Source organism: Mytilus trossulus, chromosome 8 (genome assembly GCF_036588685.1).
Source record: "Mytilus trossulus isolate FHL-02 chromosome 8, PNRI_Mtr1.1.1.hap1, whole genome shotgun sequence".
Taxonomy (NCBI): domain Eukaryota; kingdom Metazoa; phylum Mollusca; class Bivalvia; order Mytilida; family Mytilidae; genus Mytilus; species Mytilus trossulus.
The window spans coordinates 7,567,278-7,711,456 of record NC_086380.1 but is presented as its reverse complement, the minus strand read 5'-3'; the positions used below and the strand labels follow the sequence as shown (position 1 = coordinate 7,711,456).

Here is a 144,179-nt window from a genome sequence, read left to right as displayed (position 1 = left end):
ATTACCCAATTATTGATCTTTATACTTTGAAGAAGCGACGACGCATATCTCAGCTGGTTGTTTGCATTGAAGCTGTACTGTAAGGCTTTGAGAGATAACATTTGAGTTTATCAGTTTTTATGCATCCCCCCTTTTTTTAATGTACTGTGGAGTTCAGTATTTTTGTGATACCTTATGTTTAGCAACAACTTAAACAACATGAAAAGCATTACCCAATGATAAGATAATATTTGACAGATGATTTTTCATAAAAATTCCAACAGTAAGTACTATATAAATATATATAACTTAGCTAAAGTTCTAAACTGCAATCAATTCCATCTTCATGTCTAATATATCATGTATAGTGTTACAGCTAGATTCTACTGACAAGGAAAGGTAACTAGATGCCACCAAAAGCTAAATTTTTAGTTCGGTCTAGGTTGCCGAGTGGTCTAGAGCGCTGGATACGTGCAGGCAGTGTTGTCTCGATACGCCGATAGGATGGTTTCGAAATTACGAAGGAAGAACAAAAAGTTACTTCCACAATTTAACAGATTTAACATTGTTGTGATTTTATTCTGTTGATATGATATCATACCCGTTCTGCACTCTTATATATAAAGAAGTTGTGGTATGACTGCAACCCACCAAATGAGACAACTATCCACAAAAGTTCAAACGTTGATATAAGAAACTATAGTTTACTGTACAGCCTTTAATAGTTAGAAACATTCATGCTGTATATGACAAAATCAAACGAAAAAAGTATGTTTTACGCAAGACAAATATGAGACATGAACCAGCAACAAAACCTGAATTACAGGCTCTTGACTTGGGACAGGGCAATGTAAATGTGGCTTGATTAAATATGGTTACAGTGCTCAACATTATCCCTTAAACGTAGACAGTGGTGTTACAGCACAGCATAAGAACAAACTATAAGATGTAATTGGCTTTAATCGTTCTTTAAATGTAAATTGGTATTATCTGTCTCATTGGCACTCACACAACATCTTCCTATATCTATTATCTGTTTCTAATCTTATAAGTATGTGTAGACAATTTATAATTACGTGAATAGATTTCATTGCAAATCATTTAGATGTTTTGAGACTAAACTGAAACCTGCATTGGATGGAGAGGAGAGAAATGGATCGTCACCCATGGCTAGCGTAGATGAATTGATTCGAAACATCGGCTCCAATTCTGAAATAGATCTCCCCAAAAGATCAATCTTTGAGTATTTTGAAAAAAAGGAAATGGAATCTTGTAGATTCATGGTTCTGGAATAGACCTCTCAGAAAATAATCCAGTATTGGAGATAGTTCGAAAATAAAAACTGGAATATACTTGTAGTTGAATTTGTACAATTTAAAAAAAATACAGAAATTGTTAAATAAATGATCTGCTTACCGACTGTTGCTTCTATTTCTCTGATGCAAGTTCCAATCAAAGCTAAGCAAAACACATGCATGTTCCAGAATATCATCTTGTTATCAATACAGGTCTATACTTGGCATTAGTAACTTCAAAAGTATATAGTCTAGTTCTTCATATCTAACATGTACAGGCCTTATATTCTTTTGCAAAAGTTGGTGCTTAAGCATTTTATATAGATATATTTACATGTGACTATAATGGTTGTTGTTACCAATTATGTCAATCAATTGTATCTGATTTTATGCTCTTTATGGGCACTGTAATTTGGGAAATAAAAATATTCTCTTTTATTCTATAGATAATTCTATGACAAATCACCCCCTTCTTCCCATTATAAAGTCAATAAAAATAACCTTTTGTGGTGACAGTTTATAGGTTAATATTTTTTTTATATAAAAGTACAAAGGTTATAGACGATAAAAGTTTAATAAAGAGCATTATGTTCCTGTTTGAAATCAAGGTTTTGCAAATGTATTAAACATTTCAGCATTATATCATAATATTATTTTACTTATTTTGAATTTATTGTAATATAATTCTATCAAATATGCTAACCGATAAACATTTATGTGTATTTTATAATCCAAACAAATACTGGAATGTATTAAGAAACGAAAATTCATAGTGAATAAAATAAAAAAATAAAAATTGTTTTATATTGAAGTATTCAAATAATATATTAAAAACTAAATACAACATATTTATTTCATTTGTTATATATTTGAAATATAAATTACTTACAAAAGATATATAATCCGATTAAAATCACAAAAATATAGATCTAGAGACTGCATTTCACAATATTAAAATATAATATAGTCCAGTTTATTTAGTGCAAGAATTAAAAAAACCAAAAAAACCGAGGAAATCTCAATAGTGAGAACATATTGGAACCAAAGCGGAATCACATGATTTAACTTTAAACAAAGTACCAAACAATTGATTTCGTTTTCATACCTAAGTCAGCCGTGAATAACCTGCTCTGCATCAAAAGTATTAATCCGTATACAATCCACATCTTAAGGATATGCTACTCTTCATATTGCCCAAGTCAAAAGTTGCATCTTTATATATTGAGAGACAAACTAATTATGTTTAGGTTATATATATATAATTTTAATCTCAATTACACCTATTTCAAACTTTTACACAATATAAGTTCGATGTCTAAAAAAAAAACCAACATATTGAAATTATAAGCCTAATATAAAGAAGATAGTCAGTTTGACAGCGCATTAATAAAGCATTGATATAATTATGTACAAGGATGGGAATTTGAAATTCATATTTGACTTCTTTTCATTAAAGTAATGCGTAACATTTAAGCTTAGTTATGGTTTGGTCAAACAAAATACGTCTTATTTTGAGTATAAAAGATGAAATGTTTATATTTCATTTGTATTGCAAATTATTAAAGTTTTTGATTGAATGTTAAAATTGCAAACAAACATGGAGCACACGTCGCGCCCGTCACCTACGTATGCGACTTTCATGTTCAGAATTATTAAATTTGTAATAAATACACACAGGAAAAAAATTATAGCAAAAACTGCTAAATTAAGGTTAAACTGACATACAGGTTTAAATATACAAAGCGAAATTATTGTAAAGTTAAAAAGAGGTTAAATATAACGGAAATAAATATACACAGAAACTTAGTTTATATTACCGAAATGTTAAATGAGGGTTAAACAGAATCAATTTCAGTTTATAGATTGGTTTTCTGTATCTCAAGTTCAACCTCAGTGAATCAGAAATTTGTCACGATATAACTTTAATATTACAGAAATATAGTTTCCTCTCACACTTACTGTCTCGTGTTTATTGTATTTTTTTTGTCAAGTATTCATTTTATATATTCAGACATTTTTTCTGTAGATTTGCAATTTCACAATCCTTATATTAATACATCAACATCATTATAGGAATTTTAAATAACATATTTGTTTCGCTTTTATGATAAAATTCATAGTGGAGATTGAGAATGTGTCAAAGAGTTAGCAACTCGACCAGAGAGTTAAAAACGTCAGAAGGCCACCAATGGGTGGTCTTCAACAAAGCGAAAAAAAATCCCGCAACCGGAGAACGAGTTAAGCTAGCCCCTTAACAAAATGTGTACTATTTCAGAGAAAATAGAAGTTATGCTACGCAAACTCCAAAGCATATAGATAAACTAAAATTAAAAACATTCAAGACTAACAAAGACCAGAGGCTCCTAAATCACCATCGGTAGTTAAGTGTGTACTTTAATTTCATATATTATGATGATGACGTAATCCGTATAAGATGCTGATGAGACAAAAATGTTGCCTATGATACATTTTATCATACTGATGACATATAACATGTTGATGACAATCAATATCATACTGATGACATACAATATCATGCTGATGGCATACAATATCATGCTGATGACATACAATATCATGCTGATGGCATACAATATCATGCTGATGACATACAATATCATGCTGATGGCATACAATATCATGCTGATGACATACAATATCATGCTGATGGCATACAATATCATGCTGATGGCATACAATATCATGCTGATGACATACAATATCATGCTGATGGCATACACCATCATGCTGGTGACATTAAATATCATGCTGATGGCATAACATATCATAGCGATGATACTGATGACATAAAAGTAGCATTCTTTTAACATAAAATATTATGCTGATGGCATGTAATATCATAAGATAACATACGATATAATACTGATGACATTTAGTATCATGCCGATCACATACAATTTAATGCTACTAACATACAATTTCATACTGATGACATTACATATCATGCTTATTGCATAAAATGTTATGCTGATGACATATAATATCATACTGATGACATAAAACGTCATGCTGACATACCATTTCAAACTGGTGACATAACATATCATGCTGGTGAATTACAGTATCCTGCTGATGATATAAAATATCATTCTTAATTTAGCCTAATGACATACTAGTTGCTCCTTTGTAATAAATCTACATATCAAAAAACAAATATGAAGCTTAGAAATGGAAAAGTATTGTTATTCCTTTACTTCTCTACATTGTCTAGAGGTATAGGGGAGGGTTGAGATCTCATAAACATGTTTAACCCCGCTGCAATTTTGCGCCTGTCCCAAGTCAGGAGCCTCTGGCCTTTGTTAGTCTTGTATGATTTTAAATTTTAGTTTCTTGTGTATAATTCGGAGTTTAGTATGACGTCCATTATCACTGTACTATTATGCATATTTTAGGGGCCAGCTGAACGACACCTACGGGTGCGGGAATTCTCGCTACATTGAAGACCCATTGGTTGCCTTCGGCTGTTGTTTGCTCTATGGTCGGGTGGTTGTCGCTTTGAAATATTCACCATTTCCTTTCTCAATTTTATTTCATGCTCGTGACATATAAAATGATGCTTTTGGAATATCATATTGTACTAATGACATAAGTTATCATGCTGCTGACATATAATATCATACCGATGACATGAAATGTCATACCGATAACATGACATATCATACTGATGACATGACATATCATGCTGGTGACACAAAATGTCAATCTGATGACTTACCATAGCATGCTAATATCATATATATCATGCTGATGATTTACTTATTGAAAATTGAAATCGACTTTATTTTATAATAATAATACATACCTACACCTGCAGAAGTATATTTCACGAAATATATAATTAATATACCAATCTTAAATAGAGAGCAAGTTTTGTCTTTAGCCATTGCATACAGCAAAAGGATTAATCCCTTCTTTCAAAAGTCAGATCAGAAAAATCTTTTACAAAGTAGCCTTCTATTTTTTATGTCACTGCTTAGCTTGCTTACTAACTTCCGATGTGGCGACCTATTGTCATTATCAGTTGGTGTTGTACCTTTTTCAGATCTATTATAAGGACAAAACGTCAATAAAATTCAATATATTTGATGTACTCAATCATCGGTTTATTTGACAAATTCGGCATATTAAATTAGCTTTCAAAAGCTTCGTTACGCAGACGAAAATAAATCATCACGGCATATCATGGCTCGTATTTCAATTTCATGATATAAAGGGTAAATGCATCTATTATAGTTCAAAACCTTTATCATATTAGGTCATTAAAATTGATCAAGTACTCAAAAGATTTGGTAGAGAGCAAACAATATTTTCAGACTGAATACTTAATTTCTTTTGATTTTGATATCTTTTAAGTGATACTATGTGATTAGAGGCTGTTAGACGTTTTGACAATATGGTGCTGAGTTATCACAAATCGCAAGTACAAGTGTACCAAATGTAGAATCACAAAAATCTTACAATAATTATTCAGCCATAGTTTGCATTTACTCATTTTAAATAAAATGTCTGCTGAATGAAATATACTGATTTGGTAACGTTTGAACTCCATTTCGTTATATTTTTACTTTTCCATTTATCAACATTTTGGTTGCCTTTAAAACAACGTACCAATCAGAGAATAAAATGACGTAGAAGTTGGCAACTATAGGTTACGATTCGGCCTCCAACAATGAGCGAAACGCAAACCACATAGCATCATCGGCTTTAATAGGCACCGAAACTGTGAAACATTTCTAACGAGAAAACTAACAGCCTGAAGTATCATGTACAAAACAATTATCACAAAATAAAATATGATATACAGCAAAAAACATAACCACAAAATAACAGGCTCCTGGTTTCGGGACAGGCACTTACAGAATCTATGACGAGACTTTAGACTATCAATCATCAACCATTATGTAATTGTGTACTTTCTACATATTCAGTAAATATGCATGCATCATTATGTCATATTTATAAGTAAACATTGTATTGACTTTTCCCAACGTGTGTCAGCTCTGATTATTTAAGTTGCATTTTGGGTGACTAACGATGTTCAAATAACCCTTTTAATATTTTATTTTGAATCAATGTCAAAAAAAATTAAAAAAATAACAATTCTACATTTGTAGTGAAATGGCAAGCAACGAAGATATTCAACTTATTCGCAAGCTTACAATTTTTAGGTTACATAGTAATACGTGTATAAGCATATTTTTTTTTATATATTTATGTCTGATTTATACACACTAATGTCAATGAATGTCAACAAACGATATATTTTAATAGTTTACTCAAGTTATGGATAAATCATGATGCATGTTGTCTAAATAAACACATTCATTATATACTTATAGAAAATAATGGTAAAATTGTACCCCATAATAAAACTTATTTGTACATATATTTATACATTAAATTTTAAAAAATTGTCTGAGCCGTGTGATATGACTTTGGTTATCAACTACTTTCGGTTTTCATCAACTGCTTCTGTTTTATATCAACTTCTTCCGATTACTATAGCATGCTTTGCTGGACATAACATTATCACATGACATTTGGACGTCATTCGGAAAATTCCAGAAAAATGTACGTGTTTTTCTTTGTATAAAAAAATGCAAATTTGGATAAAAAATACATTAAGAATCAGGAAAAAATTATAATAAGAAAGGCAAAAATTATTTTTTTCAAAATTTGAAAATAGTTTGTATACGTATTTCGTCTGTTGAAGTATATAATAGAAAGAACATAACATGTCATTTTTCATATAAGACCCCTGTTGGCAGTCCATGGTCAAAATCGTCCCTCGATCCAGTATGCTCTCGGTCTGATATTATGACCTAGGGTTGATAAGGGGTCTGATATGAAAAATGTCATGATATAATCTATATATGAGACAGAAGATCTTTCTGTCCTGTTCTTACTAAATGGAATAGTAACAAATAATAAAAGAATAGATTGGTTGCTTTAAGAGTTGTGTAATACAGATATAATTTGAACGGTTTCTCCCAAGATAACAATACTTTGTTGGGCCAACATTGGTGATTAGTTGGCGCAGTTGGTAAACAGTTGGCGTTGGCAGGACAACAAGAGACCAACGTCGGCCCAACAAAACTCGGCCAACAGTTATTTTGACACTGCTGGCCCCTCGTTGGCCCAACAACTTGGCACCAACTGTAATTTTCGTATGGTTGGTCAAATGTTGGCCCAGCATTTTCTTACCAACTGTAATTTAAGTAGTTGGTCCAATTATATTCGACTTATGTCGTCCATTGCTTCAGTGTGAGATCTTCTGACTGAACCCACTGAACCAAATTTAAACAAACTTTATTTGAATGCTCATTCTTAGGTTATATTTGATGACAATATTTCCAACGTTGGCCCAACAATGTTGCCAACAGAATGCCAACGTGGGCCCAACACATGGTTGCTATCGGGGTCCGACGTCAGGATTTGATAGTGATTATTTAAGTGCCAGACTTTGTAAGAATCAGGCAATGAAGGTAAAAATCAAAACATGATCAGAAAAAAACCACCGAGCTAATCATTCTTTTTAATACTAACCATCATCCTGAGTTAAAAATTATTAGTCTTTCGTTTGTGTGTGTCTGGTAATATCAAATAACTCGGTTAGAAAATTGGTTAGAATGATAGCAAATAGCTGAGTTATCTCCCCTTATTCATTAATTGTTAGTGCATTTCAACCAAATTGTATCTTCTATTACCAAAACAAAAATCAGAAATAAATGTAATTTTTGTGCATAACTACATATTATGAACTGAAATCAATCTCAAATTGGGTGGGGTTTTTTGGTCATGTTTTCACCACTGCCTGATTCTTAGGCAGACTGGCACTAAAATAAAAGTATCAACTTTAGTAAAGCAGTATGCATGCTTACAGCGTTAAGTTAGTGCAAGCGAAGTTTTTAGCAGATCTCATTTAAGATGATTTAAGGCTTTAATAAGCAAATAAAAAGAAGCTTGAAATAATGTGGAAAACATCATCCCTTACCCGCAGTCATATAGGAAATATCCAGGAATATCAAAACACTAATGCGAACACTCTTTAAAAATTCTTTCAACATTTGTCACACTATCATAAAACTACATGTATTTCAAGTCTGAATTGTCTTTTCTGACTGTTTTTATTAAAAAAAAATATTTGTTTCAACGAAAAAGTATAAACAATATAGAATGGAATAAACATTCTCTGGAAGATGTCAAATTTGCACTTTGTATCTAAAACAAAAAGCACTTATTTGTTATGTCATGTTTTTTTGTTATAACTTTTGATCATTGACCACAAAACAGATGACCTCAAAAGTACAAAATGTACGTTTATATGTATATTGTCATTTCCTTATTTATATGTTGTTTAATATAATGCATTTGTCATAATTATATAACATGAATTCTAAGATTAAATGACTGCTTCAATAGGTGTATACGTAACTAGTGCAGTCCGTTAACTTGTCTTTTTGTACTAACAATTTAGTGAGGTATTTGCACAAAACAAGAATTTCGTCGTTGGAATATTATTGTATGATTTTTTTTTTCAACAGAAATAGTAAAAAAAATGTATACCAAAAGGACATTTGAATTTATATAATTACATTACATTACATGCGCAGAGTTTTTAGTTTGAATTATATTTCTTCAGCACTTCATACAAAATGTGATTCTGTTAACGGCTTAACATCCGTATAAAATTGCAGAAGAAGCATTCAATTGTTGTGAACCAACAAAGGACAGACAAAAAGAAAAAGACGAAAAGAAAAAGAAACTGTCCCCCATAAAACTGCTATATAAACATAAAAACAAATGTTGTGTCAATATTTGACCCCTAATTTGATGGGGAAAAAATATTCTGGTCAAGCAGATAACAAAAAAAATCTAAATACAAATTCCTCCAGACGGGGATAACACTATATATGACGACCTTTCAACATTAGTCAAGCGTTATCGGGGCCTTTAATAGCTGACTATATGCGGTATGGGCTTTGCTCATTGTTGAAGGCCGTACAGTGACCTATAATTGCTAATTTTTGTGTCATTTTGGTCTTTTGTGGATAGTTGTCTCATTGGCAATCATACCACATCTTCCTTTTTATATTATGATTATATTATGAACTTACTTTATAACCCCGATATTCACAGACAGATAAAGAGAGACAACTGTGATTTTTTCGACATCAGTCAATTTCTAATAAACTATAAATCAAGCTGTATAATAAAGCTTTATTTCGCTACCACTCGGTTGATACCGCTACTTGAGATTTTCAGTCGAGAAAGGTACAATCTTTCATTTGGCCAGTGCATGGTTTGGTACAGGGGTATGGATGAAATAACATTCAGGTCACAATTTTAATTGTTTTTATTCAGTATTATGACTGTCAGTCAAAATATTCCTCATTTGTTTAGCACAGGCGCGGATCCAGAAGGGGAAAAGAGGGGGTCCGGGAGTTGGAACCCCCTTTTTTTGGACGATCAATGCATTTGATGATGGGGACATGTAGTTGGACCCCCCCCCCCTTCCCCTTTTGTCCTGGGTTAAGACCCCCCCTTTTTAAAATGACTGGATCCGCCCCTGTAGCAGGTATCAACGACGTTGTAGTGAAGTAAAAACATATATGTTAAGGATCATGACTTGTACTTGGGTGAGGTTTCAAATTATTTTGAAGTTGTGTCAGATGACCTTGGTTTTTCCCCTTCAATACAGGGTAAAAAAACGTCAACCCATAACACCAATTTTCTTTTCATATAAGACTTCAATATCTCATTAAAGGTCATTTACAAAAATCAAAGCAGACGCAATATTTTTTTCTTCCGATTTGATTCCAAAAAATATAAATGCAAATATACAGTAAAAGTCCAAGTCATCATTTTTTCGCCTTTTTCTAGAATAATATCTCTAAAGAACTTATCAATAGTTTTAGCTTATTTTATTACTTAACTAATGCTCTTCCAACTTATATTATAAATTTTAATTTCTATATTTCTTTTCATTTCAACAAAGATCATCCTTAAGGAGGGGGATTTGTACTCTTTTCTCTTCTCAATCATCTTAGGTAATCTTGAATACTGCTGTTGTCTGCTAGATGGAATGACTTTTGAAAAAAAATCATCATAGATACCAGGACTAAATTTTGTATATACGCCAGACGCGCGTTTCGTCTACGAAAGACTCATCAGTGACGCTCCAATCCAAAAAAGTTTTGAAAGGATTTTAAATAAATTTGAGAGAGAACTCCATATCTTTTTTTTTTATAAATTTTTTTTATATTACATTAAAATGTTACATCAATTTTTTCAGAATGTAACAATGGTTTACGAAAAGCTATATTTTGATCTTTTTGCACGTAATAGAAGTAACAAGCAAATGTACATACAACCAAGAATATGAATTTTAAAGAAAGGTTACCCAAAATTTCATTCAATTTGGCAGTACATGGTTAAGTTCTCAAAATGAAGACACAAATGATATTCATGTAAAGAAATTAAATTCGATGATTAAATTTGAATCAATGTTATTGTATTGTTCTGATATTTTGGTATTCGATAACCTTGAAATCATCGATCAAATTCAGTTGACGTTTTGTAAAAGGCAAGTAATTCTCAATCAAATTTTGTGGCATAAAGGTTGCATTATTTTAAAAGTTCGCATTTTATGATAGACTTGTACTGAAGCAAAATTAATGTGAATCAGTGCGTTCAGAAATAGTTATATGCAAATTTCCTCACGTGGTCTCTTTTACTCTATATTAAAAAATGAAATATGCTTTGAAAATAGCTTATCGAAACAATAACAGATATAAATGGTCGTTGGAACAATATTCTAATGGAGAATACTCGAATATACCAGTATGCTTAAACAACAACAACAACAACACCAATTTTTATTTGTCAATCAAGACGCCCCGAGGAGCAGTACAATAACAGTTTAAATCAAAAACCAATTCTTAAGAGAACAATTGAAGGTCTTTCCACCTCGATAATAAGAATGAAATTTAAAGAAAAAGATTTTAGAAAAGGTCACTCCTTGTTGATGTAATTTGGTACCTCAAACTGATATAAAAAAAATAGATTAATAATTATATGCAGAAGACTTAATTGTTTTATAATGAACAAGAAAGAATTTAAAGCAAAGGTAAAAATCTAGAACGTCAAGTTGACCTTTGACCTTGACCTCAATTTCAAGGTCATAGGTCAGTGATCTCAAATCAAAAGACCCCAGGTCAACTTGTATTGTTGTGGAGAAATACCGATTTCAAATACAAAAGGGGAGAAAACTCCTATAAGGATTGACAAACACACTTTGACTTAAATGGGTTGAAGTTGTCCCTTATTGTAAACAGTAATTTGGCAAACACATCATATCATTAACTGTTACAGTTTCTTTTGAATATAGTTTACAAGCAAAATCCTAAATTTAGAATATGACCTTGACCTTCAACCTTGACCTCAAATTCAAGGCCATAGGTCAGTGAACTGAAATTGGAAGGCCTGAGATCAATCACTTGTATGGTTGTGGAAAAATAATGATTTCAAATACATAAGGGGAGAAAACTCCTATAAGGGTTAACCAAAAAACTTCGACTGAAATAGGTTTAAGTTGCGCCTTATCGTTAACATTAATTTGGCAAACACATAATATCATTAACTGTTACAGTTTCTTTTGAATAACGATAACTAGCAAAATTAAAAAATTATAACATGACCTTGACCTTTGACCTTGACCTCATTTTCAAGGTCAGGGGTCCGTGAACTCAAATTGGAAGGTCCGAGGTCAATCACTTGCATGGTTGTGGAGAAATAATGATTTCAAATGCATAAGGGGAGAACACTCCTATAAGGGTTAACCAAAACACTTCGAAAGAATAGGTTGAAGTTGTGCCATATTGTAAACAGTAATTTGGCAAACATATCATATCATTAACTGTAACAGTTTCTTTTGAATAACGATAAAAAGCAAAATTCAAAAATTTATAACATGATCTTGACCTTTGACCTTGACCTCAATTTCCTTCAAATGGACCAAGGACTTCGTACCAAAAGACTGTAGGCCTCTACGACGTATACCGTATGAATTTATCCAACATATCGTCTATCTTAAATTTTCAAAGGGAAACAACTCCCATAAGATGTACTCCGATCACTCCAGTCAAAATAAAACAAATCATTCATAAGAGTAGACGAACAATTTGGTGAAAATAGTTTGTAAAAATCTTTTACGGTTTTAGAGATAAAGCGATAACAAGAAAAGGGGACGTGGGGAGATAACTCCTATAAGAATAAGTGTCCAGTCACACAGGGTGAGTTTTGAAACCCCCATTACTGTACAACATCATTGGTCAAACATCCATTCGATATGTTGTAAAACAAAAAAAGCATCTCAGACGGCAGAAGAAAAAAAAAATAAAAAAATAAAAAAATAATCAGAAGAAAAACGAAAGGTCTTTCCACGAAAAGTGGAAAGACCTAGTAATCAGGAGAAAAACAAAAGGTCTTTCCACGAAAAGTGGAAAGACCTAATTAACCGCGCTGAAGTACGTCCTTAATGAATAATAAAACAGTTCACTATTTTTAAATTAAAGTGATTTTTTTCATTGGAATTACAATACATGACAATAAAACTAAAACTATATTATATAAGAGAAGGGAGACAACAAACACAGTATATATTCTCAAAGATAATGAGCGAGTGAACACAATCAGTACCGTTTTATAATTTTGCTTAAAAGATGTAGAAGATGTATTGGAGATGAAATCTATAATTTGTTAAAATGGTAAAAATGAAAATGTTGTTTCATTATAAAATGCATACATAAATACGGATTAAAGATCTTACCCGACCATTCTCAAGTTTGAAGGTTTATTGTCCATCTGTAATATTGAAATCTTCAAAAATCTATCCTTGTTCATCATAGATTTTAATATATTCCTTTGATTTGTGCCATATATTTGGTTCTACTATTTTCGTAATTTTCACACTGTTGATAACTAGAGTTATATATATTGACGTAAATTAGTTTTAATTTGTTCTTTTGTCATGTTATCTATACAAATTGTATTCCACATTTGACCTCTATTACATGTTAGAATGTGACTGAGTGCTTACTAATATATCTTGAAATCTTGGTACATGCATAGTGTATTGATAAAGTGTGATTGTGAATCTACTGTTCATTAATCATGTAACAAAAACTTAGGTTGTATTTCCCTAAGGCAAAGTTAAACGGTTTTGATTGTGTTGATTAGGCACGTTTTAGTTTTCATGTTCTAAAAGTTTGCTTTCCCAGACTTGTGGCCCCGAGTGTGTCTGATGAAAGTCATAGTAGGACAACTATACCATTGGAAACTCAATATGCCCAACTCCTGATCACTCTGAATCTAAAATGTTATTTAATTTAACAGCTCAGATCACATAAGCGCTTTCTTAAAAAGCAAATGTTCTAAATGACAGAAACAAACCATTTAAGATACACACAACACAATTATATGATTCGTAGGATAGGACACATGTCATTGATCATGCTGATTGATTTTTTGCATTTTCATGGCCAAGTATCAAATCCTAATTTTAAGGCGCTCAAGTTAAGATCATAGTGAACATCCGTACAATTATTGATGCGACCACACATTCATAGTTAACTTCTTAGGTTTTGATGACAATTATCAAATAATTTCCATAAAGTAGTCTTAAAATCAGTTAGGGTATAGGAGCAACCATTTGATTTTAGGGGGGGGGGGCTAAGGATTTTTTTGGGAAAAAAGTTTGTTTCCAGTTTTTGGTTAAAAAAAAATTGTTTTTGATTCTGAGAAGAAAAAATATTGTTTGTTTCACCCTCAGCTGCCACTATATCTAATGCTAAAATTGAAAGAAAAAAATTGTTTTCGACTTGTCGCGAAAAAAATAGATTGTTTTTCGACATAGGCGAAAAAAAAGTTTGTCAAGAAAAAAATTCATAGTGAGTGCTACCCCTTCATTCTATGTATCTAATTGTTTGTGTTTTTTAAAGTTAATATCATTCTCTCATGAGATCACGTGACACTAAGTTGTATCGCAGCTAGGATGTTGGTGGTTTATATGGAAATAGTTACAAGACCCACATCAACCCTTCGATTCCATTCCAGCTTCATTTGGTAGAAATTAGTGATTACATAACTGTCAACAGATCGACAATCATGTTTTTGTCTACCTTAAACACATATTTTAGATAATTTTATATTGCTTTATTTCAATTTATGTTTAACTTTGATTTTTGATTCTAGAATTTACATACTCTTTGAATATTAAACACTGCAATAATAATTGGTTTTACTTGATAAATCTATTTTCATATATTTATGGTACAAAGATTATTGTATGTATATCAACCATTATATTAAACATTATTTCTTTTACGAAAAAGTGTAAAAAAATATTAAAAAAGTGCTTACTCTAAGTATCAAATCTAGATAAATTTTCTTAAGTTATAATGCGCATGAAACTTTTTCCAGTTTCAGATGATTCAAATATTGAAGCATCCTCTTATTGTCCAAACATGCCAGAAGAAATGTTAATGAAAATATAATATTAAAGTCTTACCGGAAATACTGCATGTGATTTCGTGGTTACTGATAAGATATAAAAGCACTGAGAACTGATACAGTGATAATAACAGAAACTCCATTTCAATATTTCCAAAGATTTACTTAATAATCCTTTTTTCATGTCTGCATCTTATACATGTAATACGCCAAAGTCGTCTATATTTTATCCAGTATTTCATATAATAATGATGTGATTTAATAGATAAAATGGTAATTTACGCACCTGTTTTTGGTAATTGCTCCGGGAAATTAAGATAGTATCTTTAAAAGGGACAAATGTATACCTGATTAGTATTTAATGATGTATTGTATGTACAGATTTTGATTATTATACATTTCATGTATCGTTTATACGTCTGGGTTTTTTCAGGGGATTGATTGAGTGGTGCTGTCTGGTATAGTCCAGTTGCAAGTATCTCATGCACGAATGCATCAGCACGATCGAGAACAAAATCTGTTTAACAGAACATTACAATAGTTAGATGTTGTTATAATTATCGAACGGGACAAAAGGAGGAAAATTACAACTGCCATTAGAGTTTATTGAATAGAGTTTAGTTTAGTTTTGCAGATTCTCAATGATTTGTTGTAAATGGATTGATGTAAAGCAATTGCAAGTCTAGTAATCATACCAACATCATGTGATCAATATTTTGTAATATAATCACAATACAATACTGATAGTATGTATACAGTCACCCGAATAAGTTTTTTTTGCTATCGGAATTCGAATTGATGTTGGAACGCGTGTATGTTAGGCGTCACTTTTATACAGGGTTTTCAACATGCAGAATGATTGATTGATTAATTTCCCTACACAAGGCATTATGATCGTACGTGGCTGCGTATTTATGCATCTCGACGATGACCATATTTCTATACTAGTCGAGTATTGATGTGGTCAGTTTTACTGCCAGATCTTCTTTATTTGATTTTTCAATCGTGTCATTCCGGAGCATGTTTATCACAGTGATTGTCTGATGGATTGTAATAGTGTGTTCTGGATTAGCGTTATATATTTGTTTATATAACTGCTCTTGGTCTACATAATGCTTTAACACAATATGTTTTTCTTCATCAAATTGGATGCTTGATCAGGATATAATTTTTTTAATGAAAAAAACATACCCCTCCCCCTTGAAGATCCTTGAATTCAAACGGTCATTATCTAAATAATCGTTTAATGTTTACTCCCTTTAAACATAGCATATTGGAAGTTATCTTAAAATAAAAAAATCATGTTGTTTCATTTCAGTTGGATATGAATAGTCGGATACATTATCATTGAAACTGAAACGGAAGAGCAAAGAGAAAAAAGCAAACATTAACCGAACGTTGAAGTTATGATCTTAGACAGGAAGAGCAACGATAAAACAAGTAAACATTTACTAAACATTTAAGGATAAGAAAAACAAAGCCGGAAAGGAAAATAAAATTACCAGAAATAATGAAATAAAATTGATGCAAGTTATCGAAATACAAAATTGGGATTCATCCCTCCAACCTCCTCAACACAATTGTACTTTTTAAAAACTATCTTCATATGCTGGTCTCTCTCCCGTCTATTCAAACTATTGTATTGTATTGTATGCAATAATACCTCTTTCTATGAACTTTACAAAACTTTAATCCATGTTTTGCATATATGTTATTATACCCTGCTATATGATGACATGTTATTGTCTTGGCCCCCTTTCCTATTTTTTTTACGTAGACCCTCAGAAAAGCATTGATGAAACTACAAAGTTGATAATAGATAACTACTTACCAGCACTGCCTAGTACACGAGCATAAAACAGAGTTAAATCAAGAAATATAACTTTCAAAAACATTGTTGATATCATTTTCGAATTTTGCTTCATTTTAACGAACTTAAAATGCGTGTCTAGTGATAACCCAAAAGAGTAGGTCACTACATTACAAAACGGTATACAAATATTTAGTTTTCTTAGTCTCTTTGTTTTGTACAAACTTGATAAAAGTCACAGTCACTAATACAACGCCAGGTACATGTATAAAATACATGTATATGTGCTTTATCGGAAATTTTTTATCTTATTTGAACAAGATATCAAGAGCCAATATTGGAAAAGTACACAAATACATGTATCAAATGAAATTAGTACATACTAATGTGAGTCTTGATTGGGGTCCTTAATTTTTGCGTTCTTTGAAGAACAAGGGCACTTTTCTTATCTTTAAAAATAACGCTTATTCCGTTAAATTCTGTATATAGGTATGGGATATTGGAAAGAGGACTTTTCATTTATATCAACGTCAGTTTTGTGTTCTCGGTTCTTCCAGACGGTGTCATTTGCCGGAGAAACAGTAAGCGGGAAACATTTTGTATTATACTATTGAACTACAAGGCGGGCAGAAGTTAATAGATATATCTCTTCGTCACTTAACTGTAGTACATTTGTTATGTTTGAAATTCCGAATTTGCAAAATAGGAAATATAACACATTGCACTGCTATCAATTCCTTTGTCAGTATAGTGCAATTATGAATAATTAGATCACTAGGAGGGAACAATATTGTGTGAAAAGTTCTATTCGACCACGTGAGATTTTTTTCAATTTGAAAGTTTTATCAATGTATAAATGCACTGTGTCTAAACCACACCGGCAGAATTTGATCGGACTCAATGGTATCTAACGTCCGGCACAATGACGGAACATCAATAGACAGAAGAAAGATAGGTTTCTCCTTATTTTCTTATTTTTTTAATGATATCGAAGAATATATATACATATACAACTATTTTCTATTGTGAGATGCAATATTTTCTACAACCGTTCTATATTAACGGAGAAATAAGTCAAAATGCATGTCAAAATGACGAATTGAGTGAACCTTGCCTCGAAATTGTTTAATTTCTCTTTAAATTGTTTACATTGTACGGAAAGAAAGTTACGGGAAGATAGATATTGACACGGAGATTGCAAATTTAGTTATTATGAGCATCTCAATAACTGTAACTCTGTGTATGGAACGAAAGAAATGGGTCATGTCAAAATGGAACTGGCCGGTTTCGTCAATGTATACAACCCGGTTTCGTCATAGATTTCAAAATGCATAACCCGGTTTGGTCAAATAAAAAAAATCATAATCGCATTACATTATAATTGATTATTTAATTTCAGTGTTCAAAAGGAGTTTTGTGGGTCGTTCGAAAACAAGTTCGTTCACCGGACAGCGGCTTATTGTTTATATGAGTCTCAGATTCAAATAAATAATAAGCAAATTCCTACTCTTATAGAACTCAAATATTTTAATTTTACTTTGCATTCCGAACTTTTTTAACAGCATATTGAGATTAAAGCTCTTCAAATATGCGTTTTCTATATGAGTTATGGGAAAATATGTTGAACATGTTTAAACTTGAAATTAAAGTTTACGGTCATAAAAATCGAAACACACAATTGATATGTGATTTCCTCGCACAAAAGAATGGACACCTTTATAAGTAATCTAATCATTCCATGTATGTAATCTTTTCTACCATCGTTAAAAATAAATCTTCTTAAGGATAAACGTTAATGATAAGACAAATGTATATGCATGCATAATCGACATAGAATGTAGGATTACAACTACCACGCCTCCGGGTGCGGGAATTTCTCGCTACATTGAAGACCTGTTGGTGACCTTCTGCTGTTGTTTTTTTATTTGGTCGGGTTGTTGTCTCTTTGACACATTCCCCATTTCCATTCTCAATTGTATTAAAATAAAATTTATTTATCACTAATTGTAACTATACTGCTATGTACAAATTAGTATAATAGTCTCAGGTCATCGATAAAATTCAATAATAATTATTTTGTTAACATTATTAAAAAACGAGTCTGTACTGTCGCCATTATGTTATGATGATCGTACACTGACGTTGGTCAATATATTTTGACAATATATACGGACAGACGGATTCAGTTTATTTCAAAGTGGCCGTATTTCGAACAACTTGTACATACCGCCGAGCGTAGCGAGTCGAACAATATTTTGATTATTTTTTGCTTTACAAAATCGTTAAATACAGGAATCAATATAGTTTTGGCAACCGAAGGTGGGGTCGGGGCGTGCAACGTATACGTCATCTAGATTCGCCACTTATCTTATAAAGTGTATAACGAATTAAAATATTGTAAGAAATGAGAAATCAGGGACACCCGGGAAATCGGATTATGTGAGTTGGATTGTGTTTATTATAATAAATGCCGAATATCAAGTTCTTTTTATCGATTTCTATACATTTTTCTCAAATATATATAAAAGTTATATAGGAAAATGATAAGGCAGACAAATATACAAATAAATCGACTTGGCCGATATCCTAATAAAACTTATTGACCTTTAATTACGATTTTTTTTTCATTTCTTTGCGTTTTTACACGCCCATCCCAATTTTGACAGGACGTATTATTGTATACACCCGTCTGTCCATCCGTCCGTTCCTCCATCTATCAGTCATTCGGTCCGTCCGTCCGTCCGTCCGTCTAGCTATCCGTCTATCTTTCTGTCCAGCGTAAACATGTCGCACCGTAACTTGAGAACAGCTTATCTAGTTTTTTATGACACTTAACAAAGTTATTTCTTGAAATGGTCAAACGATTTGTAAACCTTTTAGTGAAAATCAAATTTAATCTTTTTGAGTTACAGAACTTTGTAAGTAAAACAGGAGTGTGGGTTTTTTTTAACATGTCGCGCCCTATCTCAAAATGGTTAATCATTATTGCATCAAACTTTACACACTTCTTAGTAATATAAATCTTAATTTCTGCATACTTTAAGGTGATGTTTTAAATTTTGTTTTTTAAGCGTTAATTAGGTTTTCTTTGTAAAAAAAAGGGGGGGGGGGGTCACATACTGCGATGTATCTCAAAACCTATATAAAAATCTATCTAGTTAAAAAAATAATAAGATATCAGTGTTTGCTATTGAGTATTTATATTCCATTTAAAATTAGTTTGAAGATCAGTGAAATAACGGATACGACTTTCATTAGGAAAATGTGTAGTACTATAATTACCTAGTATGTAAATAAATGTAAACACGCCAAGTTTACTTTATAATACATATATATTTAAATTCTTTCGAAAGACAATGTTCAGATCCGTGTTAACGTTGCTTTTCATAAATTGTTGGTTTTAAAAAAATATAAAAAACCGGGTGTTGTGTAGTAAACAACAATGACGAAACCGGTGTATTTTTATTTGACATGACCCATTTATTTCGTTCCATACACAGAAATACAAGAACTCGGATGATCATAATGACTAGTTTTGCAATGTCTGTGTCAGTATCTATCTTCCCGTACCTTTCTTTCCGTACAATGTGAACAATTTAACGAGAAATTAAACAATTTCGAGGCAAGGTTCACTCAATTCGTCATTTTGACATGCATTTTGACTTATTTCTCCGTTAATATAGAACGGTTGTAGAAAATATTGCAACTCACAATAGAAAATAGTTGTATATGTATATATATTCTTCGATATCATTAAAAAAATAAGAAAATAAGGAGAAACCTATCTTTCTTCTGTCTATTGATGTTCCGTCATTGTGCCGGACGTTAGATACCATCGAGTCCGATCAAATTCTGCCGGTGTGGTTTAGACACAGTGAAATGATGTGCACATTAACAGTAAATTTTCACCATATAAGTTTTAATTAGACATGTTAAGATGGAAAATGGACAGGTAATAGATCGTGAAATGTCATTTCAAAAGAACTAGCAACATAGAGGACTTAGGTTCAATTGGAATTTTGGCTGTTATTCATTATCAACGATAAATCGTTTGTTTTTCATTAAGCAGCTTGATTTTTATTATTGTTCCTTAAACTAAAAGCTTTGTATGCTTATTTTAATTTAAGCTGATATAATCAAGATGATATGACTTCAATTTCATCAAAAACTACCTTGACCAAAAACTTTAACCTGAAACTCCCACTTTCATTTTCTATGTTCAATGGACCGTGAAATTGGGGGTCAAAAGTCTATTATGGCTTTGAAATTAGAAAGATCATACCATATGCAACAAGTGTACTAAGTTTCAAGTTGATTGGACTTCAGCTTCATCAAAAACTACCTTGACCAAAAACTTTCACCTGAAACTCCCACTTTTATTTTCTATGTTCAATGGACCGTGAAATTGGGGTCAAAAGTCTAATTTGGCTCTTAAATTAGAAGGATCATATCATAATAAACATGTATACTAAGTTTCAAGTTGATTGGACTTCAGCTTCATCAAAAACTACCTTGACTAAAAACTTTAACCTGAAGCGGGACAAACGAACGAACGGACCCACAGACCAGAAAACATAATGCCCCTCTACTATCGTAGGTGGGGGCATAAAAAATTTAATAAATAACACTCATAATGCTCAGATTGGTTGCCCTCGTGCAACACAGTTAATAACACCATATAGGAAAAACAACTCATTTTGTCATAAGACACTGTCAAACATCCATACATACTATCCACACTCATCTGTGTCCACACTTGTATAAATATGAAGATATAGTTTGATTGACAAAAAGATATCTATCTTTCGGAAACGAAAAAGATGAAAACAAATATAAGTCATTGTAACACTTCAATAATGAATAAAACCAATACCGAATAAAAAGCGTTTAAAGACCATACTAGCTTGCATGACAAAATATAAATCAGTTCAATAGAGAAAACAAACAGTGTGATTTAGAATCGTTTTCATAACAGTTTGGACGAAACCCTTTCTTGTCGCGCTCAGGCTATCAAATAACTTGGTAAGATTAGGGGAACATTCCTCGCCAGTCAGTAATGCTAAATTATCACACCGTTCTTGTAACACACACTAAAACTGTGAGCTCGCCATAGGTTCTAAACGCATAAATAAAATAATACGAATAACTAACAGAAGACTGAACCATGAGTGTTTATTTTGATTTTAAACATAAATATTCTTTATTTCTTCTCATGCATGGACTCTTTTATTCTTGTTTAATTCCAACTGAAAAGCCTCTAACAGACCGAGTGAGCGTAAAATTATTATTATCAATGGCTGATAATAAACAAGCATTACTTCCAACATAAGTGTTGCGGTTGTCCCCATCGTTACGAGAAATCCTTTATTCTGAACACTCTGAAACGAGTATTGTAGACATCATCCGACGGTAACCTCTGAATCTGAAGGATCCTGACTTAGGGCAGGCACATGCTGAATGTTCAGGGTTCACATGCACAGGGTTAAACATTTGTGTGAGTCCCCGATAATCCATTACTTGAGATAGTGATGTTACATCATACATTTTTAGAACTGGCTATTACATAAAACCAGTTTGATAGGAGTTGATTCATCAGTTTCGACGTAGCACAAACAAACAAATAAACTTGTTAAATAGCGAAAGACACTGAATTAGTGCTGATATAAAAGTAATATGTTTCTGAACGTATTTGAAAGCCATCTTTATCTTATATATTGAAATACATTTTTCGAGACTAAAATAAAAAAAAAGATTTTCTTGCTGCATTGAAACCCCATTGGTGGCCTTCTGCTGGTATCTTCTCTTTGGCTGGGTTGTTGTCTCTTTGACATATTATCCATTTCCATTCTCAATTTTATTTGTTAGATAATTGGCTCGTTCTTAATCATTTGTAATTCCGTGTAAGTATAAAGTCATCAAGATATAATTAAGAAATAATTCATGGGGGCTTGAATATATCGTGATTTTACCACGGGTTGGCCCTTTATGACAAATATTTTACCCTGAGCGTTAGCGAATTATTTCGATTCTAATAAGATAAATACGGCAATTCTTTTGGATCGAAGCGCTCTAGGTGGGGGCAAATATTTGCCGTTCCCATTAATTAACGTACTTTTAGATTGTCGGTAAAGAACGGATGAAACAGAATTAGTGACATGCTCATACTATTAACAGTAACATATTTAGATAAATTTGGATGAATTTTTATGATAATTTACCTATATATCTTCCATGTATATAAAAAAAGGGCTTATACCACATTTTAGCATCGTTTGTTTACGTTTCTTTGTTGTGATGATTTTCGGTATCAGAAGCGTGTATTTTCCCGTAAAATGCTTAAATTATTACGTCATTATTCTATGACGTCGTGTACTTCATTCATAAACAATCATGTGACGTGGGAGTACAATCGGAACAGCCCAACCAATATATTCATATTTTACCACGGGTGTGTACTCAAAGCGTTTGAAGGACGTCATGTTAGAATACTAGATATAGTATAACCAACAAAGACAGGGAAGTTTTGATAATAAAATAAACTTTTATGCAACAAATATTTCTTTATTTTATCATATTGATGTAAATGAAAAATACAGAACTAACAAGGCAAATGTTTTATTATTATATGGGGAAGTAATCATTAAACTTTAAGGTGGTATGGGTGTCTTCCTCCATCTTGGTTTGTAAAAAAAACAGTGAACCAAAGGTCCAGATTTTCTATCAAGTTAGCAACATTTGATGCAGGAATGCAGATATCTGATATGAATTTTCATTTAAAAGAACCAATTTATTAGAATATAACTTATAAATATTAGTATTTTTGCAAATGTTGATTATTTTTGTTTATTTTTTTTTTTTTTAAATTGCCAATTTATGGGGAGGTAACTCTAAAATAGTGCATTTTCTGAAGGATACTTCATGGGATTTTCCTATTTTGTATTTTAACAGGAAAAAACTCACGCGGAGACCCTATCTTTTCTTTAGAAATTCTCAAAGGATTGTCTGAAGGCTATCTTTTCTTTAAGAATTTAACAATTCTATCATCTTGTTTAGTTTCTAACCACGAAATGGAGTTTTTGCCTGTATAATCCTTACAAAATGTGTCATTTTGTCGCGTCCTGAAGCTTGAGAAAATGCGCGGTGACCTTACATTTTTATTATATATTTCAACATATATCAATAGATACAACGTTTTGGCAAAGTATGAACAAATTCTATCATTTTTATTTTAGACTCCCATACCCCCTGAATGAGGGATAAGTCATGATGTTTTTCCCAGCAAGTCGCGAGCCTAGTTTTAGTCTTTCAATAGATATAAGATGTGGTACATGAATGAGTGCCAATGAGATATATTTGCTAAGATTTTTATTTTAAGGACGACAACAAAATACGATAACACAATATGCATGAACAAACAACTCTCATGGTCTGTGAGACAGCTACTTCAGCGACATAAGAGCAGACTGAAACGTAACGTGTGCGGGGAGGTGCAGACTCGTGAAAAAAGTTTTCTATTATAGTGTTATAGTCTAGAAGTAAGTCAGTGTCCTATTTTTTATTCAATTTTATTAGTTACTTTGGAGAATGTAAAAACCTAGTTTTGTTTTGTTTTTCGTTTAAAAAAGGGGACAAAAGCCCCTCATCTTTGCAGACACATCTTTGCCCCAGCACATACGCTAGTGAACTTAATATGCATATTCTCTAGAATCTATCGAATGTCAATTATAACAGTCACGGATATGTAACATTTAAGGAGAGAAGAGGTTGATAAAACAAAAATACTTTTCAATAAAATTATTTAGTAAAAAGACCAAACATTAAAGAAAAATCGAAATGAAATATATAATATTAGTCTAACTAACCTAGTGCTCCATTAACAACCTCTAATCCTCCAAACATCACCAAACTTAGAAACTGCATCCACATCACTGACATATGTAAAAACGTTTCACTTATGAGATTTTCTATGATTTGTATATTATTATGTTACCATATACGCACATTTCCTTTCTATTGCTTTGTGCTTTATATGAACCCATATTTATAGCGATTGCTAAGGTCAATCAATATAAATAAATTTAATCATTCTTACGTTTTTCTTTGATTCAAAAGCTAGAGACATATATTTCAATTATTTTGTATTTGTTCAATGTCGGGACAATATTTTGAAGTTTATGGCTTTCTGGGGTGGAGGTTACAATTTGCAATGACCGAACCTTAGACTAGACATTCTTGGTCCTATTTACCAAATCACTATTTATTACATTCATCTAATTTCAAACGCAATGTCAGGCATGTAAAACAAACTGTATCTTTGATTGAGATAAAATCTATGTACATGCTCCTCAATATCGATGATAATTATTGCAATTTTAAACAAGGTTTAAAGTATGCACTTCACATATCTCCAGAGTTATTAAACAAGCATAAATTTTGACTCTATGTGGTAGGCCCAATAAAATTATATTGTAGCGTTTAAAATTATGCGTTTTAAATAGCTTAATGGATACCGTTCATGTAGTACGGAACATGTTCGACGTAATTTGGTAAAATGAGGAAGCGCTTAAACTTGTTTTATGTTCTGTCCGCTTTCAACCTTTCATGAACAAAGAAAAGTATATGAAAATAAAATTGAAATACAATTTTAATTTTACAAGCGGTGAACAACCTTAGTAGGTAAAAATAATGAACCAAAACGAGGCTCTGTTTATTCCCATAAATACATATAAATAACAGGTTCTTAAATATTTCATTATAGCCCAAACGCTTACAAATATACTAACAAAATGTAAGATTAAGGGAATTACATATAAAACAATTTAATTTTTTTTCAGTAGAATTGAAAATGGAAAATGCGGAAAGTGCCAAAGAAACAACAACACAACCGATGAGCAGAAACAGCCCGAGACTAACAAAGAGCCTCCAACATAGCGGAAAAATCCCACAACCGGAGGCGGGTTTCACTATATAAATATCGAACTAAATAAATAAAATAATATAAACAGTGATATCCTCTATTCTCGATTGGAATTGTTCTAGATAAAAACAAATCAAGGATGAATTAAAGAGTTTACACCTACATTTAACTGGAAGACAAAAAATTAGAACAATATAAATTCCTCTGCATACGACACATGTAACTGGAAGACAAAAAATTAGAACAATATAAATTCCTCTGCATACGACACATGTAACTGGGAGACAAAAAATAAGAACAATTTAAATTCCTCTGCATACGACACAGTCTTAAAGTTTGGTAAATCTCATCTATGAAGAAGTAATGGGCCAGGGGTACCTTCATAACGAATAACGACTAAACACTTTGCCAAATGACGTAAAAGGTAATTTTTGGTGGATGACGGTAAAATGTACACCTTATTTTCTTTTGGACGATAAAACACCGACTGATTTTGACCCAAAACATTGTTCCAAAAATGACGCAAACGATAATTATTTAAGACCTCTGATGAATCACGATATGGATATTTTGACGAATGGCGGTAACATTTTACCCAATTTGACTCTAATGGTAGCCGAAATGACCGTCCCTTCATTTTGACTAGTACCTTGACCTTGTCCTTTTGCTGCACAACAATCATTTAGACAATAAAATAGCTGGTACGAGTTTCTTGCTCATAAAAGTATTAAATGCATATACATTATTTAAATACATGTAGCAGAATCTTTTTAAATGTGGCACTTGCTAAAGAATGAACCTACAAAATCAATGAGGACATGTGATATGCAATTCACCGAATATTATTTGATAATTTATAACGTGTTTTTAAAATGTATAGGTTCACCGTATGCATGTCACATTGATTTTTGTCCTTTCGGCACAACAATCATAGTTTATTTATTTTTTAAATATTTGCACAAAATAATCATTTTCATTATCAAAAACAGTTTACATTAAAAAGTGAGAATTAAAAAAACATCTCTATGATATACATATAAAAATTTTAGATTGAGGAAAAAGTACAAACTGAAAATAAAGTATAGATCTATTTTTATATATTAAACCTAAAAATATTGTGTACAATTTGGAAAATAGTATGGCGTTCATTGTCACTGAACTAGTATATATTTGTTTAGGGGCCAGCTGAAGGACGTCTCCGGGTGCGCTACATTAAAGACCTGTTGGTGGCCTTCTGCTGTTGATTTTTCTATGGTCGGGTTGTTGTCTCTTTGATACATTCCCCATTTCCATTCTCAATTTTATCACATATTTGCAGCTTCCATTGACTGCTTTTTTTTTTTTTTATAGTTTTGGGTCCATACTCGATATTGGTCGAATTATCAAAGGGGGGGATGACTGCATTTGTTCTCTAGTTTTATCGTTATAACAAACCACTAGTACACACCTGTACGCAATTTTGAATACATAAAAAGATGACTATTTCCTAACATCAGTAATATAAACTTTTCATTAATCTTGGGCATAAAGAGAGAACAGAAGATGTTGTGTAGTTGAAGAAGATGATTGACAATGAGACAACTCTCCACAAGAGACCAAAATGACACAGAAATTAACAAATATAGGTCACCATGCGGCCTTCAACAATGAACAAAGCCCATACCACATAGTCAGCTATAAAAGGCTCCGAAATGACAATGTAAAACAATTCATACGAGAAAACTAGCGGCCTTATTTATGTACAAAAAAAATGAACGAAAAACAAATATGTAACACATAAACAAACGACAACCACTGAATAACAGGCTCTTGACTTAGGACAGGCACATACATACATAAGATGGCGGGATTAAACCTGTTCGATTGATCCCAACACTCCACCTAAACTGGGACCGTGATATAACAGTATAACATAAAAACGAACTACAAAACTCAGTTGAAAAAGGATTAACTCATCAAATAAACAAAAATACAAGTGGACGTGGCAGGGTACTTGTACATCCCAAAAGATACTAGGAAGAGATCTGAGAATACTCGCAGTTAACTGACAGCTAGTTCAAACTTATATAACAATCATGCATCTAAGACTAAATTATCAATCCGTACACATCCAAAATCAAATGGATTTAGTGTTAAGGTGGTACCTAACACTACAGGGAGATAACTCTGTAAAATCAGCAGAACGTTTTAATGACGTTGTGTTTAAAAGGGAACTTTTAGCTTTTCAATGATCAAAATAAGTGTTTGTCAAACTGCTATATAACCAGTGTAATTTTTCTGATGAAACGGTTGGTTCAATTTTTTTGAAATTTTTATATTTTTGTCAAAGGGTCAAAGTAAATATTTTGTCAAAATTTTAAGAAAATTAAACGAGCCAAATTAATTTTAGTTAAAGTGTTAGGTACCACCTTAAGACGTCATAAACAGTCAGAGAAAAACGTTACAGTTGTGCAATGCCAAGATACAGGTATCGACAGATTGTAGATTCATGAATGTGTATACATGTATGTATATAACATACAAATAATATTTAGTTTGCTTTTAATTTACTGATAACAAAATCAGTATTTATACAAATCAAAAAACAATATTCAATGATTTTAGTACAGGGTTAACAACGTTTCCGTAAAAATCAGGATATACTATCTCGTTTGAAATAAGTTTTCTTTAGGTACAACCAAACTTCAAAACCAAATATGTATATCTATTGAAAAATTTAGTAAAGGTTTTAAGTAATTTTTGGTAACGATATCCCTGGTTTAATTATTCACCAGTAGTACATAGATTACGATCCTTAAAATCAAAAACGTCACAACAGACATGGACAAAGCGAACGAGCTGTGAAATATAAAAACCGTACGATGATGCAACAGGAACATCACCATCTAAACATCGAAAATTAACAAAAGAGAATGAAAAATCGTCCCTTTTGTCGTTTTTAGTGTGGAGTTTCCCGTTTAAAACTGAAGTATCTTAATCTAGGAAAGGACAGTTAAAACGTTTAAATTCGATTTATTTAAAGTAAATTCCTTGGGTAAATTTCAGCAGTTTTTTTTTTATTCTTGAATATTTAACGAAAAAATATCATTAAGATAACGTTAAGTGTTGTTGAATTTATCAATTAATCTCAATTTCGACGGGTCTGTACTGAGTTAGCATAAACTGAGATTCGTAACAGTAGAAAAACAAGTCTGCTATTAAAGGGGCACAATAAGTGCTCATAGGGATACCTCTCGATAAACTTTGTTGCTGAAACGCACATCAATATTATCAAGGAGAATACTAACAGCTTCAGCCATCTGATTACACTGCCAATAATTTTATCTAGCATATACCATATAAAGCATAGAACAGTGAATTGCGTTTAAGGAAAACGTTTTGTTATTTACAATCGCCATTGTTTGAATCTTGTTAATATTGTTATCTTCAAAAATTTCAAATGGTAAAAAGGAAATTGGTTGTCATTAAAAACATAAAAACACTTCTTTTATATGACTTTTGTGGTAAATAAAGGTACTTTTTTTTTTTAAAATTCAGACAAATGGTACATAGAATAATTTCTAGACACAAAAGCTGATTTGTTTCATTATTAGAATATAATTTCTGATATTCTAAAACAGAAACTTTATAAAAAAAACAAAAAATCATTTCACAATATAGACATTTTTTCTCTCAAAAATTAAAAAATTAAATTAGATATTTAGAAACTAGAATATATATTTCTTCGTTCTAAAGTATTTTTTGAAAGAGACTTATTTTTGTCAGTAGCTTGAGTGATATTAATTGTAAGTATTTACATCTAAGATTCAAGAAGAAATTGTATGTTCCTTTTACTCTTTAAACCCTTGCTTTCATACTTGATTGAGTGTTTAGTCTTAGAGGCATGATTTTTATATTAGTTGATAGTGGCTTTGAACTAGCTGTCAGATAACTGTGAGTACTCTCAGATCTGTTCATTGTGTGTCTTTTTGTGTCGGGATGTATAAGTACCCTGCCATTTCCACTTGTATTTTTTGTCTATCTGATGAGTTAAGCCTTTTTCAACTGATTTTTATAGTTCGTTCTTATGTTGTACTGTTATACCACTGTCCCAGGTTAGGGGAGGGTTGGGATCACGCTAACATGTTTAACCCCGCCACATTATTTATGTATTTGCCTGTCCCAAGTCAGCAGCCTGTAATTCAGTGGTTGTAGTTTGTTTATGTGTTACATATTTGTTTTTCGTTCATTTTTTACATAAATGAGGCCGTTAGTCTCTCGTTTGAATTGTTTTACATTGTCTTATCGGGGCCTTTTATAGCTGACTATGCGGTATGGGCTTTGCTCATTGTTGAAGGCCGTACGGTGACCTACAGTTGTAAATGTTTGTGTCATTTTGGTCTTTTGTGGATAGTTGTCTCATTGGCAATCATACCATATCTTCTGTTTTATGACCATAAGCCAACGGTGCCATATGTGAAGCGGGATCTACTCTTCTTTTAGGAACACATGCGATGACCCCTCGTATTGCTTAAATAGGTTTCGTATTACCCTTGCTTTTAGTTTTAGATGTTGGTTTTTCAGATTTTTATTTTTTTGATGTCAGTTTTGATTTTTTGGTAACTGTTTTGTCTATAATTGACATTACACACCTTGTTTTAATTTAAAATTTTTTTTTTTAAATTCAGCCAAGCTTCAAAGTTATGAATTTATTCTGCCGATGGTTTATGAATTTGGTGATGTCCCAAAAGAAATCACCGTTTTTTCATATTTCCCAAGGAGTAACTTGACATGTGTCACAAATGGACCACGATCGACTAACCCTTCCAGGGTACTTGAAATGACCCCTGTTTTTACTTATTTTTTGTTTAGTCTTTCGTTTTCTCTGTTGTGTTTGTATCCTGTTGTTTTTTTTGGATAATTTTTCTGTTTTCTATGTCAGTGCATTGCAAGTTCGTTTTCTACATATGAGTTTAATTATTCCTTTGGTATTGTTCGCCAGTCTTTTGCGAGAAACACAATCGGTTTTGAAGAATGCAGCTAATTGTCATAGGCAAAATAGATTATCGGATATGACAGAAGTAATATAAAATATTTCACATGCAGAATAGAACAGAATTGGTAAACATCACAGATTGGATGACTATTCTGACATCTACAGATTTACATGTTTCTTCTTAGTTTAGTAAAAATTAAAATAACAAAAAATACCGAACTCCGAGGAAAATTCAAAACGGAAAGTTCCTAATCATCATATCATATTGGTCAATCAATTTGTGATGCCGTAAATTTGATAAAGGGTCTATTTCAGTGTCGTCGTTTTTCCAGATCATTCTGCTGAAGCAGTTTTAGCGTAAGGAGCGTAACACACCAATTGAGATATGATATTAAACAGCCACAAAAAGACAGAAAATTCCATATTTGTAAAAATAAATACCCACAGAGGATTTTTGCTAATTTGGTTTGTTATTTATATGACTTTTTTTTCTTTGTTGGTATATTTGTTGGGTTTCATTTTTTGTGTTTTTTTAAAATAAATAAAAGACTAAAACACAATGTTGACTGTGGTACCCCTTTTTTGACATTTTTACCTGTTATGCCTGTTTGTTTTGTTCACACATCCTTGTCAATTTGAGGAAATTTTATTCTACTGTTTTACTAGTAAGCTACATGTAGCTATAAAAAAGTTTTTTTACACCGTTTTCTACATCAGAAAATGAATTTACCAAAGGATGAATATGACAGTAGTTATAAATTCGTTTGATGTGTTTCATTTTTTAAATATGCCATTTGCTTAATAGAAAAATAGTTCTGGAATTTTCTTAAAGTTGTTCATTTTTATTCTATTACGTTTACAAGTCAGACAACAAATGGCTTGACATTTAACCTGAGAATCACAAATTTCCATCTGAAAATTTGTAATACAAATAACTTGAAAAAAAATGATACTTATTGTGTTTACATATTTTATTTTAGTTTGGTATTTCACTTGGAGCAGACAACACAAGTAAGCTCTCTGCCATTAACGTACGGTGGACATTTTAAACTTCCACAAACGGCTTCCACTGGATACACGACACCTCATTACGATTCGAATCCCCGCCAGGCACAGATTCCAACTGCTCATCAACACAGATGTATTCTGATGGAGTACGACCATCTGTACTTGACTGTGACATAAGATACCCAGAGAATTCCTTATCCCACCCGTCATGACATGTAAGTCTACCTGGTACCATCAAAACTGTTGATCTTGTAGACAGACATACAGCACATGGGATATCTTTATCGTGAAACGTATTTGGATATGGCTTGTTTTGAAAGATCTCGTATTCGATACCATATAGTTTACCTCTCCATGTGTTCAGTCCGTCTTTATAATCTTTCCATTCAGGCTTCTTTGGTAAACAGAGAATATTTGACCCAGACCCACCAATACCATGATGCTTTCCAGCAGCATATCCTACAAAAATGTCAAAAAATGTGCACGCGCATTTTATTTTTCATCAATTACAGTTAATAAAAATGAGAATGGAAATGGGGAATGCGTCAAAGAGACAACAGCAGAAGGCCATCAATGGGTCTTCAATGCAGCGAGAAACTCCCGCACCCAGAGGCGTCCTTCAGCTTGCCCCTAAACAAATATGTTACTAGTTCAGTGATAAAAGACGTCATACTAAACTCCGAATTATACAAAAGAAACTAAAATAAAAAAATCATGCAAGACTAACAAAGGCCAGAGGCTCCTAACTTGGAACAGGCGCAGAAATAAACATGTTTTATGAGATCTCAACCCTCCCCTATACCTCTAGTCAATATAGAAGAACAAACGCACAACAATACGCATAGTTAAACTCAGATAAAGAGAAGTCCGAGTCCGATGTAAGAATAGGAAACAAAAGAAACTAAACAAAATGAAAATAATACATAAATTAAAAAAGGACTACTAGTAGTAACTGACATGTCAGCTCCAGACCTCAAGTAAACTGATTGAAAGATTACTGTGGATTCATTATTATTCGTTGGATACCAATTTTCGTGGGTTTCGTGGGTGTGAGTGTACCACGAATTTAAAAGTTCAACGAATATTATATTTTCAATAGGCTTTGTATACACAGATTGGGAAAACCACGAAATCAAATATCCACGAACATGCAAGTTATCAGCAATCCACGAACATTAATACCCACGAAAATAAATGAATCCACAGTATGTCTTCATCATATGAATATCAAACACATTCCTCTCGTTAGGGGTGTTTATTATTATACCATCATAAAACATATGAGACGAACATAAACAAAGGCAACAGTAGTATACCGCTGTTAAAAACTCAAAAATCCATGGACAAAAAACAAAATCGGGGTAACAAACTAAAACCGAGGGAAACGCATTAAATATAAGAGGAGAACAACGACACAACGCTGAAATGTAACACACACAGAAACGGACCAAGCAATAGCCAAAATCCCACGAGAATAACAAATATAACATCAAAACCAAATACATGAATTTGGGATAGACAAGTACCGTGCCACGTCTTATCTTAATATCTCAAAAATAAGAGAAAACAAACGACGCAGCGTTAAAATGTAACACACACAGAAACGAACAATAATATAACAATGGCCATCTTCTTGACTTGGTACAGGACATTTTTAAAGGGGAAAACAATGGTGGGTTAAACCTGGTTTTGTGGCATGCCAAACCTCGCACTTTAACGGCAATGTTAAATACAACACCGAAACTACAACATAATATTACAGGACTACAATACAAATAAATAGAACATATTAGACAAAAAAGAAACACATGATTAACAGACAACAAAAAGCATCAGGTTTAAAATTCAATACGCCAAAAACGCGTGTCATATCAACAACTGGTTTTAGACTAAATATGTTTTGTTCCGATGCAAAGACCCTATAACTGTATAAGTGAATCAATATAAAAGCCAAAATATGCAATCTGACAACAGTATATTAAGTATTTCCCTTCTTAATAAGTCTGTTTCATATAAGATGTCTACATGTTGAGTTATATTTACGAATGATGTCCTTGTACCAACGGTAAAATTTAGTAAATGTTTCGACTAGTTTGTGATAACAAAACCCCTGGTTTATTTACTTTTTAGTAATACATAAATTTCTCTCGCTCTAAAACGTTGTTACAAACACGAGCGAATTGTACAATTTGAGATATATACAAGGGAACGTCGCCATCTAAAAATGGATAATTAACGATATAAAATGAAAAATCATCTATTTTATCATAAATTTTTGTACAAAAGCTTCCCATTAAAGGTATAGAATTCAAGATCGAGAAAGGGCAGTGGTCATCGTTAGTGATAGCTTTATTTAAAGTTAGTTCAACAGGATAAATGTCATTAGCATACATACTGTTTATTCTTCTTAATTATTTGGTATTGAGAAGCTTTGCTCAATGCTCTTCAATTTTGTACTTGTTTGTCTATATAAATATTTTGATATGAGCGTCACTGATGAGTCTTATGTAAACGAAACGCACGTCTGGCGTACTAAATTATAATCCTGGTACCTTTGATAACTATTTGACTTGTTTCGTATAAAAGTATAGAGATAATTTTCCTTTCTCTTTAAACACAGTTTCATATTTACTCAATGTTACAAAAAATATTTATTTTATGTTTGACATTTTCTGTACAAAGAACTATTTGCTATAAATGCAGTTAAAACCTACCATCATAAACTAGCGTAGACTCCTCTGGACATGATGTTTTACCCCATCTGATATACGTCTCGCCTGAGTTCTCTAGAGAAAAAGACAAACAGTACTTTATAGACTTGTATTACATTATAAAATGTTATTTAAAATGCTACATTGCAATAGAGATGTTGATGGTGTTAGTTAAAATTAAATTTTACAAATAAAATTGTAAAGAAAAAATGTTAGACAAAGGTAAGAAAATCCATCCTTTATTGTTAAGTTATTCGGTAAATACCTTCCTTTTTTTATAAAAAAAATCATAACATCATGATTACAATTTCTTTACTTTCTATTGTTCTATCTACATGATTAAATATCATTTGTTTTTATTGGAAGAATGTATTTTAAGATATTGTCATCTGCTGAATTTTCTGACTATAAAACTACAAGCAAATACACAGCTATCATTGTGTGAAATATAAAACTATTGAGAATTTCTTTCTCTTAAGTTTTATCTATTTTTTAAAAGAAAAGAACACATACCACCGTTGTGAACATGCATAGATTGAAGATCCTTCAAGTTTCTCTCCATCTCTTTTATTAGGTGGTTCTTTAAGCATCCTGGCTTCCCGGCTCGACAATTAACGTAGGACAAAAGAAAAATCAAAGCGATCTTCAACATGATCAAGTAATATCTATATCAAAAGCCTGTAGTAGTAGGTATCCTAATACAAATCAGTAGTTACTTTTGTTTTGTGTGGATGAAAAGATTTCCTTATTTATTAGACAACAACAATGTAATGCAAAACCTCTAATTTCTATTGTGCGTGACTTTTAAATGTCAGTTTTATTTACAATTCCAAGAACAACTGTGCATAGATCCATAATCCCCAAACACGCAGTATTTCGTAAAAAGATATTGATTCAGAAAAAAAAATGAAATGTAAACAAGCAAATTAGACATTGAGTATCACAATAATTATGTCTATCAAATAATTGTGTTGCTCGAAAGAAAGGAACATATATATATTTATATATATAAACAGTAAATAAATATCGAATAATGTCAGAAAAACAAAACGAAACTTTGAACGGTATCGAGCTAAACATAGAATGATAGCAGAATAACGAAATGTAATGTGTCAATATTTTGGTTCAATCCACCAGTTTCTATACATATGAAAATTCCATTACCAATTAAGAAATATGACAGTGCGTTGTATATATTTTAGCTTTTGATTTTGCCATGTTATAAAGGACCTATTGTTTTGAATTGTTCTTTGAGTTCGGTACATTTCATCCTTTTTTTACTTAGAAAAGTGAAATGAAAGATACTTGAGAGACATTCGAACTTATAAATCGAAAATAAGCTGAAAACGCAATGGTTAAAAACAATAAAGATCAATAAAGACAAACAAACAAACAATAGTATACAATACAAAACATAGATAGGTAAATATTAAGCAACGCGAACCCCACAAAACTGGGGGTGATCTCAGATCCTGCTCCACATCTGGCCTCCGTCGTGTTGCTTATGTAAGTACAAACCTGGTAAAAAGTCTAATTCAGTAGGTCACATTCAGGAAAAGGAAATTGTAGTTGAGAATTGAAATGGGAAAAGTATCAAAGAGACAACAACCCGACCATAGAAAATACATCAGCGGAAGGTCACCAACAGGTCTTCAATGTAACGAGAAATTCCCGCACCCGGAGGCGTCCTTCAGCTGGCCCCTAAACAAATATATACTAGTTCAGTGACAATGAACGCCATACTAATTTCCAAATTGTACACAAGAAACTATAATTAAAATAATACAAGACTAACAAATACCAGAGGCTCCTGACTTGGGACAGGCGCAAAATTGCGGCCGGGTTAAACATGTTTATGGGATCTCAACCCTCCCCCTATACCGCTAGCCAATGTAGAAAAGTAAACACATAACAATGCGTGAATTCAAAATTCAATTCAAGAGAAGTCCGAGTCTGATGTCAGAAGATGTAACCAAAGAAAATAAACAAAATGACAATTATACATAAATAACAACAGACTACTAGCAGTTAACTGACATGCCAGCTCCAGGCTTCAATTAAACTGATTGAAAGAATATAATGTCATCATATGAATATCAGGCACAATCTTTCCCGTTAGGGGTTTAGTATCATACCATTATAACATATATGAGAAGAACATAACCCGTGTCATGCCAACAATTCGTTTTTGAATAAATGTGTTTAGTTCCGATGCTATCATCTGTGAAACAGATATTCCATAACGGTTAACCAACTTGTGATGGCGTCCGTAAAATTAAGGATGATTTCAACTACACCATATTTAGATTTAGATACTAGAATTGGAAGGCACAGACCAGAAAACAGATTGCCCGTCTTATATCGGAGTTGGGGCGTAAAAATAAGAAACTTCAACGAAAAAATTATAATAAACGAAATCAATGGTAAAATCTAAAGCTTAAAAACTTGAAACGAATGGAAAAAAACTGTCATATTCCGGAATTGGAACAGGCATTTTCTTCTATAGAAAATGGTGATTTAAACTTGGTTTTGAAGCGAGATCAACCTCTCAATGGTAAAATCAATGTGAAATCAATAGAAAGGTAAATAAAAACCAAAACCGTAAAGAAAAAAAATGACGCATTGGAATGATGATGAATTTTGACAAATAGTTAACACAAAAAACTTCTGGTCACTACTAAATCAGATTAGGTACAATATTTTAAGTTTTCCGTAGTTAAAATCAAACGATATATAATCGAAATTGTTCAGATTTCAGTGTTAGTTAAAGTTTCACGCGGTGAACCAAATCATACTTTTTAAACAAACTATCATTGACGATTTTAGGTCGAATTTTTATATTTTATGGTGGTTTTTTTATTTGGTCGATGAATTGTTGTGTTTCGTCTACAGAAATCATGTGATTATCTTTACACCATTTAATGCTAAAACAACTCTTATATTCATATTTTAATTGGTTTACCCTATCTAACGAATGGTTTTCCCTAACAGAATCTACTTCCGTCACTATCGCATATATACATAGTCTTTTGTGGCGACTAAAGTTACAGTTTGCAAAGAAAGATGAAGTTTAACACATACCATAGGTTTCTTATAACATATTCTACTTTTAACGATGGGAATCATCTTTTAATGTTAAGTTTCCATTTGAAAAAGCGTTTCGGACGCATAAAAAAATGTAACGTGTTATTTTCTTTTTCGGCACTGAATCGTTTCCTCTGCTGATGGAATGTGAATCCATGAGGGTGTAATCAATTCAGTTGTCAGTACAAAGATTCTGACATGATTTAGTACAAATATTTCTATATTGTAAGTATATGAATTTAGAAATTAAAATGATTAAAACTAAAGAATAAAATTCCTAAGGCAAAGTTGATCTTAGAGGGATTTGGCAATTTGTTTTCGGTCCTTTTGGACACGTATCTGTTATTATACATTCGTAGACGCATGAAATTAAAATTGTTGTATTCATTTTCGAAAATACATATAATACATATTTTCGCATATTTGAAGAAGCATTTTAAATGTATCGTATATTTTATTAAATATATGTAAAGACTTTAGTCAAGGACATATAACAAAAGAAAATCTTGAGAAAACATCTATAAATAGAGGTCAGTACAAGACAGAACAACATATTTTTTCCATAATATTACAATAAATAAAAAAGTCCTATTTCATGAATATAAAAAAAATGAATAAGTAAATATTCTATATGTAATGTAATTTCAATTTCCTTAAAATCCAATTACAAATGACAATAAAAAAAAAATATGAAGGCAATATGTTGTTATCAAATAAAGCAACGTTCGTTGAAAATAATTCAATGCCTCAAAAATATATACGTCCTTTTAAAAGAGGGACGAAAGATACCAGTCTAACTCATATATCAAAAATAAACTAACAAGACAAAGACAAACAGACAAATAATATGACACAAGAAACAACATAGAACTATTTTATATGTTTTGTGGTTGTTGTTAACTAAACTTAATAGATACGCACTATTGTCATGAAACGTCTTGTGTTATCATTTAATTTTACATTGGTACACCAATCAGTTTTGAGTTCATTGTGCAGGATACTCACGAATAAGACTGGTGCATGTAGTTCAATTTAATTTAGCTTCCTCAAAAAGTTGTGTTAAGACTGTTCATAGGATCTTTTTGGGGTTGCACAATGCATAATTGGCGAGCTTAACAGGTGAAAGATGGGTTAACAGTTCAATAACCTCTGGCATTCCTACCAATGAAATGACAAAACGGTTTATTGTTTTAATGTTTGTCAGTGCCTCGGCATCCTCGTGCATATATGAAGTTTTGCAAACAGTGTTGAAATTTTGCCATTTATATTCACGTTCATTCATCTGTAAATTGTGTTGCTGTTTGTTTTAATTGTTGTTTTTGTAACATTTTTTTAATGTCTTTATAATGCTATATTTTGTAGTTTTAATTATTTCTACTCAATGTTTCAAGTATATCATCGGAATCTTTATAAATGCACTGCTATAATAAGTTATATGGTTCGCTACTGACCCCCTACGGATCCATAGAGGGTTAGTAAAATCCATAGGCGGTCGGTAATTAACCGTATAACGAATTTATCGCACGCTTGTTATCTGTTGCGTTTTGTTGAAAAAGAAATAATGAAACACAACAACATTAATAGATGACGTCACCACTAACGTGTCTTGAACCCCTTATGAAATTTACTAGCCCCCTACGGTCTCATAGGGGTCACCAAGTGACGGCGTTAAACCAATCACAATGTGATACTGAATTTACCCGCGATGCGATAATGAACTAGTTAGAGTCTTCCCGTACATTTATTTGATGTCATTTACCTCTAATACGAGACTCTAACGAGATCTCTCATTAGAATTTCAACCACCGCACACGGCAAGTGCTATTTAAAAACAGTAATGAAGAAAAAATACCGACGTTCACTTAAAGGTAAAAAGTAATTATATATTCCTAACGACGAATGAAATACACCAAATCGTTTAACAACTCTAACATGTCTAAATTAAACACGGCTTTTCAACTATAATTTAATGTACATACCAGTGAAATTAGAAAAAAATGGCAAGGTATGGGCGAAAGCGAAGTGAACGCAAATCTAGAAGCATTTTATTTTTTCTAAAATACCGAAAATCTAAATATTTTATAAATATCTTGTAGGAATGAAGGCCTGAGAGCAAGTGCAGCTTCATTTCTGATATAATTAATATTCCCTAGGGGAAAAAACGTCGTGTGCAAATATATGATCGACGCTTATTTGCAAACTTGTACGAAACATTGTTGAAATAGACCTTAGATCTAAATTTTACAAGAAAATCTGACAAAAATGTACACATGAGAGCGCTTACAATGCAATCTTCTTTATAATTCGGGGGCCTCGGTGGCTAAGTTGTCTAAGTGGTCACTAGCCTGTCAACACTAAAGTTGTAAGCTTGACTTCAATTTTGATTGACTAGGATTGTTATTTTTCTATCGATGGTCGGTGGTTTTTCCCGGTCACTGCGCTTTCCTCCACCGATAAAACTGTCCGTCACGAAATAGCCTAAATACGGTGCTTAAAAGTTGCGTTAAAAATCAAAACCAAAATCTATTTAATTAATATTTCCAAAGGACTAGTCATTTTGAAATTAATTGATAGGTACTAATTTTTTTTTTTCGAGACATAGCTAATTTAAATCTATGATATAAGTTTCATAAAAATGTACATGTGGGATCGTTACAAGAACAGACGGATATATTGATGGACAGAGGAGATTACCATGTCATCCACAACACTTCTCGTGGGGGAGGGGGGGGCAAAATGTGTTGATCAAAACAAGATATTATAAAACTAAATTTACAACAAGAAGTCTGTTAATGTTCGAAACAGTTTACAGGGTCGCGATTTGACGTTGACTAAAGCACTTCTGGGTGCGCTTTTTATCTTTTAACTGTTTTCAACAAATAAAAAAACAACAGCTTGTAAAAGACACAATTATTTTTCCGGATGCGGGAAGCGGGAATATTAAAATCATATTTTTTAACCAATTTGAAAAAGAAATGTGAACGACAAAAACTAATGTAATACATCTGTTTTGGAGGAAATATAATAAGCTTATATGTATATATTTAATCTGGAGCCTCGGTGGGTGAGTGGTCTAAGTAGTCGCACTTTATTTTATTTTTTTACTTTATTATTAGTCGGGCAACACCGATGATAAGAGTTTGAATTGTGCTCGCGACAGGTGAACTTGACTCCAATATTAATTAGGATTTCAGGTTTCATACCGTTGTCCGGTGGTTCTCTGCTGGTACTCTAGCTTCTTCAACAAGTAAAACGTGACAGCCACGAAAATGGACAATAGTGTTGAAAGTGGCATAAAACACCAATCAGTCAATCAATTACATTTATTCAATATTTACTTTGGGACCGACAACATAACGAGTGTAAATCGAAAAGCTACCAATGGGTCTTAAACGCAGCGAGAAAATCCCACAATCGGAGTCGAGCTTAAGTTGGCACCTACGTATACATAAGAGTCAACATTTTGAAATACAGTCTACAAAACACTACACAGAAAACTTAAGTCAAGGGAACTCGAACCCCTCCACAAACAAGGGTTATCTATTGTGCTCCGAAAGTGAAAAACCTGTTCCACAAGTGGCAACCGTCATGTTATTATACTAGTAAAAAGTGCAAAAACAATATCATTATACATACTTATATTAAAAAAAGGTTAAATACATATATCAAGAAAAACTGGTCTATACATTCATATGATACATTTAGGGTTCATTAGTTCTCAATCTTGCTTTTACAGAATATCAACTATAATTAAAAACCAATTGTTCAGAGAACAATTGAAGGTCTTTCCACAACTACAGATATATTTTAAACATAAAATATTAAAAAACAGTCTTAAATGTCCAGTCCGATGGCCTAATGATGTATAAATGGGAATTTAGAGCAAAGGTCAAAATCTGGAACTTCCTATTCACCTATTGCAAGGTCACAAACTAATGACCTCAAATCAAAAGACCCTAGGTCTTTAATATGTATGGTTAATGAGTTATATCACTTTACGCATAATTCTAAATATATATAATAGACGAAAACTCCCATTTATTGCACACCCTTTCAACCAAAATTAATAAGTTACGACATGTCGCTTCTAATATATTTGTGAAAATAATTTGTCAATATGTTATACGGTTTTTGAAAATGAGTGAAAATAAGCCAAAATCAAAATTTAAAATATGACCTTGGCCTTTGACCTTGAACTGATTGAATCTTTTTTGGACCAAGGACCTCAAATCCAAAGATCCTAAATCTCTATCACTCATGGGTCACCAGATATAAATGCATATTACTTATATCAAATACATAAGGGGAAATAACTCTCATATGAGGTCTCCGTATAGCCTTGATCAAAATAAAAATCCTAATCCTGTAGATGTAACGAACAATTTGTTAATATAAACTTGTCGTAATCTTTTTCGAATGCGAGGGAGAAATGGCCACAAGAAACAGTGTTTGGGAAGATACCTCTTACAACGTAAAGTAATTGGTTACGTGGTTGTCAATTTTTAAAGCGTATAAACTATAGGATATCATATTCCAAATATCTAAGCGACATCTTATGAAACAATAAAACTAGGCAAGAAGAAAAATAAGGCAGAAGAAAAAAAAAGTAATTATCAGAACAAAATCAATAGGTCTTTCAACGGAGAAGTGGAAAGACCTTATCAGATCAAAATCAAAAGGTCTTTCCACTGAAAGGTGGAAAGACCTTATTATTTGAAAATAAGTCTTTATAACACATATACATGTATGTAAAGAAAAACAGTAACATAATACAGATACAATAACATAATTCAGTGATAACTGATAACATTTCCATGATTAAACATCATATTGCTCCTTCTAATGCAGCAAACTAATATTATTTATCAATTAGAAAGAAAGAAAAAAAAAACTGTTTTTGACAACAACAAAACAATCTTAGTGCTTTTGCATTTGGCCGGGTACAAAAGTTGCCATTTTTTATATGTACTTGAAATAGAAATTTGCATTGTATTAAGAAATTCAAGTCAATAGCTTGAATTGAATTGTTGTTGGACCTATTTTAAAACAGGTAAAATCTTAAATCCAGCACCACTTATGACTTCTTAACAAGGGTATGACGTCAAAGTAACGTATTTCAATCAATGATTTTCTAACAAATTTCATTGTTTAAAGTGCCCCCCTCCACTTCATTGTCATTTAATGGACACAGCGATCGTTACACAAATATATGCAACAAAACAAATCTTTGAGTGTGTATTTTGCTGAACATGTATTTATCCTAAATAAATCTTAAATCTGTGAATGTCCTAGGTCAAATCTATATATGTATTATATAAAAATAAAAAAATAATTCAAAACATTACAATTTAATTGTTAATCATATTAAAATACCAAAACTATAAATAATTATCATGATAATAAATTTATCTAACATAAACTCATCATAGATACCAGGATCAAAATTCTATATTTACGCCAGACGCGCGTTTTGTCTGAAAAAAAAACCTCATCAGTGACGCTCTGTTTGAAAGGCCTAATAGAGTACGAAGTTGAAGAGCATTGAGGACCAAACATTCTCAAAAGTTATGCCAAATACAGCTAAGGTAATCTATTCCTGAGGCAGAAAAGCCTTAGATTTTCAAAAATTCAAAGTTTTGTCAACAGACGATTTATAATTATCACATATTCAAGTCAACAAATAAGTACTGACTACTGGGCTGGTGATACCCTCGGGGAAATAAATCTCAACCAGCAGTGGCATCGACCCAGTGGGTGCAAATCAACTCATCATAGATACCAGGATCAAAATTTTATATTTACGCCAGACGCGCGTTTCGTCTACATAAAACCCATCAGTGACGCTCGAATCAAAAATTGTTTCAAAGATCAAAAAGAGTAGAATATTGGAGAGCATTGAGGACCAACTATTCCTAAAAGTTATGCCAATTACAGCTAAGGTAATAACTAAATTAATTAAATTAAATTAAATAGACTGTTCGCGTAATGTTATTGTCTCTTCTTGGTTAATTGTTCCTACAAATGTTATACAATTAATTTGTCATCAATTATTATGTTAGGAAAGTCGTTAGGAAGCCAATCATAATTGACTTTGTAACGTTATAAACTTCAAAATTTCATGTGTATGTTAGAGACGTCAAAAAGTCAATATAGGATAAAAAAAAAAATCACATATGTTTTTCTCTGACACCTTAACCCATCCCATTAACTTAATTTTGGTGGACAAATTGTTGACCAATATTGATATAAGTGAAAAAAGATGAACAAAACTTGCTCCAAATTATTTAAATAGAGTTTTTGTTATCCTTCATTGATTATTTTTATGTCTTCCCTTATGAAACGTAAAGCTTCCTATTAGAACTAGTAAAATAGAAAACGTTTCAATTCATCGATTGACACACATTTTATGTTTGATTTTCTTTTTCCGTATTTTTTTTTCAGTTATCATTCTAATTCATTTAAGGTGGTATCCAAAACTTTCACTGAAATTAATTTGGCTCGTTTAATTTTCATAAAATTTTAATGAATATTTACTTTGACCCTTTGACAAAAATATGAAAAATATAAAACATTTGAACCAACCGTTTTGTCAGAAATATTACACTGGTTATATAGCAATTTGACAAACACTGATTTTGAATATTGAGAAGCTTAATATTCCCTTAACAACACAACGTTATTAAAACGTTTAGCTGATTTTACACAGTTATCTCCCTGTAGTGTTAGGTACCACCTTAAGCTGGATGATCCACGTTTTTGTATTGAGTCTCCCATACATAAAAAAAATACACTTTGGTCAGCATATATAATTCTTATCAGTCTTTTATTTCACCTCCATCAGAATTGACCGATAGAAATCATTCTTTGATTTATATCACTTATGTAAGATAACCAGTTACTCAGGTCTTCGTGTTTATCACGATAACTTGACACAAACAATAAGGAATTCCATAAACATCTTATTTCATAATCATAAACAGCGCTTGATTCCACATTCAACTCAATCCTTTTTGTACTTGTAACATCTGTATAATGCCACATTAAGGCTAAACTCTTCACATGGTTTCGAATATTTAGATTCTAACCAGTATTTTTAAATGTAGATTGAATATCGAGTTCTTTATGGTCAACATGTGCTAAAATCCACTGTACTACTTTAAAATGTCCATTGATATATGCTCCCTGCAAAAGCTTCTTCATGTTTGTAATCCCATAATGACCTTTCTCTAGAAAGAATAGTACTAAATGGCATGTTCCCCATCCAATCAAATAATTCAGATCACTGAATAAACTACAGATTTTGTCCTGGAACCTTTTGAACAGACAATCCACAACACATAGGCCTACTGAAATATCAGTTCTGGGCTCACCCAACATTGAATATGCCATTCCAAAAGCTTGTTTTATATCAAACTGTTCATTATTTATTGTATGTAATATATACTTCACATGATTTAATTTAGAAATTCGACAACAAGCAATTAAGACATCATTGATTGGTATTTGTTCATTGGGAAGATTAAGAAGAATCCATGTCATTACATTGCAACTGACATCTTCCTCTTCACACACTATACTCACGATTTTACTGATATCAATTGTATTATGATGAATTTCCTCCAAGAACAGATCTAAACAGGCAATTGTCTGATCATCACTGTAAGAAATGTACATATATTTATGGTCATGTATGTACTGACAGTGTCTTTTAGATTTCCATGAATTACTGCATGTATGAATTATTGCTTCCTGTATCTCTAAGCAATGAAATTCTTTCTTCAGCTTCTTTAAGGTTTTAATTTCACCATCTGCACAGGCATTGTTTAAAATGTTTTGTTTATCAAATGAACAAGAGCTTTTATTTTCCAATAACCAATTTACTAGATCATAATACTTCTGTTGAAGTGATTTGTTCATTATTTCTTCAATATCTTCTGTACTTAAAAAAATCAAGTTATTTCCCAATATATCAATAACTAAATTCATTTTGAAATCCATAAAGTCATCCCTTATTTTCCAAGTCACCTCCCCCACGTGACTTATTAACTTTAAAACACCAGACTTCAGATCCGAGGAGTTAATTGCAGAGACTTCACGAGTCCAATCAATAATTCCAACGAATTGAGGTGTTACTTCTGGTTTATTACAAATTTTTTCACATGCAATAATGAATACCTTTCCTTTGTCGATTTTCAATGATGTTTGATCAAAGGTCTGCAGTACCCATTCTGCTACATCCACTCTGCATTCTTGACATGCCAACAAGAATACTTTTTCTGCATTAATAGATATTTGTAACTTGCAGTTTAGATGAACCCACACTAATAACTCAAAACATTTTCCTTCATACGCCATTTTAACTATTTCCTCCATTTTAAACTCGCTTTTGTCCATTGCACTTATCCAGATGACACTAAATGTATTCAATATTACAGCATAATATCTGGCATTATAGTATTTAGTAATGTATTTCAAAACTTCCATTTTATCAAACTTTGTTACGTTATATTCATTCAAAATGTATTCTAATATTTCAATTTTTCCCCCAACTAAAGCTGTCTTTACAATGATTTCCAAATCCAACTGAACTATATCAATGTTCTGAACAAACCATCTTATGATTTTGAAATTTCCAGCCTGATATGCCTGTCGACATGCAGTTTTCAGATCAAACTGTTCACAACCAAATTTTAAAAGTATGTTTTCTATTATTTCTAACTGTTCAATCTCTACATTTGAATCCTCGAATTTTCTGATGAACCAACTAACCTTCTGAATCGACATGCATGCTGCAATTAAAGCAGACTGAATGTCTATGAAGTGACTTTTATCAATTATTAGACCTGCCAAATAAAAATGTGCATTCCTGCAGGCTAAGATCAATATACTTTCTTTATTTAAACATACTGGTAGAATGGCATTATAAATATACTCAGGAATAACATGAAAGCGAGTTTTCTTTAAAATTAGAATTACGATTGGAGTCATGTCTATTGAAGCACTGTCAACTTTTGACCAAAGAAAATTAAACATTTTTTTATTTCGACAAAGTTCACTCAAGTCAGAAAATATATTTACCTCAAAGTCGTCGAGAAATATTTCTAAACTGGAATAGGCATCAAATGTTTTACTGGATGCAAAATAAACGACTGTATCAAACAACTTGCATTGACAAGCCGTTTTTATAATGAAGTCAGATTTCACTATGTTTTCGCCAAATCTGTTAACCAGCCATTCCAACGGCTTATAAGATAATGATGATTCAGTTCCTATCCAATCTTTTGTATAAATCATCTCTAAAAACAAAGGAACATCAAATTGAATCTCGTTGTATTTTGAAAGTAAGTATTCTAATACTGGTTCATTAAACACTTCATAAGCCTTCCAAATGCAGAATGTAAGAAAAATGTATGTATTATCTAATCTAACACAATCAAAATCATCAAACAGGCCAAATCTTGAAAATCCTATTTTTGAAAGACTTATACCTTGATCAAGTAAAACTGGTATTTTGTTTTCTTCTACTATATCCAATGTAGCTTTAACAAATCTTACATCTTTATTAGAGCAGATATCATATAAAGATGATATTAACGCAGATTTTATTTCATAAATAGCGCAAAAATCATTGCTCGTATTGATAATTTGTTTAAGCTCTTGCAATATAAAGGTATACATCTCAAAGGTTGTGTCTGATTTGACTGCTGAAATATTAAGTAAAGTGGTAAGAAAACGTTGTTTGTTCTTCAAATGTAGAAGCAGAACATTAATGCTACCAGATTTCATCATATTTTCTGTATGTTTATCTATGCTATCTTCCTTTTCAAAAGCTTCTAGTAAATAAGAGAGCATCAGTGAACCGTCTTGTTCAAATATTTCAGTATTATTGATGCTCCTTACAAAAGAATGTACATCCCGTAACTTTGCCATATATATTTCCACTATTCTGTTTGCCAATAGTTTATAACTGTCTGTTGAAATTCTTAAAACAACATCTCCTTCCATTTCGTTGTATGAAGCTGGTTTTACCATTTTTAGGACAAATGAACAGCTAAGTAAAGGTATGATCTTGTTCTTATTTTCCTCATCTATTTGTGCAAAAGATAATACAACACTTTCCAATAGCATTTGATGGTGTAAGCTGTAAATCCTGTGATTTTGACTACAAGCATTTACTAAATAACTTCCTTTAAGTTCTTTGACAGTATCTGATATGTTGTTTTGTTTTAATTTGACGGTCCGTTCATATATTGCCTCAATCATATTTTTGAGTTCTGTAACATTTGAGCTTTTATCAAGGTTAATGCAGTTTGCATTAATTGCTATGTAGACTAAAATAGCGTACTGTATCATAAATTTTCTTTCATCCTCACCCTTACGTCTTATTTCATTTATTTCCTCTAGCATAGCTTCTGTTGGCCTGTCAAAAAATTTGCATCCAAGCTGGAAATATTTTTCATTATGAACAAACTGATAAAGTGCCAATGGAAACCCTTTGACTGGATTCCCCAATATGATATCTGAAACTTCACTCTCCTTAACAATAACCAATCCGTTAGAGTCAACAAAACCTGTTTTCTCCATATGGTTTGAGTGCCGAACTGTTTTCATGTACTTGATAAGCATCTTTCTTTTCTCAAAAAAATCTAGTGTATAATTGTCAGAACTTAGATCAATAAACTTAAACTGAAATAACCTATGATTTTCAAACACTTCTTGACATTGACGTTTTACTGTATCTCTGATTGTTATAATGACTTTGGTATTACCTTGACATACATATGCATGAACCTTGTCTAAAATTGGAACATATTTCTCTCTATTATAAATACAATTTGTCTCTCCAAAAATATCATCAAGTAAAACAATTAAGTGTTCTTCTCTACAGATGATATTTCCCCATTCTTCCAATGTATTTAGCTTTAAGCATTTGTATGCATTGCTTTTAGAACAAACCATTTGAAGAATATGACGACTTATCCTACTTTTTCCTGTACCTGCATGCCCAGTGATAAGTAAGACTCCGTTTTGTTTCAGCAACAACAAGCTATCTGTCACTGCTTTAGTCACCACAAATGTATCCTCATTAAGATCTTCCTCGACAATGGCTTTAGTGTCATCTACGAATATATGTATATAGATAAATAAGTTGGTAGTAGGATATCAATGCAAATAAAATAATAAAGATAATAACTAAAAAACAAACAAAACTCATTTTCAAACAGAAAAACTATGAACTGACTCACAAATGCACACCCCGGATTCAATTATCTGATAATCAAGTTACTGCTACTGGTTGAGCAGTTGCCACGGAAAGAAACTGTTAACCACCAACTGCCATGTTTGTTAATTCATAAGAACATTAGAAATGCATATGGTAACTTAAACTCCGAAAATGAGTAAGGTATTATTCTATAAGCTTTTTAATAGACCTTCATTGCAGATAATCTGTATGCTTAATTGAAATCTATTTACTTGTTTCTGTGGTGTGGATTACACAAACTATATAGGTATAGGAAGATGTGGATTAATTGCTAATGAGACAACTCTACATCCATCACAATTTATATATATATGAAAAGATGTGGATTGAATACCAATGAGGCAACTCTCCATCAAAGTCCTAATTTGTAAAGTAATCCATTTAAGGTAAAAGTTTAGCCATCAACTTGAACCCTTAAATTCGACAAAAACATGTCAAACAATAAAATGACCTGAGATTCAGTAAGCTTAATATATAACTGAGTTGGCTGTATCGTTTGATGAAAATACAAGTTGATTTGAAAAGTTATAAAAAAAAAAGTTCAGTGTACTATCTGCATTTAGTCCGAACAGCAAATTCAAGCTTTTTTTACTTAGATTAATTTAATCCTTAAATTTGACAGGAATACATCAATCTACATTTACTGGGATTAAGTAAGATCAAAATATGACTGAGATAGCCGTATAGTATGATGAAAGTCCGAATTAAATTGAAAGGGAATAAACAAGTTTAAAGTTGACTATCTATATTAAGTACGACTGAAAATTTAAGCTTTGTTTTACCTTTCAATTAAATCCTCAAAATTTGACAGCAATTAATCAAACTACCAAAAAACCTCGCATGCTGTATTATCAAAGATTAATGTATGATTGGGATTGCTGACGAGTTTGTAGAAATTCCAAGTTGATTTGAAAAAATTATAAAAATGATAAAAGATGAGTATCTGAATTTAATCAATTATTATTTTTTACCTATTAAAAAGTTAAATTACAAAAATACTGAATTTAAACGAAAATCAATTCTGAAAGTCCATAATCACATCGATTCTAAATTTTTAATTTCACAGCAATGAACCAAACTAAAAAATAAACTGCAAATTTGTAAGATCTATATTTGATTTAGTTAGATTGGCTGATTTACAACAGTCAAGACTAAATATGAAGGTCCAAGACTTGTCGAGACAGGTCGAGACTGGTTGAGGCTTAGTCAAGACGGGTTCAGACCGTAAGGTGACACGTCGAGACTGGTCTAGGCTTGGTAGAGACTATTTCAGACTACACCAAGATCATCAAGTACTGAATCAGATTTATTAAGTAAAGTCGAGACCTATTCGAGTACAGTTAAGAACAGTTAAGTACTGTCGAGACAATGTCGAGTAAAATATGTGCCGATTTTACTGATCGAACACATAATCTGGTCTTTTCAGTCTCTGAGCAGTTTGTAGTGTAATGAGTCCAAAAAAATAACTTGTAGTTAACTAGTAAAAAAATGGTTGACGATATAAGTAAATAATTACCCTCTAGTCGTCTTTGGTTTTCTCCAACTGAAAAATATAAACAACTGTAATAAAAAAATTGTATAACACAAAACATTGATTAAATTATCTCTCAAAAGAAACATACCAGTTCCACATTTATATATATAAGCAAATTTACAGATCTAACATTGTTGGGTTGATGTTTAGATGAGTTGTATATACATAATGTACACAGCCATGTATCACCATCATTGATAGGGATCAGATGGATAAATCTGTTGTAGAGTTGTCACGGACTCAGACGTACTTATAAGTATAATTATTTTCTGTGACTGTATCTTGTATTAACTTGTAGGATCCTTTACTATAGATACTTGAGCTGATCTGTAACAATAACATCTCCATGCCTTATATATCATGTACTGTAGTACGTCGCTAGATTAAAACTGACGAGGAAAGGTAACACACGGATACCGTAAGCTTTACTTTTGTGAAGCCCAGGTGGTCGTGTGGACTAGCGGGACGGCTGCATGCAGGCGATTTGGTGTCACGATATCTCAGTAGCATGGGTTCGAATCCCGGCGAGGGAAGAACAAAAAATTTACGAAAGCAAATTAACAGATCTAACATTGTTGGGTTGATGTTTAGACGAGTTGTATATATATATAGGCGAGGAAAGAACAAAAAAATTGCGAAAGCAAATTTACGTACAACTCGTCTAAACATCAACACAACAATGTTAGATCTGTTAATTTGCTTTCGCAAATGTTTTGCTCTTCCCTCACCGGGATTGGAACCCATGCTACTGTGATAACGTGACACAAAACCGCATGCACTGCAGCCGTCCCGCTAGACCACACGACCACCTGGGCTCTATAATAAAGGTTTCGGTGGTCTAAACACAAATCACTGTAGGAAAAATGTGAAATTGTTATAATAAAAGAATATATGCCCCCCCCCCCCCCAAGCAAAGCTCTAATTCCATGTTCCAGTTCTTGCAATACTTTTTGTCCTGATAAGCACTTCTATTTCTGAATAAGTTTATGATGTTCAAATATTTTGACCTCGAGTATCACTGAAGACAAATTGTCGATAAAAACATCTGGTACAGTAAAAATTGGTATTGTTACTGTTATTAATACTACTGAGTTCATAATTTTACTTCTGAACTAGCAGTCCCCGAGAAATTACTAGTCCAGTAGGCCCTTCTTCGGAAAATAAAGATATTGTATTCATAATATTTGCTGTTATTTTATAATATATTTCACTCAAACTAAGCTCTTTTTTCCTTGACCGGATTTGGCTATGTCTTTGTTTTTTTCTGGATCTATTAGCTTTCAATTTCTGAATACATTTTGATTTTGCAAACAGTTTTACCTCAATATCAATCAGTATTGTATTCAGCAACCTAAGGCTATAGAATTTATAAGTGTGATTGGTATTTTTTTAATATCTTTATCTGATTCTATTTTTTGAAGGGCAGAGAATAATTGAATTTCCTTTTTTTTTAGGCACGCTCATGGTGTAATTTTGACTTTATATTTTACAACTTAATGTTTTTGAATCATCAACTTTTCTGATCGTTAATCAACAAATAATTCAAATTGAAAACATAAACAAAACTACCTGACGAGACACCAGTATCAAACTGTTTCTTCTTCATATTGTCAATGTCTTTTATACATGTTGCCATCTGTGTATCATGTTTTGCCATTTGTTCAACTTGTGTCGTCATCTTTTCATCATGTTTTGCCAACTGTCCATCAAGATTTGCCAACTGTCTAACGTGTAATGCCAACTGTTCATCATGTATTGCAATATTTTCTCCTTGTTTTGCTAACTGTCCATCAAACTTTGCGACATGTTTACTATGAATTGTTATCTGTTCATCATATTTCGTCAACTGTGTATCATGTTTTGCCATCTGTTCAACTTGTGTCGTCATCTTTTCATCATGTTTTGCCAACTGTCCATCAAGATTTGCCAACTGCCTATTGTGTAATGCCAACTGTTCATCATGCATTTCAATATTTTCTTCTTGTTTTGCCAACTGTCCATCGAAATTTACCACCTGTTCACAATGAATTGTTATCTGTTCATCATATTTTGCCAACTGTGCATTATGTTTTGCCATCTGTGTTCCTTGAATTGCCATCTGTTCATCGAATTCATTAATCTTTATATCATGTTTGCAACCAAGTGACACTAAATGCTGTATCAATTCGTCAACTTTGTTCTGTCTTTCCAATGCTTTTGTCTGTTTCTTTTCCATTAGATGGCAAATCTTCTCTATTTCTTTCGAACATGCTTCAATCTCTTCTTGACACTTGTCTACAATTCCTTTGTTATCAGAAAGTTCAGTAGCAAGTTTTAGAGCCTCGCCTTCCCTTTGCTGTAGAGAAGCATTAATCTGCTGTATATTATTTTCATGTTTCATTTTAATGGTCTTTTGATTGTCAATGTCTAATTGAAGATTATCTATCTTTTCGGCATGTTCTGCAACATTGTTTTCACAAACTCTGACCATGTCTAACATCTCTTTAAGTGATTTGTCTAAAACAATATGTTGTGCCGACTGAGCTTCCTTCAGTAGTGTTTTTCCACCAAGACGTTCAATGGCCTATATAAAATAATAGAACGTTATATTTTGTGTTGCAAATGTCTGGTTATGTTATGTATTTCAGTTGTTTCCTGTAATTAGTTAATACTTCAGTTTTATCTTGTAAATCTTTTGTATAGTCATTTTATAAAATTTACTGTTTGCAAAAGTATTAATTATTCTAAATAATAGGGATGTTCTGGAAACTAGCTGAAAACCCTTGCCGTTTTTGGCACATCTTTTTTTTTATACTTTGAGTCCTCGATATATCGCGATGCTGTTAACTTTGTACTTGTTTCGGCTTTCAAACTTTTGTATTCGGGCGTCACTAGTAGGTCTTGTGTGGACAAAATGCACTTAAGACGTATTAAAATTTTGAACTGGTTGCCTTTTGTTGGCTGCTGTTCGTGTGATTCTTTGTCAATTGTGTTCTCCTATTTATTTTATTGTAGTCTTGTGGTGTTGTGTTGTCATTTTGATGTTATGTTTCACATGGCCATGAAAGTGTGAGGTTTGGCATGCCACAAAACAAGGTTCAACCCACCATTTTTCCTTTAAAAATGTCCTGTACTAAGTCAGGAATATGGCCATTGTTATATTATAGTTTGTTTCTGTGTGTGTTACATTTTAATGTTGCGTCGGTTTTTTTCCTCGTATTTTTTAGGGTAAATTCCCTTTGCGATAAGACGTGTCACAGTTCTTGTCTATCCCAAATTCATGTATTTGGTTTTGATGTTATATTTGTTATTCTCGTGGAATTGTGTCTGATGCTTGGTCCGTTTATGTGTGTGGTACATTTTAGTGTTATGTCGTTGTTCTCCTCTTATATTTTAAAATGCGTTGCCCTCGGTCTTTGTTTGTTACCCAGATTTAGTTTTTTTTTCATGGATTTATGAGTTTTGAACAGCGGTATAAGACTGTTGTCGTATTTACATACATCTATAGATGAGAAATCATATAACAAATTAGCACTGATTTGCATGTAATACCATTGATACTTTTACTAGCAGGCATCTACGAAAATGATGATGAATGCCTCTTTAATGTCTGTTGTATATTCAAGACGAGAACTTAGCAATGCATTATGATAAGAAAGACTGCTTTGTACTAGATCACGACCTCCAGGTGAATATACTTACGCAAAACCAACGAGGCAGTGAAAAGAAAACGAATTTAGAATCAATTAAAAACACCATGTTACCATAAAGGAGTAGGTCCGGTATGGACCGACTTTGGCCTCAAATTTCAGTTATATCTGACAAAAGATTTTGACCACTTTTAAACACTTAAATGTCTATTTTAGATGATTCAATTAATTTATGTGAAATATTTTAACTTATCTAGTCATTACAAATGATCCGATTCAAGATCAAATATGAAAAATCTACCAAATATGCGAAAAATGTCACTTTTCAGATGTTTTTTGTCAAAAACGAAAGTGGCCGCATCCGTGTTCATCCTCAATCTTTATATATGTTATGAATTATTATCAAATACAACTTCCATTTAAATATTTATTTTGGATGAACATGAATGCGGCCACTTTCGTTTTACACGGAAACCGTCTAAAACTTAACTAAAATGCTGGAATGGTGAAGATTTCAGTAATTTAGCATGAGTTAATGGTGCTAGTACCAAATATAAGTGCAATGTATTGTCAAAAACAGCCCATATTAATGTAGCAGAACCATTCTTCTATCCAATAAATAACTAAAAGTTTACATTTTAACAATTTTGTAAAACTGATATATTTTGGGGCCAAAAAGGGGTCTTACTGGACCTGCTCCTTTGCTTTATTTCTACCTTTATTTTCACTATCAATAAACAATATGAGATATATTCTTTGAAGAAGGAATTCTTGTTTCAATTTTTCTTTGATCTCAAAGATAGAATCACTCCTCTCTAGATGAAATGTTGTCCTTTTCATGAGAAAACATATATAACCAGTATTTGTTAAAATGCATGGTGTAATAAGCATGTCGTCACAGTGTCAGAAAGTCCGAACTATATTAGAAATATCTTACCACATAACTTGATACTATTGGTATAAAAATAAGTATATACTAACACCTTCAAGATCTCCCCAGTACTGAGTGCAATCTGCTGGAGACAATTTCCCAACCTCGCTATGAGCTAGCTTGTTTCGGTACCATTTAACTCTCGCGAGGTCTGCTCCTGTACTGGTATCCCCGGGTTGTGGTGAGTTATCCCATCCTGTTATAGGGGCACTCTCACGTGGTGTCATGTTTCGTAAAAGGCAAACTATTAGTGTTGTATCAAAGTGTTCTGACCTAACAACATTACTTCCTGTAACAGATATTATTCAAATACATTATCAAAAACTTAATCATGGTTTAATTGCTATAAAGAAGTGTCACGATTTTTCGAAAACAGTCATCAGGTCCGTACTGTACAAAACAGCTTGATTAGTTATATTTCATTTAATTGACAGGATTAACAAATGCACCATAGATTATAAAAAAGATTAATGGAGAATGTGTCCATGGGGTACAGATGATGGCCCCGCTTGCAAATACTTTTATAAAGGGACATAACTTAAGAACAGTAAATATGACACCACCTTAATCGAACGTGATCTGTGTCATGTGGGAATAAGCATTGTGTATAAGTTTCATAACATTTGGTTGAGGTAAATTGAAGTTACAGAATGGAAACCGACTGAAGAACGTACGGATATAAATATTTGCGGAGAATAAAAAGAGTCAAACATAATGCCCCTTTTTCTAAGCTATTTTCAGTCTCTCTTTCACTACAAAAAATATACAATATAAGTTTATTCAACCTACCAGTACTAGGGTATAATTTTTGCAGTTGTAGTTTTGTTATAAACCGAAGTCCTTTCAAATTTACTGAAGTAGAAGTCTTTCCAAGCTCTCCTGCAAGTCCAGATGGTGGATGAACAAAATCAAAATATACTCTGACAGCCTTTGAAGCAATTGTTAGGTTCAGGTAGTAAAATCTGAGAAAGTTTGATTCTTCTTCTGATAACTGACTCATGTTGGTTCCTACAGATGTGATGTTTTCCTAAAGTTATGGCTGACTTGATAAACGTCTACTTCAATGGCTACAGTACTGCACTTAAAAAGCACTGTAACCAAACTATTGGCAAGTTTCAAAATACATCCTGTCTATGTGATCCTTTAAATTAAAATAAGTAAAATCAGGTAATGTGTAACTTTCATTTTAAGGGAATATTTGATCCACAAAAAAATCAAGAATGAATGTGATGTCTTGCTTAGCATGCCCATTTAAATTATTATATTTCACCATACTTCTATAATTGTGTATGCTACATGTTGTAGGTTGAAACAGTTGTAACTTAATTGTATGCAAGGATATATAAATCAAATTGAGTTATTCTCTTACTCATAATAATAAATATTTAAAAAAAAATATACATATTTCAATGCAGTTATTGAACCATAAAAAAGGGATCAAGCGAAATCAGGATTAATGCCAGAAATTTTGTCAGTCCTAAACCAAGTTATGGTTAAAGTAACCCGACATGAATTTATTCCACATCTATGAAATAATTTCAATATGAAAAGAGTAAAATCACAAAAATACTGAACTCCGAGGAAAATTCAAAATGGAAAGTCCCTAATCAAATGGAAAAATCTAAAGCTCAACTACATCAAATTACTAACAGGCGTTTTTCCATTGATGGTAGTATGGAATCTTATCTAGTTACAGGGAAGTAATCAAATATATTGTGAACCAACTAATGTATGCGAGTGATAAATTTCGCCTCTTTCGTGAGTAGAAAAATAACGCGAATATAAATCGTTTGCGAATATGCATAAATTGAAAACTGTCCTTCACATCAAGTAAATTTGAAAATCGCGAAACTAATATCGCTGCAAAATTGACAAGTAAGGACTTAACGCCTAATAAAGTATTCATGAAAATATTATTCATATTGAGGCAGGCTATCACAGAAATGTCATGAAATTTTGTTTTCGTTAAAGGAGGGTGACAAACAATAAGAATTTTGAAAAATGCATGTTTTATTTGATTAGTAAAAATAAACAACCTGCATAGTTAACATGTTAATGTATGCAGCAACTAATGGCTAACACATACTTTTCATCAAAATATTAAAACTATTCCATGGGAGAGGAAATGCTTTTGAAGAAATTTATTTTAGTCCATTCGTTTGATATGTTTAAGCTTTTGATTACGGATGTCCCGTTGTAAATTTTCCTCTGAATTCGGTATTTTTGTTATTTTACTTTGTTCATATTGCAATATTTCTAGAAGGATATGAAAACATTTCATTGACAATGACACTATTTCATTATGAAAAAAATGCCCGTGGACAAATATTTGAAATGACGTTTTTTTTTTCGATTGAAAATAGTCATACATTTAGGATACATTATTTTATGTTACACATACACATATTTTGCGCAGGAGGCTTATATGTTTCTAATTTATATTTATGTAATATTTCCTAAGAAATCGACGTAATTTTTTTCACAAAGGCAATTTCAATTGACTAGACTGTTAGAATTTAAAGAACAGAATTTAGGAACCTTGGTCACACCTTTTGAAGCTGTAGCTTCTTTTACTGTTTGTGTTTAAAATAAAGTAAAAATGATGTAAGTGGGGTGGTCTAATTATGTATATGACATGTTATTTTATTTCGCATGGCATTCTAGATCTTTTGATCTTATTAGTCTGGATTGCTTATTTTTATATAACTTATGTTGACTTTGGAGTATGAAAAAATGTTCCAGGGTCGAAAAAGCCTTTGAGACTAACTTGGTTTATGTACATAACCAACAATGTACTCTCTTTAACATAGGAGACAAGTTACAAGAAAAGAATAATTATATTGCAATTCATGACAAAAAAATACTTTAATGTTGAGCTCTTTGTCTGTGTAGTTTTTACTCTATTATTCATAATCATATTTCCCAGACATGACCGAATTTAATTGTTTTGGTCCTACACGACAGATTGGGAATAGGGACAATTTTCTTAAGTTTCGCAAACAAAAGATTGTACATAGATTATTATTTAAGGGCAACTACTCCTATTAAGAGTGAGAGTCACTTACTATTTCTGAATCAGCACATTTTTTTATCTTGCCTTGCTGATCATTTTTGTTTTTCAAATATTCTATACATCAATTACAATGTTTATTATGTAAGGCGAACACACAAAATGAATGGTAAAAAATAACCATGGAGTGCAATAACTCCAATAAGTAATCATCAGAACATTTCATCTCTATTGTCTGTAATGTTCGTGTCTTGCTGATTAATTTTGCTTATTTAAGTTTCTATCTATCTATCCTAAGTTTACGTTTTAAAACAAATGGTTTGTCAATTTTATAAAGGCAATAACACCTATAAGGAATTGACTGATAGATTTGACATCAATGAACAAATGATAGATCTTAACATTTTTAACATTTTGGCCTGATCAGATTTTCTGTATTCATAACAATTTAAAACCAATAGAAACTTGCAGTATGTACGATGTTCTAATTTTAGCCATGTTGGCCATCTTAGATGTCGATAGGGAACTTCAGACAATTTTTTAAAAACTAAATACCCCAATGTTGATTGTGGCGACATTTGATTAAATATAGTCTATGGTTTCAGATCAGAAACGTTTTGTAAACAAAACGGACGGTCCAGGGACAGGCGAGCAACACATGATAAATTTGTTTATTGGCATAGTTTGTTTAAATAAAGTATTTGTTAATCAGAAATATATTCAAAAATATTAATTCAGTAAACGCTAACTGAGCTTATTTTCAGATACAATAACATGTATGAAATAGATATTACATTGTGTATAATTTTACAGAGGAAAAGTGTCATTTAGTGGATAAAAGGACACTCAAATGAAGATAGCTCTCATAAAATTCCTTCAGAAAAAAAAACTATTTTTTTACCTAAATTCGTAATAAATTTAAGCATGAAAATGAAATTCCTATAAGTAAATTGCATTGTTTCGAAATTTACAGAATTAATAAAAAAAATTGACTTATTTTGTGCTGTTATTTAACATTCCAAGATGGGTTGACAAGTTTTTCAAAATCGATAATAAAAAGCTAGCAGTTTCAAAGCATTATTCCGATGAATCAAGATAAAATAAAAAAGCATTATTCCGATATTTTAAGGCAGAGATGTATAGCACCTTATGATGAGAAAACATGAAATAAATTATGTTAATCATGTTAATGGTTTCGAACAAACTGGTTTTTGTTATGTGTCGTTGGTTTACTATTTCCATCCTCTGTTAATATTGAAGGATGCAATAAATCGTTCTCATGTGTAATGGTAATCATTTCAAAATTCTAGACCAAATGTCATCATGAAAAAAATGCAAACATCGGAAATATCTCTGTGTAAATACCACTTTAATAATTACCTGTATATGGTGTGTATTATAGTGTGGAACACAAGGATGTAAAAAAAGTCATAATATAAAAAAGAAGATGTGGTCTGATTGCCAATGAGACAATTATCCACAATAGACCAAAATGTCACAAATATTAACAACTATAGGTCACCGTAAGATCTTCATCAATGAGCAAAGCCCAAACCGCATAGTCAGCTATAAAAGGCCACGATAAGACAATGTTAAACGAGAAAACTGACGGCCCCATTTATGTAAAAAAAAAAATGAACGAAAAACAAATATGTAACACATAAACAAACGACAACCTCTGAATTACAGGCTCCTGACTTGGGTCTCATTGGGGGGTTCTGATCCCGGATCCCGCTTACTGTTTTGTCAGATTCCCGTATCCCGCTTACACTATGAACGTAATCAATTCTCATTTTTTTGTCATTTCCCGGGTCCCGCAAGAACTCATTTCCCGTTTTCACGCAACAATAATTTGACTTTCACGTGTCACGTTCAAAGAACAATCGACGTTTTGATTTCAATTGTGTCGTCACAATCACGTGCAGCCCGTGATTTATTCGACTGGCATCATGGCTTTGTATGGTTGCAAGAATGCGTCATATATAACTTTTTGTACATACATGTAGCATTTAAAAGAATCGCATGCCTATAGGTTTTAGTAGTTCCGGTTATTTATCCATGGTGTTGCTTTATGAAAACATAAACAACCTTTAAAATTCTTCTTTTGTTTCCATTTTCCGCCTTCTTTTGTTCATCACGTATTATTTCCTGTTGATCAATGAACGGTAATCTAAAATAGAATTTCCTACTTCCTCTTTCACTTTTGTACGGTTTTAATATAGTATCAACCTCCGTATTCATCGGTACACTCTTCGATCCACACAAAAGTTATTTATACATGTTGTTGTAATTGTTTCAATTTTCAGAATAAGACATTTTTAATTTCTTAATACAGTATAAGACAAAGCTCTTACTAATTTTTACTTTCTGTTTACATAATAGATAATTTTATAAACTATACTCAAATTTTAAATAACCTGCTACCCAATCATATGTTGTGCAATAAAAATAACTTTTATAATTAACCAATAGGCGCCCTTTGACGAACAAAAGGGGGTATACTAATTAAAATGTTTTTACTCAATAATTACATTAGATGCATGTTTCATTATAATACGTTATTCTGATTGGCTAATTTCACATCACATATTATTCCGTAAGCAATTGCATCACTAAATAAAACGTATCATTCATGATGACACGAGGTCCCACAATAAAGTGCACAGGTGAATTAAACAAAAACTTGATAGAATTCGTGTTATAATGATCCTAGATAAGAAAAAAAGTAATTATAAGTATTGAATGCTTCTTTTTGTAATTTTATAGGGTTGTAAAAGCGTTGACCGTGCGTACATTTTAAGAATGAAGCACTTTTATTATTATTAAAAATTATATTGCAAGACATCTGGTTGCAAAAGGGTAGAAACATGTTCGTAAACAAAACAAAAAATGTATGCAAACATGATTTCAATGCAATAACAAAGAAAACAACGAAAGAAAAAGAACAGACTGTTATACGAAAAAAAAGTACTTTTCAAAAGTTTTGTTGTAAAATATATGCTTATCTTTACATGATAAAATGTACAAAATGTCTTTTTTTTAATTTGATAATCATTTTTCACAGTCACAGCAGATTTCATTGAGTATGTAGACAAAGGTATTATCTTTGGTTAGCTTGCTTGTTAGCTGAACCATGAAGTCATTATCAGGTCAGGTATACGACCCTTCTTTCGAAGTACCCTTGTCCAACAGACAGATATATTGGTTATCTGCCGGACTAGTCTACACTTAAAGGAGGGTAGTTTACCTGACCTAACAATGACTTCACGGATCAGCTAACAAGCAAGCTAACCAACGATATTACCTTTGGATACACACTCGATGAAATCTGCTGTAAGCTATCCACTTAATTTTAACTAAAATTTGAGAAAAAATTTAAGTGCTAGCATTGGCCAAGAATGGTATGCAGCTAGAATGAGCATGCCTTTTATCTACTGTTAGATCATGTATATGACGTAGCAGTGTACTAATAAGTGTTTGCTTGTTCTGACAAGGGATGGAGATGATACGACAGAATGGGACAGGATCTTGACCATTGACTTGCAAATTTTGCACACTTCGGCCAACTGTTTACAATAGCTAGAGGCGCTATAGAGGTATATGTTTATCAACTAATTTGAGAAAGGAAATCAAGAATGTGTCAAAGCGACGAACGACCCGACCATAGAGCAGAATATATATGCGTCTGCTGTCACAAATTAGACACGTTCCACTAGAGTCAGAGACATGTGTATATTTGTCTGTCATAGAGTAATTAAAATATATTTTTTTTTAATTTGTATATAATTACAATCACTTATCCAATGAACTATAATAGTCTTATTAGTTTATTGTTAATTTGTTTTTATGTTATGTGGTGTAATTCCAACCTTCTTTTTCCCTATAAGTATTTGTTAAATTTGCAATTTCCAAAAATGTGCAGAAGTTATCTTTGTTCAAAATAAAGAAATATTTGGCATGAGTAAAATGTGATCCTGTCCAGTTCTACGTATACAGACAAAACAATCAAAATAACATAATATTTTATTGAATATAACTGGAAGTAATAACCATGAAATCAAATGTTCTCACTTTTTTAATTGCTTAGTAACCATGTAACGTAATTTTTATTATATTCTATGGAAATACCAAATAAAAAATTAATTATTCTTCGAAACACCCAAGATATATGTTTATTTTTACTGCAATAAAATATCGAATTTAAGGGAATATTTTTTCGGTCCTTTTGCAACCGGATGTTCTATTTTAACTATGAATAATTACATTGTTATATATATATATGCCCCCTATTTGAATAGCACCTTGATTGTTAATTATTAAGAAAAATATATATGATAGGATAGCAGAATATTTAATTCATTAGTAAAGTGTAAAAGAAATACTCCTATGTTTAATCTCCTGCAGAAAAATCAAAAATAATAATTAAGCGCTTTGTCTAATACTGCATGTACTGTTTAAGTTAAGAATATCCCATTTTGAAATTAAAACAAGTTTAAAATATATATATATATATATATACCAATTTTTATCTGCATCTGTATGAAAAAAGTGCACCGATGAATACGGAGGTTGATACACTAACTAAACAGTACAAAAGTGAAACAGGAAGTAGGAAATTCCATGTTAGATTACCGATTGTTCATCGATCGAAACTTATACGCCATTGACAAAAGAAGGCGGAAAATGAAAAAAAAAAAGAAATTTAGAGGTAAGTTATGATTTCAGAGATCACCAAAATTTAAAGAAATAACAGAAACTACCAAACATATTAGACACGATCTTTTTAAATGTTATTTTTTGTTTTACGTAATTTTTACAAGAAAAAAAAACATGTTGGCATTCAAATAAAACATGGACTGTGCATGATTGTGACGTCACATTTAAAATCGCAACGTCAATAAAAAATCCTATGATCGTGTGACTGTGTTAAACTATTCATGCTTTTTCTTTGTCTTATTCATCATGTTCATTTGTGTTGAAAATAGATACACAAGGGATATCAGTGATCTTAAGACTTCACGAAACCAATTTAATGTATTTGACATCCTTGTGTTACATACTATAACATGTATAATAATTTATCAAAGGTACCAAGATTATAGATTTTTAAAATACGCCAGACGCGCGTTTCGTCTACATAACACTCGATCAAATCAAAATAGTTATAAAATGAAACAAGTACAAAGTTAAAACATGTTAACATGGTTAAAGAGCATTATGACCCAATTTAAATTACCACGGCTTAGGTATAACAAACCATATACGCAGGAAAATATTAAAGTGGTTTTACGATCTATTAACATAAATATTACCTCAGTTAGATTTATTGTTTTAAAGACATTTTTTAAACATTTGCATGGTGGAAAGTTTTTCCAAATTTACGGAATGATTACCAGTGCTCATAAGAACGATTGATTGCATTCTATAGATATCAATAAAGGATATTAATAAAATTAACGGTACCAATTTTCTCGCTACAGATGCGCATTTCGAAAATACATGTCTCTTCAGTGATGCTCGTTGCCAAAATATTTGAAATCCAAAGCTTATATAAAAGATGAAGAGCTATAATCCAAAATGTCCAAAAAGTATAGCCATTGCAAATCACCAGATTTACAGAATCCACCATCAGAGGCTATTCGAAGGTGTTATCTTATCTTTTGCTCAAATTGATGAAGAAAATATAAATAAGATCATACCTTTACTCAGCTTTTCATTTTTCCTTAACATGATAAAACCAGTGTCATACAAAGAAAAGGAAGGAGAGGTTGTGTTGAGAATTTCAACTTACAGTTATAAACCATTGGCATATAGATTAGTGGAGATGTATATGGCATATATTTGTTTGCTATCTGGAAAAGTACAAAGGACAAAAGCGAGTTAAAAATGGAGGAAATAGTAAAAATGGCGTATGAAGGAAAATGCTTTGGGTTATTGATTTGGATTCATCGAAACTGCAAGTTACATGTATCTATTGATGCAGAACAATTATTCGTATTGGCATGTGAAGAATGCAGAATTGATGTAGCAAAGTGGGTTCTTCGTGCTTTTGAACAAATATCATTGAAAATCGATGAAGGAAATGTATTCACGATTGCATGTCATAAAATTTGTGAAATGCAAGAAGTAACACCTCAAATCATTGACATTATAGATTGGACTCGTGAAGTCACTATTATGTACCCCTCGGATCTAAAGTATGGTGTTCTAAGGCTTATAAGTCATGAGGGGGATGTCACTTGGAAAATAAAGAATGAGTTTATGGATTTCAAAATGAATTTAGTTATAGATATATTGGGAAATAACTTGATTTATCTAAGTACGGACGATATTGAAGAAATAATGTACAAATCACTTGAACAGAAGTATTATGATCTTGTGAATTGGTTATTGGAAAATAAAGGCTCTAGTTTATTTAATAAACAAAAAATTCTTAACAAAGCCTTTGCAGATGGAGAAATTAAAACGATAAAGATGCTTAAAAAAATCAATTGCGTAGACATACATGAAGCAATTCTCCATGCATGGACATTGCAGTCAATCACAGGCTGTCAGTACATACATGACAAGTTATTAAAGTACATTCCTTATAATGATGATCAGAAAACTGCCTGTTTAGATCTGTTCTTGAAAGAAATTCATCATGGTTCGATTGATATAGGTTCTATCGTGAGAACAATATGCAAAGAGGATAATATCAGTGACAATTTAATGACATGGATACTTCTTAATCTTCCCCACGAACGAATGCCAATCAATGATGTTTTAATCGCTTGTTGTCGACTTACTAAATTGAATCATGTGGAATACATATTACAAACAGTAAACAATGAACAGTTTGACATAACAGAAGCATTCGAATGGGCCTATCAAATGTTGGATGATTGGGAAGTTGATGTACAAGTAGGTCTATGTGTTGTTGATTGTCTATTTCAGAGGTTCCGGCACAAAATCTGTAGTTTATTCAGTGATCTGAATGAACTTATTAAATCAAGAACGTGTCATGTAGTACTATTCTTTCTTGAAAAAGGTCTTTATGGGAATACCGACATGACGAGTCTTTTGAAAGGAGCATGTAACAATGGCCATATCAAAGTAGTACAGTGGATTTTATCACATGTTGACCACAAAGAACTGGATATCCTATCTACATTTATACATACTTGTTGGGGTCTTCATATTCGTAATCAAGTGCAGTGTTTAGCTTTGATGTGGCATACTTTAGATATTGTAAGCAGGATTGAGTTGCAGAATGTGCTCAGAGCCCGTTCATGGTATTTATCATTTGAAAAGTCAATGCATTAGTATGAACACGAAGACCTGAGTAACTGGTTATCTTACATTAGTAATATAAATCAAAGAATGTTAGGTCTATCTGCCGGTACAATGTTTAATTTTGAAGGAAGTGAAAATAAAGACTGATTAGAATCATATGCTGACAAAAATGGAAATTTGTAGTATGGGGGACTCAATACCAAACCGTGAATCATCTTGCGGTAACGATATTCCATCATAATTGAAAATATCACTTTGAGAAAGAGAATATTATAATACTTTAATGTTTTGTAAACATTGACCTCTAGTTAATGTGGCTTTATAACTGTTTATTTGTGTTCATAGAAAATAAATGACAAAATGACTGACATGTCATGAACCATCTTATGATGTAATGAAGTTTAAAATAGCGCATATATCATGATTTACTATTTTAAAGGTTCCAGCTATATAAAATCTGGTGATTTGAAGCTTGAATTGTATGCATAATAATAATAATAAAATATCATAGGGACTCAAACCAAATCTACTTAAATCTACAAAAAAAAATGTATAGTAATGTATAGTCTTTTGTATGAATTGTGGACTTTATATAGATACACACCTCCTGAGTGTCTGCTAATACATGTTTCTTGCTGAGACACTCCTGAAAAAGAATCAAATGATAGCTTCTTAAATTCAAAGGAAAATAGCTCAATTATGTTTTTATACTGCATTCTTTTTTAAAAGGACTATAAGCATGTCACTATATACGTTGCAAATTATGTATTGCAAGTGCCTTGAAGATAGTATTAACAAATAAATAATATTTTTATAGATACTATATATCAAGTGAATCAATTTTGTATGGAATTTTTACCACACTTTACTAAATTCTTTTTTTCGATGTGGCAAATGTTGATATAAGGGGTTGCAAAATTGACCGCCATAGCATGTATTCAATAATATTTTAATAACCGGTTTAGTCAATTTGTGGTGATGTCCGTTTGGCTTGGCATGGTGCTTGGGCATCCCGTCATTGTGTCATTATACTATGGTAATTGTATTGTATTCGTTCATTTTGCTTTGTGTACTTTGTCCATATGCCTTTGGTTTTTTTAGTGATAAAAATTGACATTTGTACCTTTAACGTCTGTTTGTTTTGTCCACACATCGTTGTCAATATAAAGTAAGTTTATACGACTGTCATACAAGTGTGAGGTTTAGTTAGCCATAAAACCAGGTTACAACCACCATTGTCTGCATAAAAAATGCCTGTACCAAGTCAGTAAGATTAGCTTTTGATTTTGACATTTTATAAAGGACTTTCCATTTTGATTTTCCTCGTATTCTATATTTTTATGATTATACTTTTTGTACATTGCTAGACGGCGTATTTTCGCTTGTCATGTTGAAGTCCATTCTGAACTGTTTATACGCAAGGCTTTGTTCTGGAACGAAGACACCAAATGGTTTTGCGAGTGAAGGAAGATATGGTGTAAATGAAACAAGTCATCGATATTGTGTATTTTGAACACTGACGTTAATATTTGATCACTTGGTTGTAATAACTTGGAAAGATCGTATCTGGGTTTCAATTATCCAAGTAACCTATAGCTACTATGTGCACGATGTTTCCATGGAAATTTTATAACGATCCTTTGAAGAGCTCTAAATCTTTAAAAAAAATTCTTACCTGATGTACAAACTATTCCTTTTCAGAACAATCACAAACTTATGGTTCAGGGGTTGGTGTTCAGTTTTAACTAGGCTTTCTAGGTAGGGTTCATTTCAGTTTTTAATGGTGTCCAGGGGTCGAAATTAGCGCTGGTCCGGTGGTCCGGGACCAGTAGAATTTCAGTCGGACCAGTATATTTTGTCACCTGGTGGACCGGCTGACCAGAAGAATTTCGTCGATAAAATCTCTGATTGAATCGTAAGTTCGTCTTTTTTCAAAATTGTTTACCTGCGAACTAAATTACACGATACTGGAGGTACTTAGTATTACAATTGATTAAGTTCTTCTTCCGTTAACACCCATATACCACAACCACTGATAATAATCATACTAATAAATAACAAAAAAAATAGTTAAGTGCAATACCACACGACATAGCAGAGGGCTGGTTTAATAACAACCATTAAATATTTATTGTATACAAATTTCGAATCAGTACGAAAAGTCATCATTTGTATAGATATATATACAACTCGTCTAAACATCAACCAAATTATGTTAGATCTGTAAATTTGCTTCAGCAAATTCTTGTTCTTCCCTCGCCGGGATACGAACCTATGCTACTGAGATATCGGGACACCAAATCGCCTGCACTATAGCCTTCACACTAGATATATATATAAATGTTGTAGGGTTGTCACTGACTCAGACGTACTTATGAATATGATTATTTTCTGTGACTGTATCTTAATTTGTAGGATCCTTTACTATAGATAATTTAGCTGATCTGTAACAATAACATCTTCATGCCTTATATATCATGTATTGTATAGTACGCCGCTAGATTAAAACTGACGTGGAAAGGTAACACATGCCCACCGAAAGCTCTTTTTTTGAGAGCCCAGGTGGTCGTGTGGTCTAGCGGGAAGGCTGCAGTGCAGGCGATTTGGTGTCACGATATCACAGTAGCATGGGTTCGAAAGCAAATTTACAGATCTAACATTGTTGGGTTGATGTTTAGACGAGTTGTATATATATATATATATCTATATATTCATAAAATAAAATAGTAAAATAAGTTAAAAAGTTAACAGTTCCATTCAATCGATTTCATCCTTCCATTTGATTGAATGGAACTGTTAACTTTTTGACTTATGTTACTATTTTATTCTATGAATATATACATCTGCACATGTGAAATTTATTTTTTACGCCTATATATATATATATTATAAGTACTAGTATTTCAATACACACAAACATTTGTAAACGATCTCTTAATGCATGATACAAAATATCAAATAGCATGGATGTAAAAATTAACGTGACCTATCGAGTAGACCTTGTCGTGCCGAATGATTTAACCGCCAAATCACACAAACCACTTAACCTAAACGCCACCTATATGGGCAGACAATTCAGAAGAAAATAATTTCATTCTAATTCATAAAATCAACCGACTGAAATTATATTTCTTCTTCCGTTAACACCCATATACCACAACCACTGATAATAATCATACTAATAAATAACAAAAAAATAGTAAAGTGCAATACCACACGACAGAGCATAGGGCCGAAAACACAAAGAACGGGAACATTTTAAATGGTGATCTATATCATGTAATAAAGATCTGAAAATAATGCTAGAAATTATCCAAAGATTCCTTCACGATAATATCGTTTACCGTGTCTCTATAAACTTTAAACCTAAATTAGCACAAGCACTAGCACCTTCAGACCTAAAACTGTGAAACCCATAACACTTTTCAAGAACTTACGACATAACACTTCAAAAAAGAGCTCGCGCATCCTACAGTATGACACTGGCGTATTCTTTTACGTAAAACATCAACATCTAAACATTTGGAAAAAATCCAAACAAAAAATAGAATAAAATAAATAAATAAATAAGTAACCTCATCAAAATAGCTAGAAAGTCAGCCCAATGCAGAAATAAATCAAATGTTTCACTGACACGAATGACACTGAATCGCCTTCTCTCAATCTGATACGCCTGTTTTGAAACGTTAAATGACAATAGACATATAATGATCTAAAATAACTTAAAATAATCACTTCGTCGAATAAATAGCAACTCAACTCGCAAAAGCACTGAAACACGTACTAATATCAAATACGCTGATTATACAAGTCACCAAAAGAAAACATTACAACCCACATTATATGCAGTAATTCTAACGAAATGGGCTCCTTTATATTCGTAGGAGTAGGCAAGCTACGCTTCACATCTTCTAGTAGATTAATTACTAAAGACGAATTCGTCGGTACACATGATGATCCAATAAGAGAATGTATCCACTGTAAAGAGTAAAACGGTTGTTCAACTGGACTAACAATATTTCTCGAATGTGTCAATACAGCTAAATATAAACCAACGTAAAAAGCTTTTGCTGGTACAGTATAACCATTTTCAATTCTGTTTGATGCAGCCCAATTATTCCAGCGTAAAATACTCAGATAATATCCTTTATAGAAGAAACTGCTAAGATTCCTACATTAGTTCTGAGAGAAAATTCACTTTGCTAACTAGTGAAGCAGGTTAATTCTGAATTCTTACGGTTAGTGCCTGCAAAAATATATTTGTAATTAAACAAGAGGCTCTCAAGAGCCTGAATCGCTCACCTGATTCTTTTTGGTTTAATCTCTCATCAATGATTATTTTGGCTTTTCAATTTATTTAAATGTTCTTTGAATCGTCATATTATCTTCAAAAGCAAAAAAAAAATCATTTTCTCCTATGTTCTATTTTAGCCATAGGAGCTATGTTTCTTGACATACAAGGAAATGAAATATAAAATTTATACTAGATACTCTGAAAATCTGAAACTCATTTAGCCTAAGTTTGGCTGAAATTGATACAGAAGTTTCAAAGGAGAAGATTTTTAAAGTAAGTCAACATGATGAACAAATTGTGAAAAAAGTCTTTAAAGGGCAATAACTCCTTAAGAGGTCAATTGACAATTTTGATCATATTGACTTATTTGTAGATCTTACTTTGCTTAACATTTTTGCTATTAACAGTTTATCTGTATCTATAATAATATTCAAGATAATGACCAAAAACTGCAAAATTTCCTTGGTTTGTTTGATTCATCTGAAAATTTCAGGGCTGATAGATCTTGAGCTTATGAACATTTTTACCTCATGTCAGATTTGCTCTAAATGCTTTAGTTTTTCAGATATAAGCCAAAAACTGCATTTGACCACTATGTTCTATTTTTAGTAACGGCGGCCATATTTTTTGACGGATCAAAAATCGAAGCACACACTTTGTGCAGGATACTCTAAGGAACAATCATGCTAAGTTTCATCCAAATCCATTCAGTAGTTTCAGAGGAGAAGATGTTTGAAAAATTGTTAACGACGACAGACGACGACGACGACGACGACGACGACGGACGCCAAGTGATGAGAAAAGCTCACATGGCCTTTTAGGCCAGGTAAGCTAAAAATGAAATATAACTAATAAAAGCAATCTAAAATTATAACTATCAGCTAAGTACTATGCATCTAATTATCCACAAAATTCATATGAAATCTCAAATCAAAAACTGACATTCAAATCTAGTAAAGCTAGTAATCTATACCAAGAGATCAATAAAGATCAAGAGAGATCGATCATATACATGCTCAAATCAAAGTGATCTATAATACATGCTCACATCAAAGTGATACTATACATGCTCACATCAAAGTGATACTGTACATGCTCACATCAAAGTGATCTATGACTGGATGAAAAATCCATCATTAATGCTATTAAATATGCAAATGTTAAATCAACATTGCCAAATATGGTCTTTTTACTCTACCAGCTATCAAAGCATGTCTGTAAGTAGAAAGATCCATAAAATTTCTCACTTCAGAAAAGAAACCATCACCATATGGAAAAAACCATCACCACATAGAAAAAAAACATCACCATATAGAAAAAGCTTTAGCCAAAAAAAACCAGCAGAGAGCCAGTATATAGTAAAAGTTTAATTTTCACTGTCGAAAATACATTAATTCTTGTGGGAACAAAGAAATAGGGAAAACGAACAACCCGTTAATCCCTCGCCAATCAACCGTGAAAGCGTCAATACCTGACGAGTTCACATTCCCAAATCTTGAAAAAAAAACTATCAATTTAAAAATTGCCATCAGAGGCAACCTCACGAAGTCCCCTTAGGGATTCAACTATCTGAAATACAAATTCAGAATTAGCCTTTAGACAATCATGTTAATCAACAATTCGACTAAGATAATCTGCTCTCTTATCCTCAGTACGTAGGCTCACTACCATGTCAATATAAAAATTGTGCAATATATATGTGCTAAAATGTCTAAAATCAAATTTTTGCAATACTGATGTCGTGCTCCTTTTACTAACAACATTTTAGTTGTGGTTACTAGTAATCTTATATTGTTGCAAACTAAAAAACTAAAAAACTCAACGACAACAATACATTTTTCACTACTGTGAACTCCTTCTATTTGGAACTTGTAGAAACCTCACATTCTATAAACCACATATCGTGAACAATATTACATGGGTTTTCACTGTACGCTATAGTCTGCCAAGAACTTCAGATTTAAAAGGTTTAATATTGGCTTCATGTGCATTTAAAACCTTAAATCTTTTTATTAATAAGACCAATACTGTCTACAGATAAATGCATATTACTGTTCCTGCATGAATGAATACTATTTATATCATTAGACAAATGTTTTGTCAATAAATATACAATATTGCCTATAACTTGAGAAATAGATATATTAAGCTATCATGGCTACCAAAGGAGCTATATCTCCTTAACAAATACTTTCCGTTTGTGCTAAACACAAATCAGTGTATGAAATGATATTCATTATCTTGTTTATACAATTGTCAGCAATAGTAATCAAAGCGCTGTAAGCACTGCAGGCAGTTAACCAAAAACCAAGGCAAACATAATTATGAAAACTGTGGCAATGTTGCTTCAACTTTTTTTTAAAGATTTAAAAGAACAAACATTAAACATTTATATATAATTGTACATTTATGTTCATTTAATGAATTAAACATTGAGGCAAATAATTTATATTTTATCAAGGTTTTCAATAGCAACGCACATGACCACGAATGGTCATGAGTCATTCATGAGTCAGCAGTGGTACAAATTTGCAATGATTGCAGTTCTTCTAGTTGATCGTAATTGTTCGTATTAGTTGACTGTTAGTTGTTCAATTTGACTTTAGTATGAGCTTGTAAAAGTATGAATTGACTTGCTTCCCTGGAAAGAAAACTGAGTTTGTGTTGTACAGTACAAAAGTTATGAGACACAAATCAGACAAATGTTTACTACTACAGGGATCAATGGTGATGTCTGACTGACCTGTCCATAGTAAATGAAAATGACTCCCTCTTCACCCCAAGTCCAAGTTTGGAATAAAATGACAGGTGTTAGGGTCTAGCAAAGTACTATGCATATGTGTTGCCTATGAGATTGACCTTGTATGTCATTCAATCTTTTTTGAAATGACAAACAGGAATGAATATGGTTAAGGCGCTGGTATCTCAATCTTTTACAAGTTCTAAAAAACCCTATTTTTCATTTGATTTTTTATATTGTCCCATACATGAATATATATGGTTTATGGATGTGGTATCTCGACCGTTATCAAAGTTTTCAAACAGGAGGGATGGGGACCCCAGTGATTTCCCGTATATTTCATTTGATTTGTTATATTGTCCAATACATGAATATATATGGTTGAGAGGTGGGGATCACATCTGTTTCTAAGTTATCAAACAGGAGTTGGTAGGGTGACCCTTAGGACTCTCTCTATATTTCATTTGATTAGTTCTCATACACGAATATATATGGTTTAATTTAAAGGTGGGGATCTCGACTGTTTCCAATTTCTCAATCAGGTGACTGCAGGGATTCCCCCTATATTTCATTTAATTTACAGTTGAGGATCCCAACTGTTTCAAAGTTCTTAAACATGAGGGGTAGGGTGACCACAGGGACTTCCCCTATATTTCATTTGATTTGTTATATAGTCTTATACATGAGTATATATGGTAAGGGGTGATGATCTCGAAATTTTCCATCTCGAATTTTTCCAAGTTCTCAAACAGAAGGGTGTACGGTGACCATAGGGACTCCCTTATAATTCATTTGATTTGTAATATTGTCCCATACATAAATATATATTGTTGAAGATTGTGGATCTCATCCTATATAAATTCTCAAACAGAAAGGGGTCGAATGGCCCCACGAACTCCACCTATATTTCATATGATTCCCATACATGAATATATATGGTTTAGGGGTGGGGATCTTGACTGTTACCAAGTTTTGGTCATTTTGGTCTCTTGTGGATAGTTGTCTCATTGGCAATCAGACAACATCTTTTTTTTTTATATAAGAAACTTCCAGCTATTTCAACTGACCTATCAAAATTGAGAAGAAAAAAACACCCCTTGAAATAGCAGTAATATGTTTAACTTGAAAAGCATTTAACATGCATTACCAACATTTATCACTGATAAAAAAAATTAAGCTGTTAGATAAATTGTTCCCAGCTTTCACATTGTATTGGATTTTGACATTAAAGTTGGTGTACAAAATATTTTCTTCTTTTTCTTTCTTTTACATATATCTTTTGGTTTTCAATTCTAGTGTTTATATTTATTTACCATGCATAGATGTATTTTGTCACCTGTCTGGATTTTTATAGCTTTTTTATAGTCAAAACCCGGGATTACCCTTATCCGCTTCCGGAATCGGATCCAATATTGTAATCTCGCGGCAGCGATTTTTTTCCAATGTTTTTCTCTCTTGACAGATAGTGGAGCCTCGATAGTGAGATACGATTTTACTCGGATTTACACATTATTTATCGGCGATTTTCTGTATAAAGCTAGCGGTTGAGCAAATTGAACATCGCTGTCATGAATAGTAATGATGAAAATAAGCTTGAGGTCGTTTATTAGGAAACTTTGGTAAAAATGTTTGCAAAGTTATTTTTTTTTATGTTCTTTCAAGGTCCGTCGAGCATGTCGGCGTAGCTAGTTACCAAGTAGAAATTTCGACTGCAAAATTGGAAGGTCGCAGACCTCGGACCACCGCTTATTTAAACCCCTGCGTCCAAATTGAAAAGATACGAAAATTTCGTCTTCTAATTCAAAATTTCCGCCAACTACTGACGTATATATACGTAGTTCACTACGTATAGATGACAAACAATATTCCTACGACTTTTGCAATTTGGGAAATCTTAACTACTTGTCTTTAGAGATTTTCGGCAATTAAATATTTCATACATTAGTTTTTTGACATCTTAGCCAAAAGCTCAGGGGATAATAAACTACAGAAGGATTCCTGATGTGCTCTACTTCCTATGTGCAACTTCAAAACTTTTGGGAAAATCGACGATCATTTAAGGTTTTTCTGGTCATATTTTTTGTAATCCAGAATGAAAAGTATGAAAAAACTGCCTAATAAGTTATAAATAATATAGTAGTCAGCTAGATGATAACAAAGGCATGTATTTCAGCATTTATTGGGTAGCACACAAATCCAGGGTGCTCGCATAAGGCAGCTTAACTGCCTAAAAACTCCTTTATCTTAGCCCCTGAAAATATAAGGTTTTGATAGTAGTCCACAAACGTCTCAGCCTTGGGTATAAAACCGCTACTTGTTGTATTACATAATTCATCATCGTCATGTGCACCGAATGCATCGTCTTAGTACATAATAATCTGCTTATTTTCTCCCCTCCATTTTACAGAGATATTCTAGTAAAACTATAACAAGCAGAAACACCGTTAAAGTCCGATACAAATCATAGATATTTAGTATGAGGTGGAAACATATAGACTAATGTGTAACATACTTAAACGTATATGAATTGTTATAAATGTAATGTTTTGCAATACGCATATCTTCAAAGTTAACACTTGTCTTCCGCAAATACCTGTCATATTCTATCTCAAATCTGATTTTAAACGTGTTGTTTAAATGAACAGAAACAGTTAACGGATTCACAACAAAGTGAATATTTGACATCCCTACAATTAAATCATAGCTAATAAATTAGTAATCGCTGATTTAACAAAAGAGGTATCTAAAAATAATAATTTTTTTGACAAACAATAATCGATATTGTATTTGAATAGAAAGGTAATATACAACCATCTCTAATATTATCTATAATAAATATAGGCGTATCAATATCCATCTAAAATTGAATGTTTCTACTAAGTCTATCCTTAACAATAATATCAGGTTGACCTACTTGATATTCAATAAAATCATTGGTCAAACTATAACCAATACAATTATCTATTATAGCTAAAATTTATAGATAATTTAAATACTCATCTTTCAAAATTTCACTGAGGCCATGTTTGGTGGGTAATTTACTACTGTTGGCATACGGACTGCTGCTGGACCTGAAGTGTGTGTAGGACCCACAAAAGTAGTATGTTCCCTTTTTCTTTTCTCTTCACCTGGCAGTGGTACTCCATCAACTGATTAGCACACTGTAACTTATCCAAATAAAAAAAAAGTCCACCAAATTTCTCTCTACCACCAATAATTGCCGACTCAATACCTTTACTTTGTTGATTTAAAGCAGTTAAAACAGTTCTCAATGAAATATCGGGTTCACCTTCATAATCCAAGACTAAATTCGAACGTACTAATCGACTAACGCAGCAAGAAAAATTAACGTGACATATCGAGTAGACCCTGTCGTGCCGAATGATTTAACCGCCAAATCACACAAACCACTTAACCTAAACGCCACCTATATGGGCAGACAATTCAGAAGAAAATAATTTCATTCTAATTCATAAAATCAACCGACTGAAATTATATTTTTATGAATATCGAGGTTGAGTGCCTTCACAACAACACAAAATGTGGAAATTTTTTGAATGAGTCAAATCGACAGACAAACAAATAAAAAAATAAGTGACATTCAAATCTGAATAAAGTTTATAGCATTGAAAAAAAGGTACGTAAATATCAAAATTCATAGGTCAAAAAACGCGAATGGTCTAATTATGTATTTGATTGCAATGTAATGAATTGTAGTATGTATATCATGTGAACAATGTTAAGTGACAGACCTAGATAAGAAATGTATTTTTGTAACGAGTTCTTCAAATTTATAAGTTAGATTCTGTACTTGAACTAATGAACAATCAGAACAGCACTAACAAACTACAAGAATAAAGGAGAGGAAATAATTTTCAGTCCACTGGTCCGGCTGGCCAGTACACAAAAAAGCTTAAATTCGACCCCTGATGGTGTCCCGTCCAATTTCAGGGGTATGACGTCACTATTAGCGACCAATTTGGTGTGTCCAAACTATAGGGTATGTCGTCAAAAATAAGGTAGATGTCACAAGAATAAAATTGAGAAAGGAAATGGTGAATATGTCAAAGCGACAACCACCCGACCATAGAGCAAACAACAGCCGAAGGCAACCAATGGGTCTTCAATGTAGCGAGAATTCCCGCACCCGTAGGTGCCCTTCAGCTGGCCCCTAAAATATGCATAATAGTACAGTGATAATGGACGTCATACTAAACTCCGAATTATACACAAGAAACTAAAATTAAAATCATACAAGACTAACAAAGGCCAGAGGCTCCTGACTTGGGACAGGCGCAAAATTGCGGCGGGGTTAAACATGTTAAACAAGAAGCCAATCTATGGTGTTGCGTCCGCGTCCCGTGTCCAGAATTACGGGTCGAATGGTCCAATAATAGGATATGGCGTCCAGTCTATTTATTTTAACTGCAGACGATTATATATTCCTACTGGTTGTATTAAACTACAACCCTAACCCTAAAAATTTCTACTTTTCAACTTTTTCTGTAATGATGTTGACCTGATTGTGTACATCACGTAAATGATAAGTGGACTATATGGTGTGTACTTGCATAATCATGATGATAAACAAATTGAAGTTTTCTTAGTTTCTAACTAAAATATTTAAATCGTGAATTGCCTCCATCAAAATCTTCCTGCTACATACTGCGTCTCGGAACTAAATCATGTAAACATGGTAAATGTAATCTATTTTTAATGTGAAAAGCAATGTTATGTCATAGTTTTATTTCTAATAAATGATATATCATGTAAACTATTATTTTTAAGTTTCATAACTATTCTATTTTAAAATGTATTTCTGCAATCATATATATAGAAATAAGGAGATATGGTATGACAACTACCCACCAAAGTTCAAACGAAGTGGATGTAAGTGCAATGATAGGCATCCGTAAGGCCTTTATCGATCAGGAAGAAAAAAACATATCGCATAGTTGGCTATAAAAATAAACGACATGTAAAATATAAAACAGTTCAATTGAGAACTAACGGCCTAATTTATATCAAAACAGTTTACGAAAAACATATATGACAGACAAGAACCAACGACAACCACTGAACTACATGTTCCTGACTTAGGACAGACACATATATAATATGACGGGGGTAAACTAGTTTTATGGCACTAAAAACTCTCCGTATCTTGTGACAGTGGTGTATCCGTACAAAATAAAGAAACTATGCACCAGTTGCAAAGGCTTACCTCATCAGATTGATACAAAACTCACAGTATCTTTAGAGCGAAAGCACAGTATGTGGCAGCGTATAAAGTCTATGATCACACGCATTTCTAAATTCAGAAACATTGAAATAGTGACTACAGAATTGTTCATAAGACTGACTAAAATTATGCCCGCAGTAAAAGAGGGTCTTCAGAAATATTGTGAAACTGTTTATTCACAGTAATGGTATTAACCTTATATGGATTCTAAATAATTATTAAGAATTTCTGGATAATTTTAAAACTAAGTCTTTTTCTGAAATAAGTTCTATCGAAACTTTTGATTGTTCAACCAAGTACACCACCATTACACATGTGAAAGTGAAAAATCGCCTGCAAGAATTTATCTACAATGCCTTTTAACATAAAAATAGCAGCATTCGCTATAAATTTTTAACTTTTGGATATCATAAGGGAAATTTTTGTAAATAGTGAAGAAAAGGGTACAGCATGCAACACACAGGAACAAGTAATCAGTATGCTGGAGTTTCGTATCGACAACATATATATTAGTTGAATTCGGATGTAGACTTTTTCAACAAATTGTCGGCATTTCTATGGAAACGAACTGTGCGCCTCTCCTCGTCCAGATCTTCTTATTTTTATATGAATTGGAGTTCCTTGTCAAAAACAGAAAGATCAAAGAAGCAAGCTTATTTAATTTCACTTTCAGATATATTAATGATGTTCTTACCATTTTAACAATCCAAACTTTTCTGATTGGGTTTCAATAATATATCACCCGGAACTAGAAATTAGAGATACAACAGACACAGCTTCATTCGACCCATATTCAAACTTATACTTCGAATTTGACATACACGGTCATCTCAGTACCAGCATCTATGACAAACGAGATGATTTTAATTTTGAAATTATCAATTTCACACACACTAGAAGAAATATACCAACTTCACCTGCATATGGGATATACGTTTCCAAACTTATTCGATATTTAAGAGCTTGCAGCTCGTACTCAGACTTTGTATAATGTCACCAGTGTCTGAGCAGAAAGTTGATGAACCAGGGGAATGTCAAAAACGTCTCGTCCTTTTTCTAAACAAAAATCATCAGACCTTGCTGATAAATATTCCGTATCAACTTCATAAATAATACATGATGGTATTGGTGTATAGATTCTACGTACTGACGTTGTTGAACATCATAATAACGTGATATAGATCTGAGACTACTATAACTATGTGTTATAGTAGTCTCAGTATAGATAAAAGGCATGCATACGATCATCGGTACTATCACCACTTTGATTTTCAATATGAGTTCTGTGTCGGTTTTTAAAACTAGATTTTTGTATTGTCTAGGTATCTCGGTTTTTGCTTTCACCTCCAAATGCTGATAACTTTGTTTATAAGGACCACATCAAATACTGAAACAAACACATCATTTAATATTTATTATTCTCGTCGGATTTTGTCTAATGCTTAGTTCGTTTCTGTGTGTGTTACATTTTAATGTTGTGTCGTTGTTCTCTTATATGTAATGCGTTTCCCTCAGTTTTAGTTTGTAACCTAGATTTGTTTTTTTCTATCGATTTATGAGTTTTGAACAGCGGTATACTACTGTTGCCTTTATTTGGTCAAATTTTGAAACATCATAACGTAATGTTACAGCCATATAAACAAAAGACAAATCGTCATAATAAAATAACAAAACCACATCATGTAAAGAAACATTTACATCACCTTACGTCACATACACATCAAGTAATGATATAACCACATTGCCTAATGACACAAACACATTAAATAATGGTGTAACCACATCGAGTAATGACAAAACCATATTAGTAATGACAAAACTATATTAAGTCAAAACGAAACCATATCATGTAATATCGAAATATCATTAAGTAATGACTATTCCATATTGATTTATATCGAAACATCATTACGTAATGTCAAAAGAAAATATTATTTAAAGAAAAAAATATCATCAAGTTATAATAAAACAACATAGCGTAATGTCAGAGTTCCACATAAGTCAGCTGTTGCGTTCCATACAACTTTGATGTTTAAACATCTTTTTTGAGCCACCTATGTAGTTCTTGTGTAATCGAACACGAAACTCATGACTGGAGACTGACGACTATAATTTGGTCACACATAAAGAGCCACACATTACAACATCAAATTAAAATAGTCCATATTTGGTAAACTGATGGAGAACAATTAATCACCTTTTTTGACAGATAATAGCAAAATTTTAATGTATGTTACAGGTCTTTTATAACAGCATGCAAAGCTAACCTTTGGTCAACTTGCTTGCTATGTTTGCAAACAATTGGTAGAAGGGGTTGCAGTCTATTTTATATATACTGGGATTTGATTGGACAATCAAAATTTACATGAAATGAAATTAACGTTTGTTGTCCATTATAATTCCTGGAAATAGTAAACAGCCTGAAACAGACTACCTACCTGTTGTTTAAAATTATCCAATCAAACATAGCAGGCACGTTGATCAAGGTTTTCTTTGCATGTACTTATAGAAGAGCTATACAACCAAGGTTTTGAAACTATTGGTCTGGGATACAAAAATTCTATAATAGCATCTTAATTTGTTCTTGGTCAAAAGTCACAATGTAAAAATTACAAAACATTTTACATTTAATGAGTCTGAAACAATGTTGACTCCTGTACCCCTATTTTTGAGATTATTATCTATTATTTCTGTTTGTTTTGTTAACAGTTATAAATTGTTGTTAATATAATAGAATTCGTAGCTAGCTATAAAACCAGATTTCATCCACCATTTTCTACATAAGAAAATGCCTGTACCGAGTAAGGAGTATGACAGTTGTTAACTATTCGTTTGGTGTGTTTGACCTTATGATTTTGTCATTTGATTACCGACTTTTGGTTTTGAGTTTCAGAGTTTAGTATTTTTGTTATTTTACCTTTATAGCCATGAAAGCTATACCTTCTGTTTAAACCCTTTTTTCTTTATATTGTTATTAATTTCTTACGAAAATAATGATCCTTGATTTCATTTTATAAATATGAATGACAGGGTATTAAACTGGTTTAAAATAACCAGAACACCTGTATAAACTAATGAATCAATTTACTCTACTTTATTATAATGATAATCTGTGATTGGTAGTTGCAAAATAATATTTCAAACTTTTGTAGACTTTAACTAATGAGGTTGAACAATGTAGTTAAGGAGCCAGTTGAAGCTCGACCCCCTCCTTCTGGGTGAGGGATTTTTTCAATGTATCGAAGACTAATGATGTTTTCTGCTCCTTGGTCGGTTTGTTGTCTCTTTGACGCATTCTCCATTTCAATTTTCAATTTTACTGTATATTGTTATCTTCTAGGGTTATATGTTGCATAATGGTACCTTGTTCAGCTTCTTTGTAGTCATTTTTCAAAATTAGAATATAACATGTATAATCAACTTATAAGATAGTTTTTGCTTTTATATAAATTTTATTAAAATGCACAAAAACTAATGAGGACACAAAACAATAGTGTATGGGATATATGATCATATTTTGTTTACACTGAAAAACTTGCCATATGAGAAATAGTTATATTATTCCTGCTTGTAGAAGTAATCTCTGATAAAAGTCGACTGATAAACACATACACATTAAATTGATGAACAATTTGCTTTTTTTCTTTTGCTGATGTTGAAAACTGAAACATCAAAATATAAACAGTAGATTACAATTCTAAAGTTATGTTTCTTGCAAATAGTCTTCTTCTATTGCCTGTGAACATGGGTTATTATTTCTCTAAATTACACCTATGAAAATAGCTCTAAATTTAATAAAAGAACATGATGTAAGTTATGTTATACCAACGAATTTACAACATGATTTGGTTGTGCTAAACATAACCTTAATCCCTTTTCCCCAATGGAAGACCATGACAATAGCCCTCAACAAATGTTCAAGAACATTTGAACTAGCATAGAAAATCTCAATTTCCTTTACGTTGAATATTATGATGAGCTGATTATTTGCAGCAGTGCAGACAAAGAAATGGTGACAGTTTCAAACTAAATCTGACTGTCCTTATGCTGAAAATGGCAAAAGCATATCCCATTTATACTTGAAAAAAATATCAAGAAGCATGACTAGGGGTTTTTAAATACTGTAGCTGTCTGAACAAATTTCCATTTTTTTCTTTTTGTCAAAGGCAAAAATAATTATCATACGAAGAGTTTAAAGGTCAAGATAAAATGATACTCAACATATTGTATTGAGGTGATATGTTTCACCCATGTCCCAAATATCAAAATCCCATATGCCTACTAAAAGATAAAAAATTATTCATGTCAAATAGAAAATCAAATATCTTAATCATGAGGTGACATAGCTTCAAGACAAATTTCCTAAATTAATGTTGAAAGTAACATAATGATTTGCTTATACCACTACAGTCAGTCAGTCATATGTCTTCCTTAATCATGTTAATTTGAGAGTAAACCTTATTAACATGAGTACATGAATAAATTGTTCTCTGTTAATAGAAAGACAAATATTTCATATCAGAGGCAAGTACATGTATCTAATTTGATGTTTTCATTTCAAAAGGCCATGAAAAGTTGCTGCACTTCGTTGCCCAATTGCCAGGGCAAAGTCATGTGTTTAAAATTATAGATGAAGAGAAAAAGAAAACGAGAATGAAAAACATGATAAAGACTTAGTGCCTTTTGAATATTGAAAGAATATTCCTTGATTATTCAAGCCTCATCTTGCTAAATATTTTCAAAATAAAAATACTGACCACCTTGGTCTTGTTGGTGTTTACTTTTATAAATAACATATGGTGTGGTGTGTTGGTGTATTTCATCACAGGAATTTAGTCTTACATGTGTAATTTCATACTATCATTCATACATATATGCTCACATATTTCCAAGAAAATAGAAGTAAGTATTAACATTGTTTGAAGTGATTTCAACTGTGAAATACCATTACATGTATTGAAATGTTTTAATCACTAAAGTTGATTATTTGTAAACAAAGCTTTAACTCGATTTCCACTGACTTACAACAACATGGCTACAAAATACACTTGTAGCCATCTGAAGATATATTTCAACTGTTTTGCACAAGAAACAGCTATTTACAACGAAATAAAATACATGTATTGCAATTTGTCTCATTATTCATACTTCATACACAATATTTATCCATTAGAAGGAGACAGCATTTGTTCATGATTGTCAATAGAAGGAGTATTGTTTATATCACTTTGGTCCTGACCAAACACATCACCAGACATAAGTGCTGTCATTGGCATTAATGGAGTAGGCAAATCACTTAATGATCCACTATCATCGTCTAAGTTCACTTTCATTTTACTTGGCTTAATTGTTAATGGTGTTCGTTCAAGCACGTCTTGGATTTCTTGCTTAAAACTATCCTTAAAGTCTTTCATGTCTTCTTGAAGTTGTAAAGTGTCCGCCATTACTTTTTCCTGTCTCTGTTTTAGTTCCGATAATGTTTTTAAGTTATCGTACATTAAACGTAGTCCTTCACACATGTACTCGTTACCACGCTGAGGAGGGACAGCCTCTCCAGACATATATCTGTCATACTGGTCCTGGGTAAGATTAAGGGACTCTGCATTAATGTTCTCAATAAAGGATACGACACAACACTGAAAAAGAAAAAATGTTTTTCTTATGATTTCATTTAAATATATTTCTTTACAATTCAATTACTACAGTGTAACCTGTGTTATCTGACACACTTGGGAACCAGAAAAAAATGTTGGATTAAGTAGGGTGTAGGAATACTCAAGTTTATTCTGCATGGATAGGCATATTTTGGGACCAGAAAAATGTGTCCCTAAAAGCAGGATGTTGGAATACTGGATGTCAGATTAAGCAGGTTACACTGTAGTTGTTTTACTCAATCACACATTACCCAGGACAGGTTCATAGAAATCTCTTCTATTTGTGAGCCTTTCTTATCATTTTTTTTCACTACTATGAAAGCAAGGAGAGATATTAAAACCTTTGTATTTATAATTGTTCTTTTCTTTGCAATCTCAAAATGTATTTTGATTATTTAAACAGTTTTTCCAGTAAGGGTAACAGATCATTGATTATCAGTGATCATCTGCATAAGCTCATGACAGTCTCATCAAAATACTGTTTTTCATTGTTCAGTCATGACTAAGTTATTTGTGATATTTCTTTTTAAAAAAAAGGTTATTACACCATGTGTCAATATGAGTCATATTTCATTCAGCAAAAGCAATTTGTTGTTCTATTTTTAACTTCTGAATTTTAAAATAAAACTGCCTGGTACAACAAATCATCTGTGAATCATACAGCCCGTAAAGATGACAGCTCAGAGGTCAATAAAAGATGTTCAAGGTCTGATATCAGACTGATTTGTCAGCTAACATGGCTAAGGACAACAGTTCAGTCACTGGTTCAAATAAAACAGCTGTTGATATCAAACAAAGTCAATAAGTGTTTATTCTTGAATAAGTTTAAAAAAAAGAATTGTTATGTTCAATTAAAATGACACAAAGACCAAATTCTTGTTATTTGTCTGAGTCATTGCCTTCCTTTTCACTGTTTGAAATTTTTGCCTATAAGAAAACATTTAACCTTTTTGAATCATTGTATACAGATTTACCTGAATAACATGAGACTGCAAATTGAGAATATTTTTAATTTTGATGTGAAATGATCAAGCATCTGTTTTCTCAATTGAAAATTTACCCGACCACTAAACATTCTAAAATTAAACCAATTTGACCATTGAAAAAAATACAAATTACAAGTACAAAAAAAATTTAAAAAAAAAACAACTAAAGACTAGTATTTAAGCCTCAATTTTCCCACAAACTAAACTCATCACTGTGGAATTGCTGACCAATTATGGAGACACTCTGTTCTGACTTTAAATCCAAAGAAAATTTCAGAAAAAGTATAAGGACAACAGTTCAGTCACTGGATCAAATAAAACAGCTGTTGATATCAAACAAAGTCAATAACTGTTTATTTTTTAATAAGTTTAAAAAAAGAATTGTTATGTCCAATTGAAATGAAACAAAGACCAAATTCTTGTTATTTGTCTGAGTCATTGCCTTCCTTTTCACTGTTTGAAATGTTTGCCTATAAGAAAACATTTAACCTATTTGAATAATTGTATACTGATTTACCTGAAAAACATGAGACTGCAAATTGGGAATATTTTTAATTTTGATGATTTTACCAGAGCACTAAACATTCTAAAATTAAACCAATTTGACCATTGGACAAAAAAAAACAAATTACAAGTACAAAATTTTTTTTTATAAAAAAATCTAGACTAATATTTGAGTCTAAATTTTCCAACAAACTAAACTCATTACTGTGGAATTGCTGACCAATTATGGAGACACTCTGTTCTGACTTTAAATCCAAAGAAAATTTCAGAAAAAGTATACTGGAAGGAAGAACATTCTGTATAGCAAGTTATTTTCAAAGGCATATAATTTCCAGATTTTCATTGAATAAGGTTTTAGAAATATTTTGGCGGATTTATAAGTTATATCAATACCTTTGAGTGTACACTTTTAAATTGGTGATTTTGTTCTATCTTCAACAAGAGGCTGTCACAACGACAGCAAACCGGATTAATTAGCATTTATTTGTGTCCTGGCAATATCACAAGAACCATTACTGATGATTGGTGAAAGTTAAAATTGTCAATATCAAATTTGACCTCTATTTTGTCATCAGTATCAACATATTAAAATTTGAAAAGCTTAGATTGAATGGTTTGTGAGTAAATGCAACAACGTGAATAGAAACACCATTTTACGATCTTTCAAGAACCATAACTCCTGAACGGTAAAAGTCAAAATCGTCATTATTGAACTTGACCTCTATTTTGTCATCAGTAACAACATATTAAAATTTGAAAAGCTTTGGTTGAATGGTTCATGAGAAAATGCATGGACACGACTGGAAACACCATTTTTCAATCTTTCAAGAACCATAACTCCTGAACGGTAAAAGTAAAAATCGTCATTATTGAACTTGACCTCCATTTTGTCACCAGTAACAACATAGTAAAATTTGGGAAGCTTAGTTAGAACAGTTCATGCGTAAATGCACGGACACGACTGGAAACACCATTTTTCAATCTTTCAATAACTCCTGAACGGTAAAAGTCAAAATGGCCATTATTGAACTTGACCTTCATTTAGTTGTCAGTAACAGTATATTAAAATTTTAAAAGCTTTGGTTGAATGGTTCTTGAGTTAATGCACAGACAACATTTGATTGCCGCCCGCCCGCCGAGCATCCCCAATTTAATAACCGACATTTTTGTCACAAAAATCCGGTTAAAAATGGTAAAAATTACACCCCGCGAAAATAATCAGCTATAGGGTACAAGGTAGTCGCAATACAGCTTTGAAAATATATCACAAGACTCACCAGATTAGTAAAATAATATCCTGCTTCTCCACTCATTAGTCGACTAGGATTAGCAAACCTAGTTATATACTGTATATTAGACTGTAATTGTGGTGGATTGGCTTTAAGCACTATATAAATCAATGCCGGCAGGAAATCGTCAGCATTAGCTGGTCCCTCTAAAGATACTTTTAGAATGTCAAATATATTTTTACAACATCTGGTTACACAGTCCAGTTTATCTGGTGGAGATTTCTTTGAATTCATGTCTATTATCTCTGTAAAAGTATAATGATAGTCATATAAGATAATATGTTTTAAACTGCACATGTGTATAAAATGTCAGACAAATAAAATACAGGGTCTGTTTAAAGCTACATCTGTGATTGGTTGGTGGGCATATTATCAGCCAATCAACCCTTGCTAGTACAATGTATCTTTTCTAACGTGTTATATAACTAATTTACTAAGAGCTGGTTACAACTTTTACACTTTATGTCACTTTTATGACCAGTAAGAAGGAAACAGGATTTGCTTACCATTCCTGGTCACCTGAAATCACCCCCAGATTTTGATAAGTTTTGTGTTGCTCATGAGTTCTTGTGATTTGTGTATTGTTGTTTATTTTCATCTTTTATCAAATTTTTACCATTAAAATAGTGGCATTTTGATTCCAACAATTATCCCAATTCACAAAACTGATTAATGATTGTACCTTTAATGTCCAGCAGCAAATATTGCAAACATAACTATTTAAAGGTACATGTGAGATATTTACTTCACATACATACTTGTTTCTTTTTTCTTATTAAATCAATATTTTTTTGTTAATCTTGTATGTATTGTACTTTAAGTTCATTTATATGTTTTGGAGTTTAGTGTGACTTCCATTTTGGGTGCAGAATTTTCTTGCTGTGTTGAAGACCTCTTGGTAGCCTTGTAGGGTTGTTTTCAGCTCTTTTATTATGGAACAAGGTTGTTCCTTTGACACATTCCCCATTTCTATTCTCAATTTTATTTTGTTTAATTACCTGTAATTGCTTTATCCACCAGCTTCCTAACATTTTGATCATGTTCATTAATGGGCGTGTCTATTTGAGTGGGCGTTACCCAATGTAGACTACGTATGTGATTCTGTACGTGTAAATCTTTCTGTTCGTCTTCTGTATGTGATGGACAGAACAGTGTTGCATATAATTTAACTGTCATATAACTCTCTATATAAAACATGGCCTTGTCCAATATCTCCTGGCTGTACCCTACAATTACAACAGAATTATTAATTCTTCATATAAAACATGGCCTTGTCCAATATTTCCTGACTATACCCTACAATTAGAACAGAATTATTAACTCTCTTTAAGGAACACAGACTCAAACAATAAACCCTGGCTGTACCCTACAAAGAGAACAAAATTATTTATGAATGCTATAAAAAAAATGTGAATCAACAAAGTTTAGTGAACATATTTCTTCATTGCATATGCAAATAAAAAACATCATGATCAGGTCCAAAATTGGATTGTAATTTGTATCAAAACAATATGACAATTAGAAAACAGATAAAATAAAGGGCTGCAAAGATTGCTAGATAGTGATCAGCTTGGCAAAAGTATGGTTATAGACTGCACATATACTTCTCAACCTTAAATGCATTATTTTTGTAGTAAAAAAAATAAAAAGTATTTTCAGAAAAAAAATGAAATTTTAGTTCCTTCAAAGTTCCAATGGGAACTTATAATTATAATATAAATACATTTTCAATGCTTCTACTTTTCTTAGTTTATCACTATATACATGCACTAGTCATTTTGGGGCCTTTTATAGCTTACTGTTCGGTGTGAACCAAGGCTCCGTGTTGAATGCTTCACTTTTTTACAAATTGTGACTGGGATGGAGAGTTGTCTCATTGGCAATCATACCACATCTTCATATATATCTAAATTCTATTCCACAAATATCCCTTCCTTTATAAAATGCATTATTAACATGTATTCCAATTCTTTCTCAACAAATATCCCTACCTTTATACAATGCATTATTAGCCATTCTGTCCAGCAGTGTTTGGTAGAAGTCCTGTACAACTTCTGACATTTCCTCAACTGGAGCTTCTGTTATTGTTCCCATCTTGTCCACGATGGCTTTTATATGTTTAGACACATCTACTGCTGTGTTCTTACGTAGAGTTTGTAAAAACTTGGCAAATTCTGCGCCAACTTGTTGAGTATCTGTGTTAAGTGGCCGACTAGGCACTGGTTTTGAAGCCTTCTCTTGTGTTTCTTTAATGGAAAAAACAGTTTAAATAAAAAGATGAATACATACATTGTCATTATAAAAATTTCTTTAAGAAATCTCTAGTTATGAGACTAAAACTTAATCTGAAAATTTTTATAAATCACCAGTTGTGACTTTAAAACATCTGCATAGTTCTATGAATGTTTTAATTGAAGGCTTTGTACAAATGTTGTAGATAGAATAATTTTGTATTGATAACTAAATTTTTAAACTTACCCTGAAATGAATAAATATATTCTGAGGTACATGTATACACATTAGTTACTTGAATATTGATAACAACATATTCATCCATTTCAAATTTTATACTTTTTTGCATTTCCCAATTTCCATCAAATGCATAAATAAACATGTGTAAAATGTTCCAAGGATATTTCTGAAAGATCCGTTTGCATGTATAAATGAACAGGTGGTTTTTTTTGTGTTACAGAGATTTTATTGGGAGTCTTGACGTATTGATCTACCAGAGACATACAAAGAGGTGTGATGATGCAATAATTTCAAACAGCTGACATTCTAAATCAGAGTTCACCTGAGGGTCAATAAAAATAACAGTTCTTGACCAGTAATTAATTATATATGGTTTCATTTTTGACAAAAATTGATTAAAAATCACTTTGAAATATTTTACTTTTTTTTTACAAAATATACACTAAGGATTAAACAAAAAAAACACAATTATTAAAAAGGAAGAAAAACAGTAATATATTAACAAGTATCCCTTAGGGTGACTCATACATGTAAATTAGTGACAGGTGAACTGCATATAACCTTCCAATAAGGGATTAAATAGGTGTTCTTGGGCAACATGACATAATTAAATCTGATCATACATTTAATTTATTGTAATTGTTAAATTTAGGTATGGTACTGTCTGGACAGTTTGTTTCTTGCATAATACTTAGACCAACTAATTTTGAAATCATATATATAATTTTTAAAGTTGTGATATTGTAAGTGTCATTTTATTCACAAATATAGTTAATATTATATTATTTTACCTACATGTTCTATTTTTTCAATACATGTTAAATGTCAGGTGTTTTCCAATACATTTGAAAATCTTATATCATTATCTTTTTTGATAGTTTTTAATTTTACACTTTATTAAGTTTTCACTACTTGTTATCAAAAGATATCAAATCACTTTTAATTTCTCAGTTATCATTTTTTTTTAAATTGTTCACATATTTATTTTTTATTTAAATAATTTAAAGAAATTGGAATAGTTACAAAAGAAAATCTGACATAAAATAACTTTACCCTTCACTGCCTTGATAAAAAATATGGTCTTTATCTTCCTCCAAGAATATCAATTACAAATTATTCATGTAAATAAAAACTGTTCGAGAGTTGCCACCATTCATAAATATACAGTGTAATCTTATAAGGATTATGTAAAATCTGTACTTGGACTTTTGAACAACGCATAAAAACTTGTAATAATCACATGGAATTGAGTGTACTGTAAATTAGGATTACAGTCACATGACAGCTGTTACCAGCAATTTATTGATTATAATTTGACATTATAAGAGACATACATATTTTGACTTTTTTATATCAACAATTGCTTAATGTAATTTTGCTAATATAAGAGTGAAATAAATTTTCAAATTGGGTGTAAAAATCAGAGGAAGAGATATAACTGTACCATATAATCAAAACTTGATAAACATGACAAAAGAGGGGGGTTAGTAGTATACACAATTCTCTAAGTCCGATGTCCTGGAGAAAATCATGGATATGAAAGTGTAAATATTAAAATAAATTAAATACTAGCTTCTAGTCTCCAGAACAAGAAAAGGGTTTTTTCAAAGATGCGCTGTTGAAAACAATGCTTGGTAATAATACCATTTATCTAATAGGATACAACCTTTTGATTGCTTAGTCTTAGAGGCATGATTTTTTTATTAGTTGTTAATGGCTTTGAACTAGCTGTCAGATAACTGTGAATACTCTCAGATCTGTTCACGTGATTCACTGTGTCTTATTGTGTCAGGATGTATAAGTACCCGGCCACGTCCACTTGTATTTTTTGTCTATCTGATGAGTAAAGCCTTTTCCAACTGATTTTTATAGTTCGTTCTTATGTTGTACTGTTATACCATTGTCCCAGGTTAGGGGGAGGGTTGGGATCCCGCTAACATGTTTAACCCAGCCACATTTTTTAAGTATGTGACTGTCCCAAGTCAGGAGCCTGTAATTCAGTGGTTGTCGTTTGTTTATGTGTTACATATTTGTTTTTCGTTCATTTTCTTACATAAATAAGGCCGTTAGTTTTCTCGTTTGAATTGTTTTACATTGTCTTATTGGGGCCTTTTATAGCTGACTATATGCGGTATGGGCTTTGCTCATTGTTTATGGCTGTACGGTGACCTATAATTGTTAATGTTTGTGTCATTTTGGTCTTTTGTGGATAGTTGTCTCATTGGCAATCATACCACATCTTCTTTTTTATATTTCCTTTTATTTCAATATGAAATATGTTGTGAACATTGTAGGAGAATAAACAAGTAATATATATCGGTACTGATACTATTATTATATTAAATATATTATATGATTTTATTAATAATATTAATAAAGACAAAAGTGTGATACAAAAAAACATGAAAAAGGTGGCAATTCAATTAACCAAATTCCAAATTGACAAAAATTGAAAATAATTATTAACATGAATAAAGTAAAATTATTTTTTTTAAGGAAAAACATAATTGTAAGAATTTTTTCACCACTTTGAGTATAAAAGTTGGCTCCCAAAATGATTTTTGAGATATCTTCATCCTAATAAGATAAAACAGGGACACAAATGGCTGTGTCCAAACTAGTAGGAGTTAAATATGATAAATAGTTTAATACCCATATAAAATCATACACAAAATTTGTTAGTACGGTAATTCAGTATGTGTAATATTAATTACATGCATTCAATAAATATGACAGGATCAATTTTTAATTTTTACAAAAAAAATTATACACTATATATACTGTGTGGATAAATAGAAAAAAATATTGAGGATTTTTTCATGCACTAATACATGTACCATGTGTGTTACTGTGTATACCATTACCTTTTTTTGGCCATCTAAATCTTAATTCTAAAATTAATGGAATTTTGAAAATAAGTAAGGACTGAATGTAAGTGAATCATCTTGACACATTACTTATGTCTCTGTCCCCTAAAACACATCATCCTGAATACTCAGTCTAAGATCATCGAAGGCCGTGTTCACACCAAATGCCATGTACAATGAACATGTTTACGTAACAATTAGTTTAATGTAATGTACACTGGTTTCACATTAAAATTGTTCACATCTATACACCTGGTTTAGTAACCTGTGCATAAGTTTTGTTCTCACTTAGGGACGACATCAAAAGATCAATGAAGGATAAAAACTTAATTCAAATAGTTTGGGGGTGGGGGGTTAAACTTACTGCAAGTTTTGTTTATCCTACATCGATTTTTACATATATCCATATGGGTCAATAAATTTTTTCCAAATTAAGTTAAGAGGGGGGTAGGGGGGTCAGTAAATCAAAGTGCTGGATAGCACCTGTGGAAAGTTTGCAACGGTAGATTGTAATATTTCAAATAGATAGTGTGTAGATTTTACGTTTTAAAATGAAATTTAGAATTAATTATAAGACAATGATAAGAAATGACTGTAATATTGTTTCTGTCTATTCCAAATAAAATAAAAAATGTGGTGCACACTGTTACAACAAATGGAAGTTTTTAACGACCTTGACTGGCTATACAGGCTGCACACTGTTAAATAACCCGCTATGCGCGTTATTTAGTGTGCACAAAATTTTTTATGTTATTTCTTGATAGACAGAATAAATATTACAGTCATTCCTTAATAGTGTTACATTTTGAACAAAATTATTTGATTGATATAGCTTTGAAAAACTAAATAAAAATGTTTGTGCTAGGTGCGAAAGAATATTCTGTGTCTAACTGCAGAAAAACCATAACCCACTTCCCTAACACAGCCTAAGAGGTTTGGCAACAACTATTTTAACATTGTTTAAGTACAATTTATATCAATCGACATAGTACATTGATAAATAGATATAGTCTGGCTTTCAAAATGAAATTCAACAGATCTTAAAGATTAATTGATTGTATCTAACACCACTTTTAAAACAATGGGTTATATCAAGACTGTCAAATGTATGCTTATTTTTGAGAATAGAACAAAATTACCAAAATAAATTCTGCCAATTTAAAACAGCACATGCAAAGGTATTGATAAAAGTTTTGAATCCGCGAAAATAATAACCACCAAAATATTTTGTATACCTTATTCAATGAAAATCATGAAATTTTACACCCGCGAAAATAACCCACTATACGGTAAGCGAAAAATTTTGACATTGAAAATACCTTAACAGGTTAACATAAACGTTTTAGACATTTCTGTTTTAATGAATCCTTTATAACATTAAAGATAGCAATAAATTTGACAATAAATTGCATTTTGAAAAATCAGCATTCAAAGATTTAGAAACGGTTTAAAAATTTTAAATTCCTCAAATAGACTAGTTGTATGTTATTATTCAGCAGAAACAGCAGTCTGTGAAACAGTAGATCAACACTAGTTGTTGATGTGGTTCATAAGTGTTTCTAGTTTTTCATTTTTTATATATAGATTAGACTGTTGGTTTTCCCAATTGTATGGTTTTACACTAGTAATTTTTTTGGGGTTCTTCATAGCTTGCTGTTCGGTATGAGCCAAGCCTCAGAGTTAAAGACTATGTAACCTTGACCACTGATGGTTTACTTTTATAAATTATGACTTGGATGGAGAGTGGTCTCATTGGCAATCATCTTCCTATACATGTATCTATTGTATGTCTTTGAAATTGATAGAATTTCATCTCTAGATGCTACAAAAGTATTTGAAATGTGACAAATAAAAGTTTTTTTTTTAAATAAACAAAAACATATAATTTGATCATAACTTGAACTAAGATTTACCCTTTACAACTTTCAATAAACTTTTTATATTTGACTAACCTTTTGATGGTCCTTTCCTAAATATGGACTTAACTGTGTGTGACCGTTTGTTTGTTTGTTGGGTTTTCTTCTCTGCAAACTTCGAAAATGATGGTGGAACCTCTTCTAATGATGGTTTGCTGCTGAAAAATTGGAAAAAAACTTAATACCTATAAAGGAGTTCAGGTGTTAAACTGTTAACATCCATGTTTTACTTACTAAGAAATTTGAATATGGCTTGACTTGGTTTTATCTATCATAAACATATAAATATCCAAAATAACAACAACAAAAAATTAGAAATTCACAACATGTAAAACAAATGGTGAAGAAGATAATGGAACATCTGTATTTTGGTTTTTTTGGTTTTATTTTCTCAAATGAACAAGAAATTTAAACAGAGAGAACTTATGCATCTAAATGTATAGAAAAACTATGGATTGACAATTAGCAAGATTAGAACAAAATTGTAGAGGAAGCTGGAATTTGGTGTAATATTCTCATAGCAATTCCACACGGTTAAAAAGAAAAGGGAATCCCAAAAAAACATAATTGTAATGGTTCACCAAAAAAAAGGATATTGCCTGGCCAAAAAAACATGGGGTCTTGCAAGAAGCAGTTCGAGGTTGCTAATTCTCTTTTTTGGGGGGTACCAACTGAACACTTTATTTCTCTTAAGCTGGTTATAAAATGATCTGATTCGATATGTGAAGGTAAATGTTTTCTAAAATATGGATATTGTGGTAAAAACAGATGTAAAGCATATTATTTTAATATATTGTGCCTAACATTTAAAAAATAAATAAAGTTATAATTTTGATATTTTGTGCTTAACATTTTACAATTTATGTTTATACATGTACAGTGTAATGCTGTTTTACTATGATTTTATAGCATACATTATTTGACTTGTATTCATTTTCTTTATAAATAAAACTATTTCTTCATTTCAGTTATTATGTATAATCCCTGATGTTATTTCTAGTGATTATACATAATCCCTGAAAATTTTAGGTATATATATAATCCCTAAACTGGTCAGTGATTCTACATAATCCCTTAAATTTTCAGGGATTCTACATAATCACTGATTATACAAATTCACTGTAACAGATATATACCACAAATATAAAATATGTGTCAAACACATGTCAAGCTCCTAATAATCATGATAATACATGTACAAGATTGTGTCCATGGTACACGGATGCCCTACTCTCACTATCATTTTCTATGTTCAGGGAACCCTGAAATTGGGGTTAATACTTTAATTTGGCAATTTTTGGCATTAATATTAGAAAAAACATATCATAGGGAACATGTGTACTAAGTTTCAAGTTGATTGGACTTCAACTCCATCAAAAACTACCTTGACCAAAAACTTTAACCTGAAGCGGGACGAACAGACGCACAGAGGAACGAATGGAGGCAGACTAGAAAACATAATGCCCCTCTTCTATCGTAGGTGGGGCATAAAAATGTTATAGTAAGTCTATAAATGATGTAAATCAATTCAACAGAAACAACCAAAGATCTTCCATCAAAACCAAAATCTCTGAAAGCTATAACCAAGATAACTATCAAAATGTGACAGAGAAAAACCAACAATGAGGCCCCTAACTTTGGACAGATACTAGAAAATGTTATGGTTTTAAACCAAATTAACAATAGATATAAGAAGATGTGGTGTGAGTGCCAATGAGACAACTCTCCATCCAAATAACAATTTTGAAAAAGTAAACCATTATAGGTCAATGTACGGCCTTCAACACAGATGTTTTAAACCAAATTAACAAGCCCTCTAAGTCTAAATATTGACTTAAAATAATAATAAATGTAAGAAGACCAACAAGACATAATATAAATACCCAATATTTTATACCATAAAAGTGTTTAAATACCTCTTGGATTGCTGTTGTTCATCATGGTCCAGCTGAGCCTGCTTTGCTTTCAGGTAAACCTCTTTGTAACATTTAGAACAAAATCCATTCCAGTTTGGGTTCCCATAGAAACCACATCCGTTGTCACACAACAGGTCATCTTTATTTAGATGGAAACCTTTCTTTGCAACGGTAGCACTCATTCTGTGCTGTAACTATACTGGAATTAAATCAAGGAGATACTGTAAATTTATTCAGAAATTATTCTGTGCATTTATCATGCTTATTAAGTGACTGTACATGTGATTGTTGCACAAGTGACAAAATGTGAAAACATTTATTTCAAATGTGAAAACTATCCTGTTGCAATTTTCATCTCTGCCTTAAGTGGCCTCTATGTCTGTAATCAAGTATTTTGTAGCTTGACCACTATTCTGTCATTTTGTACCATATCAATATGATCAATATCCTATTCCAACTAATTAATTGCAAGCATCAGTCATTGCTAGTCATGTTAGTTGTTGATATTCATGTTTGATGATGTTACAATGTATGTATATCTCTAGCAAAAAGAGAGACTCCTTTTGGCCCTATAAGTTAAAGTAGAGACTATTTATACTGAACCCTGGCTGATCCCTAGCTATTGGTAATGCAATGTAGCAAGAGCCAGTGGCGGATCCAGGAATTTTCATAAGTGGGGGCCCACTGACTGACCTAAGAGGGGGCCGCTCCAGTCACGCTTCAGTGATTTCCTGTATAAGCAACCAAATTTTTTCGCCATTTTAAGAAAAATTTATTACAACCATATTGTATCCCTAACCATACTTGCACATACATCATATGTACATGTTACATGCAGTTCTCTGAAAAAAATGTAGAAATCAGGCCTTCTTATAAGAACGAATCAATACAGTTTTTCTAATTTTAAAGGAATAAAAGGGATCAGTAAATTCTAATATGGGTTTATAGTAAGGATATACTTCTTTTTCTTCCTCCAGGTAAGGAACTGAATTCAAATTTGTATGAGGTCCCGCGATATAATTAGGTTGTTAGATCCATTGTCAAATTTGGTGCATGTCAAAATTGATACAGATGCACAAGCACTACTTCACATGACTATGACTATGTTGAGGAAATCTACGACCATAACAGATTACCATGAACAGGCGTAAGATGTCAGATTGTATCAGATCTGTAAGTAATCCAGTGTCAAATCCGTCAATGCATGAACTAGACATGACTTTAAAAATCCTTGGTGTAGACAAGGAAGCATATTAGAGTTATGTTAGTTATATGTCCTTGTTGTAGATAAACATACATGCTAGTTGTTAGATAATTATGCATATGGATGATAGTGAAAGCTTGCTTGAAAAAAAAAGTCGAGAGACAAATCATAAAATGGACAAAAGTGCATAGAACTGTCTGACATGAATTACTATTATACTTAATGTTTGATGCACGTAGCTATAATATTTATACATGTAGTATGCACAGTGCAATGTCAAGTACTAAAAGGAAATGTTGTTTGTTTGGGTTTTTTTCATTCCCAGCCAGACGAAGAGAATATAAAGAGCTTATTATGTAAGAAATCCATCAACTTTGAGTTAATGTAACGTTAAATTATCTGATAAAATTATCATTTGAAAGATTAACTTATGTTTTACCTGTTGATCAAGCTTTAAAATATCTATAAATGACACATAACTCAATTATTGTCACAAGATCATTTTTTGTATCGAACGTCTCATGAGGTGAAGGTCGGGAGGGGAGCTAACTGTTACGCGCAAACAGTTAAAATAATAATATATTATGACCCATTCAAACTTATCGTTGAAATTTTTTAGGAGAAAATACATAAAAACAATGTGCTTAGATAAACACGACACATTTCTAGTTTCAGATCAAATTTAATTGTAGTATTGATTATTTACTTTAGTAATTCAGTAACCTGTATTTATCTTCTCTCAACAAAGGGGGCGTGGCAGATTCAAAGTGAAACTGAAAGTTGAGGAAAACAAAAACGTAAGTAATGCTTATTTAATTCGTTAATATGTACCGATAATGAATAATAACACATGGAATTTGGCACAGATCTGACAACGATTAAATTTGGAATATTGCATATGTATAATCGGAGTTCAGTTTTATCTCATTACCCGTCGACTGCGTCCCCTTCCCAATGTCATGAATGACTTTGTGGCTATAGATTTGTATTTTTCATTGTTTTTAATATTGTGTGTGTTTGTATCAGTCTATTCTTCATAATGAAACCATGGTTTGATTATTTTATCTGTCACACATCTTGTTTAGATACGAATTACATCGCTCTTGCATAACCATTTTTATGTAATTCCCCCTATTTAGGTGTTTAACTAAATGTTAAATTAATAATAAAGATCGAAGCTTGCCTAAAAATTTGGAAAGATAAGGTATACTGTTTATTTTAGATTTATACCATTTTGTACTTTTTTGTAATCACAAATTATTGTAAAGTTAAAGTTGCATCTATCTATCTTTGTGCAAGTAGACACATATTAGCACAATATCAGATAAAGTTTAAGAAAAACATATTAAGACAGATATTTCATGGACTATTTTATATTATTATTCACAAGTCATTGTCATTGTGCAACTTTAATTAGCCTATGGTAACAGATGGACTAGAACATGTTATAGATAATAATCTAATTTATAATTGTGCATGAACATGATCATGATGATGAAATCAAGATATGTTGCAGCGTAAACGAGACTATAAACGAAAACATATAAACTTCTGTAGTAAGAACCAATTTAGAGACATACGAGTATGAACCTTATTTTATTTCTCCTCTACTGTAATGTCAGAATATTGAATCGATCCTAGATAAAATCTTTCAGAAGTACATGCATTTTTGTATATATATTTAATTCTAATATTTACATAAAAGTAAGTAGATGTGGTATGATTGTCAATGAGACAACTTTCCATGAATAATTGTTATATGAACAAGTCAATTATTATTCTATCCATGTTGTAATATGGGAAAGGATTTATATAGGCTTACATAAATTATGCCGTTATTTTTCTCGTTTGAATTGTTTTACATTGTCATTTCGGGGACTTTTATAGCTGACTATGCGGTATGGGCTTTGCTCATTGTTGCAGGCTGTACGGTGACCTATAGTTGTAAATTTCTGAGTTATTTTGGTATAGAGAGTTGTCTCATTGGTAATCATACCACATCTTTTTGATTTGAACTATTGGTAACCGTACGGCCTTCAATGTTCTTCTCACGCATTTTTCCAGTCAAAAGGTCGCGTACCTGTGGGTTAAGCTTAATCTAATCTGATGTTTGTTAGCTTCAAAATTTACATTGTTCTGATTGAAAAAAATAGACTGATAGTCGGACTGCTTGATTCTACCTAGGACTAATCGGGAGAAATACGTGTTTAAGGTAAAGAATTATCTCAATAGTTGGCAGGTTTTTTTTATAAAGCCAACCAAAAAAAAAGAAAGTTTATAGCTATATTGATTAGCCAGATAGGATATTGAAATGTAAATATACGATATCCTGATCATTTCTAATCTATTTTTAAATCATTTGTTAGGAAAAGTTGAAATCTTGGAATTAAAAGCAACTGTCATATTTTTCACCACTATTATAACTGCATGAAAGTAGTGGGTTGAACCAAAATGAGGAAAAAAACCTCGAAGCTTTGATATTCATCAAAACTATAGTTTAACCTATGACATATAAATGTGCCTGTCTCCGACATAACGGTTAAACCAAATAAGGGTCATCGTCAGTGGATCCTGTCCTGGATATGCATATTTGCCACTGGATGTTAGTCAGGCCCAATCAATCAATCTTCAGCGGATTTCTATGTTGTCAATAACATATATCTATGTTAGTCTTTTTGGGAACACTTTCGTTACTCGTAGACTTGAAATCTTTGTGATATAGAATCAAATAATTTTGAAGATCTAATAGTGTCTTTTTTTCCTTTTTAGGTTTTCGATTTTACTGTGTTGGTTATTTCGTTTCATTGACATTATCATTAATATACACTACACTTCTCCCTTTATAATCAGAAGATATATATACACTACACTTCTCCCCCTTTATTATCAGAAGATATATCGTTATATTGGACTAATATATGAAACATGTTGTTTTTTATGTATACATGTACAATTTATATCGATATCAGTGAAGATCTTTTCTTTTACAGTAGTAAATAAATCAAACGGTCAGGACTTGTGTTAGAGATGTAAACCTTAACACACACACAAACTCAGTACAAATGGTGACTCTACCCAGTATGTTACAGGCGCCTCTGCAGGCTTTACTTCGACCAGCGATGTGGATTCCAGGCATAAAAAATGTACACAGCCATTTTGTTACGTGAGTTCAGTAATACCGTTATGATAAAGACGTACATTGCCTAAAAGTTCAGATCATACCTTGCATTGATTAATTACTTTATACCGTATATACATGAAGGTGCAGCATACCTAGAGGATATTCAGAGTCGGAAGGACTATATTACATTGTAATTTTTTTTACAACTTTTTCCCCCATGAACTATTTCCCTTAAGATCTGCTATGCTTTATCTGAGTATAAAATTCGTATAGGGAAATGCGTATGAGGTGGATGTTTGATCACAAGACAATGGACCTCACGTTCATCATTAATTTGTTTCTTCTCAGCAAATGATTAATTCATTAATAGTGTGATGAACCGTGACTCATTTATTTGGAAAATATATCACTTTTAAGTATAAAAGCAGGTAGAGGCCACCCATTTGATTGGGAAATATATCACTTTTAAGCATACAATCTTTCAAAAAATTATCCCTCTATTCGGGGATACTTATTTACTCCACAATTCTGACCCCTATCAAAAGTCCTAGGTCCGTCCTTGAATGTTGCATATCGGGATAAAAATGTTTGAGACTTGATATAAAAGGTTATCATTTGTGTTACCAACAGACGTATATTGATCTCTGAAAAAACACTAAGTGGAAGATTGAGATTTTGATAAAGCATTTTATTTTATTTATGAAGATGGCAGTCTGACAAACCCCCGAACGAGGTACTAGCTGCATTGGTTACTGCTATTAAACAGATCAAGTCTTCAGATGACACCGGCTCATTTTATGATATACATAAGGTAATTATTTTTTAAACTTGCAATAAAAAAAGATATATAGAATACATTGAAAGCAAAGACGGAAAGGGGACACCCAAAGCACCTATGACGAAAATATATATAATATGCATGAAAAGCAAAGAGGGAAACGGGCACTCAAAGCACATGTGATGAAAAAACATATTGTATGCATGGAAACCAGAAAGGAAAAGTGGCACTCAAAGCACATGTGATGAAAATACATATTGTATGCATGGAAACCAGAAAGGAAAACTGGCACTCAAAGCACATGACTTATTGTGATGAAAATACATATTGTATGCATGGAAAGCAGAGAGGGAAAGGGGGACACTTAAAAACATGTCATGAAAAAATACATAATATGGATGGAAAGCAAAGAGGGAAAGGGGGCACACAAACCACATGTGATGAAAAAATACATAATATGGATGGAAAGCAAAGAGGGAAAGGGGGCACACAAACCACATGTGATGAAAAGATACATCGTGAAGAAAACTTCATACGTGTGATATACTTGTGTTTCGACCATATTGCTTGAATTTAATAATAACCATATGTTCAAACTTAACATTTTCTGATAAATCGATAGAAAAGTTCATAAACCGTACGCCATTGTTCTACCTGTTAGTGTATGACACAGAAAAAAACCTGATTTATATATATATACATTTTGTTATATACTTTTAGATTCGCACAATATTGTGACAGAAAAATATATGTGACGGTTGAGGGGTTGTAATGTGTATTGTGTTTTTCAGTAAAATTCATTTTTTTTTCACATACACCATTGAACACATGATAAAAGAATGGACCGTTTTAGCTATCTTTTTTTCAGCTATTCTAATTTCAACATTATAGTAATTATCGTAATTATGTTGGTTGAACCAAAGATACTCATTTCATTTAAGAACCTTTCATGCATGTAAGTTTTTATGCAGAAAGTTTCAATTTTAACACTGATTGAACTATAATACTCTCTTCTTTATAGATTAACAAAGACAAACATTTCTTGCGTGTGTTTTGTTTTACCAGAGCGGAATGGTTGGATGTTGTTGAGATTGAAATAAAAGAAGACAGCATTGAGGTATATTTCAATTTTTTCCCAATGATCTAACAGATCTTACTACTTAAAAAGTTCACAAACATGCGCATTATTTCGTTAAGCCTGTCATCCTGGTACAACCTCTTCTTTGCTTCTACCGCCAAGCAGTGAGCCATGAATCTAGGCCATTTGTGTAACCTTCTCTTAGAAGAATATTGTTCGAAAGTAATGTAATGATGTACCTACTAATGCATCCAGATTGTCAAATAGCTTTTCTGACATACAATCATATAAACACCGATTCAGATTCAAATAAATGAAAGACTTCTAACTGCGATAATTCGAATTTTAAAATGGTCAAATGATGAGCTTTAAAAAAAAAATTGAATATTTAGAAGAAGGCAGTTAACACATTGGAGGGACAGATATTGCATTTTAATGTTAAAGATATTGATACACAGAATACCGGTACAAGAAATTCTTTTATTTTTCAGGCCAAATCTTTCTCTAGCGGTTTCCTTCCGTTGTTCATACCATTTGCCTTTATACTAAATTGCGTAAGTATGACTGTGTTGATGTTTACCCTATATAAATGGACATGCTTACAAAGCATAAATGTACCAACAAGCACATTTTTGTTGAAATTTTGAAATACACTCGTGGTTAGGGATTGTTTAGGTGCATGTGTCAAATATCGCTAGAATGCAGAATGTTGCAAGTGCTGTTAAATTGCAGGGAGCAAAGCAGTCTTACAAAAAAAAGTCGAAGTGTGCTTCTCAATATTTTCACATTGAATAAGTTTGTTAATAAAACACTGTTATAATACTTAAACATATCTGTAGTATATTTGTCCATATCCCTGATATTAAATAAAAGATAATTTTGTGGTATTAACAAGGATTTGTTTAGTAAGATCTATACAAATCCTTGGTTTTAAGTAAAAAATAAAACGAAAACAACACTTTTCAATGTGATGCGTGCGAGGCGTTTTTCATGCTGAATTTACCATCATTATAAACGCGTAAAGCCAAATTATGTGAAAGACAATGATGGTTAAGAACTAAAACAGTTGAGAGTTATATGATAAAAAAGGGCATGAAGAAGTTAAATAACAAAAATACCAAACTGCAATGAAAATTCAACACGGAGAGTATCTTATTAAATGGCTAAAACAAAAGTTTAAATACATTATTTTTCATGTTTTTAATGTGATGGTGGCCATACTTTTCTATAATTTTAATTTCACAATTAGTTCAGGAGTAATTTTTGACATTGTTATACCTACAGCAGCCGAAAGAATGTGTCGATAATGTTGATATCGTTTGCTCTAGTCCGAGATTACTCTGACGTTCAACGACTATTTTGCCAGACAATCTGGGGCCACGTTTGCTCTAACAGCCCCAGCTTGTCTGGCAAAATAGCCGTTGGACGTCAGAGTAATCTACCCGTTATGAAAGCGTTAGAGCAAACGTAGTCCGAGATTACTCTGACGTTCAACGACTATTTTGCCAGACAATCTGGGGCCACATTTGCTCTAACAGCCCCAGCTTGTCTGGCAAAACAGCCGTTGGACGTCAGAGTAATCTCGGACTACGTTTGCTCTAACGCTTTCGTAACGGGTAGATGTGTAGCTGTACATACTACCCCCATGTTTTGATTTGATCAGTGCTTGAAATATTTGGCATTTTGACTCCTTGTATAGTAATGATAGCATTTATACTTGGTGAGAGAGTTAAATATTAATTATACTGTAAAAGAGGGACGAAAGATACCAAAGGGACAGTCAAACTCTTAAATCTAAAGCAAACATACAACGCCATGGCTAAAAATGAAAAAAGACAAACAGACAAACAATAGTATACATGACACAACATAGAAAACCAAAGAAAAAACAACACGAACCCCACCAAAAACTAGGAGTGATCCCAGGTGCTCCGGAAGGGTAAGGGTAATCGATAAGACACATTGTATCAAATTAATTTAACAATCGTGATACATTTTGGAATATTGCAGCATATGCACATTATAATCTTATATAGCATATATTTAAACAAAAAAGTACAATTATAGTCTCTTAATTCTCAAAACGACAATATATTTTCTACAGAAATTGCAACATTTAGAGAGATAAATTACAACAGGACACTTTATTTGTTTTTTCATGTATTATTACTCAGCAACTTAAATCAATAATTGCTATTCTTTAACTATTTAACTTTTGTTTTCGTACAACATTCATACTTATTTCTAAGTGCACAACTATTTCGCTGTACATATATATCCTTTATAAAAACGAGAAGATGTGGTTTGGTTGCCAAGAAAATAACTCTCCACAAGAAACTGAAGGATGTAAAATGTATTTTTTTTACAAGTATAAGAAATTCATACCTTTTATTTTAACCGAATAATACCACTTGAGACTTTAATAGACTTTTAAAGGATCCCTATATAAGTTTTAACAAGGTTTAAAAAAGGGTCTTGTCTTGCTATTTGAGTTTTCATCATCCACCATAATTCATTGTACACGAGTACCAAAACCATCCCTTTAAACCAACCTCGGTCGGTATGTGTTATCCCCCTGTATCCCGAGGCGTAAGAGTAAATTTAAATCTCTCAAAGATCACTTGTGAATCTGATTTTGTATGTCACAGATCTTATTAATAGGACTTTCAAAATTGATAGTTTTTTTACAAATTAAAGCGTTATTATATCTGTAATTTTGTATATACTTACGTTTGCAGAAATATCCCATTGAAACATCTGGTGCTCCAGTGTCGTCTGTTTATAACTATGTTGTATCGATCAATGACGTATTAAGTTAACTATGTAATGGTTAAAATAAAAACTACTTTTTAATGATTATGCTTGTATTAATTCAAAGATTTTAGTTACGGTCGAATTCTGTGTCTCAAAATTCAAAGGTCAGAGGCAGATTGAGGGGACTGAGCTGCTGGTCCCCTCCTTTTGTGGAAAACATTTGGTTGATTATCTAGTAAATTACTAGAATGGGCCCCCTCTCACGCAGGCACTCGTCTCATATTCCCCCTATATACCTTTATATAACATATTAAGGTATACAGGAAAAAAAATTCTGAGACAAGTGCCTGTGCCCTCTCATGGTAGTCAGAGGACTCCCCTTATGAACATGTCTGGAAACGCCACTGAAGGTTGGCTGAACGATGCGTAAATAATGCTTCTCTCTCTCTTTTGCAGGTGTTCTTTTGGGTGCCTTTCTACGACAACAAATTAAACAAGGCAAGACTGGAACTGATCAAACATTACACTGATTTAGCTATTTCAGAACAAAATATCAAGCCTTTAAATGATCCACCTGTATTGCAAAACAGTGATCAACATAGCACCAATACTCAACCAAATACACCTCCTTTTGGAGAAGTTGATACTCACCAAGAAGGTGCTATAATGGGCAATGCAAATGAGAGCCCGTATGGAGGTGCTGAAAAAGATATTACTGAAATTGTAACAGACTCGTAGTAGAAATGTCATTGAATATCAAATTTGAAATTACTCAATATTTATATATTTATTAATTTAAAAGAAAAAAAAAGATAATATATATCAAAACCCTCTTGCTATCATTGTGTTATCAGATTGACTGGATGATAAACTTATTTACTAAACGTCCTGATTGTATTTGTGTGTTTAGAAGTAATTCAAATTTAGAGTCGATCAAATATGTTCGGGCTCATATCATATCTGATTATTCATAAATCTATTACTAAAATCAGGAAAGACCAATCGAAACAACATCTGATACACCCATTTGATAGCACTTTTAGATATTTGAAAGATATTTTGACTCTGAATAAAAACGAGTTCAGTTTGTACATTAACGAGGTTTATCTTGCTGAACTGACTTTAAATATGTGTAGCTAATGCAAACAAATAGCACTGCCCTTTCCTGGATCTTGATATCTAATCTTTAACGGGAAGCTTTCAACCAAAATTTACGATACCTTGTCCGATCGTGTATATATCAACATATTTGATTTTATCTTAAAAAATCTCTTTTCTAACTGAAAAATTATGACACCAGGGTTTTCGATATCAGAAACAAGTCAAAACATTTACTAGATTTTAACATCGGTACAAGTATATCATTCGTGAATATAAGTCAACACGAAGACATCTAATACGTTCAGGTATTTCACATCCAACTTTTACGATAACATTCTATACAAAGCACAATAATGGCTTCATTCCTCCCAAAAAACTTACACATTCCTTATACAGACATTTTCTGATGGAATAAAGGTATGATATGAGAAACAGGTCATGATAGATGGCATGTTTTGTAATTATGTTGACTCACTAATAGGGTCTTCACGTTGCGAGTTATTTTCTTCTTATATATTTGATTATGGTAGGATACTGTACCCATGACAGAATTTAGGGAATGTGCTTAATTTTCATGTGATGAAAAAATGATCTTTCAATCATTTCAATTAAGGTCTGAGGCTGGCATGTCAGTAACTACTAGAAGGCCTTCATTTTTAAGTATCATTGTCGTTTTGCTTAGTTTCTTCTGTTGCATATTCTGTATATACATCAGAGTCGGACTTATTTTAGTCGGATTTTTTACTGTGCGTATTGCCGAGTGTTTGTTTATTCTACATTGGCTGCAGGTATCGAGGAAGGGTCAATATCTCAGAAAACATGTATAATCCAGCTGCATTTTTGCGCAAATTTCAAATCAGGAGCATCTGACCTTAATAAGTGATGATTTATAGCAAAAAATAGGCAGATAGATGATTGACAGGCGATGACAAGAAATAATGATACATGGGCTCTGTAAAGTTGCTTGTATGCATTTCAATTTATACCAATCCAGTCCATAAGAAAAATGTGGCTCAGCAATAACGTATGAAAAAGAATTGCAAACGAGAGGCTGAAGATTATCTCAACTGACCTGCATTGTTCATATCTAAGAACTGTTTAACTAACCCAAACAATCCATTTAAGATATCGATGCTTACATTATAATTTTTCAAGGATCAATGAAGTGGCGGACCGACAAAACTGTACTTTAATATTTCTGCCAGATATATACAAAAAAAGAATATAAAAGTGTAATTTTGATAACACATTTATTGATTAACACTTTGTGTATTTCAATTCCCTTTTTGTTTTGTTTTGTGCTATACAATATAAATTTGAACAAGATTTATAAAATCCATATTGTCAATATACTAGTATTTTTATTCCAAAGGACAGGTAAACAAATTAACTGTACACTTAATTTGGAGATGCAATATGGCGAAAACATAAAAAAAAATATTACAAATTAGTTGAAAAATGTATTGACTTATCAGATTGAAATAAGACAAACTAAAAACATAGATAGATTCAACTCGTATCTGTGATGAGTTGTTGTTTACTGAAAGCTAACACCAAACCATTAACAACCAATAAAACATTTTCTATCAAAGACTCATATCGCTGTGTTCATAACCAATTGTTTTAATGTAAAAATGTCGTAAACATCTTTTAAATTTAGTGATTTGCTTTTAAAGACATACATTTAACTTTCGTAATACGGTACAGAGATTGATGGGAATTTATTCATATCGACATCAAATATGTCCATTAACTAGCAATTGTTGTCTTGCATTGTTATGCATTACTCGTCATGCAAAACTCAGTTCTGGTCCTTATTTATTCCATTTAAATAATAAATTTTACCGTGGTGACAGTTGTGCTTGAAATACTCCAGCATTATCTATTTGTATGGCGGAAATTAAACAAAGTTACGGGATTGTGATACATCATACATATGAACAGAAATAGTTGGCTCTTTTTCAAACTGGATATTTCCTTTGTAAAGTCAATAACACACCTTTCTAAAACGAAGAGATTGTTCGTTCTAAATTTTGTTTTTAAGTCACGAACGACGAGTTTTCGTTGGCTTCTTCTTGAAGTGTGTATCGAAGTGTATGTAGTGATGGTTCTTTATTGATGTTTCTTTTATTTCAATGAATGTAAGCTAAGTATGACCGATAAACTATACAGGAATATGTTACCCAAATTTACTTAAATCCGTTTCTTTATTACTTCATCGAGTTCATGGACTCGAATATTTGGTTTGTCAGTAAATAACAAGAATAGTCAGTGTATTACTACTTAAGACCCCCTTTTGGATACAGTATATGAAACTCACAGGTTGTTTACATGAATACATTTAGTAAATTAACACAATGAATATTAAACTTAAAAGAATGAACCTTAGTATATCTACTATAAAAGCACAAAGCAGCTAACACAGAATATTCAAGGTGATGGTGGAAGCAGATAAAAGTCTTTTGATAGACAATCTTCAATTTTAATTTCCGGTTCCGGCTTTCCTTCAGGGACAACCGCTTCTGTTACCATTATCTGTACCTGTAAAATACAATAGACCACTTTCGAGTTCATCCGTCATAGGAAAAAAACTCGTCAATTAAGCGCGCCTTTATGACGTCATTTACCAGAAAGAGGAGGTCGCCTGTATCCCTGCACTATTTACGTTCAGCAAGCGTCTTAGTGGTCGTCATTGTGCAGAATAAACTAGAAGTAATGGTTGTTCTGTAGGTACTTAATGACAATTCCCTTATGACAGCAATGCTTATTGACAATTTTGAGAATTCAATTTGTTGAATAATTCGAACAATATAGATTTAAAGTTTTCCAACTACTCGCTCAACATTGAAATGGAAATGACGACGTCCCTAAACGCACAAATGACGTTCACTAAAATCATAGCTTTTGCCGGAAATGCATCGAACTCGAAAGTTGTCTATTTAATCAACTTAGTAATAAACAATTAGCAGCTCACATTTAATATTATAGAACATAAATGTTCTTTTAAACTTTAAGATAAATAGGCATATGAGCTTTTGTCTTCATTATATTAACAATATAACTAACTCTTAAACAGAAAATCTCATCAATTGGTCGCTTTTAAATTTTTGTACCACTTTAGGGAGAGACAGTTATATATTTTTTGGTTTGATGTGTTTAAAATTTTGATTTTGACGTTTGATACGGATCATTCCCTCTTTAATTTTCTTAGGGGTTTGGTATTTTTATTTTTTTTATACTTTTTAGACCCCAAATAATGGTGCACAACCGTTTCTATCGAATTTATGTATACATAATATATATATAAAAGTAATATAAGTCAGAAAAATCATTACCAACATCTATTGTATGTTGATTCGTATAAACTGTCTTACTAGCACCTTGACAAATAAGGAAGAACCATCCATTTATTTTTTACAAAAATATAAAATAATGTACTGATGGAAAACTTAATAATGAAACTTATTTATGAATGTGACCTACCGAATTAGACTATTTACCGGATTTGTAATCACATAAGCAACACGACGGGTGCCACATGTGAAGCAGGATCTGCTTACCCTTCCGGAGCACCTGAGATCACCCCTAGTTTTTGGTGGGGTTCGTGTTGTTTATTCTTTAGTTTTCTATGTTGTGTCATGTGTACTATTGTTTTTCTGTTTGTCATTTTCATTTTTAGCCATGGCGTTGTCAGTTTGTTTTGGATTTATGAGTTTTATTGTCCCTTTGGTATCTTTCGTCCCTCTTTTATTTAATGTCATAGATCAGAGATAGTCCACTAACATGTTTTTTTATGTTAAAATAAGTGTATTATACCTCTTTCATCATCTCCGTAAATGTCATGTAATGGCCAGCCTCACATATCACAGAGAGTAAAGCACCAATAACCCATGATCCCTTGACTATCTTATCACATCTTCCTAAAAATATTGTATATTGTATATTTTGAGCTTAAATCAACAGTTATTTTGTAAACATAAGTTTCTTTTAGGTTCTAAAAATATTTTTATAATGTGTAAATACTACTGGTACCGACATCACATCCACAAAAAATGATAGCATAATGTTGGCCTTCTCATCGACAACATAATTATTGAGTTTGTTCAATTTTTTTTAGCAGAAAGGCAATATTACAATTGCTGCGACTTGTGATCTATAACTTTCCTTCTTGTTTTGACGTTGCATGAAACATTTTTGATGCAGAACGTTCATGCTTTCTATCTTAACCCTTCCTCGATATTGACACAGACGTACGATTTTAATCTAAAATATATGATTATATTGACGTTCAATTTGTCAACTGCTAATTTATCAAAAGTTACACACCTTTTTTTCGTGCGCCTTTGCATATCTTAGTTGATACTTTACACTCTTGCATATTCAAATTGTTTGGACTTCATTAACAAGGGTGTTGTTCATACAAATAAACTGCTATTACAAAGTTTACGAAAGATAAACTGTCAACGAACCGGTCCCGCTTTTATTTTTAGATTCCCTCAAAGGAGTAGGTTCAGTAAGACCCCTTTTTGGCCCCAAAATATAGCAGTTTTACAAAATTGTATAAATGTAAACTTTAAATTATTTTTTGGAAGGTATAATGCTTCTGTTATATAAATATGGGCTGTTTTTGGCATTACAACGCACATATATCGGGTACTTGCATCATTAAGTTATGCTAAATTACTGAAATCTTCACTATTTCAGCATTTTAGTTAAATTTAAGACGGTTTCCGTCTTAAATGAAATAGACCGCATTCGTGTCCATTCTAGATACTGAAATGTAAGTTGTATTTGATGAAAATACATAACATATATAAAGGTGTAGGATGTACACGGATGCGGCCACTTTCATTTTTGACAAAAGCCATATGAAAAGTGACAGTTTTTGGCATATTTGATAGATTTTTCATATTTAAGCTTGAATCGGAGCGTTTTTAATTAGTGAATCAGTTAAAATCTTTCACAACAAATAATTGAATCAATTGAAATAGACATTTATGTGTTTAAAAAGTGTCCAAAATCTTTCGGCAGATGAACTTGAAATTTGAGGCCAAAACCGGCCCTTACCGGACCTACTCCTTTTAAATTGTTAATAGCTATGATTTGGTCATACTATATATGTATATACAACTCGTCTAAACATCAACCCAAAAATGTAAGATCTGAAAATTTGCTTTCGTAAATCTTTTGTCCATCCCTCGCCGGGATTCGAATCCATGCCCCTGAGATATCGTGACACCAAATCGCCTGCACTGCAGCCGTCCCACTAGACCACACGACCACATGGGCTTCAAAATGAAGCTTTCGGTGTTCGGGTATTACCTTTCCATGTCGGTTTTAATCTAGCGTCGTTCTACAGTACATGATATATAAGGCATGAAGATGTTATTTTTACAGATCAGCTAAATTATATATATATAAACACAAATTTTGCTAAATTATAAATATAAAAATCAGCTAAATTATATATATAAACACAAATTTTGGGGCCCTTTATAGCTTGTTGTTCGGTGTGAGCCAAGGCTCCGTGTTGAAGGCCGTACTTTAACCTATAATGGTTTAATTTTTATATTGTTATTTGGATGGAGAGTTGTCTCATTGGCACTCACACCACATCTTCCTATATCTACTAACAAATGTTTATTTTTGGCATGCAGTGCAAGACTGAATGCTCATATAAATCTGTATTGACAATTTAATGGTGACACATATTTGTTCATGATATATTTTGTGTCTTCTACATGCAACTTGCCTGAAAGACTGACTTGGGATATGCCTACTTATCAATTTCAGGTGATTAATCTTGACGTCAAGATTTGTAATGTTTGATGTTTTCCTTTCAATGACTGCTGTGTCATTGATAATTGACTAAAAAACCTTTCTCTCATATTATAACGCACTAAAATGTTGTCTCTTTAAATGAAAACACTGTTGAGAAGATTGAGAACACAAGTGCAATAAGAACATATAAAACCATGACCAATTGAAAAATCGACGAACGGACACACAACATTACTCAGTATTTGAGCAACAAAAACATCACGAAATGCCGATGTAATATTGTCGGCGAGTCGGAAGAGTAGGATAATCTGCATGAGTTGTAACTATCTAGCCAGAATAATGTATCCACAATCAAAGAGAGGTATGATTTCAAATTGGTGAACTATTCCCCAGAGCCTGAGCTACGTGAATATAAGCAGCAAAATGGCGAATGGTACTTTACAATTAAAATTAAAATTTTAGGTGCATACTTACCTAGTGTTTGTGCTATACATTTGTAAGTATCTAGATGTTGGTTTGAAACAGTTTTATAGTAGGAGTTAGTTACCAGGATTTTTCTACCTTCATTTGTCCTGTTTGGATGATGCTCATCTGTTGTGCAAACTTCATATTGAAGTCCTGACATAAAATGTAATGTTCAGCACACAAAACAAAATATATAAATATGAACACTACATATTCATTTATATTAAAAACATCATGATGTAGAAACTGTAGTACATAGGTATCATCCTGAAACATTTTGTTCTGCATGATGATATTCAAATATATAATAAGTTCTGAAAAACATAAGCTATAGCACTGTGTAGGTGCTTTTAATGATGCTTGTACTTTAGTTGCATATTGAAATCGTGTTTATGTATCAATGAAAGAAGATGTGTGTTTAACAATACAGTCAGACCTATATATGATATGTATCCGGTTCTTTAATAGTGTAATCGTTTAAAACTAACGTAACTTATGTGCTTTTAAATACAATATGATAAGTTTATGAGAAAAAGGGTATTTCTATGATATATGAAAATAAGGAGATGTTGTATGATTGCCAATAAAGTAACTATTAATTAAAGTGAATGAACCTATGTTTAGAATTATAGAAGTACAAAAAGATGTAATAACAAAACTATATGGAAACAGCTATCAGAAACAAAACACTTATCATGATAAAGTATAACGGCCTACACTTCAAAATTTTTCCCTTCGTTTTATCCTTTTATTATTATGCATCGTTTTTTTAATCAGTTACTTGAGTGCATATCAAAGAGTTGTTTTTCATAAAAGGTGGATAATATAAAAGTGAATACACATAAAATTCTTTTGTGATGATTAGGAATGTAGGAATGGGACAGTGTTGCATAACTTGCCTCAACTGCAGAAAGAACTATGTTTGACAAACAGGTAACATTTTTTGCGAAAGATTACTTTTTGTGCTGACATGAATTATCATTGATATGGTTATATTTATAAATTAACTGTTTACAAAATTTAGAATTTTGAAATACTAAGGCTTTCTACCTCAGGCATAGATTACTTTAGCTGGATTTGGCAAAACATTTAGGAATTTTCGTCCTCAATGCTCTTCAACTTCGTTCTTTATTTGGTCATTTTAACTTCTTTGGATTCGAGCGTCACTGATGAGTCTTTTGAAGACGAAACGCGTGTCTGGCGTATATACACAATTTAGTCCTTGTATCTGTGATGAGTTTATTTATTAACAAACAGCATTTCTTATAAACTGAATAAGGAAATATACCATTAAGTCAACATTTAGAAACTTTCACTGGAAGTAAGTCCGAAACTTTCTTGTTTCGAAGTGAAAATCGACTCAGAAATTATAGAAACAAATGAGAGCTAGGACGTATAAACAAGTGACAATGTTACGACAGATCAATCCATTGGATCGTTAGTTTACGTGAAACACGACTGAAAACACATATTATATAAAAAAGAAGATGTGGTATGATCGCCAATGAGACAACTATCAACAAAAGACTAACATGACATATACATTAACAACTATAGGTCACCGTACGACCTTCACCAATGAGCAAAGCCCATACCGCATAGTCAGCTATAAAAGTCCTCGATAAGACAATGTAAAAAAAATTCAACCGAGAAAAATAACGGCTTAATTTATGTAGAAAAATTAACGAAAAACAAGTATGTAACACATAAACAAACGGCAACCACTGAATTACAGGCTCCTGACTTGGGATAGGCAAATACATAAATAATGTGGCTGGGTTAATCATGATAGCCGGATCCCAACCCTCTCCTAACCTGGGACAGCGGTATAACAGTACAATATAAGAACGAACTATAAAAATCTGTTGAAAAAGGCATAACACATCAGATGAACAAAAATTTTATATTCATAATTACTCTAAATGTCTGCACAGTTATGATAAATATGTTCTTATCCGTTGTCTGAATTCGAACTCGTGCTATTGGGAAATCAATATATCAATTCTCGCGCGCGTGTGTGTGTGTCTGACTGTCTGTCTGACTTCGCGAAGTGACAAATGTGAAGCATACCTTGTCCGTAGAATTAACAATATATCGGGCGTTAAAATACTTAAAAAGTGCATAGAAATTCAACCTCATAATTTTAGAGTAATTCGAATACTTAACTTTTCTAAACAGACGGGGATTGAACCAGTACTTTTCACTTCTTACTTCAATGCTGTGCCTTGTGTACTATTATTTGTCTGTTTGACTTTTTAATTTCAGCCATGGCGGTGTCAGTATAATTTCAATTTATGAGTTTGACTTTCTTTCTGTTATATCTAGCCTCTCGTTATTCTACGACAACACTGCATATCGTCGCACAGCCGCTTTATCCCCTCCTCTAACTTTAGATGATAAAAATCAGATCTCGTACATTGAGGTATAATACCTTCTTATATATATTTAAAATTGACATTAGTTTACCTATGCACTAAGATTTTGTACATGTATAATGACAACCGAAATTATAACTTGTCAATCGGATTTCTTTTCATTACTCGTTCATGTTTTACTGCTCTCGATAAACGTATATCTGGAATCATGTTCAATAATTACCTTCTGTTGGTACTTTACCCATTTTGATATCTACATTCTGGTTCGGAACTCCTGTGCCATCTATCTGATCATACTGATCTTGCTGGACTTGTTTTTGGTACGGGGTATCAATCTCTGATAACAAAATAAACTCATTTAAACTCGTTTAACAAATATGAAAAATATAAAAATATGGTTTTGTAAAAATAGCTCAGGTATGATAAAACGTTCTTACAGAAAAATACCTTTAAGCCATCTCTTATTATTATTTTGTTTTCTGTTATATTCCATTTTACTGTTATATACGTATATATATATTCTAAATGAAGTGTATATGAGCCAGTCCATGCGAAAAGGTACAAAAACGAAAATTTTACGAAATTCTAAAAAGTGTGCATAATTATTGGCAGTAGACTTGTGATTTATAAAACACATTTACTTTTCCTCATATCATCAAGCTGTGGTCTACACGCACCTGCAAGTGCTGAGACCCCCCCCCCCTTAGTTTTATCAAGATTTTTAATGAATTATTTCATAAATTTCAATCATTTTCAAAGTAAGGTTTAAATGGCTTGATTTGCCAATTGATAATGTTAGCCCCGGTAGCAGTGGGGATAAGGCTCTCGCTTAGGATGCCGAAATCAATGCAATCAAACCGGGCACTGGTTCGAATCCCGTTCAACTGATGTTGATTTATATAATATTAAATAACTTAACTTAACTTAAATTTCAATTTCTAAAACACAAGATGACATAGTTTTTGTATTTTTCCTCATGATTTAATGTTGTCTTACTTTCTTTGAACCTGTAGAACTGAGTGAAATTATTGACTTTTGTCTCTGTATAGTATCGGGGTTTTTTTTATAGTTTCTGGTCGGTAAAGCATTATTCGAGGGAACAAATGATTTTACACTTGTTCACATACAAAAAAATCAGATATTTCTACGTCTTTTTCTGTTTTAGTTGACAAATTCGGGATAGAATTGACAATTTTATGAATGTTTACATTAATGTAACTTTTTTCGGATAAAATCTTTTTTCAAAAATACTATAACAAACTTTGATAACGTTTCCTGTAAAGTTTACCAAAAGGACTTTTTGTACCTTTTCGCATGGACTGGCTCATATGTTATGAACTATTCTAACTGTTCTTCACCATAGCGATCATGCATGCACTGCTATAGAGTCTCTATTTTTTTGACATAGTATGCATGCAGATAAATGCGAAGACGATTCGAGGTATGATAGTAGTGGTTATTACGATCTAAAAACTACGATTTTAAACACGTTCTGATTGGCTACTTTATTTTTCATTTTTGTTATCTATTATATGATTGGTTCTCAGTGTTAAAACTGGTAGTCATTTCTGACAGAAAAGTCGGTCTGATGACGGAAACATATCCGGATTTCTTTATTTTCGTTTTACTCCCAAAATAACCCAAACTGTATAATCATAAGAATGGATGACAGATGCGACTATGCATTGTACTTATAGGACACAGAGACATAAAGATAAGGTTATTGTGAAAGGAAGAGAAGCGACACATAAAATGAGATCTTCTCGTTTAGATGTATAGAAGTTCTGAAAAACATAATCTATAGCACTGTGTAGGTGCTTTCAATGATGCTTGTACTCTAGTTGAACTCGTGTATGTAACATATAAACAAACGACAACCACTGAATTACAGGCTCCTGACTTGGGACAGGCACATACATAAATAATGTGGCGGGGTTAAAAATATACCTTGACCGTAGGATTAACAAAATATCGGGCGTTTAAATACTTAAAAGAGGGGCGAAAGATACCAAAGGGACAGTCAAACTCATAAATCTAAAACAAACTGACAACGCCATGGCTAAAAATGAAAAATACAAACAGAAAAACAATAGTACACATGACCCAACATAGAAAACTAAAGAATAAACAACAAGAACCCCACCAAAAACTAGGAGAGATAAAATGTGCATAGAAATTCAACCTTACAATTTTAGAGTAATTAGAATACTTAACTACTTAGTATTCATAACAGACGGGGATTGAACCAGTACTATTCACTTCTAACTTCAATATAGCGCCTTATGTACTATTATATGTCTGTTTGGCTTTTTATTTTAAGCCATTGCGGTGTCCGAATAATTTCGATTTATGAGTTTGACTTTCTTTCTGTTATATTTTTCCCCTCGTTCACAGCCGCCTTACCCCCTCCTATAACTTTAGATGATAAAATCAGATCTCGTAAATTGAGGTATTACCTTCTTTTATATATTTAATATTGACATTTGTTTACCTATGCACTAAGAATTTAACATGTGTAGTGACAACTGAAATTTATAACTTGTCAATCGGATTTCTTTTCATTACTCGTTCATGTTTTACTGCTCTCGATAAACGTATATCTGGAATCATGTTCAATAATTACCTTCTGTTGGTACTTTACCCATTTTGATATCTACATTCTGGTTCGGAACTCCTGCGCCATCCATCATATCATACTGATCTTGCAGGACTTGTTTTTGATAATGGGTATCAATCTCTGATAACAAAATAAACTAATTTTTAACTTGTTTAATAAATATGAATAAAGATTTGGTTTTGTAAAGATAGCTCAGGTATGATAAAATGTTCTTACAGAACAATACCTTTAAGCCATCTCTCTTTTGGTAAAGCCCGTTATTATTTTGTTGTCTGTTACATTCCATTATACTATAATATACATTTCTCTATATCATAAATAAAGTGTATTTGTTATGAACTATTTTAACTGTTCTTCTCTATAGCGATCATGCATGCACTGCTATAGTCTCTATACATTATCATAGTATCCATGCAGATAAATGCGAATCCGATTCGAGGTATGATAGTAGTGGTTATTACGATCTAATCACCACGATTTGTAACACGTTCTGATTGGCTAATTTATATTTCATTTTTGTAATCTATCATATGATTGGTTCTCAATGTTGAAACCGGTAGTCATTTTTGACTGAAAAGTCGGTTTGGTGACGGAAACATATCCGGACTTTTTTATTTTAGTTTTTCTCCCAAAATAACCCAAACTGTATAATCATAAGAATGGATGACAAATGCGACTATGCATTGTACTTATAGGACACAGAGACATATAGATAATAAAAATTAGATCTCGTACATTGAGGCATTACCTTCTTAATTATTTAATATTGACATTCGTTTACCTATGCACTAAGAATTTAACATGTGTAGTGATAACTGGAAATTACGACTTGTCAATCAGATTTCTTATATTACTCGTTCATGTTTTTCTGCTCTCGATAAACGTATCTTGAATCTTGTTCAATACTTAACTTCTGTTGGTACATTACACATTTCGATATCTACATTCTGGTTCGGAACTCCTGTGCCATCTATCTGATCATACTGATCTTGCAGGACTTGTTTTTGATAATGGGTATCACTCTCTGATAACAAAATAAACTAATTTAAACTCATTTAACAAATATGAATAAATATTTGGTTTTGTAAAGATAGCTCAGGTATGATAAAACGTTCTTACATACGTATACATAAATCGCATGCATACTAATCTTACAACTTTTACCTTGTACTGTAAAATTTCTAATCATTTCGGAAATTTATGTTATTTTTTAAACAAAACACCAGAACAATTCAAGATCCTTGCTATGGATTTAATCAATCAATTTTCCCATTTGTCCTTATATCTGTATTTAAAAACATCAAGTAAAATTGAGAATGGAAATGGGGAATGTATCAAAGAGACAACAACCCGACCATAGAAAAAACAACAACAGAAGGTCACTAACATGTCTTCAATGTAACGAGACATTCCCGTACCTGGAGGTGTCCTTCAGCTGGCCCCTAAACAAAAATATACTTGTACTAATTTCCATAATGTACACAAGCAACTAAAATTTAAATAATACAAGACTAACAAAGACCAGAGGCTTCTGACTTGGGACAGGTGCAAAAAAGAGGCGAGATTAAACATGTTTATGATATCTCAACTCTCCCCCTATACTAAAGTACCTCTAGCCAATGTAGAAAAGTAAACGCATAACAATACGTACATTTAACATTCAATTCAAGAGAAGTCCGAGTCTGATGGCAGATGAGGTAACCAAAGAAAATGAACAAAATGACAATTATACATAAAAAACAGACTACTAGCAGTTAACTGACATGCCAGCTCCAGACTTCAATTAAACTGATTAAAAGATTATGATTTCATCATATCAATATTAGGCACAATCCTTCCGGTTAGGGGTTTAGTATCATACCATCATAACATATATGAGAAGAACATAACCCGTGTCATGCCAACATCTGGTTTTTGAATGAATGTGTTTAGTTCCGATGCAAAGACCCTATATGTGAACCAATATTAACGCCAAAATACAAAATATGCAATCTTTAATGACTTGACAACAGTATCGTAACGATATCCCTTCTTGATAAGTCTATTTAAAGGTTTGGTTAGTTTCTGCGGTGAATACTGACATTTTTGTGCTTTATAAAGAATATTTCAATAAATATTGGATGTGAAATACCTAAAGGTATTAGAAGTCTGTATGTTAAGCTATATTTACGAATGATGTCCTTATACCGATGATAAAATTTAGTAAATGTTTTAACTATATATAGCGGTTTGCAAATAGTAATAGCCTAATCTTTCATATGTGTGATGTTCTAAAAAATGGTTATTATTCCATACCTAACATTAAATAATATGACAGTTACAGTTGTAAATATATTATCAAAGACTGCTTGAAAATAAAACCAATTAACAATATCTACCTATATGTAGCTATATATATGTTCGTAAAGTAAAAACTCACAACTTATCACTATCACCACATAAGTGCAGCTATTCAACCATGAGCCAGTAGATAGTTTAGTAAGTTGTAGGCACAATACAGTGGCTCCTTAATGAATGTATTCAAATTTGTTTGTGTCATGAATGGATTCCCCAAATCATTTGTTTTTTTCTAAATGGGCGATCTTACTTTTCTTACAATATGTGTTGCATGTACAAATATCTCGATATTACATGGTTAAAGATGTAATCATGTAAATGCATTTTATCTATATGGTCGATTTCTATCCTATCGATCATATTGGTTGTGTTTTAGATACGACAAATCTTATCCAAACTGATTTTGTGGTTACAAAACAAAACTTTTAAGTTGATGACAGACCTTTATGAAGGCTGTTTTATGACACATAATAATACCTTCAATGTGAGTTTAATTTCTGGCGGAGAGTTGTCAAATAAAAATATTACCACAGCATCTCAATTTTATCAAGATGGATAAGATCAAATGCCGACAAATGTCAAGCATTGTTAATTTTTGTTAAGAATGAAATATCCCATATCAAATTAGAAAATAGACTACGGACAAGATAGTTATGTATCCATTATGATGAAGAAGATCAGCACTTCATCTGTGTTTGAAATACCAAAAAGAGAAGACCTATGATTATCCAGGATTTCGCCCCTTATAAGTATCGTGGGGGCGTATGTTGAGTTTCCAAGTGAATTGTCAATACCTCCTTCATTTATCAAGCAGTAATGTAATTTGATATTCACAAAAAAATGTTTGTTGTTGTGGGCTTTATCCGCTGGAACAGCAGCATATTTCCTATTAAAATAGGACAGATATGTTTTAACAATTGGATTAATGTTGCATACATTGGTTTAGTAACGGAATAAGGTATGCTAGGTATAGACTGGTCTTTGAAAGTGGCAAATGTTTTCGATTGAACTTGTTTATAATGAAAGATATTGCCAAAGTTTGTTGCATCGAGAACTATGTTGGCGAATGAAAGTTAAAAAACGGATCTTTTCTGCTTTTCATATTTTTCAATACGAAATGGTTTTAGAAGTTTGCTTATTCTCGCTACATTGAAGACCAATTGGTTGCCTTTGGCTGTTGTCTGATCTATGATTGGATGGTTGTCGCATTGACACATTCACCATTTCCTTTCTCAATTTTATGTTATCATAGCTGGTTTTGAATGAGGGTTTGTAACAGTGGTTTCCAAAAGTTCGTTAAACAGATAATAATTGATATAAACGGATAATTAATAAAGCTTTTACAACTAACGGGTTTGTATCAATGGCAGCATGAACAAGACTGCGTCTACATTGACGAGTAGAGGTCGTCAACATGTTAGTAGCATTAACCCAGCTACAACAAGGACTAGATAGAAAAATAAAAACAATTCAGAAGCATTGTTTCTAGAAGAAGAAGAATCCACGGTAAATAGATAAGCTGACGTCACGGCAATAATTTAACATTACATAAAATACAATATAAGTAGTCATTGAAGGTACCAGATGTATAAGTTAATACGTCAGACGCGCTGTAAATTTACATGAAACTCATAAGTGACGCTCACATCAAAATAGTTAAAAAGCCAAACAAGAACAAAGTTGAGGAGCCTTGGTGACAAAAAATTCCCAAAATGTGCCAAATGCTCCAAATAAATCAATTTAATATTGCACTTGCACCATGCACTATACACTATACATCGCAAGCCATTACACAAGATTTCACAACTGAAAATGAAAATACTAAGTATTTTTTACCCGAGGATTGAATTACCTTTTTTGCATCCCCTATAAATTTTCAATTCAATGCTCTTCATCTTTGTCCAATTTTTAAAAAGACTCTCAAAATAATAATAAAAAAAAATATTCAAACTCATAGTCGGATACTGGCAGTGACAAGACATAAAATTTAATTGATAATTGACTCTAATCCAACCCTTAAACAATACCAATCTCGTAAAATATCGGTCATGTAGATTTTGAAACCATTCTTGTTTTCCCTAATATAAACGGAACGCGCGTAATACATTCTAAGTTGCAATCTTTTTTTAAATATAGTTTAAAGTAAAGTATTACATATGAGCATACATTTTATTTCAGCTCACCAATATCATAGTAATCTAGAATAAATATCTTTGGTTTATCCATTAGACATGGTACTTTCTGAAATTTAGTTGTGATTTCATCGTATTGAATCTTTTCACCGATGGTACCATATATTCCAGACTGATCACCACTCGACACAATAATGACAAATAAAACACGAACTGATTTATAATCATATTTGGTTTCTTCATCCAAAATTGTGTTAATTTCCTGAAAGAAACATTTCAATGTAATTGAATTACTAGCAAAATCGTATTCATAACATCTAGATTTTTTTACTTGCAAGAAATACGGGTTTGCCTTATTTTGACAGTCCACACTTTTCATTGGAAAACCAATGCAAAAAGTAAAATCACAAAAATACTGAACTCAGACGAAAAATCAATTTGGAAAGTCCATAATGACATGGCAAAATCAAATAACAAAACGCATCCAAAAACGAACGGACAAAAACTATCATATTCCTGACTTGGTAAAGGCATTTTCGAAAGTAGAAAATGGTGGATTAAACCTGGTTCTATAGCGCAAACCCTCTCACTTTAATAACAGTCTCATCAAATTCCGTTATATTTACATCATGCGTTAAATAAAAAGTCACAATTAATAATATAGTCCAAATATGGGTACATCAGTCATCATCGTATAACAATTTTAAAAAGAACAGAACACAAAAACTTCTTCTATCCACGAACACATTGATTGATTTGAGTGTCTGAAGTCAGAATTTTTTTTATACGTCACATAAATTTGTCATTCAATGTGCATAAACAATTTTAAAATTTACAAAGGTAATGTAAGCATTCAGGTTTAAAAAATCAAAAGTATGTAAGAATAAATTACAGAAATAAACCGAGATTCAAACTAGTCCAAAAGTTATATATAGAATTTATGAGCATCCAAAAATAGTTCAATTCCACTACGCGATTGAAAGATTTTGACGTTTGTGGTTCAACGTATATAGTAATGATAATAGAACTATATCATAATGACATATAATAGACCAATATCATACTGACGGGATCTTTTAAAGTACAGAGTCACGTTATAAGAATAAAAGAAATACAAAGAGTCGCATATACAAAACAAACCACCAAAAAATGAAAACCAATACAAACACATTGACGAGATGTATAAGTACCGAGCCACGTCAAATTAAACTAAACGCAAACATCGCGTACTACGATTTATCTTTGATTTTCATATGCATATGTTAAAAAAAAAACAAAATATAAAACTAGGTAACCTTGACAACTTAATTGTTCTGCAGTATTTTCAAAAGAGGAAATCGACAAATTGTGATGCCTACATGTAATTATATTATCGTAATTATACAACCTTACGAGCAAACGACTCTACAATAGATTTTAACAAAATCATCGTGTTGTTTGTATATTTGTAGTTCATGGAAATTAGTTGTCTTAAAAACCATATAAATACGAACATAGATATTAGCAAAAATTCAAAATTAAATAAAAATAGAATGGCTGCCTGAATGATAAAGCTGTTTTAAAGTTAACAGTTCTTTTATAGTATCAGCTCCATGAAAAGTATCTAGGTTCTATTCGTAATGGCTTTTACTTTCGATCGTTGTATGTCTACAGCTGACTATCAGCTACCACAATGAAATTTGAAATTATTTTCTGAATTTGTTGATAGGTAGCCTAGTTTTAGTAGCACGTCTTAATGCTGAAAAGATGCAAGTACCAAAACTAAAACAATGATTCAACAATCTTCGTACAATCGATATATGCAGATAACTTAATGTACAAGAACAATGCTATTTGCAATATTGACTTAATATTAAGCATAAATGCAATGCTTTAACGTAATTAACACCCTTTTTCTTACATACTATGATTTATTAGGACAGGAAGACAGAGAAGCAATACTTTCTTTTCAATCAAACCATCAAATGAATGACAAAACTACATATGTGTTGGACGTTACGTCTACGAGGGTATCACCAGCCCAGTAGTCAACACTTCGGTGTTGACATGACTATCAATAATGTGGTAATTTTTTTAATTTCCTGCTTAAAAAACTTTGAATTTTTCGAAACAAACTAAGGATTTTCTTATCCCAGGCATGGATTACCTTAACCGTATTTGGCACAGCTGTTTGGAATTTTGGATCCTCAAAGCTCTTCAACTTTGTACTTGTTTGGCTTTATAAATATTTTCATATGAGCGTCACTGATGAGTCTTATGTAGATAAACCCGCGTCTGGCGTATATAATTATAATCCTGGTACCTTTGATAACTATTTATATATCAACGTTTATCACAAAGCACATTTTTGGTAAAGGATGAATGATTGTTTCATGTTCAATATTTCAGGAGGGAAAGACTTTATGGAGTTAAGTACACATTCAGCGGGTACATTTATGGCTACATGTTTACCACTATAGGAAGATTGTATCATTGGGATATTGCAGTCGTATTTCCTGATTAAATGTTGAATGTTAGTCAAATAGATATAAGGTTTACTTACAAATAGTTAATTCATATCATGGTTTCGTGATTGTCATCACCTGAACAATTATTTTATGCAAATGAAATAAAAGATTAATACACTTACGGATGATGATTTATTGCGATGTATCATTAAGTGCCATCCCAATTTCTCTCCCATCATTTTAAGTATAGTATATTCATCGTCCATATAAGATTGGGAATAATAGACAATTTTATCTTTACTCTTTTCGTTAAGTATGCACAACACTCTGCATTGTTGTTTTGGGTCTGTATCATATATCATCTGTTAAGAAAAAAAGTAATTACAGCTTTCTTGAATATATCTAAATTTAGTTCGTAGAACGTTATGTTTCTAGATTTAAATAGCATATTAAACAAATTATCTACTGCAGTTGTTAAAACGTTAGCGTTTAGACAAATACGTGATTTAAGTATATATTAAAAATATCATGCACATAATAAATCGTTCGAGGATGTTCGCACTAAATGTTTATATTTACAGCTGATCCTGACACGAAAACTATCCTAATACATTTACGAGGAAAACCATTGAAATCACAACTTTAAATTTTACGATTCCTAACACGAATTGGTTGACCGATACCCTGTGTATTAACTCATTATTAATAAGCTAACTGTTCACATGACTTAGGCTCATCATTTACCCGAACAGACGTCTTAACTGTAAGTATGCAAATTATGTTCTATTCCTTATTTTGATATCTTGATTGTGGGTGTATTATCATGTTCGATAATGGATGCAGACCAGGATGTGCTCACCCGGGTTTAATGTTGAAGATAAAACCTTCATATGTTTTCACCTTTATTTGTTACTGTATCAATGAGATTTGTTTTCTCATTTGTGGGAACAAATTAAACTTGTTCAATAGCAAGTTATATATTCTGTATTTTTTTCCAAAATTATACCATCTCTATTCAGTTGCAAGAACTTATAACGGTCGAGCAATCATTCTATGATTTTTGGCAAACATGTTGTTAAAACCAACAATTTTTTATACATATTAAAAAGTTGGCGTTTTTTCTCAATTGAGCACATGTTTAAAAGACATTTGGGGATTGCATTAATCATTGTATTTGATTCCTATAAAATTCACCAATAGTATAATATTAAATCGTTTGTGTTAAAGCTTTCGTTCTTGTGATTTGATTAGGGACTTTTCGTTTTGAACTTTCCCCTTAGTTTGGTGTTTTTATTGTTTAACTTTACACTAGTTTTATACGTAACTAAATAAATTTTGATCATTCTTTTTTAGAAATGCTTACCGAGTTGATACATCCTGCATTTCTCCCTTTCAATTCAGTCCTTATCTTGTTCGACTTGAGTTTAAATATATTCTTTACGACTTAAGATATTTAACTGCTGTTGACTCTTAAATTTTCCTTTAACCTAAAAACGGCTCAAAATAAAGACTTATCATACACCATTAGCTCCAAATATAGATAAGTTCCTATTTCAAAGTCCCTGAATTGTAAATATATATTCTAATAATATAATGAGAAATTGTTTTTATTACCCTGTCCATCTGGACATTTTCCATCAGTTGTGTCTTTGTGTTTTCTTGCATATAGGAAAGAGAATATGTGTTTTCTGTAGGCCATGCTGTAATTATAATATGATAAATTAAAAGAAATGCCCATCATACAATGTTACATAACGATGAATGAACCAAATGTAGATTGATAACTAACAAAATAGAAGACTTTAAAAGTCTATGTTGCTCCCCAAAGTATATATGCATATTCAACAAAGGACATCTCCAACATTGTAGACGAAAATAGTATTAATGACAAAAATCTGTTTTGTATATAATATATTGCTGGTCATTGACGTCTGTTTAGTTTATCTCAATCATATTTAGTTCCAAATGCTTTACTTTCACATATATTCTATTCTTTTTTTAGCCATATCAGCCATCTTTGTTGAAGAGCGGAGTCAACGAATATGTTTTATACTAGATACTTTACGGATAATTTAGACCAGGTTTGATCTAATTTGGCCAGGGAGTGTCAGAAGAGAAAATTTTTGTAAAAAATAACACAAATTTACGTCAAATTGGCTTGAAACGGCAGTAACTTTTTGTCGTTTTTTTGAAAATTTAAGTCATTTGACATTGTTGAAGATCTTACTTTTCTGTTTATAGTCTAACTGGATCTATGATTATATTCAAGATAATAACCAAAAACTGCAAAAATGCCTTTGAATGACTAATTCAGGAAACTATCTGATATTCAAGGAAACATTTCAACAACAAGTTGTTTGAAGCGTCTGAAAATTGATAGCAAGTAGATCTTGATCTGATGAACGTTTTTACACCATGTCAGATGTGCTTTAGTTTCAGAGAAATCAGGCAAAAACTGCATTTTATCCCTTATTTTACTTTTAGCTTTGACTGCCATCTTGTTCAGATAAATTTTATTGACTAAATACCCTAAGGATGATAAAGGTCAAGTTAGGGTTTATTGGCTTGTTGTTTAAGAGGAGAAGATTTTTGTAAAAATTAACAAACGATGATGATGAACGACGAACGCCAAGGATGAGAAAAGATCACTTGACCCTTTTGGGCCAGGTAAGCTAAAAAAGCATTTCAATTTGCCGAATTTAGTTGTCATTTCTTGATTGATGTTGGTGACCGGTATCACATGTCAAACATATATACACCTTACGTTTGCAATATTGTAAATAAAGGCAACAGTAGTATACCGCTGTTCAAAACTCATAAATCCATGGACAAAAAACAAAATCGGGGTATCAAACTAAAACAGAGGGAAACGCATTAAATATAAGAGGAGAACAATGACATAACACCGAAACGTAAGACACACAGAAACGGAACAAGTATCAGACAAAACACCACGAGAATAACAAATATAACATGAAAACCAAATACATGAATTTGGGATAGACAAGTACCGTGCCACGTCTAATCTCAATATCTTAAAAATAAGAGAAAACACAAACGACTCAACGTTAAAATGCAACACACGCATAAACGAACAATAATTTAACAATGTAACTTATCTATTAACTCACTGAAGAGGGAGTTTTAATATTATTTGGTTTTTTGTTATACTGAGTGAAGATCATGTTCAAACACATTGTCCATAATATAGTAGTTTGATGTAGCATTAATTGTTTTCGGATATTTTGAGGCATTATATGCATCTTAAAAACAGTTCAAATAAAATTTATACGGTTATTTTTACAAAATTAGATGACTTTAAAGAGTGGCGAAGTAACCAGAGGGACAGTCAAATTCAAAGATAAGAAATAAACAAAAAACGGCATGGCTCAAAAAGAATAAGACAAATGAAAATTAATAGTACACAAGACACACAATAGAAACCCGAAGAATAAGCAACACAAACCCCACCCAAACCTTGGGCTTATCTCAGGTTTTCCAGAAGGATAAGCATATTCTTCTACACATTCGGCACCCGTCGTGGTGCTCATGTAATTACAAATCCGGTAAATAGTACAATACGGTAGGTCACATTCGTGAAAAGGGAACGGGATGACTAAAAATGCCTTTACGTTATAATTATAGACTAAGTGTTCGTTCGTAAATGGTCAAAAAATAGTTACAATCGAGAGATTATCAATACAGTTTGAGACTGATGCCTTTGCATTTAGCTCAACTTTATCTCATTTTTAAGAAAGAGGTAATACTTTATGCATTATTCACCACACATCTAAATATCTTATTCGTGTAAGCTACATTTATAATTTCTATCTAATAATAAAAAAAAAACATTCAAATATTTTAGTGTTATTACCTGGAATATTTTGTTCAATAATATTAAGAAACTACATTGTAAGTAATTTATATGGTATGCATATAAGATCAGTTTAATCCACTTTAAAATTTACAAGATAAATTACTTGAATCAATGCATTTTGTCTTCATTTGAATGTATAGGTGCTAATTCAATTATTAGGCTGCGTTTTCGCTTTTTATTTTTAAATACAGAATAAATTTATCTTGTAGCTCTTATTCTCAATGTTCAGGTTCGCTAAACATTAGAAAGTATAAGAGTAATTATTTTATATAGTATAAACATTGTGGTTGCTATAAAAAAAAAAAAAAAACATAAATGGCAACTGTATGCACTCCACAAAATACTTATAAAGATAAGGGACTCGCAGACTATTGATTGAAAGCGGTCTAACCGGTCTCAAAATTCAGGTATAACAATTAGGATTTTGTTGTATTCGAAATATGAAAATCATTCCAAGATGACAGAGGTATTTGTCTAATATATAGCTCTGAGTAAAGTGTTTTTGTGTCTTGTCTTTTATATCAGTTCTAACTGAGCATAGACACACATATTTTCTAGCTGGAGACCATTGATGACTCCTAATTCCGAATAGATTTGTCAAATACAGCTATGGTTTTGTAATCCTAGATTAAATTCTTACAAATATTATAATTGTCACCAATTCAATATTAATTCATTTCATGAAAGAAGTACTGACTACTGGGCTGGTGATACCCATGTGTTTGAAAATGATGTTATCATTTATTTCCCTTGATTATCACCAACCAACAGCCTCTTCTTTAGTAAAATTCTAAATAAAACTGATACAATTTGATGTATATTCTTTCTTAATCATTGCTAATACTAGTGGATATGAATCACCCTCATGCACAGCTCTGATTTAATGTTTAAGTGACTTTTACTGCTACGACAATAATTATCAAAATACCTATCTGGTACAGTAGTAGTTATACAAATTATGTTATCATCTTATACCTGGAAACAATTGTCTTTTCAATAGCACAGGATTGCTACCCATGACTTCTGGCCGGCCATCTATTGATACACTTGATTTTAAATCACTACTGTGTATCTTATGAGAATCTATCTCGCCTGCAATATAAATTTTGTTATTCCCCGATAACTTGTCGTAAATGTATATTCTTGTCTTCTCCATAACGGTTATTTACAAACACAACAAACTGACTTCGAGATAAGCAAACAAGAAGTCAAATTATTGCCTGATATCTAGTAATATATCTTCTATTATATCATTTTATAAACAATAAGGAGAATCTACCAAAAGGGGCATTCAAACTTAAAAGATAAAAACAATATAAAAAAATTGTAGCAAAGAGGATTAACCTTAACAGACACAAAGTCCCCAAACACAACATAAACAATCAAATTATTAAGCAACGCATCCCCACAAAAGGGGTAAGTTTCACCAGCAGGGTTCTCATACGTAGTTCCACATATGGCAACCATCACGTTACTCGTGTAAGAACAAACCGGGTGAGAAAATATGTATCAACTTAGTTTATAGCTTTGAATTATCGCACATGTTGTCGTTACTTGTCCTTTTATGGTTTATCTTCAAAGTTTTATGTTTTTGTTTTTGTTTTTCAAACATTTAAGACACATTAAATTTTGAAATGCGTGAATGTACAGTAAAATTTGTACAATGAATGTCACTTTATGTTTACCTTTAATCAATGTTTTACTCAATAACCATTGGTTGTCGTCCTGGACATCTTGTTCATCATTTGACATATTTGAATTTGTCCCGCCTACAATATTAATATTATCAAATAGAATTGTATACTGATTCCAAAGATAAATGGTTTTTATATACTTTTGTTAGAAACAAGGGAAATAAGACGTTACTGTGGATCTATATTCCTTTGCCTAGTTACACATATACAGGAATTTTCACTTCAGATATCCACTGAAAGATTACGTTATAAAATTTTGTAAATTTCGACTGACTCTTTCTGTACGAAAACATTATTCTTACTTCTCTTTACCAATCTTTACTTTTTCTCCTTGATGCCGTGTCCTTAGTAGGTAAATTAAATACTAGTACTCATTTTAAAGTCTTTGTTGTGACCCGTGGTGGTTCAAACCCAGTACATCCCGCACTTGGGAAAAACACGCCATTACGACACCGTCAAGTCGCTTTTCATTCAAAACTTGGTAGGCCTTGCACTTGATGTTTATAGTTCAGTTAAATTGACCAAAAGGGTTTGCAGCACTAACAGACATAATTGATTAACGTTATAATGATTTGGGTCAAACAAAAAACTCAGTTAAGGGGGTTCGCGGATCTAAAAAAAAATATTTTCGAATATAAGATTTCACTATTTTTTTCAATAAATAGACTTTATCCTATGCTTAATGGAAAAATTAAATAAAAATATGGGGTTCTAGTTTAGTTTAAGAATAGTTCATTTAAAAAAGTGATAAAAAATATAGTTGTAATGCCAAAAAAACATTGAACATTTGAATAGTCATTTGGTGTTAAAGGAAATGATTTTTTGGTAGATTTTTGTACCATATAATAAATTTACAACTAATAGTGTAATAAATAAAATTTATAATGAAAAAAAAAATGTTTCAATTTCTGCTGATTTGTTTGTTCCCTCGAGCCTCCTTAACACACATAAGAGATGCACAACACATATGAGAATTAAAATTTAAATCTGATAAACATAAAATGAAGTTGATAGCATAATCAGTATAGTAAATTTATCTGACATGCACACGTCTTTTCCTGGTAAGATACAAAGTACGTAAAATACCAAAAAGAAACAAAGGAACAAGAGTAAACAAACTGGAAAACAAAACACATTATAATATACAACTCAAGCGTTCTAATTGCACACCTGATCCAACCGCGTCAGGAACGCTCAATGATCTATGTATGAAAGCGAGATGAACGTATACCAAGCCCTACAAAGATTGACATGACCAAATGGAAGATTGTTGATGCCTAACTCGTGAATATATATTCCTATCAGTTAAGTTCCATAAATTTTCATGTTTTTAACTCTTTTAACATGTATTGATGTTACTTATACAATAGTTGGCTAATTGCAGAACAAGAAAAGGATATTTTTAGATAACACAGCTTGATACTTATTTTTTCAGATTTTAATTACCTTATTTATCTTAACATATTTGATAGATATGTGGATATAAACATAGCTTTATATTGATTATTTAGCTTTTTGTTTTTCTCATATTATGAGACATATGAACTCACATTCTTGATCTGGTCGAGTCATCTTGTCTTTAAGTGCTTTAGTTCTTGTTTTATAAAAAATCAAGAAACCAACAACTGTCCCTACTACAAAAACAACTCCAATGGTAATACCAGTACTAAATTCAAAGGGGTAAAAATAAACATGTTTAGAATAAAGAACACAACAACCTGTTATAACTGTTATCACTCTAGATATGCTGGTTTTTTAAACCTTTTGGCATAGTTGTCATACAGTATTAACTCATGAAGAATCAAGTAAAAAAATTGAAATGTGTTAATCAACGTTACTTTAAGCAATATCGTTGACTCAATCGGAAAATTTATTTATTTTTTGAATTGCAGTAATTTGAAAAATATAAAGTATTCATTATCATTTAGTGCCTTTCATGCAAAAATCATGATATGGAATTACATTTACTAAAACAGACGTGATTTTTCTATCATAACGAATTTTCTATTTTAAGCAAGAAGATTTGATATCAAATCTCTTATATACTCTTCTAACCAAGTAGTTCAAGTAATAATGACAAATGAAATAACAAATCAGTCCATATTTATACGGAAACTCGGTTTGCTTATTCTGTATTATATAGTTTAATGAGACTGTTGTTTTGCTTTTTCTCTTTCACATAATATGGCATACTTTATTGGTACCTCCTAGGCTTTTATGAATATCTGTCTATAGTATAATAATTTTGGTTCATATGATTAGCTGCGAGTTAAACAAAAAAGATCCATACATAAAATCATCTTATAATAGTGCTTTTTTTAAAATCCTGATAGAAAATCTAGAAAAAAATACGATACGCCTCTACAGACACAATTTAGTAAATCAAATTATTTATTTTAAGGATAATAATTCAAAATCTTACTAGAAACTAAGATGTAAATGGATACAATTAAATAAATTTAATCCGCGAAAAAGGTTGTTGATGTACTGAAATTTAAAAAAAAAAAAAAAAAAAAAAACGCCTGCGAATTTGACCAAATATAAATGAGATTTATTATGTTCTACATTTTCCCGAACACCTAACAGGTTTATTTATAAATATTTAGAAAAACAAGGCATAATATACCAAGAACAAAACAGATTCTCTAAAGGGAAAATGACAAGTGATCATATTTTTGTCTTGCAATATCTAATAGACCAGTACACACAAAAAAGCTCTGTTTTGGTATGTAACATGGATTTGTTGTTTTTTTTGTTTTTTTGTCAATCGATTTCTGACTTTTGAACACCAGTATACTGCTTTGCCTTAATTCATCAGAATTCTTACATATATATATGAGGATTTAGTATTAGTGCCAATGAGACAACTTCACATCCGAGGCACTATTTGTAAACGTAAATCATAGTAGGTCAAAGTATTGAATATCATGCTTTGTTAGCTTTATAAGAGCTTCTGCTACTGTTAATTTAATAAGACTGGTAAATACTTTTTTTCAAAATTGGAGTTGGAGTATTCATATATTGACATTGAAACAATTTATAGAAAAATATAGTTAAATTATCTATTAAGAAAAAAAATAATTAGACCCGCGAGCCCACTTCAACATATTATAGCGTTTTCCGTATCCTACAAAATAGACAGTCTTACTTTTGGTTACAATTTGGACATGCCAGAACAGTCACGTATCTTATATCAAGTCTATTGTCAAAAATAAGAAACAAATCGATTAAAGAATAAACAAAAAAACGTTGCCTTGTCGATCCTTAAATCAAAAGGCTCTTCTCCTTTCTTGTATTTTTTGTATAGACAGAGAGAAGTATAAAATACACATTTTCAATTTGCTTGTGTACACAACATTGATAATTATTTCCCTGAGAGTATCACCAGACAAGTAGTCAGCACGTTTTGTGCTGGCCCGAATTATCATTGATATGGCTATAGTGAAAAATTAACTGTTTACCAAATCAAGAATTTTTGAAAAACTAAGGCTTTTCTACCTCAGGCATAGATTACCTTAGCTGTATTTTACATAATTTTTAGGAACATTGGTCCATAATGCTCTTCAACTTCGTACTTTATTTGGCCTTTTTAACTTATTTTGGATTCGAGCGTCACTGATGAGCCTTTTGTAGACGAAACGCGCGTCTGAAGTATATACAAAATTTAGTCCTGGTATCTATGATGAGATTATTTATAACCACTGGGTCGATGCCACTGCTGGTGGAGATTTATTTCCCCGAGGGTATCACAAGTCCAGTAGTCAGCACTTTTTGTGCTGGTTTGAATATATTACCATTGATATGGTTATATTGAAAAATTAACTGTTTAACAAATTTAGAATTTTTGAAAAAGTTAGTCTTTTCTACCTCAGGCATAGATTACCCTAGCTGTATTTGGCATAACTTTTAGGAACTTTGGTCCTTAATGCTCGTCAACTTCGTACTTTATTTGGCCTTTTCAATTTATTTTGGATTCGAGCGTCACTGATGAGTCTTTTTTATAGACGAAACGCGCGTCTGACGTATATACAAAATTTAGTCCTGGTATCTATGATGAGTTTATTTATAACCACTGGGTCGATGCCACTGCTGGTGGAGATTTATTTCCCCGAGGATATCACAAATCCAGTAGTCAACACTTTTTGTGCTAGCAAGAATTATCATTGATATGGTTATATTGAAAAATTAACTGTTTACCAATTTTAGAATTTTTGAAAAAACTAAGGCTTTTCTACCTCAGGCATATATTACCGTAGCTGTATTTGACATAACTTTAAGGAACTTTGGTCCTTAATGCTCTTCAACTTCGTACTTTATTTGGCCTTTATAACTTTTTTGTATTCGATCGTCACTGATGTGTACTATTGTTTGTCTGTTTGTCTTTCTTATGTTTAGCCATGGCGTTGTCAGTTTATTTTCAATAATGAGTTGGACTGTCCCTTTGGTATCTTTCGTCCCTCTTTTAGGAGATTATTTAATGTTCATTGGCCATGTTGGCGAGAAATAAAATATAACTTTTAAACAATATAACAAAAACAAAGCCTATCGCTCAAGTGGTAATCTTACATTTAAACCTAATAAAGTTATCCCACTTACATTTTACCCGCAGCTTGGCTACTGCTACCAATGGGAACATTGTATTGTTTATAACTTGGGTCTAAAATGAAATAAGGTTTGACATATATAAATGTACTATTTTTCTTTATCTTTAGAATCTAATACAAAGGTAAAGAATTACAAACACTTTGAGAATTAACATCAGAGCTGTTTGACTTCCGGTAAATTAACAATATCCATCCACTGTGATTCGTTACGATTTCGTTTTATTTAAGATAGATGATGACTCAGATAGACTTTAAAAACTGTTTTTATACCTTATTACAAAAAAAACAAGACTGCATTCTCAGCAATGACATTCTTACTGAGTGTGGGTACACATGTCGTTGGCTGCTTACTGTTAGATGTACACAATACAGTTTATTTTGAAGTGCATTAGATCCATTCCTTTTTGTTTTAACTTGCTTTTTGTGTTTCCTTAATTATTTCATAAGATTGTATCACTAATACTCCATGTGTCGTGTCAGCTTTTTAAGTTCCAAAAGAGATGAAACAACTAAGGAAACTGGCTCGGACGTCGCCTAGTATAAAAAGGTCCGAAAAAGACGTCACCATGGACAAGGTGTCGTCTGATATGGCAGGTGTCCCCTCATTACCAGACATGACAAATATCTTAAACACGACTCATTCAGATCATCGTCCTAGTGACAATAGCAACATAACACATACACAGCCATGTTCAGTTCTCCTTAAAGACATTTTGGTTTTTGATGACACAGTACAACACTGTCGCATTTCCAAATGTGAGACCAAAGGCTGCAAAACTTGTGCTAGTTTAATTACAGATGCTCAATTCACTAGCAATTTGACCAAGAAGTCATATTTTACCAGAAGTTGCGATGATCTAAATTGTAAATCGATAAATGTCGTGTACGGATTAGAGTGCAACCTTTGCGGATTAGTATGCGTCGGTGAAACGACAGGAAGGCTAAACAAACGTTTGTGCGGTCATAGATCAGACGTTAACCTCAATGCTAACGACATTCCATACCAGCATTTCAATCAGCCCGATCATTCCATCGTTTCTATGACAGTTCGCTTTATCGAAAAGATATACCATAGCTCTAACAATCCTAATCTTTCAACGACTCTCAGTAGACAAAAAGAAGACTACTGGATTAGACAATTGGGAACTGCAACACCGTATGGCTGCAATGACAAAATTGATGGAATAGGTATTCTATCTAGTCCTTCGTGTAACTCAGTGAATGTGATGAATATTTTCAACTCGACTCCTCGGCTTAGACGCAGTCATGGTCATCGTCATTATACATCACCTTCTCTGCATGATGTCTCTATTAATGACTTGCTGCCATTCATACAAAAGCCGTTAGGTATTCATCACATTCGCACGAAACGTTTGTGCGGTCATAGATCAGACGTTAACCTCAATGCTAACGACATTCCATACCAGCATTTCAATCAGCCCGATCATTCCATCGTTTCTATGACAGTTCGCTTTATCGAAAAGATATACCATAGCTCTAACAATCCTAATCTTTCAACGACTCTCAGTAGACAAAAAGAAGACTACTGGATTAGACAATTGGGAACTGCAACACCGTATGGCTGCAATGACAAAATTGATGGAATAGGTATTCTATCTAGTCCTTCGTGTAACTCAGTGAATGTGATGAATATTTTCAACTCGACTCCTCGGCTTAGACGCAGTCATGGTCATCGTCATTATACATCACCTTCTCTGCATGATGTCTCTATTAATGACTTGCTGCCATTCATACAAAAGCCGTTAGGTATTCATCACATTCGCACGAAACTTTATACATTACCCCTTTCACAACTTCATTCTCTGTTCAATTTATGTTTGGAATCCACTGTTACAAACCCTCATTCAAACCAAAACAAAGCTATAATTTCGGATATTGCAAGTCACAGACTTTTCAAGCCAGTTCGCATTGGAAAAGATGAAAAAGAGAAAAGATCTTTTCTAAATCTTTCCTTTGCCAACAAAGGTCTTCATGGCGTCAACCTAGGCAATAGCCTTCATCATAAATTAGTTCTATCGAAAATACCTCCTTACTTCAAAGACCAGTCTGTACCAATAATTTCTTATACCTATACCAAACCTATTGCAACTAAAATTTAGGTATAGACAATTCACTTGGAAACTCAACATATACCCTCACGACACTTACCAAAGAGGAAATCCTGGATAATCATAGGTCTGTTCTTTGTTTCTTTGGTATTTCAACCAAAGATGAAGAACTGGATCTTCCATCACTGTCTTGGATACCTAAACTACACAAGTGTCCTTACAAACAACGGTATATTGCTGAGTCTTCCAAGTGCTCCACGAAACCTCTTTCTAAATTACTAACATCTATCTTATCAGCCATCAAAGACGGGCTTCAAAGTTATTGTGAAACTGCCTATTCTAGAGTTGGCGTGAATCAGATGTGGATACTTAAAAAAATTCAAAAGATATGTTAGAGTACATACAATCTAACTCTCTTTAATCTTGTAACAGTATTAAAAGATTTGACTTTTCTACTCTTTACACAAGTATTCCACATTCCAAACTAAAAGACAAATTGAAAGAGTTGGTATTACTTTGCTTCATAAAAAAGAATGGCCAACGTAGATACAAGTATCTTGCCTTAGGGAGGGATAAATCCAACTTTGTAAAGAATCACTCTGATTCAAACAAAAAATTCTCTGAAACCGATATTATCAAGATGATTGATTTCTTGATTGACAACATATTTGTTACGTTTTGAGGACATGGTTTTCAACAGACTGTCGGCATCCCAATGGGAACAAACTGCCCCTCTAATTGCCGACTTGTTTCTTTATTATTATGAGGCTGACTTTATGCAGGAACTTCTTAAGAAGAAAGATAAGAAGTTACCAATATCCTTTAACTTTACTTTCCGCTATATAGATGACGTTCTTACACTAAACAATTCAAAATTTGGTGACTTTGTGGAACGCATCTATCCCATCAAATTAGAGATAAAGGATACTAAAGATACAGTTAAGTCGGCTTCATATTTTGACTTACATCTAGAAATTTACAATGAGGGTCGGTTGAAAATAAAACTTTACGACAAAAGAGATGATTTCAGCTTTCCAATCTGTCCAAATCTACTGCAATTTAACTAATATTTTTAATGTTAAAAGATTCAAAACCCTATGGTTTTCTTCGTCATTACTCATATTGCCTAATCATTCCTTTTCATCTTCTATTCGTTTTTAATGCTTCTACTTTAGACTTTTATCCTGTTTTTTGTTAATTGTTCTTTCAACTATTTGTGATTCAAGTGTCACAGGGGTTGCTTAGATACACGAAATGCTTAAGTTATTTATTTTTAAACGTTTATAAAACACATGTTAGTCTGGCATCAGTTTATACTTGTTGCATCAACACGATACTCGAGACCTGTTGACATTTTTAATACTCACCCGACATATGTTTTGTAAAGAAGCCATAAATAGTTTAAGAAAAGCATGTACAGTCATTTAATTAACCTGTTCTCTCTCTATTTTGTAGCATAATTATCATCTGTCTTAGAAGAATGTTTTACCAAAATTGCAAGTTAAAATAGTATAGCTATTTTTATTTTTTTTTGCGTCTGTTATGATTGGCATCCTACTGTAGAACTACATTTCGTAAAATCGGGGGAAAACGAACTCCGAGCAAATTTAAGACGGAAAGATCCTTATCAAATGATGAAATCAAAGGATCTAACACAACAAACGGCAGACAACAACTGTAACTTACAACTGAAGACATCCTCTTTCTGTAAAAATTTCCTTTCCCCTAATGTAACGCCATACAAACAAGAATAAGAAACATTGAGATCGTCTTTCGTCAGATTCTGTATAATTAAGGTGTATCCATCCCGCAGTACCTTTCCGTCATATTTGTTTTCTCCGCCTCCTGATTTGACATCTATAAACAGTGTCTGTTGTACTGGAGTCCACCTATCCCATCCTGCATCATCGGGACAGCAGTGTGAAACATTGCAGAATAGTGTCACGTTTTGTCCATAATCTGTAACCTTTCCGACAACCGTCCATTCCAAAACACCTGAAATTTGTATGCTATGATTTCGTCAAGTTTTATAAAATTATATAATCATACCTAAGTGTGTATATTCTAATGTGATAATTAACTTCGTGCTGATTTTCTGAATTTCATCTAATGTGACATTAATAATCAATCTACATGGAATAATTGATCACGCAGAAAAGTTAAATAATATATTCTATAGAGTGATGATAATATACATTTACGGAAAGTCTCGGTATATGAATAAAGTGCGCCGCTATATTAAATTTTGAGACGACCCGAGTACTTTTTGCCGTCAGAGTCAGAGTCAACAGTCCGAATCAAGAATTTCCGTAAATCTCTATTAATTATTATTTGTGCAATGCCTTTCTATTTCTTTTTTCATTTAGGTGTATTCAACTTTTTCTTATCAAATTAGTTCACCCTATCTTACTTTTTATCTGTCTGTCTTATTCTTTATTCTGCCTGGGTCTTGAACACAGCTAGATAATCCCGCACCCAAAGACGGGATACAGCTGGTTCATCATGTTCAGAGTGAGAAAAAATAACAATACCTACAACTACTTCCTGTACATTCTGTAATAGAGACTGTCCGGTTGAGGTTCGGGGACATTTGGATTGCCACTTGTCATTAAGGGTTTTTGTTTCTCGAGACTAACACTTTATCATTTTGAAGGCACTATATGGACCCCATCAAAGGCGCATGGTATACTTTAAAGAAGAATCATTAAAAATAATGTCCGGATTTTGACCACGTACTTGTAAACCCAGCACAGCCAAACGGTCTCCCCATTAGTCAATGGTTTTAATGGCTGTCGGAAGTAGACCAACAGTGGCCATATTCCATTCCTCCAGTCACACACAGAATATAAAACCTTTCGTAATTGAGATATTTGTGTGTTCCGGACCATATACGAATGTGCAACGTACTCGTATGGTCTGACCATATGCATATTATTTGCATATTATTTGGTTATAATAGGTCCTTTGCATGATACACAGCTCATTCGCCGATTCCAAACGACACAAATTACAAACTGAATTTCTTTGCCGACTAAATATTGTCTAAATGATAGTGATAATGTTAACTTGTCATTACAAGGGTATTTTTTAAGCGTCTCGATCTTGTCAATTTTTTCGTTCGTCATAAGAGCGGAAATACGTGTCTGGTAATCCAAATTTTAATCTTGATATTTTTTAAAAGTAGAAAAAAATCACAAAAATACTGAACTCCGATGAAAATTCTTACAGGAAAAGCCCTGTTCAAATGGAAAAATCAAATGATAAAACACATCAAACGAATGGACAACAACTGTCATTTGAAGACTTTTTTTGTCAAAAGCAAACCCCATATAATGTGAACAGATCAAAATATAAAAGAATAGCATACATGATTATAAAAAAGAGTAATTTTGAGTTATTTATTTGTATTTTCACATTACAACACAATATCTACGTATGTCATAATTACCTTGAGTTATTTTACAGTAAAGCAGAACCAATAATGCCATCAAATACATCATATCTATCTTAAGCCCAACACATGTCTGAAATATAATTAACTATATTTAGTGATGTTCTAGTTGATATGTTTATTCTACTTTTATTGGTATGTCGTTCTACTTGTATTTATATGCTTCAGCAATGAGCTTAACAATATCATAGGCAATGATTTCACTCTAAACAGTAAGGATATTTTTTCTCCGTATATATCAAAGTTCAGTTTGAATTTACTGCATCTATCCAAATAAACTTAAAATGAAGGATACTATAGATACAGTTACATTTTACATTTTTCCGACAATCTTCTAAAGCTTAATCCTTTAATGTGTCTGAAAATAAAGTACTGTACCAAGTCAGGATTATGACAGTTGTTTTCCATTCGTTTGAACTTTTGACGTTGCCATTTGATTAAGGTTTTTCATTTTAAATTTTCTCGGAGTTCAGTATTTTTGTGAATTTATTATTTGGCTTTATAAATATTTCGATATGAGCGTCCCTGATGAGTTTTATGTAGACGAAACGCGCGTCAGGCGTACTAAATTATTATCCTGGTACCTTTGATAACTAAGTATATATAACATATAGTTTAAACATGTTGTAATGTGAAAGTATTTAAACTATATGTATTCCTTGAAATTCTTTCATTCATTGATAACAATTGTAATTTAAAGAACCTACGTACCTGAATGAATGGTGGTAGTTTGATTTCGATTTTCTTCGAAACTAAATGGTCCCGTAATCATGAATGATCACTACAAGCCTGGCATTGATTTTTTACATTTCCAAAATGAAATTTAGTTATGAAATACACTTCTCCAAGAACTCAACCGCCAAAATAGAATAAAATAACTTAATATCACGTCTTATGAAAACACACTTTGATATGTGCCAAAAATAAGTAATACACCTTTATCGGCTACAAAAAAATAAGGTGATTTCTTGGTATCGTGAGATTGTATTTAACACATGTAGGTTACGGTAATTTAAACTTATTATATAATAATGGATGAGTGATAGGACTTGGAATGTTAACAACTCAACAAAATGTAGTTAATTAAAGTTTTTTGTTCGTTATCAACAGATTGTTTTATAGGCGATTGAATAATAATGAATTAAGATTTGATATAATGTATGTAGTCTACACAATATCTTTTAATGAAATGATACAACAATAAAGTATTACAATGATACATAAGATTCATATATGGGATTCAGAAATAAGTTTGGAAAAAACATTTATAGATCCGTAAGCTGTATTAAATGTACATAGTTTTGTTTCAGTGACTATGTTCCTATTAGTTATATATTGCTTCAGAAGTTGTCATATAAAAAAAGAAGATGTGGTATGATAGCAAATGAGATAACTCTCCACAAAGCTTATATAAATGTATGCTTGCAACCTATTCAGATGTTTAGATACGATCTTGGTAAATTCATCAACTCATCAATTCTTTAAAAGTATTCAAAACTGTAATTGAAACTTTAAATATTCTTTTTATTGGTAGATCTAAAGATCATGTTTTTGTTTCAGTAAATAAAAAACATATTACAAATATTTACTCTCAATTGCACAAGATTGTTTTTTTCACTAAATCTGTTTGATGATTACTGATTGATATTATAGACTTAGGCCGTGTTCACATTGACCTAAATTCGGTGTTGTGTTAGTGTAACTCACACGTAAACTAAACACAATTGCGTTCCCATTGATAAAACTCAATGTTTACATGTAGTTTAAATCATGTTTTACCTACACACAGTCGATAGTCAATGTAGGCCTTGTGTAGGTTAAGTGTACACAAAACTAGGCATTTAGGACATTAGTGTTATCGTGCATATATTTAAGGAGGAAACTATTTTTGAGTAAAATTGATATATTTGATAATTATTTGTTGTCTTAATTTTACAGGTTTTGTTTTGTTAAAAAAAATTAACGTACTTTATTAACCCCTAATCAAGACTCAAAGCAGCATCATTGCCGAACCCATAAGGCAGCAACCAATTGATTTTCGGGGGGGGGGGGGCTATTATAGTTGAGTATAAAACATAAAGGCAAGGGGGTGGGGGTGGTGAGCTATGGATTTTGTTTTGGAAACAAAAAATGTTTCCAGTTTTTGGCCCTGAAAAAAAAAATGTTTGTTTCACCCAAATCTGCCACTATATATAATGCTAAAATTGATTTCGACTTGTCACCAAAATTTGTCCTGAAAAAAAAAACCAATAGCTCACCCCCCCCCCCCCCCCCCCCCCTAATCCCTCCACAAAAAATGAAGGAAATAGTTGCTGCCTAATTCATTTGAAAAGGTCTTCCCGAATCGACTTGACGTACACAGAAATATTCGCCACTGGTCTTTACTCAAAAAACGATTCACGCATAAATGCATGACTAAAAAAGTGTTAGGTAAATGATATGTTTGTCTAGTATCTCAGATCCGTTAAATAACACGTAAAATAAATTAAAAAAAACGTTACCCTATTCCTTTACCAAATACTCCTTGGAGAAGAAATACCATTTGAAACGAACAGAAAAGATAAAAATGTAGTGATCCCAAATATCTCATTCCTTTTTTTACGTCTGTAAGCACGCTGTTGCAGCTAACGTTTTCTAATGCGTTATCGAGACATCTCTAGTATATTCAAACTACTGCAAATTATAAAAATGGCTTTCATAAAGTAGCAACCACTTCACTTAAAAAAGGGGGAGGGTTATTTTTTTTTATCTGAGTCAGATTTTTTTCGATGCTGGTGATCAAATACTTTTTTGCAATATTTAACACTATAATGTATGGGGAAACTCTTGTTTCAGAATAATTTTTTTTCATCATCTGTATGACCATTTTTTATTTATTTTTTATCAAATTGGGGATCGGAATATTTCCATTCCCATCCCCCACCCCCCCTTTTGAAGTCAAATGGTTGTTCCATTACCGCTAGAAAAAATTTCCAAAGATTTTGAATTTAGTTCTACATAATGAACATTTAAATGACATATAGTTTTCAAGTGGGAACAAATCTTATGTACAGGTAGCTAAACAAGGTGTATAGATGTGAACAAATGTAATGTGAAACCAGTGTACACTACACTAAACTAATTGTAAACATGTTTACTCTACACGGCGTTTGATGTGAACACGGCATTAGATACAGGAATTTATATGTATTTCCATTGGCTTTGAACTAGTCAGTAAAAACTAAAATCACAAAATTCCCGAACGTCAATAAATATTTAAAACGGAAAGTCCCTAATCAAATTGAAAAATTAAAAGCTCAAACACATCAAACGAATGGATAACAACTTTCAGATTCCTGACTTTGTACAGTCATTTTCCTTTGTATAGAATTGTCGATCAACCACAAGTTCTCTACGGTCTATACATAATGTCTTCTTTGTTAGGGGAATGCACAAGTACCAGTCCGGTCACGTCCACTCTGTGTTAGTAGATGTATTTAAGTGGTATTCATCTGATGAGATATGCCTTTTTCAACTGATTTTTATATATAAAAAAATCTTTTATTGTACTATTACACAACTGTTACAGATTATCACAAAGATGATTTTCCCCGCCATACTATTTATAGACCTATACCACGTCAGGAGCTTTGATACTAAACAAGCTCAATGATCACCATATATCTAACATAAACACGTGTTTTATTCTTTGAGCTCACTTTTATAACTACTGCAGTACTTTTCACATATAAATTGACACAAGAACATGAAATTTTGTCGGTGTAAATGTTTAACTCGAAAAAAAAATTGATACAATAAAACAATGTCAAAATTCCTGTAACACCAAAAGTGATAATGGTGTTTGTTGTATACATTACAATTCAATTTTTTTCACTTTGCATTATCTTTTTGTTTTATTTCAAATCATCAGTCTAAATGGAGGTATTCACTGAATTTCATTTTAACAGGAAGTTTTTTTTTTCTCTGTCATTGATGAACAATAGCTCAAAAAATACGAGAGATCCTAATCAGCAAATTTTGTAACACGACATGTTTTCTTTAACAAAGAACCAATCAATTCAATGGAATTAACTTACAAACACGGTATTTCCCTTGGTTGGATCCTCAACGGACTTTTGTTTGCAAGTGTTTCATCTCTAAATGATATTTCTTTTGCTTTTACAATATTTGAATCGTCAGTTAGTTAATGATATCGATGTTCCATTTGACATTTAAGACTTGGATGAATTATATAGACTTTTCGTTTTCTTTTCTGAAGAACACGTTTGGCTGTAGTTAATTGTACCTTTTCCTTGGGTTAAACTCTCATTAAACGTATGTCATCCATGTCTGCAAATACATTTAATTGGTATGAAAAGTTTTTCTCTTCATATCAAACCAAATAAATGTAATATCTTTTTCGAAAACTAAGGATTTTCTTATCCCAAGAATAGATTACATTAGCCGTAATTGGCAACAACTTTTTTGAATTTTGGGTCTTAAATGCTCTTCAACTTTGTACTTGTTTGGCTTTGTAACTATTTTGTTCTGAGCGTCACTGATGAGTCTTATGTAGACGAAACGCGCGTATGTCGTATCAAATTATAATCCTGGTATCTTTGATAACCTTTTTTCCCGAGTTCTTTCAAAATACATAGTCTTTGCTAAATTGGATAACTGCATTTAACATTCAATGCCTACACGAATGTAGATATCAAATAGTTTGAACGGACAGCTTTAAAAACGATGAGTATAAATCGTAAAGTTCTTCATTAATTCTATTGAATTAAAGACAACAGTAGCATACAGCTGTTAGAAAGTCATAAATCGATTGAGAGAAATCAAATCAGAGTTACAAACTAAAACCGATTAAAACTACTAGTATAAGAGGTAAACAACAAAACAACAGAAACACTAAAGTGCAACAAAAAAATGACAATGCAACACACACAGAAACTAACTATAAGGTAACAGTTGCCATTTTCCTGACCTTGGTACAGAATATTTTGAGTAAAAAGTATGGGTTGAACCTGGTTTTGTTGCTGGTAAAACATCGTGCTTTTATAGCAATGTAACAGGACATGCATGCAAGATCATTCAGGACAGAGAAAAACACAAATGAACAATACAACTGTACATTTCGACATGCTTATAGTACTAGTTATCTAATCAAAATATACTCTGCAATGAATACTTATATATTTTCTGTGCAAATAGTGCTTTTAATAGCAAAACACTCAAAACAAATAAATAAATAGTGAACAGTGAATTTTACCTTGAACCGATCGACTTATCCGCATTTTTTTTTTAATTTAATCAATTTCTTGGTATGTACGCATTGGGTGTATATACATAAACATATTTGACTGTCTACGTTAAAGTCAAACACAATTGTTTTTCTCGTGAATACAATCTTTTTCTCGTGAATACAATAGTACACCAATTGAAATTTCAATTGATCTGTACGATGTATTTAGTTTA

General features: G+C 32.1%; 6 protein-coding genes across 15 annotated transcripts in view; 1 reads left to right on the top strand and 5 right to left on the bottom strand.

The window, feature by feature from the left end:
* The window catches only part of LOC134728219 (carbonic anhydrase-like), a 40,974-nt gene extending 24,195 nt beyond the window's left edge, over positions 1-16,779 (bottom strand). The window contains exon 1 of one of the 4 annotated variants that reach the window (XM_063592743.1): positions 16,639-16,779. In XM_063592743.1, the coding sequence (XP_063448813.1) occupies positions 16,639-16,732 (94 nt within the window). In that variant the 5' untranslated portion in view covers positions 16,733-16,779. Of the gene's footprint in view, positions 1-5,097; positions 5,252-8,289; positions 8,384-14,865; positions 15,034-16,638 lie in introns of those variants that run through there. The other 3 variants (XM_063592744.1, XM_063592748.1, XM_063592746.1) reach the window with 3 other exon arrangements.
* A 14,717-nt stretch (positions 16,780-31,496) lies between these two features.
* On the bottom strand, positions 31,497-34,931 carry LOC134681622 (short-chain collagen C4-like). Its single transcript, XM_063541276.1, has 3 exons — positions 34,742-34,931; positions 34,232-34,303; positions 31,497-31,976 (listed from the first exon to the last, which is right to left on the bottom strand). Exons 1-3 carry the CDS (start codon positions 34,878-34,880, stop codon positions 31,555-31,557), a joined length of 633 nt encoding a protein of 210 aa, XP_063397346.1. The 5' UTR covers positions 34,881-34,931; the 3' UTR covers positions 31,497-31,554.
* Positions 34,932-40,335: 5,404 nt separating this feature from the next.
* Positions 40,336-59,844, bottom strand: LOC134728217 (uncharacterized). Of its 3 annotated transcripts, XM_063592742.1 has the most exons (7): positions 59,680-59,838; positions 55,459-55,810; positions 54,720-54,958; positions 51,679-52,672; positions 50,092-50,118; positions 48,310-48,432; positions 40,336-46,608 (listed from the first exon to the last, which is right to left on the bottom strand). In XM_063592742.1, exons 2-7 carry the CDS (start codon positions 55,667-55,669, stop codon positions 44,393-44,395), a joined length of 3,810 nt encoding a protein of 1,269 aa, XP_063448812.1. In that variant the 5' UTR covers positions 55,670-55,810; positions 59,680-59,838; the 3' UTR covers positions 40,336-44,392. The 3 variants fall into 3 exon arrangements, with proteins under 3 accessions (XP_063448812.1, XP_063448811.1, XP_063448810.1); XM_063592741.1 differs by having other exon boundaries at positions 40,336-48,432; positions 59,768-59,844; XM_063592740.1 differs by having other exon boundaries at positions 40,336-48,432.
* A 20,818-nt stretch (positions 59,845-80,662) lies between these two features.
* LOC134728216 (rab5 GDP/GTP exchange factor-like) lies at positions 80,663-96,599 on the bottom strand. 5 transcript variants are annotated; one of them, XM_063592735.1, is made up of 8 exons: positions 96,478-96,599; positions 94,835-95,033; positions 92,955-93,076; positions 91,000-91,026; positions 87,655-87,909; positions 86,662-86,889; positions 85,652-85,908; positions 80,663-82,866 (listed from the first exon to the last, which is right to left on the bottom strand). In XM_063592735.1, the coding sequence occupies exons 2-8, from the start codon at positions 95,014-95,016 to the stop codon at positions 82,393-82,395; spliced, it is 1,545 nt and encodes a 514-aa protein (XP_063448805.1). In that variant the 5' UTR covers positions 95,017-95,033; positions 96,478-96,599; the 3' UTR covers positions 80,663-82,392. The 5 variants fall into 5 exon arrangements, with proteins under 5 accessions (XP_063448805.1, XP_063448806.1, XP_063448807.1 ...); XM_063592736.1 differs by having other exon boundaries at positions 92,955-93,073; XM_063592737.1 differs by lacking the exon at positions 91,000-91,026.
* LOC134681560 (uncharacterized) lies at positions 96,574-104,507 on the top strand. The gene is made up of 6 exons (XM_063541205.1): positions 96,574-96,835; positions 99,029-99,201; positions 99,865-99,970; positions 100,959-101,054; positions 101,507-101,569; positions 104,226-104,507. Exons 2-6 carry the CDS (start codon positions 99,101-99,103, stop codon positions 104,505-104,507), a joined length of 648 nt encoding a protein of 215 aa, XP_063397275.1. The 5' UTR covers positions 96,574-96,835; positions 99,029-99,100.
* A 2,793-nt stretch (positions 104,508-107,300) lies between these two features.
* LOC134681559 (uncharacterized) lies at positions 107,301-139,647 on the bottom strand. Its single transcript, XM_063541204.1, has 14 exons — positions 139,431-139,647; positions 138,717-138,792; positions 136,955-137,263; positions 133,192-133,252; positions 130,146-130,261; positions 128,587-128,670; positions 127,877-127,993; positions 124,639-124,724; positions 123,207-123,386; positions 120,629-120,839; positions 116,115-116,228; positions 111,126-111,269; positions 108,687-108,790; positions 107,301-107,411 (listed from the first exon to the last, which is right to left on the bottom strand). Exons 2-14 carry the CDS (start codon positions 138,766-138,768, stop codon positions 107,301-107,303), a joined length of 1,689 nt encoding a protein of 562 aa, XP_063397274.1. The 5' UTR covers positions 138,769-138,792; positions 139,431-139,647.
* Between the last annotated feature and the right edge of the window lie 4,532 nt (positions 139,648-144,179).

Excerpts from the sequence above, each read along its gene's own strand:
- LOC134681622 (XM_063541276.1), bottom strand. The coding sequence starts at position 34,880 with ATGTTGAAGATCGCTTTGATTTTTCTTTTGTCCTACGTTAATTGTCGA. Across the intron at positions 34,304-34,741 it reads TATGCATGTTCACAACGGTG|AGAACTCAGGCGAGACGTAT; the intron begins GTATGTGTTCTT and ends CTTTTTCTCTAG. Across the intron at positions 31,977-34,231 it reads GTCTACGCTAGTTTATGATG|GATATGCTGCTGGAAAGCAT; the intron begins GTAGGTTTTAAC and ends ACATTTTTGTAG.
- LOC134728217 (XM_063592741.1), bottom strand. The coding sequence starts at position 55,669 with ATGAGTCAGTTATCAGAAGAAGAATCAAACTTTCTCAGATTTTACTAC. Across the intron at positions 52,673-54,719 it reads ACTGGGGAGATCTTGAAGGT|GCCATTGAACGTCTTGGTGG; the intron begins GTTAGTATATAC and ends TATTTTATATAG. Across the intron at positions 48,433-50,091 it reads AAACCAAAGACGACTAGAGG|ATGACACTAAAGCCATTGTC; the intron begins GTAATTATTTAC and ends ATATATTCGTAG.
- LOC134728216 (XM_063592735.1), bottom strand. The coding sequence starts at position 95,016 with ATGAGTGCTACCGTTGCAAAGAAAGGTTTCCATCTAAATAAAGATGAC. Across the intron at positions 86,890-87,654 it reads TAATAATGCATTGTATAAAG|GGTACAGCCAGGAGATATTG; the intron begins GTAGGGATATTT and ends TTGTAATTGTAG. Across the intron at positions 82,867-85,651 it reads GATATTATTTTACTAATCTG|TGTTGTGTCGTATCCTTTAT; the intron begins GTGAGTCTTGTG and ends TTTCTTTTTCAG.
- LOC134681560 (XM_063541205.1), top strand. The coding sequence starts at position 99,101 with ATGGTGACTCTACCCAGTATGTTACAGGCGCCTCTGCAGGCTTTACTT. Across the intron at positions 99,971-100,958 it reads CATTTTATGATATACATAAG|ATTAACAAAGACAAACATTT; the intron begins GTAATTATTTTT and ends TCTTCTTTATAG. Across the intron at positions 101,570-104,225 it reads TTGCCTTTATACTAAATTGC|GTGTTCTTTTGGGTGCCTTT; the intron begins GTAAGTATGACT and ends TCTCTTTTGCAG.
- LOC134681559 (XM_063541204.1), bottom strand. The coding sequence starts at position 138,768 with ATGATGTATTTGATGGCATTATTGGTTCTGCTTTACTGTAAAATAACT. Across the intron at positions 130,262-133,191 it reads AGCCAAGCTGCGGGTAAAAT|TACTGGTATTACCATTGGAG; the intron begins GTAAGTGGGATA and ends CTTTGAATTTAG. Across the intron at positions 124,725-127,876 it reads GAAAAGACAATTGTTTCCAG|CATGGCCTACAGAAAACACA; the intron begins GTATAAGATGAT and ends TTATAATTACAG.